The sequence below is a fragment of the Oncorhynchus gorbuscha genome, linkage group LG07, assembly GCF_021184085.1.
Source record: "Oncorhynchus gorbuscha isolate QuinsamMale2020 ecotype Even-year linkage group LG07, OgorEven_v1.0, whole genome shotgun sequence".
NCBI classification, from domain to species: domain Eukaryota; kingdom Metazoa; phylum Chordata; class Actinopteri; order Salmoniformes; family Salmonidae; genus Oncorhynchus; species Oncorhynchus gorbuscha.
Window position 1 is genome coordinate 45,525,942 of NC_060179.1, and position 144,179 is coordinate 45,670,120.

Below are 144,179 nucleotides of genomic sequence, written 5' to 3' on the forward strand. Positions count from 1 at the left end.
ACGGACATGACATTCCCCATAGTGATAATATTAATATCGGCACCCCGAACCAAATCTCGTGCCCTGTTCAACGTGTCCAGTCATAACCATGTATTGCAGGGTATTAGGATGGTGTAAATATATTCCTGTTTTAAAATATGATAGTAAAGAAATAACATTATTTCACGTCAAGTGCATGATGGGTAACATCATATGCATGCGCAGTTGAATTTGCACTAGTGAATCTTGTCAATAGGTGGCACTCTGGTGCTGATTTCGCCTTGGATTACATTAGAGCGTGAAAAAAATCCCTGTTTTAAATCAGTTAGGATCACCACTTTATTTTAAGAATGTGAAATGTCAGAATAATAGAAGATAATTATTTATTTCAGCTTTTATTTATTTCATCACATTCCCAGTGGGTCAGAAGTTTACAAACACTCAATTTGTATTTGGTAGCATTGCCTTTAAATTGTTTAAATTGAACCAATGTTTCAGGTAGCCTTCCACAAGCTTCCCACAATAAATTGGGTGAATTTTGGCACATTCCTCCTGACAGAGCTGGTGTAACTAAATCAAGTTTGTAGGCCTCCTTGCTTGCACATGCTTTTTCAGTTCTGCACACACCTTTTCTATGGGATTGTGAGGTCAGGGCTTTGTGATGGCCACTCCAATACCTTGACTTTGTTGTCCTTAAGCCATTTTGCCACAACTTTGGAAGTATGCTTGGGGCCATTGTCTATTTGGAAGACCCATTTGCGACCAAGCTTTCACTTCCTGACTGATGTCTGGCTTTTTTATGTCTGGCTTTTTTGTGAAGTGCACCAGTCCCTCCTGCAGCAAAGCACCCCCACAACATGATGCTGCCACCCCCGTGCTTCACGTGCTTCACGGTTGGGTGTTCTTCGGCTTGCAAGCCTCCCCCTTTTTCCTCCAAACATAACGATGGTCATTATGGCCAAACAGTTCTATTTTTGTTTCATCAGACCAAAGGACATTTCTCCAAAAAGTACGATCTTAGTCCCCATGTGCAGTTGCAAACCGTAGTATGGCTTTTTTATGGCAATTTTGGAGCAGTGGCTTCTTCCTTGCTGGCCTTTCAGGTTATGTTGATATAGAACTCGTTTTACTGTGGATATAGATACTTTCGTACTTGTTTCCTCCAGCGTCTTCACAAGGTCCTTTGCTGATGTTCTGGGATTGATTTGCACTTTTCGCACCAAAGTACATTCATCTCTAGGAGACAGAACGCGTCTCCTTCCTGAGCGTTATGATGGCTGCGTGGTCACAAGGTGTTTATACTTGTGTACAGATGAATGTGGTACCTTCAGGTGTTTAGAAATTGCTCCCAAGGATGAACCGGACTTGTGGAGGTCTACAATTTATTTTTATTTTTTTCCCATAATGTCAAGCAAAGAGCCCCTGAGTTTGAAGGTAGGCCTTAAAATACATCCACAGGTACACCAATTGACTGAAATGATGTCAATTAGCCTTTCAGAAGCTTCTAAAGCCATGACATCCTGTTCTGGAATTTCCCAAGCTGTAAAGGCACAGTCAACTTAGTGTATGTAACCTTCTGACCCACTGGAATTGTGATACAGTGAATTATAAGAGAAATAATCTGTCTGTAAACAATTTTTGGAAAAATTACTTGTATCTGCTGTGGTGCAACTCCTTCTGAAGAAAAGTAATCTAGATTCTTAAACTCTAAGCAATTTACGGCCAATCTCCAACCTTCCATTCCTAAGCAAAATTCCTGAGAAATTGTTTTCAAATTAGCTGCATTTTTGTACTGTATTTTAAAAAAAACAATACCAGTCTGGTTTTCGTGCCCACTGAAGCACAGAGACAGCCTTGGTTAAAGTGGAAAATTGTCTTAGAGCCAACACAGATGCCAAACAGTTCTCTGTCCTACCATTGGATTTAAGTGCTGCATTCTGGACAGACTGGAGAGGTGGGTTGGCCTCTCCGGTCCTGTTCTAAATTTCTTTAGGACCTTTTTAACCGGTCCAGAGATTTTGTCGCCCTTGGTGAACATAACTCAGAAAAACTAGATATCACATGTGGCGTTCCACAAGGTTAGATTTGGGGTGCGGCAGTGTTCAGATTATATATGGTACCCCTTGGCAGCGTTCTTATAAAGCTGTATTCTGATAAGGCTGTATTAGTTATTTAAATACTTGGACGGCTGCTTCCTCCAGCTACATCAAGATAAGACAAAGGTACTTATTATTGGAGCCAAAGCACAGAGAGAGAATCTGTCCACACATTTTAAATCATGGGCAATAAAGATAAAATACCAGTTCAAAAACCTAGGTGTCATTTTAGACTCCGAACTCAATTTCGAATCACACATTAGGATTGTGACCAAAATACATTTTTACCACCTGAGGAACATTGTCAAGATGCCACCATTTCTATTTCAGGCTGACACAGAGAGAATCATCCATGTTTTTATTACAAGCAGGCTTGACTACTGTAATGCTCTCCTATCTGGTCTAGAAAGCTGTTGGTCAACTGCAAAACATACAGAATGCTGCAGCACGGGTACTGACCAAGACCAGACGGAGAGCACACATTACATCGGTGTGAAAGTCTCTGCACTGGCTGCCTGTGAGTTTTAGATCCTTTTAAGATTCTTCTATTGGTTTCTGAGTCACCAGACATGCTTTTGAGTTATGTACCCATTAGGTCCCTCAGGTGCTCTGGCACTGACCTTTTAAACTATCCCAAAGCCTAGGACCAAGAGACATGGAGAGGTAGTCTTTAGTTACTATGCCCCCCCTATCTCTGGAATAGCCTACCAGAGAACCTGAGGAGGGTGAAAAACTGTAGCCATATTTAAAAGACATCTTACAACACACATTACATTTTAGCTTTGCTTTTCCTTAGGGTTGTTTTTTTTAGTCTTTCAGTTTTTATTGATAATTCTTTTTTTTTATCCTCTCATGTTCGTTGTCGTAAATTTTTAAAAACATTTTCTCTGTTTTTCATTAGCTTTTCAATGTGAAGAGCATTGAATTGCATTCATGTCTCAAATGTGCTATATAAATAAAGCTTGATTTGATCATTTGCAGTGATTTGGTGAGGGGGATCCCTCAATTACGAAGGCAGAAGGAGACTCCGTGCCCTCATGCTCCAGGGTTAAGCCATGGGAGAGACCAATATTATTCTCTGCAATAAAAGATTGGACAACATCATGCTAATTGTTTTAAAAATTGTATGACCTTTCTCAAATACAATGATCAAGAATAAGGAGTTGGCTTATGTTGTAAAGAGTCAACCTCACCATCATTACTTGGTGGCTTGTGCTGCTTTTGAGTCTTTTGCTTTCTTGATAGCAGTGGCACAGGTTTTTCTGGTGTGTTGGGGAATATTTTGGTGGGGACTTGGGTAGACCTTTGCCTGAAAATTGTAACATAACATCCTGTCACACACACCCTGACCGTAGTTTGCTTTGTATGTTTCTATGTTTTGTTTGGTCAGGGTGTGATCTGAGTGGGCATTCTATGTTGGATGTCTTGTTAGTCTGTTTCTGTGTTTGGGCCTGATATGGTTCTCAATTAGAGGCAGGTGTTAGTCATTGTCTCTGATTGGGAGCCATATTTAGGTAGCCTGTTTTGTGTTGGGTTTTGTGGGTTTTGTCTCCTGTGTCAGTGTTTGTACCACACGGGACTGTGTCGGGTTTTCATATATAGTTTCATTGAAGTGGAAGAAGACTTAGAAAGTCAACCTAAACACATTACCAAACTTTAAACCAAAATTCTACAACGTGCAAAAGTTAACCCAGCAAACGGGACGTCCAGAGGACATTCAGCGAGGTTCCCATTAGGTCCCTTAAGGGTTTTGGCGTGACGTTATCCCACTGACATTCTGAGAAATACCATATGAAACATAACATATACTATACTATAATATACTGACAACAATATCAATGCATCATGCAACATTTTCAAAGATTTGACTGAGTTACAGTTCACAGAAGGAAATCAGTCAATTGAAATAAATTCTATCTATGGATTGCACATGACTGGGAAGGGGTGCAGTTGGGAGGGCGTAGGCACGCCCGCTTGGGAGCCAGAATTAGTTTTCCCCAACAAAAGGGTTTTATCCTCAGACAATCCCGCAGGTGAAGAAGGTTGAGGTCCTGGGCTGGCGTGGTTACACATGGTCTGCGAAGGCCGGTTGAATGTACTGACAAATTCTCTAAAATGACTTTGGAGGTGGCTTATGGTCGAGAAATGAACATTCAATTCTCTGGCAACAGCTCTGTTCGACATTCCTGCAGTCAGAATGCCAATTGCACACTCTCAAAACTTGAGAAATCTGTGTCATTGTATTGTGTGACAAAGCTGCACTGGGGCTGAGTCACTGGCTTGCTGGGGCTCTCTCGTGCCGTCCCTGGGGGGGTGCGTCACCTGGGTGGGTTGATTCACTGTTGTGGTCGGCCTGTCTGGGTTCCCCCCCCCCCTTGGGTTGTACCGTGTCGGAGATCTTTGTGGGCTATACTCGGCCTTGTCTCAGGATGGTAAATTGGTGGTTGAAGACTTCCCTCTAGTGGTGTGGGGGCTGTGCTTTGGCAAAGTGGGTGGGGTTATATCCTTCCTGTTTGGCCCTGTCCGGGGGTGTTCTCGGATGGGGCCACAGTGTCTCCTGACCCCTCCTGTCTCAGCCTCCAGTATTTATGCTGCAGTAGTTTATGTGTCGGGGGGCTAGGGTCAGTTTGTTTATCTGGAGTACTTCTCCTGTCCTATTCGGTGTCCTGTGTGAATCTAAGTGTGCGTTCTCTAATTCTCTCCTTCTCTCTTTCTTTCTCTCTCTCGGAGGACCTGAGCCCTAGGACCATGCCCCAGGACTACCTGACATAATGACTCCTTGCTGTCCCCAGTCCACCTGGCCATGCTGCTGCTCCAGTTTCAACTGGCCTGGGCCCTAGGACCATGTCCCAGGACTACCTGACATGAGGACTCCTTGCTGTCCCCAGTCCACCTGGCCATGCTCCTGCTCCAGTTTCAACTGACCTGAGCCCTAGGACCGTGCCCCAGGACTACCTGACATGATGGCTCCTTGCTGTCCCCAGTCCACCTGACTGTGCTGCTGCTCCAGTTTCAACTGTTCTGCCTTATTATTATTTGACCATGCTGGTCATTTATGAACATTTGAACATCTTGGTCTTGTTCTGTTATAATCTCTACCCGGCACAGCCAGAAGAGGACTGGCCACCCCACATAGCCCGGTTCCTCTCTAGGTTTCTTCCTAGGTTTTGGCCTTTCTAGGGAGTTTTTCCTAGCCACCGTGCTTTTACACCTGCATTGTTTGCTGTTTGGGGTTTTAGGCTGGGTTTCTGTACAGCACTTTGAGATATCAGCTGATGTACGAAGGGCTATATAAATAAATTTGATTTGATTTGATGTTAGAGTGGCCATTTATTGTCCCCAGCACAGGGTGCACCTGTGTAATGATCATGCTGTTTAATCAGCTTCTTGATATGCCGGACCTGTCAGGTGGATGGATTATCTTGGCAAAGAAGAAATGCTCACTAACAGGGATGTAAACCAAATTTGTTCACAAAATTTGAGAGAAATACGCTTTTTGTGCGCGTGGAACATCTGGGATCTTTTATTTCAGCTCATGAAAAATGGGACCAACACTTTACATGTTGCTTTTATATTTATGTTCAGTTTAAGTGGAGTGTCTCCGATTTAGGTATAGAATAATATGAAATGCTCTGAGACCAGGTTGTGTGAATGGATCAGTTGTTCACCAATCAGGGCCTTGATGCGCTGGTCAACAGTAACAAGGGTAGACTAGGGTGCACGTGACCTGGGTACAACAAACGTTCATTTGCTCGCATCAGGTGATGTCCCCGGGACAAACCAGGAGCTAGACAGAACATCCCAAGAACGTTCAGGGGAATATGACACAATGTAGAAAGTCTTACAAACATACTTGGGTACATCCACGGGAACTAGACAAAACCTTCAGGGGAACATAACACAACGTCCTGACGACTTTAGGCGACCATTTCGTGATGTCCTAACTACTCATTGTTGTTTGCAGGAAACATGGGGTGATTCTGTCTGGGTTGAGGCTACCTTCCCACTAGGCACACACTTGTAGATTCAAACAGATCAGTTAAAAGTAATACGGTTAAAGCTTCTCCCAGTTCAGTGGCTAGGGTTTAGGGCAGGGTTTCCCAAACTCATCAAGCTTCGATAATTTGAATCAGCTGTGTAGTGCTAGGAAAAATAAAACATGCACCGTGTCCCTGGTCTGTCATTGAAAGAGGTGTTCCTAATGTTTTATACATACACAGTATATTTCTTATTTAGTCACATTGCGGGAAGTTTAAAATGCATTCTGTCATTAATAAATGTGTATTGTGATATTTTTAACAAAGAAAACATTTGATTAATAAATTATTTAATCAGTCGTCTTCCTCGAATGAAGGGGATGATGGGAATCTGATTTAATTGGTCCCCAACTCACAGCTCAGTCACTTCATTCAGGGTAAGTGAAGTTAACCGTGACTTGGCCTGCCCCGGAGCAGGTTAGTTCTGTAGGATTCATTGCCGTAGAAATGTACCTGGCTAAAAGGTGAGCCACTTTCGTATGACCGATTATCCCTAGTTGAAATCAAAGTTGACCAAAGTTACCGAGCTAACTCCTCAAACCTGCTTTTTAGGGTCAGTAGCGGTGTGTGGGTAAAATCACTGAGGAAGCTAAGCCAGGAAAAATAGTCATATTACAACCTGTGTGTTGTGATAAATATGTTGTTTGCTTTATAACCTGTTATTTCCCTTGCCACGTGATAGATAAGCCTAAAGCAGAGACAATAAGAAGACACAGTAGCAGAATCAATTTGACTACACCTTTGTTTCATCACAAAGCCAGAAAGCAACATCTGTCAGCTGAAGTCCACAGTTACTGACCTACTACAGCATGGTCAAGCAAGTTAATGTTTCTGACATTTTAAATAAATGTAAACAACTACTGATTTAGAACTACGAGAGTTACCGCAAGTCACCAAGAAAACCGGAGCTGCCTCCACTATTCCAGCACCATTTCAACTTCAATATTTCAACATCAATTTCACCTATGCTTAGTCTAATACATCGACAACTAAAATACCCCAAACAATTTCCAATCAACATAAGCTAAATATCATATGGATGTCCATGGTACTTCATTGTGTGTGTGTGTGTGTGTGTGTGTGTGTGTGTGTGTGTGTGTGTGTGTGTGTGTGTGTGTGTGTGTGTGTGTGTGTGTGTGTGTGTGTGTGTGTGTGTGTGTGTGTGTGTGTGTGTGTGTGTGTGTGTGTGTGTGTGTGTGTGTGTGTGTGTGTGTGTGTGTGTGTGTGTGTGTGTGTGTGTGTGTGTGTGCAAGTAGAAATAACATGTTGACTCACCCAGAAACGCCAATGCCCTCCTCTCTTTCATGACTCTGTCATACAGTACATGCTTTTAGTTTGTGTTGTCTACCTGGCTAAATTGCATGCTTGCAAGTCTAACTTCCTTTCATGGACAACGATGTGCCAGGCCAGCTAGATCTAGCTGCATATTGAACTTAGGCCAGGGGCACAATGTATGAATTCATGGTTAGATCAGAATCACAATTATAGGCATTGGCCAGTATGGAGAATTAAGTAAAACCACAGCAAAATCATTATCTCCATTCATGGCTAATTTAGGAAATGGACAATTTTAGCTAGCTAGCCACCAGAGGACAACGACATAACGAGATAAAACAATTCATTTTTTTTCTGTAAATGACATTTGGCTTGTGAGTGGTGTGAAGCCAAATCCAAACTGGCTTCCCTTCACACATTGTTTTCCACCATAATTTGCAAATAAATTAATTGGAAATCCTACAATGTGATTTTCTGTTTTTTTTTCTTCTCATTTCGTATGTCATAGTTGAAGTGTACCTATGATGAAAATTACAGGCCTCTCTCATCTTTTTAAGTGGGAGAACTTGCACAATTGGTGGCTGACTAAATAATTTTTTGCCCCACTGTATATTTTAAACAAATTCAAGTGAAGGCATATGCTCTCTGTCTTTCCTTGTATTCAATTCTATGGGTGGCAACAATGTCACTCTTTTTGACCTGACAGCATCAGATAGCACCCCTTAGTATGTGTAGGCCATCTGTGTCGCTCACTAGGATTCTCCCTCCGGTAATATAGCCAGCCTCTTGCGATTTGAAAGACAATTATGAAACACAGTGAGACGAAAGATGAATAATTTTATTTTTTTCGTTAAAAAAATTGGGGACAGCCTGGTTTCCCTTTGGCATCCATGAATACACGGCAGTGCGTAGGATACCCCTCATCAATCCTCTGAAAGTAGCAAAGATACATAAAAAATCAGAAAACAAAAATTCTGCAAATATTCAGTTGTTGATACAACACTTTAGATAGAACATGTGTACTTCAGTAAAGTTAAAGGGGCAATCTGTGTAACCCATAGCTAGTTAGTGGTGGTGCGCGCCAATAGCGTTTCAATCCGCGGCTCTGCAAGGACCGCGGCTTTTGTGGCGCTATGGGGTGTTAGTTGTCTATGTGTGCAAGAGTCCCCGGTTCGAGCCCGGACAGAGAACGGACTATAGTTAGACTCTTACATCTGCAAACAATAACAAAGACACCGACATGCAATACAACAGTGTAATTGTCCAATACAATAGGTATGTTGTTCATTAGGTCAGTAAGGAGAAATTTGGTGCAAAGAAAGATTATCTTTATAATCCTGGTAAGAATTTATTCCATAATTCCGTGAAGATGTGCTTGAAAAAAGGCAGTCGCGCATACGGTGTATGTGTTGAATTTAGAGAGAGAGAGCCCATTGAATTGAGAGAAAGACGCGTATTTGACAAATATGAGAGGGAAGGGTGGAGAGAGGAGGGAGTGGGACCCGGATGCTGATGCAAATAAGGCAAAGGAAGAGGAGAGAGAATATATCGATTTACGGCAAGAAAAGCAAAAGGACTATAAACGGGGAGACCCTCTCACGCAACGTGTGCAATTATATAAAAATTAGTATATCTAGTAAAATGTCAATACATATGTAGTTATTTTTCACTAGCAAATCGTTGAATGATTGAAATTGGAACCGGCAAGGGAGACACACAAAAGGAGAGAGAGAGAAGATGCTGTGATACGCCTACTGGCTGTGATAGCGCAAGAGGGAGGGAGGGGGTGATACGGTAAAGATTGTTGTTTTGCAAGGGGTGCATCTTTCTTCAAAACAAATCGCTACAATGTAGCTGTTGGACGTAACATATATTTTCACTTTACAAAGAAACTTCAAAATAATCCAATTTTGACTGACGTGGATAGATACAGGCTAACCACAGTGTATGGCAGCACTTGTGCGGCTAACTCGAAGAAAACATGCTGCTCCACTTGTGATAACCGACCTGACAGTGAATACCATTTACATGAGTCTGCATTGAACCATAAGGACGTTTTATGTTGCAATACATTGTTTGAATGAATGGATGTAGCAGGTTGAATATAGACAAGAAATGGTGCAGTCAACACGAACGTTGATAAATATCTATAAATGATTGTTGCTGTCAAACTGAAATAGCAATTAGTACTTGTTATGCTATGTGGATTGACCAATGTATCACAAACGAAGCTAGTTAAAACTTGAAAACGGACATATAGGCCAACCATGTTATCATTCTTGTCATACTTGTTATCATGATAGGTGTCGCTATTTTGAGTTTAGGCCAGTGCATAACATGATATTTGTTCCATCCAATCCATTTACTCAGCTGTTGATTGTTCAGTTTCAATATAAGACGTCTATATTCACCAAGTAAAACCTCACAAATCAGTGGAGGTAGTAGGTTTTGTCTGGGAAGGTGAAATATATCCCCACAATTCTTAATTCAGGATGTATCCTGTCTTTAACTCAGACTGGAGTTATAGGTCTACATCTCAAAGTAGCATAGCAATCTTTTCCTAACCATTACTTGCCATTGTTATACAGACTTCCTTTTTTATTTGGGGACAATAATTCGTGAAATTCACCAAGATATAGAGCTAGTTATCAACATTGGTCACTATAAGTTCTAGTCAATAGTTAGAGCAGTATGAGTAAGGAACTGTCACTAAGTCAGACAGCTCAATATGTTGGGCCATATCGAATAGAAAAAAACACTGGGAAAGGGCCAGACAGGTGAGTTCTGAATTGTTCGGCTCAAAGTGGCTCACTTGTAAATAATAATGTGTTTATCATGGGATGGAGGGCTGGATGACAGTTGGGTGGGTGAATAGATAGATGGATGTAATATACACTCACCGGCCCGTTTATTAGGTACACCCATCTAGTACAGAGTTGGACCCCCTTTGCCTCCAGAACAGCCTGAATTCATCTGGGAATGGATTATTCAAGTCGGAAATGTTCCACAGGGAAGTTGGTCCATGCTGACGCGGTGGCATCACACAGTTGCTGCAGATTGGACGGCGGTAACACCACCGCCACCAGCCTGTACCGTTGACACCAGGCAAGATGGGTCCATGGACTCATGCTGCTTACATCAAAATCCTGCCATCAGCATGACGCAACATAAACTGGGATTCCTCCTCCATTGTCCAGTGTTGGTGATGGCGTGCCCACCGGAGCGGCTGCTTCTTGTTTTCAGCTGATAGGAGTGGAACCCGGGGTGGTCGTCTGCTGCAGTAGCCCTTCCGGATTGACGAGTTGTACATTCAGAGATGCTGTTCTGCACACCCACTGTTGTTCTGAGACATTATTTGTCTGTTTGTGGCAAGCCTGTTAACTTGCGCGATTCTTGTAAGTCTCCTTTGACACCTCTCATCAACAAGTTGTTTTCACCCACAGGACTGCCGCTGACTGGATGTATGTTTTTCTTCTTCGACATTCTCGGTAAACCCGAGACACTGTCATGCGTGACAAGGCCAGGAGGGTCGGCCGTTTCTGAGATACTGGACCCGGCAAGCCTAGCACCAACAATCATACCGCACTCAGTCACTTAGGTCACTCGTTTTTCTCATTCTAACTCATTCTAATCGAACAGTAACTGAATGCCTCGATTCCTGTCTGCCTGTTTTGTATAGCAAGCCACTACCACGTAGCTTACTGTCTGTAGGTACGATCCATTTTCGTGAATGGGGTGGTGTATCTAATAATCTGGCCGGTGACTGTATATGTTTTCTGACTGTGTTATGAATGCATAATACTTATATTAAAAGGGTGAACATGTGACTCCCTCAGGCTTGGTGAAGCTTGGAGTTCACTGCATTACAGGACAGAAGGTGGCCATCAAAATAGTCAACAGGGAGAAGCTGTCAGAGTCAGTTCTGATGAAGGTAAGACGTTGATGATAATAATCATGATGAAAATAAGGATATCCCAGTATGATGCCTACTTTTCTAGACTGACAATTTCATGATTAACTGTCTGTTTGCAATAGTTACAATAGGCGATGTACATAGTCAAGACAATTTCAAATTGTAATGAAATGATATGCATACTGTTATGCAGGTGAATGAGGACCCAAAAGCGACTTGGCGAAAACAGAGTCTTTAATCCAGTAAAGTAAATATACAATCATAAAGCACAATTCCACTCGTAATGACGAGAACAGACTGGAGACTCGATCATGAACTGCAGGTTGCCTCGGGAAGGCACTTGACCGTAGCAGACTCAGACACCTGCTCACCACGCAGCATCTGAGGGAAACACGACACGACAGGGCGATACACAGACACAGCACGGTGAACAATAGACAAGGATCCGACAGGGCAGAAACGGAAAACAAGGGGAGAAATAGGGACTCTAATCAGGGAAAAAGATAGGGAACAGGTGTGGGAAGACTAAATGATTGATTAGGGGAATAGGAACAGCTGGGAGCAGGAACGGAACGATAGAGAGAAGAGAGAGAGGAAGGGAGAGAGAAAAAGGGGAACGAACCTAAAAAGACCAGCAGGGGGAAAACGAACAGAGGGAAAAGCAAAATGACAAGACAATATAAGACAAAACATGACAGTACCCCCCACTCACCGAGCGCCTCCTGGCGCACTCGAGAGGAATCCTGGCGGCAACGGAGGAAATCATCAATAAGTGAACGGTCCAGCACGTCCCGAGACGGAACCCAACTCCTCTCCTCAGGACCGTAACCCTCCCAATCCACTAAGTATTGGTGACCCCGTCCCCGAGAACGCATGTCCATGATCCTACGTACCTTGTAAATAGGTGCGCTCTCGACAAGGACGGGAGGGGGGGGAGGGAAGACGAACGGGGGTGCGAAGAAAGGGCTTGACACAGGAGACATGGAAGACAGGATGGACGCGACGAAGATGTCGCGGAAGAAGCAGTCACACAGCGACAGGATTGACGACCTGGGAGACACGGAACGGACCAATGATGTTATGCAGGTGAATGAGGACCCAAAAGCGACTTGGCGAAAACAGAGTCTTTAATCCAGTAAGAAACTTTACAAAACAAAAAGCATAATACTACTCGTAAAGACGAGAACAGACTGGAGACTTGATCGAGAACTGCAGGTTGCCTCGGGAAGGCACTTGAACCTAGCAGACTCAGACACCTGCTCACCACGCAGCATCTGAGGGAAACACGACACGACAGGGCAAAACATAGACACAGCACGGTGAATTATAGATGAGGATCCGACGGGGCAGGAACGGAAAACAAGGAGAGAAATAGGGACTCTAATCAGGGAAAAGGATCGGGAACAGGTGTGGGAAGACTAAATGATTGATTAGGGGAATAGGAACAGCTGGGAGCAGGAACGGAACGATAGAGAGAAGAGAGAGCGAGAGAGTGAGAGAGGGAGGGGGAGAGAGAGGGATAGAAAGAGGGAAAGAACCTAATAAGACCAGCAGAGGGAAACGAATAGAAGGGGAAGCACAGGGACAAGACATGATAATTAATGACAAAACATGACAGTACCCCCCACTCACCGAGCGCCTCCTGGCGCACTCGAGGAGGAACCCTGGCGGCAACGGAGGAAATCATCAATAAGCGAACGGTCCAGCACGTCCCGAGACGGAACCCAACTCCTCTCCTCAGGACCGTAACCCTCCCAATCCACTAAGTATTGGTGACCCCGTCCCCGAGAACGCATGTCCATGATCTTACGTACCTTGTAAATAGGTGCGCTCTCGACAAGGACGGGAGGGGGAGGGAAGACGAACGGGGGTGCGAAGAAAGGGCTTGACACAGGAGACATGGAAGACAGGATGGACGCGACGAAGATGTCGCGGAAGAAGCAGTCGCACAGCGACAGGATTGACGACCTGGGAGACACGGAACGGACCAATGAACCGCGGAGTCAACTTACGAGAAGCTGTCGTAAGAGGAAGGTTGCGAGTGGAAAGCCACACTCTCTGGCCGCAACAATACCTTGGACTCTTAATCCTGCGTTTATTGGCGGCTCTCACAGTCTGTGCCCTGTAGCGGCAAAGTGCAGACCTCACCCTCCTCCAGGTGCGCTCACAACGTTGGACAAACGCTTGAGCGGAGGGAACGCTGGACTCGGCAAGCTGGGATGAGAACAGAGGAGGCTGGTAACCCAGACTACTCTGAAACGGAGATAACCCGGTAGCAGACGAAGGAAGCGAGTTGTGAGCGTATTCTGCCCAGGGGAGCTGTTCTGCCCAAGACGCAGGGTTTCTGAAAGAAAGGCTGCGTAGTATGCGACCAATCGTCTGATTGGCCCTCTCTGCTTGACCGTTAGACTGGGGATGAAACCCGGAAGAGAGACTGACGGACGCACCAATCAAACGACAGAACTCCCTCCAAAACTGTGACGTGAATTGCGGGCCTCTGTCTGAAACGGCGTCTAACGGAAGGCCATGAATTCTGAACACATTCTCGATAATGATTTGTGCCGTCTCCTTAGCGGAAGGAAGTTTAGCGAGGGGAATGAAATGTGCCGCCTTAGAGAACCTATCGACAACCGTAAGAATCACAGTCTTCCCCGCAGACAAAGGCAGACCGGTAATGAAGTCTAGGGCGATGTGAGACCATGGTCGAGAAGGAATGGGGAGCGGTCTGAGACGACCGGCAGGAGGAGAGTTACCCGACTTAGTCTGCGCGCAGTCCGAACAAGCAGCCACGAAACGGCGCGTGTCACGCTCCTGAGTCGGCCACCAAAAGCGCTGGCGAATAGACGCAAGAGTGCCTCGAACACCGGGATGACCAGCTAACTTGGCAGAGTGAGCCCACTGAAGAACAGCCAGACGAGTGGAAACAGGAACGAAAAGGAGGTTACTAGGACAAGCGCGTGGCGACGCAGTGTGCGTGAGTGCTTGCTTAACCTGTCTTTCAATTCCCCAGACTGTCAACCCGACAACACGCCCATAAGGAAGAATCCCCTCGGGATCAGTAGAAGCCACAGAAGAACTAAACAGACGGGATAAGGCATCAGGCTTGGTGTTCTTGCTACCCGGACGGTAAGAAATCACAAACTCGAAACGAGCGAAAAACAACGCCCAACGAGCTTGACGGGCATTAAGTCGTTTGGCAGAACGGATGTACTCAAGGTTCTTATGGTCTGTCCAAACGACAAAAGGAACGGTCGCCCCCTCCAACCACTGTCGCCATTCGCCTAGGGCTAAGCGGATGGCGAGCAGTTCACGGTTACCCACATCATAGTTGCGCTCAGATGGCGACAGGCGATGAGAAAAATAAGAGCAAGGATGAACCTTATCGTCAGACTGGAAGCGCTGGGATAGAATGGCTCCCACGCCTACCTCTGAAGCGTCAACCTCGACAATGAATTGTCTAGTGACGTCAGGAGTAACGAGGATAGGAGCGGACGTAAAACGTTCTTTTAGAAGATCAAAAGCTCCCTGGGCGGAACCGGACCACTTAAAACACGTCTTGACAGAGGTAAGAGCTGTGAGAGGGGCAGCAACTTGACCGAAATTACGAATGAAACGCCGATAGAAATTAGCGAAACCTAAAAAGCGCTGCAACTCGACACGTGACCTTGGAACGGGCCAATCACTGACAGCTTGGACCTTAGCGGAATCCATCTGAATGCCTTCAGCGGAAATAACGGAACCGAGAAAAGTAACGGAGGAGACATGAAAAGAGCACTTCTCAGCCTTTACGTAGAGACAATTCTCTAAAAGGCGCTGTAGAACACGTCGAACGTGCTGAACATGAATCTCGAGTGACGGTGAAAAAATCAGGATATCGTCAAGATAGACAAAAACAAAGATGTTCAGCATGTCTCTCAGAACATCATTAACTAATGCCTGAAAAACAGCTGGCGCATTGGCGAGACCAAACGGCAGAACCCGGTACTCAAAATGCCCTAACGGAGTGTTAAACGCCGTTTTCCACTCGTCCCCCTCTCTGATGCGCACGAGATGGTAAGCGTTACGAAGGTCCAACTTAGTAAAGCACCTGGCTCCCTGCAGAATCTCGAAGGCTGATGACATAAGGGGAAGCGGATAACGATTCTTAACCGTTATGTCATTCAGCCCTCGATAATCCACGCAGGGGCGCAGAGTACCGTCCTTCTTCTTAACAAAAAGAACCCCGCCCCGGCCGGAGAGGAAGAAGGCACTATGGTACCGGCGTCAAGAGACACAGATAAATAATCCTCGAGAGCCTTACGTTCGGGAGCCGACAGAGAGTATAGTCTACCCCGAGGAGGAGTGGTCCCCGGAAGGAGATCAATACTACAATCATACGACCGGTGAGGAGGAAGGGAGTTGGCTCGGGACCGACTGAAGACCGTGCGCAGATCATGATATTCCTCCGGCACTCCTGTCAAATCGCCAGGTTCCTCCTGAGAAGTAGGGACAGAAGAAACGGGAGGGATGGCAGACATTAAACACTTCACATGACAAGAAACGTTCCAGGATAGGATAGAATTACTAGACCAATTAATAGAAGGATTATGACATACTAGCCAGGGATGACCCAAAACAACAGGTGTAAAAGGTGAACGAAAAATCAAAAAAGAAATAGTCTCACTGTGGTTACCAGATACTGTGAGGGTTAAAGGTAGTGTCTCAAATCTGATACTGGGAAGATGACTACCATCTAAGGCGAACATGGGCGTAGGCTTCTCTAACTCTCTGAAAGGAATGTCATGTTTCCGAACCCATGCTTCGTCCATGAAACAACCCTCAGCCCCAGAGTCTATCAAGGCACTGCATGTAGCACCCGAACCGGTCCAGCGTAGATGGACCGACAAAGTAGTACAGGATTTTGATGGAGAGACTTGAGTAGTTGCGCTCACCTGTAGCCCTCCGCTTACAGATGAGCTCTGGCTTTTACTGGACATGAATTAACAAAATGTCCAGCAACTCCGCAATAGAGGCACAGGCGGTTGGTGATCCTCCGTTCCCTCTCCTTAGTCGAGATGCGAATCCCTCCCAGCTGCATGGGCTCAGTCTCTGAGCCAGAGGAGGGAGATGGTTGCGATGCGGAGCAGGGAAACACCGTTGATGCGAGCTCTCTTCCACGAGCCCGGTGACGAAGATCTACCCGTCGTTCTATGCGGATGGCGAGAGCAATCAAAGAGTCCACATCTGAAGGAACCTCCCGGGAGAGAATCTCATCCTTAACCACTGCGTGGAGTCCCTCCAGAAAACGAGCGAGCAGCGCCGGCTCGTTCCACTCACTAGAGGCAGCAAGAGTGCGAAACTCAATAGAGTAATCCGTTATGGATCGAGCACCTTGGCATAGGGAAGCCAGGGCCCTAGAAGCCTCCCTACCAAAAACTGAACGGTCAAAAACCCGAATCATCTCCTCTTTAAAGTTCTGGTATTTGTTAGAGCAATCAGCCCTTGCCTCCCAGATAGCTGTGCCCCACTCTCGAGCCCGGCCAGTAAGGAGTGAAATGACGTAAGCAACCCGAGCTCTCTCTCTAGAGTATGTGTTGGGTTGGAGAGAGAACACAATCTCACACTGGGTGAGAAAGGAGCGGCACTCAGTGGGCTGCCCGGAGTAGCAAGGTGGGTTATTAACCCTAGGTTCTGGAGGCTCGGCAGGCCAGGAAGTAACAGGTGGCACGAGACGAAGACTCTGGAACTGTCCAGAGAGGTCGGAAACCTGAGCGGCCAGGTTCTCCACGGCATGGCGAGCAGCAGACAATTCCTGCTCGTGTCTGCCGAGCATGGCTCCTTGGATCTCGACGGCAGTGTTACGAACGTCTGTAGTCGCTGGGTCCATTCCTCGGTCGGATCCTTCTGTCATGCAGGTGAATGAGGACCCAAAAGCGACTTGGCGAAAACAGTTTTTAATCCAGTAAGATACTTAACAAAACAAAAGGCATAATACTACTCGTAAAGACGAGAACAGACTGGAGACATGATCAAGAACTGCAGGTTGCCTCGGGAAGGCACTTGAACCTAGCAGACTCAGACACCTGCTCACCACGCAGCATCTGAGGGAAACACGACACGACAGGGCAAAACATAGACACAGCACGGTGAATATAGACAAGGATCCGACAGGGCAGGAACGGAAAACAAGGAGAGAAATAGGGACTCTAATCAGGGAAAAGGATCGGGAACAGGTGTGGGAAGACTAAATGATTGATTAGGGGAATAGGAACAGCTGGGAGCAGGAACGGAACGATAGAGAGAAGAGAGAGCGGGAGAGTGAGAGAGGGAGGGGGAGAGAGAGGGATAGAAAGAGGGAAAGAACCCAACAAGACCAGCAGAGGGAAACAAACAGAAGGGGAAGCACAGGGACAAGACATGACAATCAATGACAAAACATGACAAGCGCAATATCTCAAGCAAGAATTTTGCTAGGACTTTCTGGGAGTGGTCTGAGTGGGGAGGGAAAACTAGCTGTTATTGGCAGAGCGGTTTGGAATAATTATATAAAACATAGGAAAATCACTTTGTTGACTGCAATGGGCCTTTAATGTATGATTTTTGAGAACATTCATCTGCATATCTCAAGATACAATTTCATTTTCTTTGAGCACTTCCCAAATCCCCTCCCCCTCTCCCTTCCTCCCCCAGAGACAACCAGGAGAAGATGATCTACTATCTCCTGTTGGACAGGAAGGAGCGTTACCCCAGTTACGAGGATGAAGATCTGCCGCCCCGAAATGACGTAGGTGAGTCCCTAGGTGGCAGGAGCGAGCCACTGACCACACTGACACTCTCCACCCCTGTCTGGTCTACTGTCTTCCTCCTGACCCCGTATCTGTGTCTGGGCGTGCACCGCTCTCCTGCTTCTCCACTGACACGTGTGCCATGCACACTACCAGGACCCACTTTTTAAACTGCTCAATTTGGTGTCTGACAGTGTGGGGAGTGCATGTATGGGATGTCTGTGTGTATAGGTATAAATAAAAAACAGTCAATATCTGGTGTGGCCACCAGCTGCAGTGCATCTCCTCATGGACTGCACCAGATGTGCTTGTTCTTGCTGTGAGATGTGACCCCACTCTTCCACCAAGGCGCCTGCAAGTTCCAGGACATTTCTGGAGTGAATGGCCCTTAGCCCTCACCCTCTGATCCAACAGGTCCCAGGTCCAACAGGCTCAATGGGATTGAGATCCGGGCTCTTCGCTGGCCATGGCAGAACACTGACATTCCTGTCTTGCAGGAAATCATGCACAGAACGAGCAGTATGGCTGGTGGCATTGTCATGCTGGAGTGTCATGTCAGGATGAGCCTGCAGGAAGGGTACCACATGAGGGAGGAGGATGTCTTCCCTGTAACGCACAGCATTTAGATAGCTTGTTGTCATTGCAGGCACAGTCAGATGATGCTGTGACACACCGCCCCAGACCGTAACGGACCTTCCACCTCCAAATCGATCCCGCTCCTGAGTACAGGCCTCGGTGTAACGATCATTCCTTTGACATTAAACGCAAATCCGACCGTCACCCCTGGTGAGATAAAACCGCGACTCATCATTGAAGAGCACTTTTTGCCAGTCCTGTCTGGTCCATCGATGGTGGGTTTGTGCCCATAGGCAACGTTATTGCCGGTGATGTCTGGTGAGGACCTGCCTTACAACAGGCCTACAATCCCTCAGTCCAGCCTCTCTCAGCCTATTATGGACAGTCTGAGCACTGATGGGGGGATTGTGCGGTCCGGGGGTAACTCGGGCAGTTGTTGCCATACAGTACCTGTTCCACAGGTGTGATGTTCGGATGTACCGATCCTGTGCAGGGGTTTTTACACGTGGTCTGCCACTGCGAGGACGTTCAGCTGTCCGTCCTGCCTCCCTGTCGCGCTCTCTTAGGCGTCTCACAGTACGGACATTGCAATTTATTGCCCTGGCCACATCTGCAGTCCTCATGCCTCCTTGCAGCATGCTTAAGGCACATTTACGTAGATTAGTAGGGACCCTGGGCATCTTTCTTTTGGTGTTTTTCAGAGTCAGTAGAAAGGCCTCTTTAGTGTCCTAATTTTTCATAACTGTGACCTTAATTGCCTACTGTCTTTAAGGTGTTAGCGACTTAACGACCAGGCCACAGGTGCATGTTCTTTAAATGTTAATGGTTCATTGAACAAGCATGGGAAACAGTGTTTTAAACCCTTTACAATGAAGATCTGTGAAGTTATTTGGATTTTTATGAATTATCTTTGAAAGACAGGGTCCTGAAAAAGGGACATTTCTTTTTTTTGCTTGGTTTAGTTAAGTAAAATTATAAACTTGTATTAGCTAACACAACCTGCCATTGGAACACAGGAGTGGTGGTTGCTCATAATAGGGCTCTGTACGTCTACGTAGATATTCCATTAAAAAATCTGCTTTTTCCAGCTACAATAGTCATTTACAACATTAACAATGTATACACTGTATTTCTGATCAATTTGATGTTATCTATTGTTTTTTTTTGCGAATTGGATTCATCCCCTCTACCACACGGAACCCCACTAATCCTACCGACGGAAACGCATGATGTGGCTAATAACAGACCTCCATCTTATGCTAGCTTGCTACCGATGGCCCGGCTAGCTGTCTAAATCGCCGTGTCCCCAACCAACCTCACTACTCACTGGACCCTTTTGATCACTCGACTAAGCATGCCTTTCCTTAATGTCAATATGCCTTGTCCATTGCTGTTCTGGTTAGTGTTTATTGGCTTATTTCACTGTAGAGCCTCTAGTCCTGCTCACTATACCTTATCCAACCCATTAGTTCCACCACCCACACATGCGATGACATCTCCTGGTTTCAATGATGTTTTTAGAGACAATATCTCTCTCATCATCACTCAATACCTAGGTTTACCTCCACTGTATTCACATCCTACCATACCTTTGTCTGTACATTATACCTTGAAGCTATTTTATCGCCCCCAGAAACCTCCTTTTACTCTCTGTTCCAGACGTTCTAGACGACCAATTCTTATTGCTTTTAGCCGTACCCTTATCATACTCCTCCTCTATTCCTCTGGCGATGTAGAGGTGAATCCAGGCCCTGCGGTGCCCAGCTCCAATCCTATTCCCCAGGCGCTCTCTTTTGATGACTTCTGTAACCGTAATAGCCTTGGTTTCATGCATGTTAACATTAGAAGCCTCCTCCCTAAGTTTATTTTATTCACTGCTTTAGCACACTCTGCTAACCCTGATGTCCTTGCCGTGTCTGAATCCTGGCTTAGGAAGGCCACCAACAATTCAGAGATTTCCATACCCAACTATAACATCTTCCGTCAAGATAGAACTGCCAAAGGGGGAGGAGTTGCAGTCTACTGCAGAGATAGTCTGCAAAGTAATGTCATTACTTTCCAGGTCCATACCCAAACAGTTCGAACTACTAATTTTGAAAATTACTATCTCCAGAAATAAGTCTCTCACTGTTGCCGCCTGCTACCGACCCCCCTCAGCTCCCAGCTGTGCCCTGGACACCATTTGTGAATTGATCGCCCCCCATCTAGCTTCAGAGTTTGTTCTGTTAGGTGACCTAAACTGGGATATGCTTAACACCCCGGCAGTCCTACAATCTAAGCTAGATGCCCTCAATCTCACACAAATCATCAAGGAACCCACCAGGTACAACCCTAACTCCGTAAACAAGGGTACTCTCATAGACGTCATCCTGACCAACTGGCCCTCCAAATACACCTCCGCTGTCTTCAACCAGGATCTCAGCAATCACTGTCTCATTGCCTGTATCCGCCACGGAGCCGCAGTCAAACGACCACCCCTCATCACTGTCAAACGCTCCCTAAAACACTTCTGTGAGCAGGCCTTTCTAATCGACCTGGCCCGGGTATCTTGGAAGGACATTGACCTCATCCCGTCAGTTGAGGATGCCTGGTCATTCTTTAAAAGTAACTTCCTCACCATTTTAGATAAGCATGCTCCATTCAAAAAATGGAGAACCAAGAACAGATACAGCCGTTGGTTCACTCCAGACCTGACTGCCCTCGACCAGCACAAAAACATCCTGTGGCGGACTGCAATAGCATCGAATAGTCCCCGCGATATGCAACTGTTCAGGGAAGTCAGGAACCAATACACGCAGTCAGTCAGGAAAGCTAAGGCCAGCTACTTCAGGCAAAAGTTTGCATCCTGTAGCTCCAACTCCAAAAAGTTCTGGGACACTGTGAAGTCCATGGAGAACAAGAGCACCTCCTCCCAGCTGCCCACTGCACTGAGGCTAGGTAACACGGTCACCACCGATAAATCCATGATTATCGAAAACTTCAATAAGCATTTCTCAACGGCTTGCCATGCCTTCCGCCTGGCTACTCCAACCTCGGCCAACAGCTCCGCCCCCCCGCAGCTCCTCGCCCAAGCCTCTCCAGGTTCTCCTTTACCCAAATCCAGATAGCAGATGTTCTGAAAGAGCTGCAAAACCTGGACCCGTACAAATCAGCTGGGCTTGACAATCTGGACCCTCTATTTCTGAAACTATCCGCCGCCATTGTCGCAACCCCTATTACCAGCCTGTTCAACCTCTCTTTCATATCGTCTGAGATCCCCAAGGATTGGAAAGCTGCCGCAGTCATCCACCTCTTCAAAGGGGGAGACACCCTGGACCCAAACTGTTACAGACCTATATCCATCCTGCCCTGCCTATCTAAGGTCTTCGAAAGCCAAGTCAACAAACAGGTCACTGACCATCTCGAATCCCACCGTACCTTCTCCGCTGTGCAATCTGGTTTCCGAGCCGGTCACGGGTGCACCTCAGCCACACTCAAGGTACTAAACGATATCATAACTACCATCGATAAAAGACAGTACTGTGCAGCCGTCTTCATCGACCTTGCCAAGGCCTTCGACTCTGTCAATGTCATGTTTTGTTTTAGATTGTCTTGTCATTATGCTTTCCCTTCTGTTCGTTTCCCCCTGCTGGTCTTATTAGGTTCGTTCCCTTTTTCTATCCCTCTCTCTCCCCCTCCCTCTCTCTCCTCTCTCTATCGTTCCGTTCCTGCTCCCAGCTGTTCCTATTCCCCTAATCATCATTTAGTCTTCCCACACCTGTTCCTTATCTTTTCCCCTGATTAGAGTCCCTATTTCTTCCCTTGTTTTCCGTTCCTGTCCTGTCGGATCCTTGTCTATTGTTCACCGTGCTGTGTCTATGTATTGCCCTGTCGTGTCGTGTTTCCCTCAGATGCTGCGTGGTGAGCAGGTGTCTGAGTCTGCTACGTTCAAGTGCCTTCCCGAGGCAACCTGCAGTTCTTGATCAAGTCTCCAGTCTGTTCTCGTCATTACGAGTAGTATATTGTAACTGGTATTTTGCTGTTTCCTTGTATTGCCAATCACATCTGTACCTGATGTCTCACTGAGTGACCGCCACTTTGTCTGTATTCAAGAGGTGTTTAGACCTCTGTTTTTCGTAGACTCAGTCTCGGGGTCACCAAATTCAACCAAGTATATTCAGATAGTGATCCAATAAGTACATAGACAAAATAATCAAATTCTCTAATATTGGTATAGTCCAACAAAAAGCGTATATCCTAATACTAGTATTTTACGACTCTGTGTATAGACTCAATATATTGTAACTGGTATTTTGCTGTTTCCTTTGCTGTCTGTATTCAAGAGGTGTTTAGACCTCTGTTTTTCGTAGACTCAGTCTCGGGGTCACCAAATTCAACCAAGTATATTCAGATAGTGATCCAATAAGTACATAGACAAAATAATCCAATTCTCTAATATTGTTATAGTCTAACAAAAATAGTATAGTGTAATAGTAAATTTACCTGTGATGATTCTCCATATGAAGTCTGTCTCATATGTTAACGAGGATCATGCTGTCTTATGATCTCTGTTCTCTTTATATATCTTTTTGAAGGGGAAGTTCCAACTGGGGCTGTAGACCTACGTAATCTTAGGCCTGTGTGTTAAACGGAAGCTCCCTATTATTACCCTTTAAGGTCATGTACTACTGACTCTCACATTGCTGCTTCCGTGTTACTGTTGGCTGATTCTACTCAATCATACCAGCTGGTTGTTTCTACCACTGGAGGAGGCGTAGGAGGTATGTCAAGCATCAGCTGGGAGAAGTCTATGATAGGTATCTCCTCTGCTTCCCCCCGTTGTCCAGTTTCTGCAGGCGCGGTCCGTGGTTCCATGAGGTCCTGTGAACGTCCTGTGTTGTGGTCCCTGTTGCTTGATGGAGTGGGCAGATTCTTTTCATCTCTTGTCACACCCTCTCCAGCATCTGAACACTCCTTTCTCTTAGTTCCTCGCCTCATTATTCCCCCATCATAACATACCCCTAACATTAGCCCATCTATTCTCTGTATCATGCCATAGCTAACCTCCTGCCCGTCTTCCATCTTCAACCAATACCTACTCTTGAGGTACTGACTGTCCTCCGTTACGGATCTAGCAGTTATTCTGCCGTACAATATAATGTTTACATATGACCCATCTTTGGGCCAGTCCTCTGTTTCATCTTCTGCATATGTACAGTACTTATACTTATTACTTGTTGCACTACAAAAGCAAGCTTTACAAACGTATGTAAAAGACCTATACCCACGTCTGGTATCTCTAATTATTTTTCCTCTGGTTATGCTAGAACAACCCTCGCACCGATGGTTCCATCCTCCCCTGGTCCTGGCTCCATCCTGTGTAATATATTTCATTGTTTAGCCCTGATAACTCTATCTTCCCCGTTTGCCTGCCCCATTCTATTTCTTTACCATTATACACAATCCTCAAATTTGCCTCTTCTCTGTCCTGGGTCATTTCCCAAGCCATCCCTCTTTTTACCATTACCCTCATTTTTGGCCAATCTCTGGCTTCCTCTAAGCAACCTAAACACACACTCTCCAAATCTCTCCCTCGCCAATTTAGCCTTCCATGTAGATTTCCCTTTACACTAAATGCACACCCTCCACATACGTCTAGTTCCCTGGTATTTTCCCAACACAACATATGCCCCTCGCAACAGTCATTTAGTTCAGGCATATCCATTATTTGCCAATGTTTAATGAATGTCTCCATCCTAGCCATACACCATTCTCCTAGGATCTTTGCTTCCTCATAATAATCTCATCTGATCGAGTAGTGTCCTGTAGGGGCTGACAAACTGTTGAAAAATACACCATCTGTTTTTCTATCTCTGTTGTTTGTATATGACTGTAAACCTTCTCTCCTTCCTCTTTCTTTTCTCCTTTACTGTCCCTCTATCTTCAACTTTCTCTTTGCCTTCTGTCTGTTGGCCTTTCCCCTGCTCCCTCTGTCCCTCCACTCTCTGTTTCTCTCTGTTCCTCTCCTCCAGTACTGCGCATTCGTCTCCCTTCTGTTCATCCTCATCTCCATCTCCACCTTCTGCATGGAGACGCACGAGGCCTTCAACACCATCTACAACAAGACGGAGAACGTGACAGAGGGAAGCGTGACGCGCGAGGTGATCGTCTACGAGGTGGTGACCGACAGCTGGCTTACGTACGTGGAGGGCATGTGCGTCGTCTGGTTCACCATTGAGGTGATGGCACGCGTGGTCTTCTGCCCGGATAAGGTCGAGTTCTTCAGGAACACCCTCAACATCATCGACTTCATTGCCATTATGCCCTTCTACCTGGAGGTGGGGCTGAGCGGCCTGTCCTCCAAAGCCGCCAAGGACGTGTTGGGCTTCCTGCGCGTGGTCCGCTTTGTTCGCATCCTGCGTATCTTCAAGCTGACCCGCCACTTCGTGGGACTTCGCGTCCTGGGCCACACGCTCCGCGCCAGCACCAATGAGTTCCTCCTGCTCATCATCTTCCTTGCTCTCGGAGTGCTCATCTTCGCAACCATGATCTACTATGCCGAGCGCATCGGCGCAGACCCCGACGACCCTACGGCTGCCAAACACACAAACGTCAAGAACATCCCCATTGGCTTCTGGTGGGCTGTGGTCACCATGACCACTCTGGGCTACGGGGACATGTTCCCCGAGACGTGGTCGGGGATGCTGGTGGGCGCGCTGTGCGCCCTGGCGGGGGTGTTGACCATCGCCATGCCTGTGCCCGTCATTGTCAACAACTTTGGCATGTACTACTCATTGGCCATGGCTAAGCAGAAGCTGCCCAAGAAAAAGGGCAAGCACATCCCCCGGCCCACCATGCCAGGCTCGCCCAGCTACTGCAAGCCCGACGCCCTCGCCCTGGCCACTGCCTCGCCCCATAGGATCCTGGGTAATGTACTCGGCGAGGTGATCTGGTCCGGAGGCCTTGACTGCCCCCTCGCTCAAGAGGAGATCACAGAGATCAACCGAGGTGAAACATTTCTATTTTTAATCCTCAGCCCCCTATTTTAAGACACAGACTGCAAGTTAACAAAATTGCTTCGACCTTGACTCATAAGATTGGTATGAGTTTGTAAACACAACATGGAGCTTCGCTGAGCATCTGGGCACACCACCACTGGTCTCCAACAAGGGCGTAGAACTGAAATTAACCCGGCAAAATATTATATTTTTGGCAAAGATGTTGTCAAATGGTACAGTTTAGTGTCAATAGATATCCATTCAATCAAACTTGGGACAGGGATTTTCACAGTTTGTGGGTGACTCTGATAGGGATGGGAGGGGGTGTCTGATTCTGCCTTTGAGAGAGGGGGGCTGATTCTGAATCTGCCCTTGAGAGATAGCTAACCCATCAGAACTCATAGGTCATTTATGATCAACTGGTGAGTCCACTTTTTCCGACAGGCCTCCATCTGTCTGCATTAAACAAACACAATACTTAAAAATCTCATTTGGATCTCTTCACAACAGCCTAATATACATACATTTGGTTCAATGGTTTGGTTTAAATGTTAGACAAAAAATTGTAGAAAAACTGAATTTAAATATTTAGTACGTAATATGTGCAGTACTTCCTATATAATTTGGCATGATTGTGTATGACCTATGAACCCAATATCCACACACGACAATATGGCACCTGTTGTGTATTTTGTTGAGAAATCAACAGTGAGTCTGCAGTTATAGTATTTTATTGCATCAGCACCTATAGTACCCCACCACTTTCTCTCTATCTTTCATTCTCTCTTTTATAAGAGTTTTGTTGTAGGTTGTCAGTAAGTTTATGAGCAGGAAGTCATGGGAGAAGATTTAACAGCTGTGTCTGAGCATATACGCACCAGCCACCCTGTAGCATCAACTCACACCCCGAACCACCATTTCTATCACTACGTCCAGTGTTTAGTTTACCATGCTGTCTTGCTAAGCCAGGATAGACATGAACTTTGACACATTGGCAATTATCAATTACATATCATAGTAGAATGTATATGTGGGTGTTTTAGAAAACACAGTAGCTTAAGATGGTACTCGACCCTGAGCTCTAAACTTCATTGAGCCACAGGAGGTTGGCGGCACCTTAATTGTGGAGGATGGGCTCATGGTAATGGCTGGAGCGGAATGGGTGGAACGGTATGAAATACATCAAACACATGGTTTCCGTGTTTGATGCCATTCCATTTGCTCCGTTCCAGACATTATTATGAGCCGTCCTCCCCTCAGCAACATCATGTGCATTTAGCCTCCATTTGAAACGACTGCTCTTCGCTAATGCCATTTACTTTATCACACACAGTGAAAAGATCATTTATGTTTAAGTCCTAATAAAATAGTCTATTGCATTGTGTTTTTGTTTAGTAGGACACCATAGTTTTGGATTAGATTTGGCCCAGTTGGAGGCTATTTTACTGAATCTGTCTCTGATTATGTATCTCATCTGCAGTATTCAATTGTGATCAGTAGCTTGTAGTAACACCTCCTCTCCCTATTCCTTTGACTATTTTCTTACACACTTTTTTTCCAGTGATGGAAGACTGGGGATTCATGATTTCTGTATGATTTCATGATTTCTGCATGATTTCACCTTGGTGGGCCAAGGTGCCAAAACAAAACCTCAGATATAGCAGCCAATCAAAGCCCCTAAGCTCACAACAGCAAACTCTCTGATTGGATCAATTTAATCATCAAGTAAGCAACTGCTCCCATCGGGCTATGTTCCAATACCCATACTAACATACTATGTAGAATGAAGCAATGTAATGGGCATGCATCCTAAGTGGTATGCTAGTGTGGATATGGAAACACAGCCCAGTTTGGCCTCAGTCTACCATCACAACCTTCATCATCTACTGTCCAGATACCTCACTCCTACTCTCCTATTCCTTCCTTCTCCTTTACTCTCTCCTTCTCCCTTGCTCTTCCCTCCCCTATTTCCCCATCTCCCCTTCTTTTCCAAAAGAGTCCAAGCAGAACGGCGACGCGGCCACTGCGGTCCTGGCGAACGAGGACTGCCTCACCATTGACCAGGTGCTGTGTCCGGAGCGAGAGGGCGCCCGAACAACACGGGAACGCTACCAGCAGGGCCGTGCTTGCTTCCTGCTCAACACCAGGGAATTCCGTGCCACAGATGGGAATGTGCGGAAAGGTATGTCGGTCCCGCAACGGACAGAACTGTAAACACACACCACGTAGTCAACAGAGCTACACATAAGATGCCATAAGGCACAGGCACTGATACAGATACTCCCTATATAGAAGATGCCAACAGAGAAGGTGCACAAGACACAAATGCATACACACTAATTATGTATACATGATCAAATACAGCATATATGGGAACTGATTTGTGGTTCATTAGAGAGAACACACAGGCGGACACAAGCAACGGCCAACAGCATCATGGGAAGAGACATGACTGTGTTTGCATGACAGGGAGGAACTCTATGTTCTGACAGGACACAACAACGCCCTACCTACACCAACACCTTTACTCTTCCGCTCTATGTTTCCACTTATTCACCTCCATACTGTCCTTGTTTTCATCCACTTGGTACCTACCGCCTTTCCTTTCCTCCTGTCTGTATTTTCCGTCCCCCTTTCACGGCCTCAAATTGTTATCCTCCGTTTTGTCCTTGTATTTCTTTCGGTCTCCTCGCCATCTCTCACTCTCGTTGTTTCTCTCTATCTCTGTATCTTGGACCCAGACAGTCGACCGTGCATTCATTTACCTCTCGTCACTTCTGTTTCATGCTCTCCCTCTCCCTCTCGTCTCCCCTCCGCCTCCTTGTTTTGGCTTTGACTCCCACTTCATGCTCCCCCCCACCCTCTCTCTTTGGCCCCCATTCTTTTCCCCCTTCCTTTTATTTCCTCTCCAAAACACACCTTATTTACCCCTGTTTACCCCATGTATACTCTTGTGCTCATTCTGAAATCCAATACCACATTCCATTTCTTTACCGCTGCAAAAAATATATTTTTAACCACCTACAACCACCACCACCAAACCTGCATCAAACACTTCTCCTTTACACTCCTCCCAAACCCTCAACATCCCTGTTGACACTAAACTACAGGCACCAGCACTGTCAGCCGGCCCAGACTCCCCTTTGGCTGAAGAATGGTATAAGCTGGAAGGGTCTCTGCTACATCAGGACCTCAATGCAAACTTAACTTTTTACTTAATCCGTCAGCCAAACATTTCATGTTCTCTCAGCTCCATGACATTGATTGTTGGCAGTTGCCACTCAAACATACCACCCACGGACACACTTGGACACAGAACACAGTCACAGATACACTAGATGACTGCAAATCACAATTATTACCCACTGTGTTCACTGTGTTGTGTTTGTACAGTACGTTTGGTAGAGTTGAAATATCACCCATGAATTGCATTCTGTGTGAATGTAAGTGAGTTTGAATAGTGGAATCAACAGATAGGTAGGGAAGCAACATCACCAAGCTATTGAGCTAAGGTTGGGTAAACCTGTCATTCGAATATCAAAGCCAATTGCATTCTATTGCTCAGAGTATCATCCAATCAGAATAATCTATTATTCAGAATAACCTGATCTTTTTTATTGTTAACTAAACCTCTGCCTGATGCGCCACAATTACATCATATGAAGTATGAACTCAATGACATTCTTATAATAACTGGTCATATACTGTACATACACCAACCATTTGTCCATACATGTACAAAGAGTAACAAAAGTCATGTTTTGAAACAACGATCTACGTTGTGTTTTCCATATTTAACGCAGGGTATCAGGAACAACGGGTCACCTGTTGTCTAATGTGCTCTGTGTTGTTGTCACTCTCTTCAGGTTGTATCATTTCACGCATTTGTATGTTGGCTTATTCCTTCTTACACTTTACACTGTGTCTCTGTCCTACTCCGAATCAAATCAAGCGTTTTATTGCCATCTGAGTGTTCGTGTTGCTGTTGTCTGTGGCTTTTACTATGTTATTTCTTTGTGTCACTGGTGCCCTCTCTACCCAGCTGACATTCACCCTGACAGACAACAAAAGACACACCGCTCTTTGAATAAATCTCCCTTTGCAATGGCCGAAATGTTCAGTCTCAGATATTTCTATCATGGTACGACATGTACATATTCCTGCTATGCGTGCATAATGGATGCGATGCGATGAATACGATGATAAGCAGTGTCCGTCTTTCAACGGTCAAAGGTCAGTGGGGTCAGCAGAGCCTCCGAGGTCACAGGACTAGAACAACATTTTCAGTCATATTATTATATGTCAGTAGTGTAGTGACCTGAGTAGTTCAAAAGCAATACAGTAAGCTGCACCTAGTGACTGAAACACTGATTGACTCTGACATCACACTGCCAGACAGACAATATTTGTATTTATTTTATTTAACCTGTATTTAACTAGGCAAGTCAGATAAGAACAAATTCTTATTTACAATGATGGCCGACCACGGCCATACACAAACGACGCTGAGCCAATTGTGCGCCGCCCTATGGGAGTCCCAATCACGGCCGGATGTGATACAGCCTGGATTCAAACCAGGGACTGTAGTGACACCTCTTGCACTGAGATGCAGTGCTTTAGACCACTGTGCGACTCGGGACTATGACAGTCCGATTAACTGACAACTTGCTAACTAAGGCAGTGTTTCCCAACCCTGGTCCTCGATTACCCCCAACAGTAAACATTTTTGTTGTAGCCCTGGACAAACACACCTCATTGAGCTCATTGAGGGCTTGATGATTTAGCTGACAAGTTGAATCAGGTGTGCATGTCCATACACATGTGTACTATTGGGAGTGCTCAAGGACCAAGGTTGGGATCCACTGATTTAAGGTACGCAAGCCTTGAGTTGTTGAACTCCTCTCTTGGAAGCCTCTGACTGCTTTGGTGATGGATTTTTAAAAATGTGTATAAAACCTACATTTAATCCCTCTTTAAAACCAAAAAGGAGGCCGTTTTAAACAGGAAGCCATAGAGGGTATTAGGATGCCACCTAGTGTTTACTGAATGAATGTTCTTGTTATCGCGGTACAAGGGTTTTGTTTGAGAGACGGCTATAACACCCAGAACATTCTAGGAGTTAGTTCTTCCCCGTTACGATATTTGTGCCAATTCTATATGCCCAACCTTCAGCCCTCAACATTTCTTAAAGTTTTGATATCTGTAGGGTGATTCAAGGACCACAGAACCTTGACCTCCCTCTCTATAACCTGAAATGTGTAACATTTAATACTAGTGAAATATCATTGCATCCATGTGAACCTGAACCAATAATAAAATGCCTCTGAGCAGCATTGCTCTTCAATCTCATATTGACCAAAAATCTAATTGAATACCAAATGGCTAGAAATGAGGTGAACAAACCCAAAATATTTGCCTCAGCTGAAATAATAATTGCTTAACGATGTGTTCCCTTCTTTGTTACAAAGTGGGATTCCCTATTGCGCTCTCAAACTGGTGTGCTTAGCCCATGGTTGCTTTCTTAGATCTTTGCATATGCAGTCCTTAAATTATTTTAGTAGCATTTTAAGTCCCTCTATATCCGTGTTCCCCCAACCCTGGTCCTCGAGTACTACTCATTCATTACTGCTGCACCGTTTGTTATAGCGCTGAGTGGAAATAGGAAAAACGCACATTTTATGGGTTATGAAAGTGTTGACAGTGCTGAGTAAGAACTGAAACATGAACTCAAAAAACCAGCAGCTATTTGCTGTATTCGCTGATAGTCACGGTTTTGAAATCTCACAGTATAAATTTTGCTGTAGCTTTCTTTGATACCTGATACGTTACTGCAGACTCGGCCATCTGCACAGTCTGATTGGCCAGCAGTGTCATATTGCACTTGAATTCCTCTCCAGGCCCACCAGGAAGGCACCTTCAGACACATGAAATGGCAACAGTTTGCTGACCCGGTGCGCAGGGCAGCTGAATTGCCTGCACTTACCACCAACAGCTTGAGACTCATTTAAAAAAATGGGAACACAAGGCTTTATCGTTGTTTTTTTACAGAAATGTTTGGCGATCGACAAGAAATGCATGGATATGGACAAGTCGACCGCGATCGGCCGGTTGGTGACCAGTGGTGGGTATTGTTATTTTAGTAACCCTAGCAACAATACTGTAGCCTAACCGTACCCTTTGTTCTGAGAGTGGGGGTCCGTTTAAATCACCTGACGTTAGGTATGTCTTTCCATGTCAGTTTACCCAACTTCTAACGAGGGTCAAACTGACAAGTAAATATGTCTCGTGTTACCCATACTACCAACTTTTTTTCACTCTACAGGTGTTACCAAAGTCTTGGACTCAGTGTAAAGTGTAAAGTGTAAAGAAATCTATTAGCAGACCACATTAAGCAGATATTATTGAAAGACTTCAAATGATCCTTTGAAGTCTTTCAAAAATATCTGCTTAATTGGGTTTGCTAAAAGATATTTTAACTTAGGTCTGAAAAGACATGGCATAATATAGTGTTTCCATGTACAATCAGTTTATTTTAGGATCATGACAAGTTTGTCTCTCCTTGTCTTTCCCATGTTTATTTTTTAATTTTATTTAACTAGGCAAGTCCTTTAAGAACAAATTGTTATTTACAATGACGGCCTACCAAAAGGCAAAAGACCTCCTGCGGGGACGTGGGCTTAGATAAATTTAAAAAAACATAAGTATAGGACAAAACACACATCACGACAAGGTAGACAACACAACACTACATAGAGAGACCTAAAGATAACAACATTGCAAGGCAGCAACACATGGTAGCAGCACAAAACATTGTACAAACATTATTGGGCAAAGACAACAGCACAAAGGGCAAGAAGGTAGAGACAACAATACATCACACAACGCAGCTACAACTGTCAGTAAGAGTGTCCATGATTGAATCTTTGAATGAAGAGATTGAGATAACTGTCCAGTTTGTGTGATTGTTGCAGCTCGTTCTAATCGCTAGCTGAAGCGAACTGAAAAGACGAGCGACCCAGGGATTGTGTGTGCTTTGGGGACCTTTAACAGAATGTGACTGGCAGAACGAGTGTTGTATGTGGAGGATGAGGGCTGCAGTAGATATCTCAGATATATAAAAAATGTAAATAGGCATGAGGCCTAAGAGGGTCTTATAAATAAGCATCAATCAGTGGGTCTTGCGACGGGTATACAGAGATGACCAGTTCACAGAGGAGTATAGAGTGCAGTGATGTGTCCTTATAAGGAGCATTGGTGGCAAATCTGATGGCCGAATGGTAAAGAGGCACCCTTGGCACCTTTACCTGCCGATCTATATATTACGTCTCCGTAATCTAGCATGGGTAGGATGGTCATCTGAATCAGGGTTAGTTTGGCAGCTGGGGTGAGAGAGGAGCGATTACAATAGAGGAAACCACCAGATTTAACTTTAGCCTGCAGCTTTGATATGTGCTGAGAGAAGTACAGTGCACTGTCGAGCCATACTCCCAAGTACTGGTATGAGGTGACTACCTCAAGCTCTGGTTTAGAGCTTGAGGTAGTCACCTCATACCAGTACTTGGGAGTATGGCTCGACAGTGCATGTGGGGGAGAGGGGTTTTCTTCTTACCAAACCACATTACTTTTGTTTTGGAGGTGTTCAGAACAAGGTTATGGGTAGAGAAAGCTTGTTGGAAACTAAGAAAGCTTTGTTGTAGAGCATTTAACACAACATCTGGGGAGGGGCCTGCTGAGTATAAGACTGTATAATCTGCATGTAAATGGGAGAGCTTCCTACTGCCTGAGCTATGCTGATGTAAATTGAGAAGAGCGTGGGGCCTAGGATCGAGTCTTAGGGTACCCCCTTGGTGACAGACAGTGGCTGAGACAGCAGATTTTCTGACTTTATACACTGCACTCTTTGAGAGGGGTAGTTAGCAAACCAGGCCAAAGACCCCTCAGACACCAATACTGCTTAGCCAGCCCATAAGAATGGAATGGTCTACCGTATCAAAAGCTTTGGCCAAGTCAATAAAAATAGCAGCACAACTTTGCTTAGAATCAAGGGAAATGGTGACATCATTGAGGACCTTTAAGGTTGCAGTGACACATCCATAACCTGAGAGGAAACCAGATTTCATACCAGAGAGAATATTGTAGACATCAAGGAAGTATGCATTGCATGCTAGATGTTTTCCACCTAGCAGTAGGAGAAAATCCCAAGTATACACTGTATTCGGGAAGCATTTAGACCCTTGACCTTTTCCACATTTCGTTATGTTTATTCTAAAATTGAATACATTTTAAATGAAATTGATTAAATCATGTTTCTTTTCTCATCAAACTACACGCAATACCACATAATGGCAAGGCAAAAACAGATCTCATTTGCATAAGTATGGAGACCATTTACTCAGAACTTTGAAGCACCTTGGGCAGGGATTACTACTCGAGTCTTCTTGGGTATAACGCTCTGACATGCACTGTCACCTGTGGGACCTTAAAAAGACTGGTGTGCCTTTCCGGTTCATGTCCAATCAAATGATGTACTCCAGTACTGGTGTACTCCAATCAAATTGTAGAAACAGCTCAAAGATTATCAATGGAAACCGGATGCACCTGAGCTCAATTTTGAGTCTCATAGCAAAGGGTCTGAATACTGTAAATTAGGTATTTAAGTTTATTTTAGGAATTTGTAAAAAAAATAAAAAAAATAAACGTAAGTCTGTCATGGTGTATTGTGTCTAGATTGGTAAGGGAAAATAATTCATTTTAGAATAAGTCTAAAAGGGAATGGGTCTGAACACTGCCCGACTGCACTGCTCTTTGTGTACCTCTCGATAATACGGCTCTATACTTCCACAGTAGCAAACATAGACTGTCAATGACTCATGCAGGAACCTACAATATATTTGTCATCGTTAGTCATAAGTAGTGCACACTGGTTAAAAACAAATTACCAGTAAAGCACCATCACACCATCTCAAATCAAATGTATTTGTCACATACACATGGTTAGCAGATGTTAATGCGAGTGTAGCAAAATGCTTGTGCTTCTAGTTCCGACAATGCAGTAATAACCAACGAGTAATCAAACAATTCCAAAAACGACTACCTTATACACACAAGTGTAAAGGGATAAAGAATATGTATATAATGATATATGAATGAGTGATGTTACAGAACGGCATAGGCAAGATGGAGTAGATGGTATAGAGTACAGTATATACATATGAGATGATTAATGTAGGGTATGTAGGCAGGTAGTTTGCCTCCGGTGATGCGTTGTGCAGACCTTACTACCCTCTGGAGAGCCTTACGGTTGTGGGTGGAGCAGTTTCCGTACCAGGCGGTGATACAGCCCGACAGGATGCTCTCGATATTGCATCTGTAAAAGTTTGAGTGTTTTTGGTGATAAGCTAAATTTCTTCTGCCTCCTGAGGTTGAAGAGGTGCTGCTGTGCCTTCTTCACCATGCTGTCTGTGTGGGTGGACCAATTCAGTTTGTCCGTGATGTGTACGCCGAGGAACTTAACTTACTACTCTCTCCACTACTGTCCCGTCGATGTGGATAGGGGGGTGCTCCCTCTGCTGTTTCCTGAAGTCCACAAACATCTCCCTTGTTTTGTTGACGTTGAGTGTGAGGTTATTTTCCTGACACCACACTCAGAGGGCCCTCACCTCCTCCCTGTAGGCCATCTCATCGTTGTTGGTAATCAAGCCCACTACTGTTGTGTCGTCTGCAAACTTGATGATTGAGTTGGAGGCGTGCATGGCCACGCAGTCGTGGGTGAACAGGGAGTACACGAGAGTGCTCAGAACGCACCCTTGTGGGGCCACAGTGTTGAGGATCAGCGGGGTGGAGATGTTGCTACCTACCTCCACCACCTGGGGGCAGCCCGTTAGGAAGTCAAGTCCAGTACCCAGTTGCACAGGGCGGGGTCGAGACCCAGGGTCTCGAGTTTGGTGATGAGTTTGGAGGGTACTATGGTGTTAAATGCTGAGCTGTAGTCGATGAACAGCATTCTCACGTAGGTATTCCTCTTGTCCAGATGGGTTAGGGCAGTGTGGTTGCGATTGCGTCTTCTGTGGACCTATTTGGGCGGTAAACAAATTGGAGTGAGTCTAGGGTGTCAGGTAGGGTGGAAGTGATATGGTCCTTGACCAGTCTCCCAAAGCACTTCATGATGACGGAAGTGAGTGCTACAGGGCGGTAGTCATTTAGCTCAGTTACCTTAGCTTTCTTGGGAACAGGGACAATGGTGGCCCTCTTGAAGCATGTGGGTATGGTAGACACGGATAAGGATTGATTGAATATGTCCGTAAACACACCAGCCAGCTGGTCTGCGCATGCTCTAACGCGGCTGGGGATGCCGTCTGGGCCTGCAGCCTTGCGAGGGTTAACACGTTTAAATGTTTTACTCACATCGGCTGCAGTGAAGAAGAGTCCCCAGGTTTTGGTAGCGGGCTGTGTGAGTGGCACTGTATTGTCCTCAAAGCGGGCGAAAAAGTTATTTAGTCTGTCGCGACGGGGCTGGTTTTCTTTTTGTAATCCGTGATTGACTGTAGACCCTGCCACATACCTCTTTGAATTGCGACTCTACTTTGTCTCTATACTGACAATTAGCTTGTTTGATTGCCTTACGGTGGGAATAGCTACACTGTTTGTATTCGGTCATGTTTCCGGTCACCTTGCCCTGGTTAAAAGCAGTGGTTCGTGCTTTCAGTTTCACGGTTTCTGGTTTGGGAATGTTTTAATCGTTGCTATGGGTACGACATCGTCAACGCACTTTCTAATGAACTCGCTCACCGAATCAGCGTATTCGTCAATGTTGTTGTTGGAAGCAATGCGGAACATATCCCAATCCACGTGATCGAAACAATCTTAAAGTGTGGAATCAAATTGGTCGGACCAGCGTTGAACAGACCTGAGTGCGGGAGCTTCTTGTTTTAGTTTCTGTATGTAGGCTGGGAGCAACAAAATGGAGTCGTGGTCAGCTTTTCCGAAAGGAGGGTGAGGGAGGGCCTTATATGCGTCGCGGAAGTTAGAATAACAATGATCTAGGGTTTTACCAGCCCTGGTTGCGCAATCGATATGTTGATACAATTTAGGGAGTCTTGTTTTCAGATTAGCCTTGTTAAAATCCCCAGCTACAATGAATGCAGCCTCAGGATATGTGGTTTCCAGTTTGCATAGAGTCAAATAAAGTTTGTTCAGGGCCATCGATGTGTCTGCTTGGGGGGGGGAATATATACGGCTGTGATTATAATCAAAGAGAATTCCCTTGGTAGATAATGCGGTCGACATTTGATTGTGAGGAATTCTAAGTAAGGTGAACATAAGGACTTGAGTTCCTGTATGTTGTTATGATCACACCACGTCTCGTTAATCATAAGGCATACCCCCCCCCCCCCCCCCGCACCTCTTCTTACCAGAAAGATGGTTGTTTCTGTCGGCGCGATTCTTGAAGAAACCAGCTGGCTGCACCGACTCCGTTAGCGTCTCTCGAGTGAGCCATGTTTCTGTGAAGCAAAGAACGTTACAGTCTCTGATGTCTCTCTGGAATGCTACCCTTGCTCGGATTTCATCAACCTTGTTGACAAGAGACTGGACATTGGCGAGTAGTATGCTAGGGAGTGGCGCGCAATGTGTCTGTCTCCGGAGCCTGACCAGAAGACCGCTTCGTTTGCCTCTTTTACGACGTCGTTGTTTTGCGTCGCCAGCTGGGATCCGATCCATTGTCCTTGGTGGAAGGCAGAACACAGAATCCGCTTTGGGAAAGTCATATTCCTGGTCGTAATGATGGTGAGTTGACGTTGCTCTTATATTCAGTAGTTCCTCCCGACTGTATGTAATGAAACCTAAGATTACCTGGGGTACCAATGTAAGAAATAACACGTAAAAAAAACTAAATACTTCATAGTTTCTTAGGAACGCGAAGTGAGGCGGCCATCTCTGTCGGCGCCAGAAGTATATATAATGTCCTTTTTGCATGGGAACCACATGCGGAGATCATCCTTTCACCCACATTGCATCTCTCAAAGACACGGCTGTTGGAACCAAAAATCTCACATTGGACTCATCAGACCAAAGGACAGATTTCCACCAGTTTAATGTCCATTGCTTGAGTTACTTGGCCCAAGCTAGTCTCTTCTTATTGGTGTCCTTTATTAGTGGTTTCTTTGCAGCAATTCAACCATGAAGGCCTGCTTCATGCGCTCTCCTCTGAACAGTTGCTGTGTGTGTTACTTGAACTCTGAAGCATTTGTTTGGGGCTACAATTTCTGAGGCTGGTAACTCGAATGAATTTATCCTCTGAAGCAGAGGTAACTCTGGGTCTTCCTTTCCTGTGGCGGTCCTCATGAGAACGTGGTCATAATATGAACTTGGTCATTTACAAAATATGACTATTTTTGTATACCACCTCTACCTTGTCACAACACAACTGATTGTCTCAAACGCATTAAGAAGGAAAGAAATTCCACAAATTAACTTTTAACAAGGCACACCTGTTAATTGAAATGCATTCCAGGTAACTACCTCATGAAAATGGTTGAGAGAATGGCAAGAGTGTGCAAAGCTGTCGGTACGATCACAAATATCCTACCAACCGAACATCAAACTGTATAATATCCTATGTTTCACGGAATTGTGGCTGAATGACGACATGGATATTCAGCTAGCGGGATACACGCTGCACCAGCAACCTAGAACAGCAAGACGAGGGGGGGGGGTGGTCTATGCCATTTTTGTAAATAACAGCTGGTGCATGAAATCTAAGGAAGTCCCTAGATTTTGCTCGCCTAAAGTAGAGTGTATTATGAAAAATTGCAGGCCACAGTACTTGCTAGACAGTTCTCAGCTATACTTTTCGTGGGTGTTTATTCACCACCACAGACAGATGCTGGCACTAAGACCGCACTCAGTCAGCTGTATAAGGAAATAAGCAAACAGGAAACCAATCACCCAGTGGCGGCACTCCTAGTTGCCGGAGAGTTTAAAGCAGGGAAACTAAAATCAGTTCTACTATCAACATATTAAATGTGCAACCAGAGGGGATTTTCTTTTTTTTTAATCATCTGTACTCCACACACAGACATGTACATAGCTCCCTCCCCCTATTTGATAAATCCAACCACAACTCTATCCTCCTGATTCCTGCTTACAAGCAAATATTTAAGCAGGAAGCACCCGTGACTCGGTGTATAAAAAAGTGGTCAGATGAAGCAGATGCTAAACTACAGGACTGTTTTGCTATCAGACTGGAACATGTTCCGGGGTTCTTCCGACGGCACTTAGGATTACACCACATCAGTCACTGGCTTTATCAATAAGTGCATCGAGGACATCGTCCCCACAGTGACTGTACGTACATACCCCAACCAGAAGCCATGGATTACAGGCAACATTCGCACTGAGCTAAAGGGTAGAGCTGCCATTTTCAAGGTGCGGGACTCTAACCCGGAAGCTTACAAGAAGTCCTGCTATGCCCTGTGACGAACCATCAAACTGTTATGCAGGTGAATGAGGACCCAAAAGCGACTTGGCGAAAACAGAGTCTTTAATCCAGTAAAGGAAATATGCAATACTCCTAGACAAATCGGAGCGGTAAATAAAGCATAAAAAACAATTCCACTCGTAATGACGAGAACAGACTGGAGACTCGATCATAAACTGTAGGTTGCCTCGGGAAGGCACTTGACCGTAGCAGACTCAGACACCTGCTCACCACGCAGCATCTGAGGGAAACACGACATGACAGGGCGATACAAAGACACAGCACGGTGAACAATATACAAGGATCCGACAGGACAGAAACGGAAAACAAGGGGAGAAATAGGGACTCTAATCAGGGGAAAAGATAGGGAACAGGAGTGGAAAGACTAAATGATTGATTAGGGGAATAGGAACAGCTGGGAGCAGGAACGGAACGATAGAGAGAAGAGAGAGAGGGAGGGAGAGAGAAAAAAGGGAACGAACCTAAAAAGACCAGCAGGGGGAAAACGAACAGAAGGAAAAGCAAAATGACAAGACAATATAAGACAAAACATGACACAAACAGGCAAAGCGTCAACACAGGGCTAAGACTGAATCATACTACACCAGCTCCGACGCTCATCTTATGTGGCAGGGCTTGCAAACTATTACAGACTACAAAGGGAAGCACAGCCTCGAGCTGCCCAGTGACACAAGCCTTCTAGACGAACTAAATCACTTCTATGCTTGCTTCGAGGCAAGCAACACTGAGGCATGCAGGAGAGCATCAGCTGTTCCGTACGACTGTGTGATCATGCTCTCCGTAGCCGACGTGAGTAAGAACTTTAAACAGGTCAACATACACAAGACTGCAGGGACAGACGGATTACCAGGACGTGTGCTGACCAACTGGCAGGTGACTTCACTGACATTTTCAACATGTCCCTGTCTGAGTTTGTAATACCAACATGTTTCAAGCAGACCACCATAGTCCCTGTGCCCAAGAACACAAAGGCAACCTGCCTAAATGACTACAGACCCTTAGCACTCACGTCCGTAGCCATGAAGTGCTTTGAAAGGTTGGTAAAGGACCAGATCAACACCATTATCCCAGAAAACCTAGACCCAGCTCCCCAGGGGTGTGTGCTCAGTCCCCTTCTGTACTCCCTGTTCATCCACGACTGCATGGCCAGGTACGACACCAACACCAAGTTTGCAGACCTCACAACAGTGGGCCTGATCACCGACAACAACGAGATTGCCTATAGGGAGGAGGTCAGAGATCTGGCCAAGTGGTGCCAGAATAACAATCTATCCCTCAACGTAACCAAGACTAAGGAGATGATTGTGGACTACAGGAAAAGGAGGACCGAGCATGCCCCCATTCTCATCGATGGGGCTGTAGTGGAGCAGGTTGAGAGCTTCAAGTTGCTTGGTGTCCACATCAACAACAAACTAGAATGGTCCAAACACACCAAGATAGTCATGAAGAGGGCACAACAAAGCCTATACACCCCCCAGGAAACTAAAAAGATTTGGCATGGGTCCTGAGATCCTCAAAAGGTTCTACAGCTGCACCATCGAGAGCATCCTGACTGGTTGCATCACTGCCTGGTATGGCAATTGCTCGGGCCTCTGACCGCAAGGCACTACAGAGGCTAGTGCGTACGGCCCAATACATCACTGGAGCTAAGCTGCCTGCTATCCAGGACCTCTATACCAGGTGGTGTCAGAGGAAGGCCCTGAAAATTGTCAATGACCCCAGCCACCCCAGTCATAGACTGTTCTCTCTACTACCGCATGGCAAGGTGTACCGGAGTGCCAAGTTTAGGACAAAAAGGCTTCTCAACAGTTTTTACCCCCAAGCCATAAGACTCCTGAACAGGTAATCAAATGGCTACCAGGACTATTTGCATTGTGTTGCCCCCCATCCTTTTTTTTTACACTGCGGCTGCTCTCTGTTTATCACATGTATAGTCACTTTCCACACTAGCTTCTCTCTCTGCAAAAATGATTTCTAAGGCCCTCTGAGCAGAGAATATTTTTGCCATAATGATTTGTGGTAAGGAGCCACACATGCAAAGCTGTTTATCTGTTGTGTCCCTCCCCTAATTTGCACCTGGCTGGGGTCGAGTGTCGGAACAAAACTGAATTGTTTATGATGTATTGTAATAACATTGTGGAGGTTCCCGCAAGACATTGTGTAGTTTCACACTTAACAATGGGGAAAGAGTGTGAGAAAAGAGGGAGACAGGCAGGTTATTGGTGCTATGATGAAACAGCAGGCCCAGAGTGAAACGGCAAACCTTTTTCTGTTGAATTTGTACTTGTTTTCACACACACACACACACACACATTTATTACCCTCGGGTCCAGTGGACCCAAACACCACATATGTAATATAGATGTGTAGGGGGGTGCACTCAATGAAAATGTGTTCTTGTACATGTTCTTCACTGAAAATGAACCAAGGTCAATGAGTCTCAGGTTGAAATAATAATTAATTCTTATTTTAGTAAAGATTATAAATCCAGCCTGTCACATCCGGCCTTGACTGGGAAGTCCCATAGGGCGGTGCACAAATTGCCCAGCGTCGTTGTAAAAAGTGATTTATTCTTAAATGACTTGCCTAGTAAAATATTTAAAAAGTCATTAAAAAAATGGGTTCCACGAACACCACAAGGGTTAAGCTTGCCTAATTGAAGGGTCTGAATACTTCTGCAACAAATATTGTATTTAAAAAAAAAAAATATTCCTCTTAAAGGGAAAATTTCCAAATGTTTCTATTTCATATTCATCTCCAGCGCCACCGGTCAACATATGTGAAAATGAAGCGTTTCTATGTTTTGTAGTGAGGAAGATGAGGGTTTCCAGTGATGAGTACATCATGTGATTATGAGTAGGCATTGCAAAATATAGAAACGCACCATTTTCACGTGTTGGTCTGGGGATGGTGCTGGACAATAATATGAAGTAGATCATTTTTTAAATGTTCCTTTAAAATAAATGGCTTTATTCTTCCATTTTTGACAGAGTATTTTGTTTAAATTGACCATTTTTATTTATTTTATTAAATGATTTTATTCCCATTTGTGGAGAAATCTAAGGAATGCTTTTGCAAGGCACTGTAATACTATGTTGAAGATGCAACAGTTGAATGCCTTATTTAACCTTTTATATTCAGAAATACACACCGTAGCATTGATAGAACGCTCATTTCTAATACTACTGCCCAAATGCATTACTTTTCTGAATTGTAATCCTATTTGATCTTAGTGTACAACATTAACAGCTGTTTATTCTTCTCTTTGCAGTGTTAAGTTTCTAGCATCGGCCTTTTTGCTGAAGACATACTGAGTCACTTAATCAGAAATTATCAGAGGGAGCCACTTTACCAAGACGTGTGACACAGATGGACAGTTAAAAGTAGGATCTTTGGTGTGACGAGCAATACCGGAGGGGACTCAAGATGAACATTAGGTTGATCTTTATGCTGTTACCAAAGCAGCCTCTTGGCAACTCCGACCACCCTTTTGAAGACTGTCCGACAGATCACAATAACTGACTGAGCATTGCACAGAAAAGGACTCCTACTGCAACATTCCAGAAGACGTTATGTTGCGACGCTCAACCATCTCATACAGTAACAAATAACCGACTGCCGTGCTGATCTACTGAGTAACTTGGAGAATCCATGAATTATCACTCACATATACACGAGGGAGCAGGTCTAACTGACTTTGTAGCATCTCTGCTAACACTGTAGCATTTGTTGGTAGGGAAACTATTGTCATGACCTTATCCATCAACAGTTTGAACAGAGTGTGAAAATACACACCGAATCTCGAATCTCAACTTTACATGCCTTTTTCCTCTTGTGTTACTTACCTTTACAAGAAACTATTGTACATGAAAGACAAAGACAGGTTCCACCTCAAAAGTTTATTTGTAAAATGTGTAACAACAACTAAAAAGGTTAAATGAACAGAGAACTGAATTTAGACATGTCTGTTCTCCCACCTCATGAGTTCATGACTTGTGGAGTTAAAGGCTTGAATGATAACCAATCTCTATGTATTCCATTCAATTTGGAACAATGATCCCAGGACACCAACATATGTACTTATTACACTATGATACAGTGCATACTGTATGTCGATGACAATACCAAATGGATGTAGCATCAACCGAGAACCTATTAGTACTATATATATATATATATATATATATATATATACAAAAGTATGTGGACTCCCCTTCAAATTAGTGGATTCGGCTATTTCAGCTACACCTGTTGCCAACAGGGGTATAAAATAAAGCACACTGCCATGCTATAGACATCTCTATAGACATTTCTATAGACATCTCTATAGACATTGGCAGTAGAAGGGCCTTACTGAAGAACTGTGACATTCAACGTGGCACCATCATAGGATGTGACCTTACCAACATGTCAGTTTGTCAAATGCCCTGCTAGAGCTACCCTGGTCCACTATAAGTGCTGTTGTTGTGAAGTGGAAATGTCTAGGAGCAACAACAGCTCGGTGGTAGGCCACAGAACGGGACCGCCGAATGCTGAAGCGCGTAAAAGTCATCCTCAAACACTCAGTACCAAGTTCCAAACTGCATCTGGGAAAGGGGATATATAGTCAGTTGTACCACTGAATGCATTCAACTGAAATGTCTTCCGCATTTAACCCAACCACTCTGAATCAGAGAGGTTTGGGGGGGCTGCCATAATCAACATCCACGTCTTCAGCACCCAGGGAACACTGGGTTAACTGCCTTGCTCAGGGGTGGAACAACAGATTTTTACCTTGTCAGCTCAGGGATTCAATCCAGCAACCTTTCAGTTACTGGCCCAACGCTCTAACCACTAGGCTACCTGCCGCCCATCTAGAAGCAATGTCTGCACAAGAACTGTTCATCGGGAGCTTCATGAATTGGGTTTCCTTGGCCAAGTGGCCGCACACAAGCCTAAGATAAACATGCGCAGCTGGAGTGGTGTAAAGCCATTGGACTCTGGAGCAGTGGAAACACAAGAACCATGCTTTGCATCTGGCAGTCCAACAGACTGGGTTTGGTGGATGCCAGGAAAACGCTACCTGTCCCAATGCATAGTGCCATCTGTAAAGTTTGGTGAAGGAGGAATAATGGTCTGGGGCTGTTTTTTATGGTTTGGGCTAGACCCCTTAGTTCCAGTGACGGGGAAACAACGCTACAGCATACAATGACATTCTAGATGATTCTTTGCTTCCAAGACAATGGCCCGTGCACTAAGCGAGGTCCATACAGAAAGTGTTTGTCGAGATCGTTGTGGAAGAATTTGACTAGCCTGCACAGAGCCCTGACCTCAACCCCATCGAACACTTTTGGGATGAATTGGAAAGCCGACTGTGAAGCAGGCCTAATCGCCCAACATCAGTGCCCGACCTCACTAATGCTCTTGTGGCTGAACGGAAGCAAGTCCTCAGCAATGTTTCAACATCTAGTGGAAAGCCTTCCCAGAAGAGTGGATGCTGTTATAGCAGCGACGCGGGGGGGCAACTCCATGTTCCACATACTTTTGGTCATGTAGTGTATTTCCCCCTGGAAAAAATGGATGAACAAGTCTGTCTCTCACATACTTACTTTAAAATCCACGTGGCATATGCTGGCAGTCCTGCGCATTCACTTGCTGTATGACCGGCCTATAAAGTAACAGCAGCCCATACTGTTATGGGATGAACATTCCATATATCTAAAGCAAAGCTTTGAACTGCCTTTGGTACCTTGGCTATCGCCTTGCTTTCGTACAAAAGTACAAGTAAGAAATGCCATTAATGTATATAACAGAGGTAATTGCTGAGTATTTTTTTTAAACTGATTGAATTGACTTATTTATTACAATTACATTATTCTTGAACAAAAACCCTTAATGCACATGTATGACAGATACTGCTATCGGTCGCTAGAAATGGACTAACTACAGCTGAAGTCAATCACGAGTGGAGCACAGACTGACTGAGGTCAAGTCCCATGCAGAGACCTGCCAACAGCGGGATTACAGTTCTAACTTAACTACACCACAGAGGACGTCTCCACAATAAGGACACCTTGAAGTCCCATCAAAATGTGTCCGGTGTTGGAATAAGTTCTCTGCTGTGGTTTTTGCAAGAAACCAAACATGCACTTATTACTATTATTCCAGATGCATATATACTGCCAATGAGGAAAATATGACCCCTAATGCTTATACTGCCCCCATCTCTCTCGTTTCCCTTGCTGCCAATCAATGACCAATGACTGCATTAGGGGTCAAGCTTCTAACAAGATAGGGATCCTTCTCCATCTGGAGAAAACGAGGCAAAAAAATGCTATTTGGAAAATCAGTTGCAAATGTCTGTTAATATTATAAAGATCTATATCGGAACTGGTTTTGCAAGAAGTAAAGAGGGAAAAGTGAAGGAATAATATACGAAAATGACTTTTTTGGAAAGGTGATGTGGTGGGTGGACATTAGCATCTGTGTTCCAACAGGAAAGAGAATAATGGACTCGTGAGTGAGAAAAGATGTGGAGATGGCCAGACTGGGTGGACACTGCGATTTAAACAAATTAAGAAATGAAAATGCATTTTTTTAAACTTTGTTTCCCAGCATGTTTACTCTGCATGACTTTCTTTTCTGCAAGCCTTTAGTTGAAGACAAGGGTGCTAGAGATACAAAAAAATACATTTAAAATAAATTAGAAAAAAAATGTTATATGCAATTCATATTAAAAAATATATATAATGAAAGAGCTCTATTTTGTTTTTAAATAATAAAACATGTGAATATGTATTTTTGCAAAATACACACTGAACTGTTTTTGTTAGATTTAAATCTCTGCTACTACTGCCCCACATTCTGCACTCATTCATTCCACTTTATTGATCTCTGCAGTACTGTCTGCTTTAATTAAGCTGTACTTAAAGCTTTTTTTAATCATTCTATCGAAATGGAGCATTTCAGGGTTCATTTGAATCTTCATATTTGTAAACTGATCTTAACCCTCTTCATTGATTCAAAAACCACGTTTCCCTGCCTTGAATCATTTTCACCACAACTCTAGCAGCAATTTTTAAATGATCGCTTTCCATACTATATGTTTGAAGGGTGTATACATTGCAACTATACCACAAATTCTGTTTTGTTTGGCAATAATACAGAGGTTGTCATGATTGGAGCAGGGCAAATTGATTCCATCAGATCGATACTACCTTCTATGCCTATTTGTTTGGAGATGTTTGTAGCCGGTTGTTATTGGAAGTGGCTGGGTTGGTATGTTCAGAGGAAGGCAATCGTCTTCCATTACTCAGGGGAGAGAAGGTGAAACAGGAGTTCAATCCGATCAGCTGTAGATTAACGTTTACAGCCCGCTTGACATATAAAGGGAAATTATGATTGAGCCGACATATGCAGAGTATCTGACAAAGTGTGATCCGATTGAATCCAAATAGACTGAACAATAGATATATGTCCTGTGCACTGGGATTGACATTTTTAAAGAGGATTTAAACTGCTTGAGTCGACATCTGCGGCATTTACAGCGAAAGTGTTCTATGCTTTTAAAAGTCAACCGCTGTGTGCAGGTCGTTAATTAAGAGAGTCATAGGAGAGTTAGGTTGGTCAAAAAGAGATGTCGTTAGTCAAGAGTTTTCAGGTTTGCATGGAACAAACTGCCATTCCAAAGAAAAGAGACTCCGGTGTGTTGGGGGTGGGGGGAGGGGGGGTGGATGGTTTGCTATTTTTTTAGTACATAATCAATTCTAGTATATAGATACAATAATGTGAATACCTGACAGTGATGGGAAATGCATGCATTATGACCTGATTGTTGATCTGAGGGAACGCGAAATCGACACACCTTAAGCTCCTTTATTTGTCATAAAACCAGTCCCGATTATTATATACACTGTGCCGTGTTGTAGAGCAGCCACATCTAGAGGTAGCTTGTCCTTGTTGTTAGGTCATCCATTCATCCATCGAGAACCATCCAGCTTATAATCATCGCGGCGACAGCTCATGGTAGCACACGTCATGTTATAACACGCTTCATACAAAGACCCAGAGCTTCCAAACTAATCTCATTGAATTACTTTAAAATGCAGGGGTGAGAGTGAATGAAGCAGTTGCCACTACTGTGCAGGTTGGGTAGATGTAGAAATATGTATTTCACCACCGTTTCCCACTGTTGAACAGGTTGGCTGAATGTTGGTTTTCCAGACAATGCCTTTAATAGCAGTGGCTTACTCTGAGGGTGTAGGCCCTGGCAGGTCCAGGATCAGCCCAGGCAGCTGTAAAAGATTATCTCTGGCCATCCCTAGTCATGCATTCTAATTGGACTATCACCACTAGACTAGACTCAATGGAATGAACTACAGAGGCTACTCACTTATTTAGTTGGGTCTATGTTGGTTTGTACAGGGTTTACAACATTGTCCACTTTCTGCAAAAATGGGTCTATTTTTTTAAAACTTTTTAAAAACTTTCAAACTAAGATATTAAGCCACTTATGCTTTGGGTGTTGTTAAGTATTGATAACCTCCTGAAATATTTCACTTCCAGCAACCGTGATTCATTAACACACTTGCAAATGCTCTGTGCTTCACCCAAGTTATTATATAGCCTGGTATTTTTAATACTTACTCTGTTACTAACGGATGAGTTTGCCATTCCTTTTAATGAGTTTTGGGACTGCTCACGTCAGGCTAAAAACAAGACGTCTTTCCTTTTTTATTGCACTCTACTGCCATTTGATTTAGCCGTGTTGAACGGAATGGGTTACAATGTTAAGAATGGTAAGTCTGTTTTATGTTCCACTTACAACATACATGTTTATAACCAAGGGATACACTAAATATGGACTATAGAACACTTTCTTAACCAATGCTCAACAACAGCTACTGTAGATGACCTATAGTGTCACCCACACCTGTATTGAGTTAAGTGACTGGGATAGCTTAATGATAGTAACCAGAGGCAACTATGTTGTTTAACTACTTTATGGGTATAGGGTACCACAGTACAAGTCATAATATCCATAAAACCTAGTGGTCAAACAAGGAAATGGTTCCAATAGTTTTTCCACCATTCATTTTTCCCGTAGGAGATTTTAGTAACACTTTAAATAAGGGTTGTGGTTTCTTGTAGTTTACCCTGGTATGACATTTTGATAACCATGTAAATCTCTCTAGGACAACGTGACTTTTATCAATATATTTGCCTATTTCCCCCCCCAAAATGAAATGCTAATGTGGCTATCATAATGAACTAGAAATGCCATGATGATCTGGACGAGACTGACGAATTGAGGCAAAGGTAAGAATTTCTGGATTAACTATAATGCTAAATGTAGTAATGAATAAATTGGCAACATTTCTTTAAATTGACAATTCTGTGAACTGTCAAGTTTAAATTGTCACAATACCTGTTAGCAAAGGTGTCAGCTAGAGATGACGTGCAGGAATTTGTAGTTTTGGGAAGAGGGCTACTTTGATGTTAATCAGCATTTTCCTTATCTGAGCGTAAATTGAGTCGAATATATTAAGTTACTTTGTCCAAGAGAGATTTACATAGTTATCAAAACGTCACGCCAGGGTAAGCCCAGACGAAACACAGCCCTTATTTTAAGTGTTTCTAAACTCCCCCATGGGGAAAAATGAATGGTGGAAAAACACTGGGAACCATTTCCCTGTTTGACCATTAGGTTTTATGGGTATTATTAGATCTCCATTGTGGGGATCTATACTATGGGTAAGGAGAAAGGTTAGCCTTTTAAAATGATGAACTTGGATTTGCTAACACAACGTGCCATTGGAACACAGTAGTGATGGTTGCTGATAATGGGCTTCTGTACGCCTATGTAGATATTCCATACAAAATCAGCTGTTTCAAGCTACAATAGTAATTTACAACATTAACAATGTCTACACTGTATTTTAGATCAATATTATGTTAATTTAATGGATTAATGTGCTTTTCTTTCAAAAACATGGAAATTTCTAAGTGACCCCAAACTTGATCGGTAGTGTATGTAAACCTAGTCGTCAGCATTCCAAAGACAAACAAACATTGTATCCACACTCATCTCACATTTCACAACAATTTGTAAAACAGACTTAGGAATTATTGTTTGCTACCATGGTAGGAGAATCAAAAGGAGAAAGAGGTGGTCACTGGAATACATGGTTGAGACTAAAGCTGGATTGCATTTAAATGTTGGAAACTCAAAGAATAATTATTTTAATAAACTGTATAAAATAGATTTATTTCAATGGTAAGTTGATCTATCTTTTTATATTTTGAAGAAAAAAAATAACATCAACAGTGTCATAATTTTGACGATTGAGACTTAAAATGTATGTGAACAGAAATGTCGATAACAGCTTGAATGAATTATTAAAGTCATAATGCTTTTTTCAAACCATTTGAAATGAACTTCAAATAAATTACAAATATTTCAAGTCAATAAAGTACAAAACCTTTTTCAAAAATGTAATGAATGACCCTGTGTGTTTGTTTTGTGTCAGCATTATTTGAATATTGTATCGGTCATCATAACTATGATCAGTGTCGGTTTCATTTAAATTTGTGTTTCCTTTTTCAGAAGAAACGGAGAGGTTTCAAAACATGCTGAAGCAGTGCAGTCAGTTCGGGTTTGGTTAAATTATTAACGAATAATCATGGTGTCGATAGTTAAAAAACAAATGCACTTTGAATTATGTGGGTTGAATACTGTAACACAGAATGAAACTAAGTTCCGTGATGGCAGTGACTGCTTATCACTAATTATATCAAAATCAAATGTATTTATATAGCCCGTCTTACATCAGCTGATATCTCACAGAAACCCAGCCTAAAACCCCAAACAGCAAGCAATGCAGGTGTAGAAGCACGGTGGCTAGGAAAAACTCCCTAGAAAGGCCAAAACCTAGGAAGAAACCTAGAGAGGAACCAGGCTATGTGGGGTGGCCAGTCCTCTTCTGGCTGTGCCGGGTGGAGATTATAACAGAACATGGCCAAGATGTTCAAATGTTCATAAATGACCAGCATGGTCGAATAATAATAAGGCAGAACAGTTGAAACTGGAGCAGCAGCAGTCAGGTGGACTGGGGACAGCAAGGAGTCATCATGTCAGGTCGTCCTGGGGCACGGTCCTTGGGCTCAGGTCCTCCGAGAGAGAGAAAGAAAGAGAGAATTAGAGAGAGCATATGTGGGGTGGCCAGTCCTCTTCTGGCTGTGCCGGGTGGAGATTATAACAGAACATGACCAAGATGTTCAAATGTTCAAAAATGACCAGCATGGTCAAATAATAGTAAGGCAGAACAGTTGAAACTGGAGCAGCAGCATGGCCAGGTGGACTGGGGACAGCAAGGAGTCATCATGTCAGGTAGTCCTGGGGCATGGTCCTAGGGCTCAGGTCCTCCGAGAGAGAGAAAGAAAGAAGGAGAGAATTAGAGAACGCACACTTAGATTCACACAGGACAGCGAATAGGACAGGAGAAGTACTTCAGATATAACAAACTGACCCTAGCCCCCCGACACAAACTACTGCAGCATAAATACTGGAGGCTGAGACAGGATGATGCTACAATACAGGACTGTTTTGCTAGCACAGACTGGAATACGTTCCCGGGATTCATGCAATGGCATTGAGAAGTGCACCACCTCAGTCATCGGCTTCATCAAAAAGTGCATCGACGACGTCATCCCCACAATGACTGTATGTATATATCCCAACCAGAAGCCATGGATTACAGGCAACATCTGCATCGAGCTAAAGGCTAGAGCTGCCGCTTTCAAGGAGCGGGAGACTAATCCGGAAGCTTACAAGAAATCCTGCTATGCCCTCAGACAATCCATCAAACAAGCAAAGCGTCAATACAGGATAAAGATTGAATCCTACTACACCGGCTCTGACAGTCATCGGCTGTGGCAGAGCTTGAAAACTATTTCGGACAACAAAGGGAAAATCAGACGCGATCTGCCAAGTGACGCGAGCCTACCAAACGAGCTAAATGCCTTTTATGCTCGCTTCGAGTCAAACAACACTGAAGCATGCACACCAGCTGTTCTGGATGACTGTGATATCGCTCTCAGTAGGTGATGTGAACAAAACATTTAAACAGGTCAACATTCACAAAGACCAACTGTCAAGTGTCTTCACTGACATTTTCAACCTCTTCCTGACTTAAGTCTATAATATCTACATGTTTCAAGCAGACCACCATAGTCCCTGTGCCCAAGCAAGCGAAGGTAATCTGCCTAAATGATTATCGCCCCGTGGCACTCACGTCGGTAGCCATGAAGTGCTTTGAAAGGCTGGTCATGGTTCACATCAACAGCATCCTCCCAGGCACCCTAGAACCCACTCCAATTCGCATACCGCCCCAACACATCCACAGATGATGCAATCTCAAATCGCACACCACACTGCAATTTCTCACCTGGACAAAAGGAACACCTATGTGAGAATGCTGTTCCTTGACTACCGCCAACGTTCAACACCATAGTGCCCACGAAGCTCATCACTAAGCTAAGGACTCTGGGACTAAACACCTCCCTCTGCAACTGGATCCTGGACTTCCTGACGGGCCGCCCCCAGGTGGTAAGAGAAAGCAAGAACACATCTGCCACACTAATCCTTAACACTGGGGCCCCTCAGGGGTGTGTACTTATTCCCCTCCTGTATTCCCTGTTTATCCACGACTGTGTGGTCAAAAATGACTCCAACAGCATCATTAAGTTTGCTGACGACACATCAGTGGTAGGCCTGATCACTGACAACGATAAGATGGCCTTAGGGAGGAGGTCAGAGAACTGGCAGTGTGGTGCCAGGACAAGAACCTCTCCCTCAATGTGAGCAAGACAAAGGAGCTGATTGTGAACTACAGGAAACATTGACGGGGCTATAGTGGAAAGGGTTGAGTTTCAAGTTCCTTGGTGTCCACATCACCAACGACTTATCATGGTCCAAACATACCAAGAGAGTTGTGAAAATGGCACGACAAAACCTATCCCCCCCCCCAGGAGACTGAAAAGATTTGGCATAGGTCCTCAGATTCTCAAAAGGATCTACAGCTGCACCATCGAGAGCATCCTGACTGGTTGCATCACTGGCTGGTATGGCAACTGCTCAGCCTCCAGGCCAAGGGTCCTGCTATCCAGGAAGTCTGTACCAGGCAGTGTCAGAGGATGTCCCCATTTTGAAATACTACAGCCACAATAGTCATAGACTGTTCTCTCGGCTTCAACGTGGCAAGCGGTACTGGAGTGCCACGAGGCTTCTAAGAGGCTTCTAAACAGCTTCTATCCCCAAGCCATAAGACTCCTGAACATCTAATCAAATGGCTACCCAGACGATTTGCATTGCCACCCCCCCACGCTTGACACTACTGCTACACTCTGTTATTATCTATGCATAGTCACTTTAATAACTCTACCTCCATGTACATATTACCTCAATTACCTAGACTAACTGGTGTGCCCGCACATTGACTCTGTACCGGTACCCCCTGTATGTGGGGAGAACAAGTATTTGACACACTGCCGATTTTGCAGGTTTTCCTACTTACAAAGCATGTAGAGGTCTGTCATTTTTTATCATAGGTACACTTCAACTGTGAGAGACTGAATCTAAAACAAAAATCCAGAAAATCACATTGTATGATTTTTAATTACTTAAAAATCATACAACAAAGTACGATTTTTTTCCCCATGTGCAGTTGCAATCCGTAGTCTGGCTTTTCTATGGCTGAGAGGCCTTTCAGGTCATGTCGATAAAGGACACGTTTTACTGTGGATATAGATACTTTTTTTTTTACCCCATGATGTCAAGCAAGGAGGCATGGAGTTTAAAGGTATGCCTTGAAATACATCCACAGGTGCACCTCCAATTGACTCAAATTATGTCAATTAGTCTATTAGAAGCTTCTAAAGCCATAAGCCATAATTTTCTGGAATTATCCAGGCTGTTTAAAGGCACAGTCAACTTAATGTATGTAAACTTCTTAACCACTGGAATTGTGATAAAGGGATTTATAAATTAAATAATCTGACTGTAAACAATCATTGGAAAAATTACTTTTGTCATGCACAAAGTAGATGTCCTAACCGAATTGCCAAAACTATAGATTGTTAACAAGAAATTTGTGGAGTGGTTGAAAAACAAGTTTTAATGATTCCAACCTAAGTGTATGTAAACTTCCGACCTCAACTGTAGATCAATTCTCTAGTAAAAGGTGCTGCCCAGCCTGTAGTTTTTTTCTGATAGTGGATATAACGTTGAAGATTTGACGTTGTTTCAAAAAGGTACAAATTCAACATAGACAAACCTTGTATAAAATATGTTGAAAACTGGTTACGACGATGACATAATCAATTTACGTTGATAACTTTTTCAAATCCAATGTAGATTCCACATCACAATATGTTGACCAATTACGTTGATTCAACCAATTTGTGCCCAGTGGGAACCTGATATGAGGGAAGGATCAAAAGAAAAATCAAGAACACATCAAGTAACTGTTCCTGTTGACCTTCCATAGGAAGGATTACATAACCTTATTTGGAAGAGGAATTATAATGTGGAACAAAAAATTGCAAACACTTAGTTTCCATCCATTTTACTGGTATTTTTTAATTACAGCTTTTACAATCATTATCATTGTTATATTACTTTCAATTATCATCACTACTCTTCATTAATTTAAATCCTAAATTGTTTTTAAAATGTACATATACAAGTATATCTTAAATGTCCATTATTTAAAATGCATTTACTTTTTAAACAAAAATTATTCAGTCTTAACTAAGTATGATATGAACATACAGTTCAGACACACACACCATAAAAACATGATACAAATAAAACACACACAATTTACAAATTACCCGTACCCAAGGTTTCATGTCATTACATGATTGATATCATTAATCTCACTCTAAAATGGTTTTGTTTTGGCATGCATATTAACAAATTTTGGTGGAACAGGATTTTGTCATAATGCACCTCACTCATTGTCCTTCTCATTGTGCACCTCATGGTGTATGTTATGGCTTAAGAACATGATTCCATTCCTTCACACACTCTCCCTTCATAACCCTTATAACTTATTTCGTAACCTACCTCTCCCTCTGTCCTAACACAGTGTTCCTCAACCTCTGGTCCATGGACCGACCAGTTCCTTGGATGATGCTGACTGGTCCCTGTTTCTTGAAGGATTCCAGTTGAATTCTTGTTGTTTGTGTTCTATTCTCCATTTTGTTGTTCTAAAAACTGGGTAGATTTTTTTCGGACTCTAAAACAAACACAGGGTTGATATATAATGAAGCAACCAAAAAATAACTACAATTCAGTATGGGTCGGCTCTTTTCTGAAATGTGTTTTGATGACTGAAATGACAAATGGGTTCTGATGACAGTACTGAATGTTTAGTGAGTCTGCCAGATCAGAGGCAGTAGGGATGACCAGGAATGTTCTCTTGATAAGTGTGTGAATTAGACAATTTTCCTGTCCTGCTAATAAGCATTCCAAATGTAGCGAGTAGTTTCAGGTGTCAGGGAAAACATACGGAGTAAAAAGTACATACGTTCGATAAGAACGTAGTGAAATAAAAGTTGTCAAAAATATAAATAGTAGAGTACAGATACCCCAAAAAAACTAGTTAAGTAGTACTTTCAAGTATTTTTACTTCAGTACTTTACACAACTATTTACAACTTTGTACATGTTTATGATATTATTTGGCAATTAAGTATTTTTCTCACCTGGTGTGCTTATCTCTAGCAGGAATATGTTCTCACTGACCCTGACTCACCCCTGGGACCGGAGTTCACTGAAACAGATAGCATTACGATTTTAAAACACCAGTTAATGACACTAGATTTCCAGTCAATAACACTGAAATGATTGGTCAGCATGGAATCAATGACTCAAATAACAGGTACCCGGCGTGAAGGAGATGAAAGAAACGACCACCTCACCTTCACTTTGGACTTTCCTCAGGGTGACGGAGGGCGTGGAGATGGCGGAGGCACGGAAGTTGGCGGGTAACGTTTCCGAGGAATCAGAGGTCACGCCCTGGAGGTCCTTCTCTCTGAACATCTTTCTCCACGAGGGTGAGCGAGTGAACGTCTTAGTGCCATCCTATCAAAGAGACAATATTGTATGATAATATTCTTAAGGTTTACCAAGTGCTAGTTAAAGTTGAAGTCAGAAGTTTACATACACCTTGGCCCCCCCAAAAATTACTCAGTTTTTTATCATTCCTGACATTTAATCCAAGTAAAATTGTCCTGTTTTAGATCACTTTATTTTAAGAATGTGAAAAGTCAGAATAATAGTAGAGAATGACTTATTTCAGCTTCTATTTCTTTCATCACATTCCCAGTTGGTCAGAAGTTTACATGCACTCAATTAGTATTTGGTAGCATTGTCTTTAAATTGTTTAACTTGGGTCAGATGTTTTGTGTAGCCTTCCACAAGCTTCCCACAATAAGTTGGGTGAATTTTGGCCCATTCCTGGTGTAACCGAGTCAGGTTTGTAGGCCTCCTTGCTCGCATGCACTTTTTCAGTTCTGCCCACAAATTGTATATGGTAATGAGGTCAGGGCTTTGTGATGGTCACTCCAATACCTTGACTTTGTTGTCCTTAAGCATTTTGCAACAAATTTGGAAGTATGCTTGGGGTCATTGTCCATTTGGAAGACCCATTTGCGACCAACCAATAACTTCCTGATTGATGTCTTGAGATGTTGCTTGAATATATATCCTCATGATGCCATCTATTTTGTGAAGTGCACCAGGCCCCCCTGCAGCAAAGCACCCCAACAACATGATGCTGCCACCGCCGTGCTTCACGGTTGGGAGGGTTTTCTTTGGCTTGCAAGCCTCCCCCTTTTTCATCCATACATAACAATGGTCATTATGGACAAACTACTCTCTTTTTGTTTCATCAGACAAGAGGACATTTCTCCAAAAAGTACGATCTTTGTCCCATGTGCAGTTGCAAACCGTAGTCTGGCTTTTCATGGCGGTTTTGGAGCAGTGGCTTCTTCCTTGCTGAGCGGTCTTTCATGTAGATATAGGACTCGTTTTACTGTGGATATAGATACTGTTGTACCAGTTTCCTCCAGCATCTTCACAAGGTCCTTTGCTGTTGTTCTGGGTACGTTCATCTCTAGGAGACAACGTTCAAAGTACGTTCATCTCTAGGAGATAGAACACGTCTCTTTCCTGAGTGGTATGACAGCTGCGTGGTCCCATGGTGTTTATACTTGCATACTATTGTTTGTACAGATGAACGTGGTACCTTCAGGTGTTTGGAAATTGCTCCCAAGGATGAACCAGACTTGTGGAGGTCTACAATTTTGTTTCTGAGGTCTTGGCTGATTTCTTTTGATTTTCACCTGATTTGTTAATAAGAAATTTGTGGAGTGGTTGAAAAACAAGTTTTAATGACTCCAACCTAAGTGTATGTAAACTTCCGACTTCAACTGTAGGTATACTATAGAACAGCATGTGGGAAAAATACATGCACATGGTTCCCAGTTAATGTTCGTAGAAACAAACTGCCTTTCTTCATGATCAAAAGCCTTCGGCAGGCAACTATCCACCTACCATTTCATAAAGATTGTAACGCTTGCTTGTATGAGTCATTAACATTGAGCATACCTTTATTGATGTTGTTTTCATTGGCATTCTATTATTATTTTTACCTCATCTGGTCTTCTGTCAGTTCCCATGGAGATGAGAGCATTGTAGTCCTTCTCCAGCATCTGCCTCGCCTGGGAGAGAAAGAATGAGTGTATTAAGATTATAATTAAGATTATAAAGGGAATTTATTGATTACATTGAATTACAAAACAGTTGTAAATGAAGTAGGTTGGTGATTGTGGTGAATGATGGTTGTTCTGATTAGATTACGATAGTAGAATGGGGAATGCCTGTCCTCTGATTGGATAGTGGTCAACCCGTCGGCATGGCTGGATTTTAGAGAACATTTTAGAGGACCCCATCTTGGCGCTGTAGAGACTTTTTCTTAAATTTAAGGACATTTTGTGCAATTCTACAAGTTTCTTAATGGAGAAATTGTGTCAGTTTTAAAGGTGTGATATGCAGAAATCGCATCGCCATTGCCTGGTTAAAAAAATTCAAATAGTTTGCCTAATTTCAATTTGTGTGACAAAATAAGCAACAAAAACAAGTAGAGAATCATGGTACCATGTAAATCGTTGTGAAATATATTTTAACGAAAAATATTGTATTTTCAGCTTGTTTGAAGTTGGTGTACAAAAGTATCAAAGTACGAGAGTAAAAGATACAAAAACGAAACATAAGAATTATAAGCATAGAAAACGCGAACATAGAACACATCTACCGCTTCTTAGACTTGCTTTCAATGAGAATGACAGATCTATAACCCACATATGAATTTGGTCAGGTCACCCATAAAGTTACATATTGCAGCTTTAAAGTAAATGTCTTAGCTTTTATTTTGCTGATTGTTAGTTCTCAAACATTATATTATCATTATGTCTGGTTTTAGTTTACACCGAAAGCATTTCTCCATCATAAAATAAATATGAAAAAAAACTTAGATGGCCCTTCCAAGGATTTCCATGGCAGAAAAATCCCTGTTGGTGAGCGTGTTCTGATTGGACTACTGTACACAGAAATATGCTGGGTATTTTGGATGATCCAACTGCTGGGTTGCAGGCATTGGGCCACTTAGTTGGGTTGTTAATTTTAAAAAGAGCAAGGTTGGGTTGTTGATGCTGATAGACCGTAGGTGTGGCTTAGTAGGGGCGTGGCTTTCAGGTAGTTTTTGGCCACCCATGAGTGCAAATGTCATTCCGGTTAATCTGTTCTGTTGTTGCATTGTTATCACATGAAGGTTGAACACTAATGATTTTATAGCTATAATAAGGGTTACACAAGTGTATGAGTCAAAAGCCTATGCATATCTGAATGTTGGGATAGATACCACTTTGTTACAATATTAAAAATCTGATTGTTATTCATTTCAAATTAGAATATGGAAAGATTAAAAATACTCAAGGCAAATTTAAATTTGCAGTGTACAAACTTAACATGATGAACAGGAATGACATTTACTCTCACGGGTGGGCAAAAATAACTGTCTGAAAGCCACGCCTGCAAATTACCTATGGATTAGAATAAAAAGGGTTTGTGCTATCCTTGGGATGTCCCTACCCCAAACCCTACCCTAAACTTTTTAATGTCAACTTCAACGGGGTGACGTCAGCGTTGGGACGCCACACGGATTCCTGATAGCAAAGATCAATAAAAATGTGAATAGCAGCAGTCTTACACCGTTCTTAACTTTGTTTGTACATAATGTCTCCACCATCATTTCCTATGACCAAAAACAGCTTACTATTATTCACTGTGTATTTATTCCTCGAGTCTATTTTAAATTCTCTTGTTTTTATCTTTAACTCTGCATTGTAGGAAAATAACCGTAAGTAAGCATTTTACTGTTAGTCTACATCTGTTGTTTACAAAGCTTGTGACAAATACAATTTGATTTGAATGGATAAAGCCATCGATAACGTGACACCATTCATTCCTATGTGAAGACTCAATAGTGCATTGAAGCCAAATGAAGTCGGTTAAGATGGCGTCTCGGAGACATACCATGCACAGTCTGAGCTTCTCTAGGAAGTGATGTTGCAGACATACTGACAGGCCAGTTTATTAGGTACACCATCCACGGTCACAGATTTTTTTTTTACAGTGAGTCACGTGGCTGTGCCTTGCTATACAAAGCAGGCAGACAGGCATCGAGGCATTCAGTTACTGTTCAATTGAATGGGCAAAATGAGTGATCTAAGCGACTTTGAGCGTGGTATGATCGACGGTGCCAGGCGTGCCGGATCCAGTATCTCAGAAACAGCCACCCTCCTGGGCTTTTCAAGCACAACAGTGTCTAAGGTTTACAGAGAATGGTGTGACAAACAAATAAATAAACATCCAGTCAGTGGCAATCCTGTGAGCGAAAACATCTCATTGATGAGTGAGGTCGAAAGAGAATGGCAAGAATTGTGCAAGCTAACAGGTGGGCCACGAACAGGCAGGCAAATAAATGAGCAACACAACAGTGGTTGGCAGAACGACATCTCAGAACGCACAACTGGTCGATCCTTTTTCTATGGATCAGCTATTGCAGCAGACGACCACAGCGGGTTTCACCACTACCAGCTAAAAACAAGAAGAAGTGGCTCCAGCGGGCACACCATCACCAACACCGGACAATTGGATGGTTTCTTGTGTCATGTTGTGGCAGAGTCATGTCTTGGCGAAAGCAGCATGAGTCCATGGTGTACTGGTGTGGGGAATGTATTCCTGGCAGACATTAGGTCCCTTGATACCAATTGAGCAACGAATGTTTCCAACACATTGTAGAATCCATGCACCGAAGACTTCAGGCTATTCTAGAGGCAAAGGGTGATCTGACCCGGAAGCAGACGGGTGTACTTAATACACTGTCAGGTGACTGTACATCTGGTCTATTAGAAGCTATTATTGGTATCACGATTGTGTTCACAAACATTTACCATGAAGATTGCAATTTTTCCATTCACTATAACGAGGGATCCTGATTCCTGCTTACAATTCCTGCAGTACCGTTGGCTTTCAACTTGCGTGGCTTTAATGCGAGGGGGCAGTCATTCACCCCTGGGTCAACCCAGCATGAAAGTGATGGTTAAATTAGCCAATGTTTGTATAAGCCAAACAACCAAACATATTGGGTTATTCACACAACACAACTGGCTGGGTCAAAATAACCCTGTGTGTGTTCTGTCCAATATTTACCCGAATATCCAAACAGACATTATTATTCGATTACCTGTGAGAGTATATCTTTTTCTATTTAAAAAATGTATTATACTTTTTATTTTTTATTAAAAGGCTTTGACTAAAATTGTATTATATATGTGCCATTGCTACATGCAAGGATAAACCATGACATTAAAAATGTTTATAAAACAGTTTTATGACAGTTTCGATGACAGTTTTTATGAGTGTGTTTATCAGTCATTCAAAACAGCTTTACTGTCAGAGGCTCTATGTGTAGCAGTGACGTGGGAGAGTAGGCTACAATGATCATCCAATAGGTATGCTGTTGTTTAATATGAATGGAATTGTTGGATGGGGAGAGCAGCAAAATAGCCTCAATTAGCCTTGCTAGCTAGCTGGCTAGTGTCGCTAGCTAGCTTCTTTACTTCAATTTGATGCAGTCAAGACAGACCAGATGAGATGATAAACTTGTTGCTGCAATAGGTTGTCTAACCGAGTTGGTCTGTCTACTTTCTCTCTCCCCCTCCATGTCAGACACTCCGTCCCTCCCACACCGTTCTGTGCTGAAACAGGCAGAATACACCTCTTGAATCGCACGAGCAAGTCCCCATTGAAGTTTTAAATGTATTTAGACTATGCGGATACCATGATGTTATTCGAATACTGAAATTATTTCAAAAGCAAACTGGGTCGTTTTTAACCCAGCATTTTTTGGGAATGTAGCAGGAAGGGAAGGTACCTGTGTGTTCTGATTGGGCATCTGGAGGAGCAGGGCTAGGTCGGTGTAATCAAACGTGTCGTCCAGGGCTAGGAGGGCCCCATGGACCCCACTCTCTATGAGATTATCTGCAAACTCCTTTAGCCCAATGGCCTGGACCCAACACATCACTCGATCATTGGACCATACCATCTCATCTAGGGAGCAGGCAGAAAGAGGCAGCTACTGTAGTACAATAACAATCGTGTGGGGTTACAAAATACAGTGAACATTTGCATTTGAGAGACAAAGAATATGGCGACGTTATAGCCCAAGTTACCCGGTTAATTTGCAAGAAAAGTTACCTGTACGTATGCTCACCTTGGTTCTGATGTTGGTTCTCATCCCTCCTCCTTTCAAGCTCCTTCCTGTCATAGTTCAAACGCTTCAAGCACATGATGCCATAATGTAGACTGACCCTGAGAGAGAGAGAGAGAGAGAGAGAGAAAGAGAGAGAGAGAGAGAGAGAAAGATACTGTTGATGTCCTCACAACCAAACACATTAAAAACCCTGATGCAGAGAAACTGGAGAAAAGAAAACTATTGAGTAGGGGAGATCAGGGTTGGTTGTCACAGTGCTAATTACTCCCAATCTAAATGGCACTCTGTAATATTTTTCAGGTTCTTTGAAAGAGCTCCCTTTGATGCCCCTCTCTCACACATTTGTTTCTGTCACACACAACCACATGTGCAAGCACACGCAAACACTCACAAATATCCTAAAAGGGTACTTTGTTATTCTCATGTCCTAAAATGCTGAATTTTGTTAGGGATATCATTCGATCAAATAAAGGCTATTTGTTTGTATGCTATATTGCTTTATTTCCTGTAGCAAAAGGTATACGCTTCTAGCAAAAACCAAGCCCATACTGTGTGGCTGGTTGTCACAAGTGGACAGAGTGTTTGATGGCTTATGGAATAAGATATGAGGATAAAAATGGTCCCCATTTCAAACCAAGTCCTTGGTCTTTCTCCTGATATTGAAAAATTGATTGATACTACAAAAGTATGTGGACACGTGCTCGTCGATCATCTCATTCCAAAATATCATTCCACTAGATGTTGGAACATTGCTGCGTGGACTTGCTTCAATTCAGACACAAGAGCATTAGTGAGGTCGGGCACTGATGTTGGGCTATTAGGCCTGGCTCACAGTTGGCGTTCCAATTCATCCCAAAGGTGTTCGATGGGGTTGAGGTCAGGGCTCTGTGCAGGCCAGTCAAGTTCTTCTTACCGATCTCAACAAATCATTTCTGTATGGACCTCGATTAGTGCACGGGGGCATTGTCATGGTGAAAGAGGACTGGGCCTTCCCCAAACTGTTGGCACAAAGGTGGAAGCACAGACTCGTCTAGAATGTCATTGTATGCTGTAGCGTTAAGATTTCCCTTCACTGGAACTAAGGTGCCTAGCCCGAAACATGAAAAATAGCTGCTCCAGAGTCCAATGTCGACAAGCTTTACACAACTCCAGCCGTCGCTTGGCATTGTGCAAGGCTTTTTCATGAAAACACATTTCATGATGCTCCCGACGAACAGTTCTTGTGCTGATGTTCCAAACTGCCTCTGGAAGCAACTCGGTAGTGAGTGTTGCAACCGAGGACAGACCATTTAAACGCGTTACGCACTTCAGCACTCGGGCAGTCCCATTCTGTGAGCTTGTCTGGCCTATCACTTCTCAGCAAAGAACATTGTTGCTCCTAGATGTTTCCACTTCACAATACCAGCACTTACAGTTGACCGGGGCAGCTCTAGCAGAGCAGAAATTTGACAAACTGACTTGTTGGAAAGGTGGTATCCTATGACGGTGCCACGTAGAAAGTCATTGAGCTCTTCAGTAAGGCCATTCTACTGCCAATGTTTGTCTATGGAGATTGCATGGTAGTGTGCTCAATTTTATACACCTGTCAGCAAAAGGTTTGGCTGAAGTAGCCGAATCCATTAATTTGAAGGGGAGTCCACATACGTTTGTATATATAGTGTATACTGGTGCTAAGAAATACACACAAGAGTAAAATGTATGACAACCAACCCCTTCTCCTCTAGAGAAGAGGAACAAAAGAGATGATGATAAGAAATACATGTAAAAACCATTGAACTAAGCAGACGACACTGGAAAAGATGCCCTTTGGTATTGTACATTTAATATTCCCATCCCACTACTCCTCTTTGCTGTTGATGATCAGTATTTTATTTGTTTTCATGCAGCACATAAATTAAGGAAGCAGATTTGTGCCAAATCAATACCAAGATTTTGGCATGAATGGAATGCCCTTCGATGACAGCAAAGATTGATTGAAACTATTTGAATCCAACCTGTGGAAGCTGTCCACCATTTTAAGCTGTCCCCTAAGCTCCTTCTTGGTGAGGTGGTCCAGCATGCGAGCGTCCACCAGAGACTCCATGAAGTAGGAACGGTACTGGGGCAGACCCAGGCTGGGCAACCACTCATTCCCTACCCACTCATGATTCATGTCCCCGTAGGCCAGGATCTAGATGGGGGGGGGGGGGAGGGGTGTTGGGATACAAAACATAGGGGGGAAAGAGGGAGGTGGGATATAAAAACAGGAGAAAAAGTGGATGAGAGAGCGCTAGACAATTTATTTCAATTTCCTAAATTTCCTTCCAAAATCTTCTCTGAGAATAGATCAAATAATTTAAAGGAACATTTGGATTTGGGATATACAGTTGAAGTCGAAGTTTATATACACTTAGGTTGGAGTCATTAAAACTAGTTTTTTAAACCACTCCACCAATTTCTTGTTAACAAACTATAGTTTTGGCAACTCTACTTCATGCATGACAAGTAATTTTCCCAACAATTGTTTACAGACAGATTTATTTAATTTATAATTCACTGTATCACAATTCCAGTGGGTCAGAAGTTTAGATACACTAAGTTGACTGTACCTTTAAACAGCTTGGAAAATTCCAGAAAATGATGTCATGGCTTTAGAAGCTTCTAAAGCTAATTGACATCATTTGAGTCAATTGGAGGTGTACCTGTGGATGTATTTCAAAGCCTACCTTCAAACTCAGTGCCTCTTTGCTTGACATTATGGGAAAATCAAAAGAAATCAGCCAGGAATTCAGAAAAAAAATGTGTAGACCTCCACAAGTCTGGTTCATCCTTGGGAGTAACTTCCAAACGCCTGAAGGTACCACGTTCATCTGTACAAACAATAGTACGCAAGTATAAACACCATAGGACCTCGCAGCCGTCATACCGCTCAGGAAGGAGACTCGTTCTGTCTCCTAGAGATGAACGTACTTTGGTGCGAAAAGTGCAAATCAATCCCAGAACAACATCAAAGGATCTGGTGAAGATGCTAGAGGAAACAAGTACAAAAGTATCTACATCCACAGTAAAACGAGTCCTCTATCGACATAAGCTGAAATGCCACTCAGCAAGGAAGAAGTCATTGCTCCAAAACTGCCATAACAAAAGCCAGACTACGGTTTGCAACTGCACATGGGGACAAAGATTGTACTTTTTGGAGAAATGTCCTCTGGTCTGATGAAACAAAAACAAAAATGGTTTGGCCATAATGACCATCGTTACGTTTGGAGGAAAAAGGAGGAGGCTTGCAAGCCCAAGAACACCATCCCAACCGTGAAGCATTGGGATGGCAGCATCATGTTGTGTTGCTTTACTGCAGGAGGGACTGGTGCACTTCACAAAATAGATGGCATCATGAGCTAGGAAAATTATGTGGATATATTGAAGCAACATCTCAAGACATCAGTCAGGAAGTTAAAGCTTGGTCGCAAATGGATCTTCTAAATGGATAATGACCGCCAAGCATATTTCCAAAGTTGTGGCAAAATGGCTTAATGACAACAAAGTCAAGGTATTGGAGTGGCCATCACAAAACCCTGACCTCAATCCTATAGAAAAATTGTGGGCAGAGCTGAAAAAGCATGTGCGAGCAAGGAGGCCTACAAACCTGACTCAGGTACACCAGCTCTGTCAGAAGGAATGGGCCAAAAATCACCCAACTTATTGTGGGAAGCTTGTGGAAGGCAACCCAAAACTTTTGACCCAAGTTAAATATATAAAGGCAATGCTACCAAATACTAATTAAGTGTACGTATGTAAACTTCTGACCAACTGGGAATGTGATGAAATAAATAAAATCTGAAATAAATCATTCTCTCTACAATTAATCTGACATTTCACATTCTTAAAATAAAGTGGTGATCCTAACTGACCTAAAACAGGGCAATTTTACTTGGATTAAATGTCAGGAATGGTAAAAAACTGGGATTAAATGTTTTTGGCTCAGGTGTATATAAACTTCAGACTTCAACTATATGGTCTGTTTGCAATGTGATATAATCACTTGTCACGCCCTGACCTGAGATATCTGTTTTCTTTATATTTTGGTTAGGTCAGGGTGTGACTAGGGTGGGTACGCTAGTTTTGTTTTGTCTAGGGGGTTTGTATGTCTAGGGTTCCGTAGGTCTAGTGATTTTTGTAATTCTATGTTGGCCTGATATTGTTCCCAATCAGAGACAGCTGTTTATCGTTGTCCCTGATTGGGGATCATATTTAGGTATCCATTTCCCTTTGGTGTCTGTGGGATCTTGGAGGAATGGACCTGGGAAGAGATTCTGGATGGAGCAGGACCCTGGACGCAGGCGGGGGAGTATCGCCGTCCGAAAGAAGAAATCGAGGCAGCGAAAGCGGAACGGTGATATTACGAGGAGTTATACAAACGAGGCGAGCACAAGAGGCAACCGCCTCCCAAAATATTGGAGGGGGCACACGGGGAGATTGGCTGAGTCAGGTTGGAGACCTGAGCCAACTGCTTGTGCTTACTGTGGGGAGCGTGTGACTGGTCAGACACCGGGTTACCCAGTGATGCGCACGGTGTCTCCAGTTCACATTCATAGCCCGGTGCGCTCCTCGCATTTGCCGGGCTAGAATGGGCATCCAGCCAGGATGGATGGTGCCAGCTCGTGCTCCTGGTCTCCAGTACACCTCCTTTGGACAGGATATCCTGTGCAGGCTCTGCGTACCGTGTCTCCGGTGCGTCTGCACAGCCCAGTGCGTCCTGTGCAGGCGCCCCGCACTTGCCGGGCTCAAGTGAGCCTCCAGCCAGGACGCATTGTGCCAGCTCTACGCTCCAGATATCCAGTGTGCCTCCACAGTCCAGTACATCCTGTGCCTCCTCTCCGCACTCGCATTGAGGTGCGTGTCACCAGCCCGGTACCACCAGTGCCGGCACCACGCATCAGACCTCCAGTGTGCCTCCACAGTCCAGAGCTTCCGGCGACAGTTCCCAGTCCAGAGCTTCAGGTGACGTTTCACAGTCTGGAACCTCCAACGACGGGCCACAGTCCGGGGTCTCCGGCGACGGGCCACAGTCCGGGGTCTCCGGCGACGGGCCACAGTCCGGGGTCTCCGGCGATGGGCCACGGTCTGGTGGATGGGGTATGTCACGCCCTGACCTGAGATATCTCTGTTTTCCTTATATATTGGATAGGTCAGGGTGTGACTAGGGTGGGTACGCTAGTTTTTGTACTGTCTAGGGTTTTTGTATGTCATGTGTTTTGTAGGTCTAGGGCGTTTTGTAATTCTATGTTGGCCTGATATGATTCCCAATCAGAGACAGCTGTTTATTGCTGTCTCTGATTGAGACAGCTGTTTATCGTTGTCTCTGATTGGGGATCATATTTAGGTCGCCATTTCCCTTTGGTGTTTGTGGGATCTTTTTCTATGTTTAGTTGCCTGTCTGCACTATTCATTACAGCTGCACATTTCTTTTGTGCTTGGTTGTTTTGCTGAATTTCGGTTTTATTATAAGCATGTGGAACTCTACTCACGCCTTGGTCTGATCTTTATAACGAAAATGACATCAATATAGTTTTCCCATTGTTACGGATACAGTTATCCTGTGAGTGTGTATCCTGTGTGTGTGTTTCTTTTCTCTCCTTCTCCCCTCACAGGTGAAAACCATCACTCCCCAATCAGTCAACAATCAACAATCAATCAGAAGACACACCTCCTCCTATTTCCTGACCTATCACAGTTCCTTCCCCATGGTTTAAAAACCCCATTTGTTTGTTCTAGAGCTCAGCTCAGCTCAATCTCTAGCTCAATCTCTAGCTCAATCTCTCTGTAAATGCCATGTCTGTAGGTCTCTGTGTTTCACTCTCGCTTTATGTCTTAACCTCTCTTTTGTTTAAGCACCTCATAGCACTTTGTCATCACCTGTGAGTATTGGTTTTGTTTATGGTGTTTGTGTTTGATTGCTGGTGGGAAAAGGGGGAAACCAAGACAAGTCGCCCATGGGCATACACTACCCGTAGGTGAACTTTGTTAAATACACTAGGTAGAACTGGGCGGACCACCCACTGTATTTTTGGTTAGTTAGTTAGCTGTTAAAGTAGGCCAGTCTAGCTTAGGGGTGTGTTTTTGTATATTTATTGTTTCTTTCCTTGGGTCCAGCTCAGCCCCTTTTCCTGCTCCCCCCATTACCGTGTGTTTATTAATAAACCTAGAGTTTGACGGTAGATTTCTGTTGTCGTGGTTATTTCGTTCACACTTTTACTTTGTCACAATAATAATTTGCATGAGTTATGTTACGGATCTCATTACCATCCCCCCTAGACTGTCGGGCCAAAAGGGATTCTTAACACCCATCATGACAATAATATTAATGGCAAAAAACAACTCACCTGGTCCCAGCTGAACTCCTTCACTTCCTTCAGTAGAGGCAGAGGAAAGGGGGAAAAAAGGATAGATATGGAGGGAGAAGGAACGATTGCCAGAACGGTAAATGGCAGGAGGCATTATGGAGAGGAGAAGATATAAGGAAGGAGGGGCAGAAGGAGGAACAGTTTGTTGGTGAAGGAAATTTAGTTGGAGAAACACTACATTCAAAGAGAAATTGGGGGAGTAGTGGGGGAAAGGTGCAACAATACATGCCTAATCAGAGACAAAAACAAAGAAAACAAATGTTAAATGGCATTTCATTCAGCATAGTCTCAACTTGCCTGACGATTTTAAGCCAGTTAAATGTGTACCATACAATCTTATACAGTTTCAAATTAATACATTATCGTTAGACAATTGAATTGCACGAAATGTCTTTTAATTTGTTGAACAAAGATTTAATCACTTTTGAAATAAGATAATTTCTAGGAGAACTTAAAGCAAATAGAAACAGCTTACTGGTTTTATGGCAGATGTCAGTGACTCCATTTCTGCATGAGTCATCCAGATATTACTGGTCGACTGTGATGTCATAGAGGATAATTTGAGATTGGAAAATAATAAATGATTACAGTTGGAATACATTTTCACTCAGACACATTCAAACTTCTGGATGTGTGGCAAGTATGTTACTGAACATATGCTAATGTTTGTGTGCAGGTTATTACGTATTGTTTCACTTACAGAGTGTGTGCTGGCCGGTGCCGAGGGGCTGGTGAGGGACACCATCTCCTGAATGGCCAGGTGTAGTTTAAGGCGATGCAGGGGGTTACTGATGCCAATCTCCCGCTGGATCTCTGTGTCCGACAGGTTGGCCATAATGGCACCGCTCTTCACATTGGCACGACACGCAGCCACATACCAGGCAGGCATGCCCACCCACAACTAAGACGAGGGAGACCAAATATGGGAATATTTACACACATTACCTGCCAATAAGGCTGAATTGAATTAAAGAATATCATTATGTACAATAACAGTAAAGAAGTTGACACCTACTCATTCAGTGGTTTTTCTTTATTTTTACTATTTTCCACACTGCAGATATATAGTGAAGACATCAAAACTATGAAATAACACATATGGAATCATGTAGTAACCTAAAAGGCATTAAGTAAAAAAGTAGCCACCCTTGGGCCAAAATACCAGCAACAGTGTGTGAAAACCTTGTAAAGACTTACAGAAAACGTTTGACCTCTGTCATTGGCAACAAAGGGTATATAACAAAGTATTGAGATACATTTTTGTTATTGACCAAATACTTATTTTCCACCATAATTTGCAAATAAATTCATTAAAAAATCCTACAATGTGATTTTTCTGGATTTTTTTTCTCATTTTGTCTGTCATAGTTGAAGTGTACCTATGTTGAAAATTACAGGCCTCTCTCATCTTTTTAAGTGAGAGAACATTCACAATTGGTGGCTGACAAAATACTTTTTTGCCCCACTATATATGTCAAGGCTGAGAAATGCTTGTTCTTCCAACAATCGTCTCCTTCCTAAGGGCATCATATTTCCACGTCAGGAGTGGAGATGGAGAGAGACCGCATTGCAGCCGTGCGTAATTGGCCGACTCCCACCACGGTAAAGGAGGTGCAGCGATTCTTAGGGTTTGCCAACTACTACCGGAGGTGTATCCTATTACCTAGACACCTGCCCAGAGGCAAGTTACAACCCTTACCCGTTCCACAACGGCCGTGGTCGCACCTGTCGGTGGATTCTTTAAACTGATTTTCCACCTTCACAGGGTAACACCATGATCCTGGTCATTGTGGATCGTTTCTCTAAGTCCTGTCGTCTCCTCCCTTTTCCCGGTTTGCCTACGGCCTTACAAACTATGGAGGTCCTGTTTACACACGTTTTCCGGCACTATGGGGTGCCTGAAGATAGTGTCTGATTGGGGTCGCCAGTTCACATCAAGGGTCTGGAAGGCGTTCATGGAATGTCTGGGGGTCTCGGTCAGCCTTACCTTAGGTTTTCACCCCAAGAGTAATGGGCAGGTGGAGAGAGTTACCAAGGATGTGGGTAGGTTTCTGCAGTCTTATTGCCAGGACCGGCCGGAGGAGAGGGCGAAGTTTGTGCCCTGGGCAGAGATGGCCCAGAACTCTCTACGCCACTCCTCCACTAACCTTTCTCCCTTTCAATGTGTATTAGGGTATCAGCCGGTTCTGGCTCCTTGGCATCAGAGTCAGACCGAGGCTCCTGCAGTGGACAATTGGTTCCGGCACGCGGAGGAAACCTGGGAGGCTACCCACATCCACCTTCTGGGCGCCATACTGCGGCAGAAAGTTGGCACAGACCGTCACCGCAGTGAGGCCCCGATGTTCGCACCAGGGGACAGGGTCTGGCTCTCGACCCGAAACCTGCCCTGCAGGAAGCTGGGTCCCCGGTTTGTGGGGCCGTTTAAAGTCCTGAGGAGAGTGAACAAGGTATGTTATAGGTTACAGCTACCCAATAATTACCGCATTAACCCCTCATTCCATGTGTCTCTCCTCAGGCCGGTGGTGGCTGGCCCGCTCCAGGAGGCTGAAGTGCGGGATGTTCTTCCGTCCCCTCTGGACATCGAGGGGGTCCCGGTGGACTCCGTTCGATCCATCTTGGATTAGAGACGTCAGGCGAGGGGCCTTCAGTACCTCGTGGACTGGGAGGGGTACGGTCCAGAGGAGAGATGCTGGGTTCCGGTGGAGGACGTATTAGATCCTTCCATGCTGCGAGAATTCCACAGTCTCCATCCAGATCGCCCTGCACCTCGCCCTCCGGGTCGACCCAGAAGCCGGTGTCTACCAAAGTCGAAGCCTCTCCTTGTTCGGGCAGTGCTCGGCGGTCGACGTCACCGGTCTTCTAGCCATCATTGATCCATTTTTCATTTTCTATTGGTTTTGTCTTGTCTTCCTACACACCTGGTTTCAATCCCATTCATTACCTGTTGTGTATTTAACTCTCTGTTTCCCCTCATGTCTTTGTCAGAGATTCCAGGCTCTGATCAGGCCCTACACCCAAATAAGGGCACTGCGTTCATCCACCTCTGGCCTGCTCGCCTCCCTACCACTGAGGAAGTACAGTTCCCGCTCAGCCCAGTCAAAACTGTTCGCTGCTCTGGCTCCCCAATGGTGGAACAAACTCCCTCACGACACCAGGACAGCGGAGTCAATCACCACCTTCCGGAGACACCTGAAACCCCATCTCTTTAAGGAATACTTAGAATAGGATAAAGTAATCCTTCTCACCCCCCTTAAAATATTTAGATGCACTATTGTAAAGTGGCTGTTCCACTGGATGTCATAAGGTGAATGCACCAATTTGTAAGTCGCTCTGGATAAGAGCGTCTGCTAAATGACTTAAATGTAAATGTAAATGTAAACCGGTCATGCTGGAGGAAGTTGCAGGCAGCAGAACATTCTCCACGGCGTCTCCAGACTCTGTCACGTCTGTCATATGTGCTCAGTGTGAACCTGCTTTCATCTGTGAAGAGCACAGGGCGCCAGTGTAAGCACAACCCCCACCTGTGGACGTCGGGCCCTCATACCACCCTCATGGAGTCTGTTTCTGACCATTTGAGCAGACACATGCACATTTGTGGCCTGCTGGAGGTCATTTTGCAGGGCTCTGGCAGTGCTCCTCCTGCTCCTCCTTGCACAAAGGCAGAGGTAGCGGTCCTGCTGCTGGGTTGTTGCCCTCCTAAGGCCTCCTCCACGTCTCCTGATGTACTGGCCTGTCTCCTGGTAGCGCCTCCATGCTCTGGACACTACGCTGACAGACACAGCAAACCTTCTTGCCACAGCTCGCATTGATGTTCCATCCTGGATGAGCTGTACTACCTGAGCCACTTGTGTGGGTTGTAGACTCCGTCTCATGCTACCACTACAGTGAAAGCACCGCCAGCATTCAAAAGTGACCAAAACATCAGCCAGGAAGCATAGGAACTGAGACCTGCAGAACCACTCCTTTATTGGGGGTGTCTTGCTAATTGCCTATAATTTCCACCTGTTGTCTATTCCATTTGCACAACAGCATGTGAAATTTATTGTCAATCAGTGTTGCTTCCTAAGTGGACCGTTTGATTTCACAGAAGTGTGATTGACTTGGGGTTACATTGTGTTGTTTAAGTGTTCCCTTTATTTTTTTGAGCAGTGTACATTGACTGTTCCTTGTAGCATGAAAATATTGTTAGTCAAGTAAGAAAATACAATTTGATTACAACAATAATGACCATAATATTTAACCCCACTTAACAACAACAAAAAACTTGGGTGAATCAATAGTCACCAACCTTATCCCTGCCTCAGTATCACTAGCATACATCTCTAACAGTAAACAAGCAAACGTAATAGTAGCTAAAAATCCCCAAAGTAATAACTTAGTTTGGCTTGAAAGCCAGTCAAAAGCCACATAACTATTTAACCAAATCTGACCTCTCTGCGTGAAATAAAAGTGTGCAGCAAAAATGTAACTACCTGGCATAGTGTGGATGTTTAGTAGCTATAGTTACACCCTTGTAAACCTAGCGAGCTGGCTAAATAGCACAGCCAGCATTAGCTATGATCCAACTTTACCTCTTCAGTCATTATCACGCTAGCCATCTAGCCAGCCGTTTCCTGGAGGGGGTAGATCCAGAATTTTGGGAATCCATTCCTGTAGAAAGGAGATTGCGTCCCTTCCCTCCACAGCCTCCGGGAAACCTTAAAGTCTCGTAATAATAAAATGTATCCTCGAGTTTAGAGATGGCGTCTTCCAACCTCTTGTATTTTTGGTCCATTTCCTCGCAGACGTCCAGGATGGCAGCCTGGTGGTCAGCATGGTCTTTTTCTAACTTTGTCACTAGTCCCTTTGTGACTTTCTGGTCTTCGTGGAGTTTATCGACCAGTACATCAATTTTACTGAGGCGTTCAGAAAGTGTCGCTTGGATTTTTGTTTTACCTTTGTCCATCTCCATTCTGAACCTAGTGCTTCCAACTTGCATCCTCCGAGGCCAAAGAAGGGCTGTCAGAGAGAGGCATTTTTCCATGCTTAATCTGAGGCTTTGACATGTTGGGCATCTTTTGCTTTGGCGATACAGTAGATGTTTTAACTTCCAACTCACTATTAACGAACAGGTAAACCGTGTCAAAATGCCTTCATTTTTCGAAAGTTCGAGGACGCTACGCAGACCCGTCTTGTTAGAGCTTCGCCATTGTCGGAAGTCCCATGAAGACACAGTCTTGAAAATCTGTGTCATCGCGTGTCATGATGAAATTGCGCACCTGCTAAAATTGGTTTCCTATTGAACATACTTCTTTCTTTCCGAAAGATTTATTATAGTTTGATTTCATTTTAGGGTTTCTGAGGAGTAAATACGTCTTTTGACTTGTTGAAACTAAGTTCAGGGGTAGATTTTTGGATTTCTTTCTCTGCAAGTTGAACGAGTAGATTACTCAAATTGATGGCGCCAACTATACAGGCTTTTTGGGATATAAAACATTATTTTATCTAACAAAACAACACTACATAATATATAATAATAATATAATAATAATATATGCCATTTAGCAGACGCTTTTATCCAAAGCGACTTACAGTCATGTGTGCATACATTCTACGTATGGGTGGTCCCGGGGATCGAACCCACTACCCTGGCGTTACAAGCGCCATGCTCTACCAACTGAGCTACAGAAGGACCACATGTTATCTCTGGAATTCTTTTTTATGTGGGGCGCCATCCTCAAACAATCACATGGCATGTTTTCACTGTAATAGCTACTGTATATTGAACAGTGCAGTTAGATTAACAATAATTTAAGCTTTCAGCCTATGTAAGACACTTATGTACCTAAATGTTTAACTATATAATAACTATTTTAATTTATTTGAATTACCTCCCTCCAGTTTGACCGGAAATCTGCTAACCATGTGTATGTGACCAATAACATTTTATTTGATTTGGCATTAACTGTTCAGAGTGTAAATCAGGCCATAATGGTCAAATTGTTGCAACAACAAAAAAACTACTAAAGGACACCAATAATAATAAGATTACTTCTTAATCAGCTTTGGTCTGATGAGTCCAAATTTGAGATTGTTGGTTCCAACCGCCATGTCTTAGTGAGATGCAGAGTTGGTGAACGGATGTTCTCTGCATGTGTGGTTCCCACCGTGAAGCATGGAGGAGGTGGTGTGATGGTGTGGGGGTGCTTTGCAGGTGACACTGTCTGTGATTTATTTAGACTTCATGGCACACTTAACCAGCATGGCTACCACAGCATTCTGCAGCGATACGCCATCCCACCTGGTTTGCACTTAGTAGGACTATCATTTGTTTTTCAACAGGACAATGACCTAATTCACCTCCAGGCTGTGTAAGGGCTATTTGACCAAGAAGGAGAGTGATGGAGTGCTGCATCAGATGACCTGGCCTCCACAATCACCTGACCTCAACCCAATTGAGATGGTTTGGGATGAGTTGGACCGCAGAGTGAAGGAAAAGCAGCCAACAAGTGCTCAGCATATATGGGAACTGCTTCAAGACTGTTGGAAAAAGCATTCCTCGTGAAGCTGGTTGAGAGAATGCCAAGTGTTCAAAGCTGTCATCAAGGCAAAGGGTGGCTACTTTGAAGAATCTCAAGTATAAAATATATTTGATTTGTTTAACTGTTTTGGTTACCACATGATCCCATATGTGTTATTTCATAGTTTTGATGTCTTCACTATTAATCTACAATGTAGAAAATAGTTTTAAAAAATAAAGAAGAACCCTTGACTGAAAAGGTGTGTCCAAACTTTTGACTGGTACTGTACTCATAATTAAATGGAGCAACTTCAGGTAAAACACTGCACATCATTAATGATTTCCTCCCAGATATTTAACCAATAAGACAACGTACCTCAAGCCATGTGACCACGGTGGGGCCATCCCATGAGGCAAAGGGCAGACCCTGACGACAGGCTTGTTCTAGCAAGTCTTGCTTCTTCCTGCTGCGGCGATCTTTCTCCACGGTGCCAGTTCCTATCTTGGCCAGGCCCAGGGGGTCGGCTGATCCCAGGTCATCAGAGGGCGTGGAGGCTGAGGTCAAAGGTCACTGCTTAAATCACAGGTGTCAACTCATTCCACGGAGGGCAGAGTGTCTGGGTTTTCACACCTCCCTTGTACTTGATTGATGAATTAAGGTCACTAATTAGTAAGGAACTCCCCACACCTGGTTGTCTAGGGCTTAGTTGAAAAGAAAAAACCTACAGACACTAGGCCCTCCATTGAATGAATGAGTTTGACACTGGCTTAAACCACCTCTGTCTAGGACAGGGTTCACCATCCCTGTTCCTGGAGAGCTACCCTCCTGTAGGTTTTCGCTCCAACCCCCCTGTAGGTTTTCGCTCCAACCCCAGTTGTAACTCACCTGATTCAGCTTATCAACCAGCTAATTATTAGAATCGGGTGTGCTATATTAGGGTGGAGTGAAAACCTACAGGACTGTAGCTCTCCAGGAACAGGGTTGGAGACCATGTCTAGGAATACTCCACATGATTACTGGAAAATCGGTTTTGCCATCGGTTTTTCATCTTAAAACTGAAAGTAACTGACCTTGTTGTATTATTATTATTATTATATGTCTTTAGGGTAAATGATATTACTGTTATATTGTGAATAATAGTGTATACTGTATAAGTGTGTAGGCAACCTTACATTGTTTCTAACTCTCATAACACACACATGGTTAACACTCTATATTTACTTACCCAGAGAGGCAGACTGACTCCCAGGTCCTCCAATCCTCCCTTTCTCCTTCTTTCCAAACAGGCGTCCAATGGAGGACTTGATGCTCTTCTTCTTGCTGGCTTTGTGGAGAGAGTCCTGACTACTGGTGGTTGCACAATCAGCAGACAGACAGACAAATTAATCTCAGAACATCACTGGTGACACAACACTGATCTAGTTGGTAATCTATTCTATATGTATTCTATTGGCTAGCTATTTTAAATATATTTTATTTTATTTATTTCAACGGCAAGTGAATTATATTACCTAGCTTCCTAACAAACACCACACTAAAGTAATTTCTGTACCTGCAGAATTTGCGGTGATCATCCAGCCCCGCACCTGGGTGTGTGTGAGTCATTCTGTCTAATCGCAGAGCGCGAGGAACTGGAGGGGTAGAGTCAATCAGGGCTAGCGCCCGGCAGTCGTCGCTCTCTTTGCTGTTCTGTATTGACAGAGAATCCGTTCAATTGAGTCACTGTAGACAACTCTAATACATTCTAATTGCTGTAGGAATATGTGTTCATTCAAGTAACTGTGCTAGTTGAATTAATTTGGAACCCTATAGACAGTTCAACCCTAAACTATTTTTATTTGTTGTACTGTAAACAATTCAGCTCATTTAGGTCACAGCACACTTGAGACTTGCAGCAACAATAATACCATATTGGCATAATTGTTTTTCTCGTGCAGCCAAATGAGAATATATTTAGAAGACCAAACACACAAACAAACACAGTGTAGAAATAAAGAAGGGGCTCCTTTACCCAGCGGGTAAAACTATTGAAATGTTGTTACAACTAGGCTATAACCAGTTCTGATTGTAAACTGACATATGTCATTTCAACTAGCCTTACCCGTTGGGGAGCAACAACCAAGAAGTGCACATTGAAATGCTAGATGTGTCCAAACACAGACAGCCATGTACTGTACCTGTCTGTCTGACTCTCGGGCAGGGGAATGTGACAGTCGGGGGGTGGAATATCCAGGGCTAGGGGGAGACGGGGAGGCCAAGGTGGAGGAAGTGAGGGAGGGGGTCATGTAGCCCCTCCCCACACTCTCCCTGCCCCCGCCCAGTGAGGAGGGGGGGAGAGGGTTGGAGTCCATGGCCACGCTGCTGACCCGGCTCTCGATCTCCTCCGCCCTCAGCTCAGTGCTCTCCTTCTCCTCCTGGATCAGCCTGAGAGGAGAGTAGAGGAGAAAGGGGAGGAAAATAAGAGTGATGAGACAGAAAGGGGCAAGTGGAGGGCATTGGAGAAGTGAGGAAATGAGAAAAGAGGAGAAGAAAGAGAAGGGAGAAAAATAGGAAAATTACTTCTGAGGATAGCTCAAAGAGATGTTTGCGGTATCACTATTTTATAATATGCATGTGCAAAAAACCTCTGGCTTAAGTAAAGCAAGGGAGTGTGAGTTTTTCCGTCTGTATCGGTGTTGTTATTCACTCCTGGTTTAGACAAAGCAGAGTGGAAAAGCAGAGGTCGATTTTTAGAAATTGTTTTGACCTCTGGATCACCCATTGAATGGGACAGAGGATATAGTAAGAGTGTAGTTTATTGACGTATTTCTGAGGCAATTTTAGGTCCGTTAGGAATTCAGTCAAACCCAGCAATCCTGTTTGTGTTGTACCAGAAGACTTACTTGATCTCCTTGTTGATGGCCTCCAGTTGCTCCTGCAGCATGATGGCGAGGGTCTGCACGTCCGTCTGTCCACTGGGCGAGAGCAGCTCCGAGCCAAACAGGGTCTCCCTGTCCTCCTCGTCGTCTGAGTAGCCCCCCTCAGTTCCCCCCTCAAACCTGGGACCCAGCATGGTGCCACTGTCCCTCTCTCCATACTGCAGAAACACAGAGGAGGAGAGAGAAAGAAAGAAAGACAGAAAGAAGTAAAGGGAAAAGAGGAGATGACTTGGAATGCTGTTAGCTACACTGTAAAACATTTATTGTAAAATGTACAGTAAGACAGGGTTTCCCAAACAAAGCTTGATGATGAGTTGGTTATTTGAAAACCGCTGTCAAAAAACGTTTCACTTAAATTGGCACAGGACACTCACTAACGGGTGCAACAAATATAGCCACTTCAAGGCACACCTTCAAATATGTTAATGAGCCAGCGATTATTTCCCTCCCCCAATGCACCATAATTTACATTACGCTACATCAAATATACAGCAAAACAGTACTTTATTGTTGAATTGTATTGAAAAACTATTCATAAATTGCTGAGAGTGAATATGTAATTATATATTACAGCATGCCAACTGATATTTGGTGTTTCATATCGCTTGCACTTTAGGCACTTTAGGCCTCAACAAAGGCTTCTAAACTGACAGGTGACTACAGGGCAAAACAGATCAAAAGGACATGGCTAGCCAATCAACCATTAACGGTTTGAGACTAGACGCCACACTGATCTGTCCCATATATTACTTAAATTATTAGGGACCCACTTCCACATATCAGCTAAATTAAAAAAACATTCTCACTAACAGGTACAACAAATATAGCCTCTTACAAGAAACCCCTAAAAATATGTTAATGAGTCAGAAACAACAATACTATGCACCCACTAGTGTACAAAAGGTTTTTGGAGCTCCAAAAATACATTATGGTACTGTATTCTGAACTATTGTAAATTACTGGCAGAAAATAGTAAGTTACTGAAAATATTTGTAGAAATTCTTCTTATACAGTCTATTACTGTATTCTGTGGGGGTACCAGCGTTCCCATAATTAATTCTGTAAAACACATTTATGGTATTTTACTGTGCATTCAACAGTGTTTTACTGTTGAAATTAGAGAAATGTCTTACAGTGTTCTTTTATCCTTGCATGTCAAATCAAGACTCAAATGAAATGGCCCCAATGTGTAGGAGTGACAGGTCACTCAGTCAATCATAAATCAATAAAACACAAAATTGGGTGCCACCCAGAGAGCTAGACTGGTCTAAGACTGTACATTGTGGGACAGGAGTTGAAACTCTTACAAAGGCAGCAAAGCTGTTGAAATGTTGGTATTTAATCAATTGCATTGGCCCACATACAGTGCCTTTGGAAAGTATTCAGACCCCTTGACATTTTCCATATTTTTTTTACGTTAAAACCTTATTCTGAAATGTATTAAATAGTTTTTTTCCCTCATCACACAATAGCCTATAGTGACGAAGCAAAAACCAATATAAAAAAAAAATTTGCTAATGAAAAAAAAAGATATATATATATATATATATAATTTACACAAGTATTCAGACCCTTTATTCAGTACTTTGTTGAATCACCTTTGGCAGCGATTATAGCATTGAGTCTTCTTGGGTATGACGCTACAAGCTTGGTACACCTGTATTTGGGGAGTTTCTTCCATTCTTCTCTGCGAATCCTCTCAAGCTTTATCACAGCTGCTGCACACCTATTTTCCGCTCTCTCCAGAGATGTTCGATCAGGTTCAAGTGCAGGCTCTGGCTTGGGCCACACAAGGCATTCAGAGTCTTGTCCCAAAGCCACTCCTGCATTGTCTTGACTGTGTGTTTAGGGTCGTTGTCCTGTTGGAAGGTGAACCGTCACCCCAGACTGGGACCCTGAGCACTTTAGAGCAGGTTTTCATGAATGATCTCTCTGTACTTGGCTCCGTTCATCTCTGCCTCGATGCTTACTAGTCTCCCAGTCCCTGAAAAACATCCCCACAGCATGTTGCTGTCACTACCATGCTTCACTGTAGGGATGGTGGCAGGTCTCTTCCAAACGTGACGCTTGGCATTCAGGCCAAAGAGTTCAATCTAGGTTTCATCAGACCAGAGAATCTTGTTTCTCATGGGCTGAGAGTCCTTTAGTTGCCTTTTGGCAAACTCCAAGCGGGCTGTCATGTGCCTTATACTGAAAAGTGGCTTCTGTCTGGCCACTCAAATCAAATCAAATGTATTTATATAGCCCTTCGTACATCGGCTGATACCTCAAAGTGCTGTACAGAAAGGCCTGATTGGTGGAGTGCTGCAGAAATGGTTGTCCTTCTGGAAGGTTCTCCCATCTCCACAGAGGGCGGCCAGCTCCAGAAAGACTCTTGGTGGTTCCAAATGTCTTCCATTCAAGAATGATGGAGGCCACACTGTGTTCTTGTGTACCTTCAATGCTGCAGAAATGTTTTGGTACCCCTCCCCAGATCTGTGCCTCAACACAACCTAGTCTCGGAGCTCTACGGACTGTTCCTTCGACCTTATGGCTTGGTTTTTGCTCTGACATTCACTGTAAACTGTGGGACCTTATATAGACAGATGTGTGTCTTTCCAAATCTTGTTAAATCAATTGAGTTTACCACAGGTGGACTCCAATCAATTTGTAAAAACATCTCAAGGATGATCAACGGAAACAGGAGGCACCGGAGCTCAATTTCGAGTCTCATAGCAAAGGGTCTGAATACTAATGTAAATAAGGTGTTTCAGTTTTTTGATTTAGCAAAAATTGTTATTATGGGGTATAGTGTGTAGATTGCTGAGAATTGTTATTTATTTAATCAATTTTAGAATAAGGCTGTAACGTAACAAAATGTGGAAAAGGTCAAGGTCTGAATACTTTACGAAGGCACTGTAAATGCGCAGCCTTTCTTTTCTAGGAGTTGGCTATAGCCAATACGTTATGGGACCAGGCTACTAGGGAGCTACAGTACTGTAGATAGTCCATGAGATCCTCACCTTGTTGCTTTCATCCCTAGGGAAAGCCCATCGGCCACGGTGTGCCCTCCGGACCACCACACCACAGGAGGAGCTGCCATAGCCGGCTGGGAGGGAGCCACCACCCTGGGGGTACCGGAGCTCTGAGGCACTCCCTGAAAGAGATCTTCAAAATAGATTGGAAGGAAGTGAGCTCACATTGCTCGCCCTACAGCATTGGTCACAAACAGTCGATCGCAATAGAATGGTCGATCTCCAAGGCATTCCTAGTTAATGGAGAAACATTTCTATAATAAATGTTGCATTCCTACTTTTTTCTGTCTTGCGTTGTTGGCAGTAGGTGCATTTGTTTCAGCTGCCCTGAACACCGGGTAGGTGAAGTATTCCCATTTTGAACCATTTCATGTGTCTGAAGGTACAAACTCTGCCTACTCGGCATGCTCGGAGAGCAAATCAAGTGCACCTATAGACTTTCTCGTTGATACTGTGATTCCACAACATCTAAAACCATGACTAGAAAGAGACAGCAGTGCTGTTTTTTATGAGTGAGTTCATGTTTAAGTTTCATTCAGCACAGACAATACTTTTTATTCAACACTTTATAAGCCATGAAAGGCGCTGCTCCACTTGCGCTGCAACCAGTACTTGCAGCTTCAATTAATGAGTAGCAAAGTGTATCGATAGGCTTGCGTAGTTATTATTAGCGGCTGTGTTTTTTAATATCGTGGAATATTTCACCTTCTCTAGTCATAGGAGTAACAACATGAATTTGTGTATGAGGCAGAAATGATGCGGTGTGACTGGAGTTTTACCATCAGCTCGAAGACGGTTTCCCCTTTTTGGTCAGTCTTAGCGGAGGGGGGAGAGCTGAGGGACGGTCCAACGATGAGAGGCAGAACCTCTGATGTTATCCCTCCGCTGAGACTGACCATCAGATGCAGGCACCATCAGTCCAGTAAAATGTAGAAAGCAAATAATTAAATTTATGCTCACTTAGCTGTGTCTCACAAGTAATACAACAAATGATGTATTACCAGTGTGATCATATACATCAAGTTTTTAAATACAATTTGATAATGGTTTGAGAGGAACAACATTGGCAGGGCAATTCAATCATAGCCAATATGCAGTGATAATATATTGGGTGTATATTATACTGCACAAAACTCATTGATACAAAACTGTTTTTAATAGATTAGTATTAGTATTATTATTATGCATAGGCTTACGTTTTTTAAGTCATGTAAAAAGCTTTTAAAAACATCTGTGTTGTAGATCTCAGCCTGCATAGGGCAGTGGTCACCAAAAAAGTTAGTTGACCAGTGCCCAAAAGAGTTTGTCATATTTTGTGAGATGAGAAAATAAAAATACTTTATTCGTTATAGCACATCTTTCAGAATGTATTCCCCTCGTTTCCTGAAAAATAAAGTTATGCATTTCTTCAGCATCGGTGGGTCCCCCACGTGATGGTTACATAGGCTAACAAAGGCTAATGCGATTAGCATGAAGTTGTAAGTAACCATAACATTTCCCAGGTCATAGACACATTTGATATTGGCAGAAAGCTTAAATTATTGTTAATCTAACTGCAATGTCCAATTTACAGTAGCTATTGCAGTGAAATAATACCATGCTAATGTTTGAGGAGAGTGCACAGTTCTGAACTTGAAAAGTTATGAATAAACCAATTAGGGACATTTAGGCAGATTTGATACAACATTTTGAACAGAAATGCAATGGTTCATTGGATCAGTCTTAAACTTTGCATATACACTGCTGCCATCTAGTAGCCAAAATCTAAATTGTGCCTGGGCTGGAATAATACATTATGGCCCTTTCTCTTGCATTTCAAAGATGATGGAACAAAAAAATAATAAAAAATGTTTTTGTTTTTTTCTTTGTATTTTCTTTTACCAGATCTAATGTGTTACATTCTCCAACATTCATTTCACAGTTCCACAAACTTCAGTGTTTCCTTTCAAATGATATCACGAATATGCATATCCTTTCTTCAATGGCTGAGCTACATACAGGCAGTTAGTTTTGGGTATGTTAATTTAGGTGAAATTTAAATAAAAAAGGGGCGGATCCTTAAGAGGTTTTAATGATTTTTTTTTTAGATTTGTAAATTGAGTGAAATTGTGACATTTTATCCTCAATCACAATATATTCTTTATTTTTCACACTACATTAGAAAGAAATGTAATGCTACCTCAACTAACAAAAAGTGAGAAGAACAATGTAAAATTAAAGGTCCGGAACAGTCATTCTGATTCCCATGTAAAATAGCCTTTTGAGTGACAATATATATTTTATGGATACAAATGCTAAAAATGTGTTTTTTCTCTCATGTCAAACTACCAGGAAGTCTGAAAAGACAGATGGAGTGGGCGGGAGCTAGTAGGATGTTAGGGTGGGGGGGAGCTCACCTTGACTGGCGATTCTTTGAAAACACCTACAGTACAGTACCAGTCAGAAGTTTGGACACACCCACTCATTCAAGGGTTTTTCTTATTTTTCTTATTTTTTACATTGTAGAATAATAGTGAAGACATCAAAACTATGAAATAACTGTCACATTCTGACCTTTATTTCCTTTGTTTTGTTGTTATTTAGTATGGTCAGGGCGTGAGTTGGGGTGGGCAGTCTATGTTTGTTTTTCTATGATTTTGGGATTTCTATGTTTCGGCCTAGTATGATTTTGGGATTTCTATGTTTCGGCCTAGTATTCACTGTTTGTTTGTGGGTGTTTGTTTCTGTGTCTGTGTTTTTCACCACATGGTACTGTTTAAGTTTTCGTTCGTTTCACGTTTATTGTTTTTGTATTCCTAGTGTTCAGTTTATGTTTTTTAAATAAACAACCATGGACACTTACCACGCTGTGCATTGGTCCTCCGATCCTTCTCGCTTCTCCTCCTCAGATGAAGAGGAGGAGGAAAACCCTTACAATAACACATATGGAATCATGTAGTAACCCAAAAAGTGTTAAACAAATCCAAATATATATTATATTTGTGACCCAATTCTGGAAACTAGGTGTATGTCTCAAGTCACGACTTCACAGGAGAGCCGGTTGATGGTAAAAAAATATATATTTTTATCAAAATACGTTTTTTTAATCAGAATTGCCTTCTCGAACATGTGAACTTTCCTGTGCCTTTAAAAAACATGTATGCCATCTGTAAATACGAATAAAATTGTGAAATTACGAGCCTTGTTGGTTAAGTCACATAATTTTTCCACTAGCCATGATTGGCTGAAGTAATGAGTGGGTTGGACATGCTGAGAGAGGACTTCGGATTGGCCATATTCAAGGTTTATGACTATTTTAGCTCATCAGTCTGTGTCGGTAATCCGGTCGAACACGGAATTTAAAAAATATATATTGTGTAGTGGAGCTGCATAAGTGTTGTTCTCCACTTTCTGGAAGATCAAGTTTTGAAATCAGTGGAATTTGAGTATGATAGCTAAAGAGATGGTGATAACATCTGTCTCCGGATTAAATCTTCAAACTAAGGGCAACCGTGTTATGGCATTCCTGACAGGTAGACACGTCCATCATGCATAATGATGTATACAGGTAAGATAGTCTAGCATTAGCTAGCTTCATTTTCACATATTATACGTTTCTAATTTTGACAGAAAGTGGTTTTATTCCAAGCTAAAGTGTACTGTTAGCTAGCTAGCTAATGTTAGCTGGCTGGCTCCCTAGCTGATATTATTATTTGTTTCCCAGAGCCGTTTGCTTTTCTAGTTAGAGCCTAGAGTTAGCTAGCTAACATTGAACCTGGTTGGTTAGCTCCCAGCACTGTGGCATTGTTGTAACTTTGTTTATTGTTGTTTAAATAGCTAATGATAGCTAGCTGGCTCGTTAGCTAACGTTACATGTGTGATCTTAAATGGTGTTTACCTTGCTAGCTATATGTCTTAAACTGAAGTGTACTGTTAGCTACCTAGCTACCATTAGCTGGTTGGTGTCATGCAGGTGAATGAGGACCCAAAAGCGACTTGGCGAAAACAGAGTATTTAATCCAGAATAAACTTTACAAAACAAAAAGCATAATACTACACGTAAAGACGAGAACAGACTGGAGACTTGATCGAGAACTGCAGGTTGCCTCGGGAAGGCACTTGAACCTAGCAGACTCAGACACCTGCTCACCACGCAGCATCTGAGGGAAACACGACACGACAGGGCAAAACATAGACACAGCACGGTGAATTATATATGAGGATCCGACAGGGCAGGTACGGGAAACAAGGAGAGAAATAGGGACTCTAATCAGGGAAAAGGATCGGGAACAGGTGTGGGAAGACTAAATGATGATTAGGGGAATAGGAACAGCTGGGAGCAGGAACGGAACGATAGAGAGAAGAGAGAGCGAGAGAGTGAGAGAGGGAGGGGGAGAGAGAGGGATAGAAAGAGGGAAAGAACCTAATAAGACCAGCAGAGGGAAACGAATAGAATGGGAAGCACAGGGACAAGACATGATAATAAATGACAAAACATGACAGTACCCCCACTCACCGAGCGCCTCCTGGCGCACTCGAGGAGGAATCCTGGCGGCAACGGAGGAAATCATCAATGAGTGAACGGTCCAGCACGTCCCGAGACGGAACCCAACTCCTCTCCTCAGGACCGTAACCCTCCCAATCCACTAAGTATTGGTGACCCCGTCCCCGAGAACGCATGTCCATGATCTTATGTACCTTGTAAATAGGTGCGCTCTCGACAAGGACGGGAGGGGGAGGGAAGACGAACGGGGGTGCGAAGAAAGGGCTTAACACAGGAGACATGGAAGACAGGATGGACGCGACGAAGATGTCGCGGAAGAAGCAGTCGCACAGCGACAGGATTGACGACCTGGGAGACACGGAACGGACCAATGAACCGCGGAGTCAACTTACGAGAAGCTGTCGTAAGAGGAAGGTTGCGAGTGGAAAGCCACACTCTCTGGCCGCAACAATACCTAGGACTCTTAATCCTGCGTTTATTGGCGGCTCTCACAGTCTGTGCCCTGTAGCGGCAAAGTGCAGACCTCACCCTCCTCCAGGTGCGCTCACAACGTTGGACAAACGCTTGAGCGGAGGGAACGCTGGACTCGGCAAGCTGGGAAGAGAATAGAGGAGGCTGGTAACCCAGACTACTCTGAAACGGAGATAACCCGGTAGCAGACGAAGGAAGCGAGTTGTGAGCGTATTCTGCCCAGGGGAGCTGTTCTGCCCAAGACGCAGGGTTTCTGAAAGAAAGGCTGCGTAGTATGCGACCAATCGTCTGATTGGCCCTCTCTGCTTGACCGTTAGACTGGGGATGAAACCCGGAAGAGAGACTGACGGACGCACCAATCAAACGACAGAACTCCCTCCAAAACTGTGACGTGAATTGCGGGCCTCTGTCTGAAACGGCGTCTAACGGGAGGCCATGAATTCTGAACACATTCTCGATAATGATTTGTGCCGTCTCCTTAGCGGAAGGAAGTTTAGCGAGGGGAATGAAATGTGCCGCCTTAGAGAACCTATCGACAACCGTAAGAATCACAGTCTTCCCCGCAGACAAAGGCAGACCGGTAATGAAGTCTAGGGCGATGTGAGACCATGGTCGAGAAGGAATGGGAGCGGTCTGAGACGACCGGCAGGAGGAGAGTTACCCGACTTAGTCTGCGCGCAGTCCGAACAAGCAGCCACGAAACGGCGCGTGTCACGCTCCTGAGTCGGCCACCAAAATCGCTGGCGAATAGACGCAAGAGTGCCTCGAACACCGGGATGACCAGCTAACTTGGCAGAGTGAGCCCACTGAAGAACAGCCAGACGAGTGGAAACAGGAACGAAAAGGAGGTTACTAGGACAAGCGCGCGGCGACGCAGTGTGCGTGAGTGCTTGCTTAACCTGTCTTTCAATTCCCCAGACTGTCAACCCGACAACACGCCCATAAGGAAGAATCCCCTCGGGATCAGTAGAAGCCACAGAAGAACTAAACAGACGGGATAAGGCATCAGGCTTGGTGTTCTTGCTACCCGGACGGTAAGAAATCACAAACTCGAAACGAGCGAAAAACAACGCCCAACGAGCTTGACGGGCATTAAGTCGTTTGGCAGAACGGATGTACTCAAGGTTCTTATGGTCTGTCCAAACGACAAAAGGAACAGTCGCCCCCTCCAACCACTGTCGCCATTCGCCTAGGGCTAAGCGGATGGCGAGCAGTTCACGGTTACCCACATCATAGTTGCGCTCAGATGGCGACAGGCGATGAGAAAAATAAGCGCAAGGATGAACCTTATCGTCAGACTGGAAGCGCTGGGATAGAATGGCTCCCACACCTACCTCTGAAGCGTCAACCTCGACAATGAATTGTCTAGTGACGTCAGGAGTAACGAGGATAGGAGCGGACGTAAAACGTTCTTTTAGAAGATCAAAAGCTCCCTGGGCGGAACCGGACCACTTAAAACACGTCTTGACAGAAGTAAGAGCTGTGAGAGGGGCAGCAACTTGACCGAAATTACGAATGAAACGCCGATAGAAATTAGCGAAACCTAAAAGCGCTGCAACTCGACACGTGACCTTGGAACGGGCCAATCACTGACAGCTTGGACCTTAGCGGAATCCATCTGAATGCCTTCAGCGGAAATAACGGAACCGAGAAAAGTAACGGAGGAGACATGAAAAGAGCACTTCTCAGCCTTTACGTAGAGACAATTCTCTAAAAGGCGCTGTAGAACACGTCGAACGTGCTGAACATGAATCTCGAGTGACGGTGAAAAAATCAGGATATCGTCAAGATAGACAAAAACAAAGATGTTCAGCATGTCTCTCAGAACATCATTAACTAATGCCTGAAAAACAGCTGGCGCATTGGCGAGACCAAACGGCAGAACCCGGTACTCAAAATGCCCTAACGGAGTGTTAAACGCCGTTTTCCACTCGTCCCCCTCTCTGATGCGCACGAGATGGTAAGCGTTACGAAGGTCCAACTTAGTAAAGCACCTGGCTCCCTGCAGAATCTCAAAGGCTGATGAATTAAGGGGAAGCGGATAACGATTCTTAACCGTTATGTCATTCAGCCCTCGATAATCCACGCAGGGGCGCAGAGTACCGTCCTTCTTCTTAACAAAAAAGAACCCCGCCCCGGCCGGAGAGGAAGAAGGCACTATGGTACCGGCGTCAAGAGACACAGATAAATAATCCTCGAGAGCCTTACGTTCGGGAGCCGACAGAGAGTATAGTCTACCCCGAGGAGGAGTGGTCCCCGGAAGGAGATCAATACTACAATCATACGACCGGTGAGGAGGAAGGGAGTTGGCTCGGGACCGACTGAAGACCGTGCGCAGATCATGATATTCCTCCGGCACTCCTGTCAAATCGCCAGGTTCCTCCTGAGAAGTGGGGACAGAAGAAATGGGAGGGATGGCAGACATTAAGCACTTCACATGACAAGATACGTTCCAGGATAGGATAGAATTACAAGACCAATTAATAGAAGGATTATGACATACTAGCCAGGGATGACCCAAAACAACAGGTGTGAAAGGTGAACGAAAAATCAAAAAAGAAATAGTCTCACTGTGGTTACCAGATACTGTGAGAGTTAAAGGTAGTGTCTCAAATCTGATACTGGGAAGATGACTACCATCTAAGGCAAACATGGGCGTAGGCTTGTCTAACTGTCTGAAAGGAATGTTATGTTTCCGAACCCATGCTTCGTCCATGAAACAACCCTCAGCCCCAGAGTCAATCAAGGCACTGCATGTAGCACCCGAACCGGTCCAGCGTAGATGGACCGACATAGTAGTACAAGATCTAGATGAAGAGACCTGAGTAGTAGCGCTCACCAGTAGCCCTCCGCTTACTGATGGGCTCTGGCCTCTTACTGGACATGAATTAACAAAATGTCCATCAAATCCGCAATAGAGGCACAGGCGGTTGGTGATCCTCCGTTCCCTCTCCTTAGTCGAGATGCGAATCCCTCCCAGCTGCATGGGCTCAGTCTCAGAGCCAGAGGAGGGAGATGGTTGCGATGCGGAGCAGGGAAACACCGTTGATGCGAGCTCTCTTCCACGAGCCTGGTGACGAAGATCTACCCGTCGTTCTATGCGGATGGCGAGAGCAATCAAAGAGTCCACACTGGAAGGAACCTCCCGAGAGAGAATCTCATCTTTGACCACTGTGTGGAGTCCCTCCAGAAAACGAGCGAGCAGCGCCGGCTCGTTCCAGTCACTAGAGGCAGCAAGAGTACGAAACTCTATAGAGTAATCCGTTATGGATCGATCACCTTGGCATAGGGAAGCCAGGACCCTAGAAGCCTCCCCACCAAAAACTGAACGGTCAAAAACCCGAATCATCTCCTCTTTAAAGTTCTGGTAATTGTTAGAACAATCAGCCCTTGCCTCCCAGATAGCTGTGCCCCACTCTCGGGCCCGGCCAGTAAGGAGTGAAATGACGTAAGCAACCCGAGCTCTCTCTCTAGAGTATGTGTTGGGTTGGAGAGAGAACACAATCTCACACTGGGTGAGAAAGGACCGGCACTCAGTGGGCTGCCCGGAGTAGCAAGGTGGGTTATTAACCCTAGGTTCTGGAGACTCGGCAGGCCAGGAAGTAACAGGTGGCACGAGACGAAGACTCTGGAACTGTCCAGAGAGGTCGGAAACCTGAGCGGCCAGGCTCTCCACGGCATGGCGAGCAGCAGACAATTCCTGCTCGTGTCTGCCGAGCATGGCTCCTTGGATCTCGACGGCAGTGTTACGAGCGTCTGTAGTCGCTGGGTCCATTCCTCGGTCGGATCCTTCTGTCATGCAGGTGAATGAGGACCCAAAAGCGACTTGGCGAAAACAGAGTATTTAATCCAGAATAAACTTTACAAAACAAAAAGCATAATACTACACGTAAAGACGAGAACAGACTGGAGACTTGATCGAGAACTGCAGGTTGCCTCGGGAAGGCACTTGAACCTAGCAGACTCAGACACCTGCTCACCACGCAGCATCTGAGGGAAACACGACACGACAGGGCAAAACATAGACACAGCACGGTGAATTATATATGAGGATCCGACAGGGCAGGTACGGGAAACAAGGAGAGAAATAGGGACTCTAATCAGGGAAAAGGATCGGGAACAGGTGTGGGAAGACTAAATGATGATTAGGGGAATAGGAACAGCTGGGAGCAGGAACGGAACGATAGAGAGAAGAGAGAGCGAGAGAGTGAGAGAGGGAGGGGGAGAGAGAGGGATAGAAAGAGGGAAAGAACCTAATAAGACCAGCAGAGGGAAACGAATAGAATGGGAAGCACAGGGACAAGACATGATAATAAATGACAAAACATGACAGTTGGCTCCTTAGTGGAGGTTATAATTCGTTTCTCAGAGCTGTTTGCTTTTCTAGTTAGAGCCTAACGTTAGACAATGTTGAGACTTTGTTCATTGTCGTTAAACTAGCTAACGTTAGCTGACTGGCTCGTTAGCTAACGATACGTGACGTGTGTACTACACCCGTTGAATATCGCGGGTGTCAGTAAACGTCTGCAAAAAAGAGTAATGAAAATGTTGCCAGTAGAGCTGGTTAGCCTTTTTTCATGTTATCCATAGGCAAACAAATCATCGGCCAGAACGTCAAGTGTGCGCTCCGAGAGCGAAAGGAGATGGGTGGGGCTAAAGCTTAAGAGGGTGTGAACGATGCTGAATGGGTGTAGACAAAGAAGAGCTCTTTACTAGATACCAAAACATTTAAATGCAATTTTCTCAAAAGTGAGTTTACAAGTTGATCAACTTTCAAAGAAGAGTTGTCAAAAAAGAGTCAAATGCAGTGTATGATATGCCATTTTGTAGCTCTGAGTCTCTACTCTTATCCTATGTAAAAAACAACATTTCCCGTTTTGCTACATAAGACCAAATCCAAGTTGTAGAAACATCTCAAGGATGATCAATGGAAACAGGATGCACCTGAGCTCAATTTTGAGTCTCATAGCAAAGAGTCCCGAATACTTACGTAAATAAGGTGTTTCTGTTTTTTTTAAATTACACATTTCTAAAAAACAGTTTTTTGCTTTGTCATTATGGTTTGTTGTTGGCTTGTATGTAAACCACGCCCCTCAGCAAACCTTTCTCCTGCGATGTTGGTTACAAGGTTTAAGTTATTTAAATTCGGTAAGAGAATAAGATTTTACCATTGATGTATTCAAATTAGTATTTTTGTGATGTCACAAAAAGCCCTTAATAATCTTGCCTCCATCCAGCCTCCTGAATCCAAGTGTTTGACATGGGGGAGGGGACCAGTAACTTTATGATACAATTTTATCAATGTAGAAGCAACAGTCATTTTTCATACTTTGGTAGTCCTACTTTGATATGGTTTCATCCAATTATCATCCAATTTCATGAAAAACATGATTTTGACTGTTCAGGACCTTATCAGTGACTTGTCATCAACCATTATTTTTGTTGGTTTTGAGGGTATTAAGGGAAAAAACATATTGATAATATCTCTGCTCTAAACTATTTGCTTTGGTCGTCAAAATGATAAACAAATTTAGAAAGTCTATCATTTAGGAGTGGTAACGTGTTCATAACATGATCCTCTGACAAGGGGTGGATTACTTTTCTCTCGAGAGAACAAATGTGTTTATTTTATGCTTTTATCAAATGTATTTATAAATACCCTTGCAGCTCAATTGTGGCTAACCTGGAATGAGAAGAGCCAGGCCTCCCCCTCAGTTGATCCACCTCCAGCTGAATCCTCTCCAGCTCGGCTATGAGCTGGTCCTGGGAGAGAGAGATGGGAGCACAGTACAGGATAACATTATATTCCAGTAAAGAAAAGTGCCTACTTGTTTACATGCATCTATTTCCATACTAAAATAACAAAACAAAGACCACATATAAGAACAACTAAAGAACAGACAGAACTGACAAAACTACAAGATCACAGAAGTCTTTGTCTGTTGGCAAAACCAACATATTGTTATCAGTGCAGAGCAGTGTGACTGGTCTCCAGTTCTCGCCGCGAAACAGACAAAACCTTGCGATGATAGACTCAATTGCATATTGAGACTGGGGAGGGTAAACTATCCACACTAGTATCCCAAAAAGGGTTTGCAAAAGTCAGTGTATAGCCCTAAAAACAACCGATGAGTAAGACCCGAGTCCAAAGTTCTAAATCAGTATAAAGTACTGCTGATGTCCTCATTCCATGTATCGACAGATGTAAAGTACAACAACAATGTACACATTGAAATCTGATCAACTGGATACAATAAGGGGAAGATATGTACCTTGTTCGCTAAAAGATCATCTTGGATTTTCTTCATGTTTGCTAACTCCTCTGACAGTGCATTCTAGAAGAGTAGAGGAGTGATTATGTCACGTTTACTCATGTTTGCCATTGATTGTGTTGATAAAAAAATACTTAGGATTATTGATGGCAATATTAGCTTAATTTAGCATATAGTTAACAATGCTTTATAGTACCTTCTCCTCTAGGAAAGCCATTCTCTCTTTGAGGTGAAGCTGCAGTCGCTCGTTGGACTCAGACAGTAGCTTGTTCACCGTATCCGAGAGGCGTTTGTTGTGTTCGTCATTCATTTTCTCTCTCTGCCTTGCCTGAAACAGATGACATTACGTAGTGAGGGTCAAGGTAGAGAAGAGAAAAAGCTGAAGAAACCGTGAGCTTTTGGGTAAGAGGTCATACAGTTCATAAAATTGATTGGCCAAAATGGAGGGTAAGGAACACATTGTAACACATGACCACTTTAGCAGGTAAGGTATAGCAGGTATAATGCTTTGTAACTTGTTATAAGCATGTATGAGACTTTATAATATACCACTGTAAACCCCAAGGCATTTTTTTAATCAAATAATTATAGTAAGTTGAACTCAAAGTTAGTTATGATAACAAATTAACTATTTTTCCCAGCTTGTTCTACTGCAGGTGAATTTTCTAAAATGGTTTTTAATACCTGTGTTTTGCATGTACATTGAGTGATTGATTAATCTTATGCTACACAGAAAATAAATAACATACATTTAGTTAGAATGTTTGCCCCCTTCACTGAAATGTATGTTCCAGTTTAAAAGGCTTATGCAATCTCCTCTCACTGTTCCTAACCCTGGCAGTCATTATGAATGCAGGTTGCTGCTGAATTAAAATATCAACTGTCAACTGATATCTTAACTCTGGCTGAATTCCAATAGGAATTGCACATCACTTTGCAGGCCATCATAATGTGGCCTGCAGGTAGTGTTGTCGTGATGGGAAACTAATGCTTTCGGAAGGCTTCGGGGCTTTCACCAAATTGTGCCAAAAAACGGTTCATTAGTCAGAGCTTCATTATCTGTTCACAATGCACATAAGTGACATCTGCTGGTTAGCAATAAAAAGCAGCGTGTGATTTTCAGAAAATACGTTTTTCTCTCCACTGTTTTCATTTAAGCGTCTTGATGCAATGGTAAGTCGCTGGCTATAATAGCTTATAATCAATTGGAATGGTTCCTTGTTTTTCCTTCAAGTTTACTATCTTTCAAAAACTGTATCTATGGCACTATTTAGGATTCTTAACACAGATGCACACGATACTAAATAGAAAAACAAATATTTTAACTACAGTGCAGAAATGGTGGTTTCACCTAAATCATATCAAATGTTATTGGTCACATGCACGTGTCTAGTAGATGTTATTGCCGGTGTAGCGAAATGCTTGTGCAGCAAAATTCAACTTGATTCGACCTCATACCCCTCACATCCCTGAATGTTCCATAGTTCACTACTCTACCTGCTAAGCAACCGGTCCGGTGACTACACTGAAGAAAAATATAAATGCAACAATTTAGAAGATTTTACTGTGTTACTGTTCATATAAGGAAATCAGTCAATTGAAATAAAGGCCCTAACCTATGGATTTCACATGACTGGGAATAGAGATATATATCTGTTGGTCACGATACACTACATGGCCAAAAGTATGTGGTCACCTGCTCGTTGAACATCTCATTCCAAAATCATGGGCATTAATATGGAGTTGGTCCCCACCATTTGCTGCTACACCAGCCTACACTCTTCTGTGAAGAGGACTTGCTTCCATTCAGTCACGAGAATTAGTTAGAACCGGGTACTGATGGGCAATTAGGCCTGACTTGTAGTTGGTGTTCCAATGCATCCCAAACGTGTTCAATTGGGTTGAGGTCAGGGCTCTTTGCAGGCCAGTCAAGTTCTTCCACACCGATCTCAACAAACCATGTCTCTATGGACCTCGCTTTGTGCACGGGGACATTGTCATGCCGAAACAGGAAAGGACATTCCTCAAACTGTTAGCATAAAGTGGAAGCACAGAATCATCTACAATATCATTGTATGCTGTAGCGTTAAGATTTCCCTTCACTGGAACTAAGAGGCTTAGCCCGAACCATGAAAAACAGCCTGTACAGTTGCCACTATGCATTCGGGTAGGTAGCATTCTCCTGGTATCCGCCAAATCCAGATTTGTCCGTTGGACTGCAAGATGGTGAAGCGTGATTCATCACTCCAGAGAACTAATTTCCACTGCTCCAGAGGCCAATGGTGGCGAGCTTAACACCACTCCAGCCGACTCTTGGTATTGCACATGGTGATCTTATTTATGCTTGTGGGCTGCTCGGCCATTAGAAACCCATTTCATGAAGCTCCCGATGAACAGTTATGTTGTCATTGCTTCCAGAGGCAGTTTGGAACTCAGTAGTGAGTGTTGCAACTGAAGACAGATGATTTTTACGCGCTTTAAGCGCTTCAGGTCCCGTTCTCTGAGCTTATCAAATCAAATGTTATTTGTTACATGCGCCGAATACAACAGGTGTTGTGAAAAGCTTACTTACAAGCCCTTAACCAACAATGCAGTTAAGGAAAAAAGTTAAGTATTTACTCAAATAAACTGTTGTAAAAAATACAAAAACACAATTAGAAAAAGAAAAAATAACAAATAATTAAGGAGCAACAATAAAATAACAGTAGCGAGGTTATAAACAGGGGGTACCGGTACAGAGTCAATGTGCGCGGGCGATGGTTAGTCGAGGTAATTGGGGTAATATGTACAGTACCAGTCAAATGTTTGGACACACCTACTCATTCCAGGTTTTTTCTTTATTTTTACTATATTCTACATTGTAGAATAATAGTGAAGACATCAAAACTATAAAATAACATATGGAATCATGTAGTAACCAAAATAGTGTTAAACAAATCAAAATATATTTTAGATTCTTCAATGTAGCCACCCTTTTCCTTGATGACAGCTTTGCACACTTTTGGCATTCTCTCAACGAGCTTCCCCTGGAATGCTTTTCCAACAGTCTTGAAGGAGTTCCCACATATGCTGAGCACTTGTTGGCTGCTTTTCCTTCACTCTGCGGTCCAACTCATCCCAATCAATCTCAATTGGGTTGAGATTGGGTGATTATGGAGGCCAGGTCATCTGATGCAGCACTCCATCACTCTCCTTCTTGGTCAAATAGCCCCTACACAGTCTGGAGGTGTGTTGGGTCATTATCCTGTTGAAAAACAAATGAAAGTCCCATGAAGAGAAAACCAGATGGGATGACATATCGCTGCAAAATGCTGTGGTATTCTGGTATGCTGTGGCTTAACCATGCTGGTTAAGTGTGCCTTGAATTCGAAATAAATCACAGACAGTGTCACCAGCAAAGGACCCCCACAACATCACACCTCCTCCTCCATGCTTCACCGTGGGAACCACATGGGTGGAGATCATCCATTCACCTACTCTGCATCTCACAGACACAGCAGTTAGAACTCAAAATAAAAAATTTGGACTCATCAGACCAAAGGACAGCTTTACGGCCCAATGTCCATTGCTTGTGTTTCTTGGCCCAAGAAAGTCTCTTCTTATTATTTGCTGTTTTTTTGCAGCAGCAACTCGACCACGAAGGCCTGATTCACGCAGTCTCCTCTCAACAGCTGATTTTGATATGTCTCTGTGAAGCATTTATTTGGGCTGCAATCTGAGGCTGGTAACTCTAATGAGTTTATCCTCTGCAGCAGAGGTAACTCTGGGTCTTCCTTTCCTGTTGACGGTCCTCATGAGAGCTAGTTTCATCATAGCGCTTGATGGCTTTTGCGACTGCACTTGAAGAAACTGTCAAAGTTCATGAAATGTTCCGCATTGACTGACCGTCATGTCTTAAAGGAGCGATGGACTGTCGTTTCTCGTTGCTTATTTGAGCTGTTCTTGCCATAATATGGAATTGGTCCTTTAGCAAATAGGGCTATCTTCTGTATGCCACCCTACTTTGTTACAACACAACTGATTCGCTCAAACGCATTAATAAGAAGGAAAGAAATTCGCAAATGAACTTTTAACAAGGCACACCTGTTAATTGAAATGAATTCCAGGTGACTACCTCATGACGCTGTCTGAGAGAATGCCAAGAGTGTACAAAGTTGTCATCAAGGCAGAGGGTGTCTACCTTGAAGAATGTCAAACACTAAACATATTTTGATTTGGTAAATACTTTCTTGGTTACTACATGATTCCATATGTGTTATTTCATAGTTTTGATGACTTCAGGTATTCTACAATGTAGAAAATAGTACAAATTAAGAAAAGTCCTGGAATGAGTAAGTGTGTACAAACTTTTGACTGGGACTGTACATGTATGTAGAGGGGCGGCAGGTAGCCAAGTGGTTAGAGCATTGGGCCAGTAACCGACAGGTTGCTAGTTCTAAATCCCCTAGCTGACAAGGTAAGAATCTGTCATACTGCCTCTGAACAAGGCAGTTAACCCACTGTTCCTAGGCCATCATTGTAAATAAGAATTTGTTCTTAAATGCCTTGCCAAGTTAAATAATAAACAAACAAAAAATATAAGTAAAGTGACTATGCATGTACAATAAACAGAGAGTAGCAGCAGTGTAAAAAATGCCTTCAGCTCAGTGCGGATGTTGCCTGTAATCCATGGCTTCTGGTTGGGGTATGTACGTACGGTCACTGTGGGGATGACGTCATCGACGCACTTATTGATGAAGCCAGTGACTGATGTGGTGTACTCCTCAATGTCATTGGAAGAATCCCGGAACATATTCCAGTCTGTATTAGCAAAACAGCCACTGGTACTTCCTGCTTTAGGTTTTGCTTGTTAGCAGGAATAAGGAGGATAGAGTTATGGTCAGATTTGCCAAATGGAGGGCGAGGAAGAGCTTTGTACGCGTCGCTGGTTGCACGTTTAACATGCTGGTAGAAATGAGGTAAAACGGATTTGTTTCCCTGCATTAAAGTCCCTGGCCACTAGGAGCACCGCCTCTGGATGAGCATTTTCTTGTTTCCTTTTGGCCTTATAGAGTTCTTTGAGTGCCGTCTTAGTGCCAGTATCAGTTTGTGGTGGTAGATAGACAGCTGCAAAAAAATACAGATGAAAACTCTTGGGATACTCTACCTTAGGTGAGCAAAACTGTGAGACTTCATTAACTGACTTGCCTAGTGAAATAATGGTTAAATGAAATAAAAAATGTCTGTCACTAACAATAAGTGGTAATTCTGCAATACACTCGAAAGGGCAAGCTGATACCGTCCAACTCATATCTGGATCCCCCTATAACATGTGTCAAACTCATTCCACGGAGAGTCAAGTGTCTGCGGGTTTTCCTACCTCCCTTGTACTTGGTCGATGAATTAAGGTCACTGATTAGTAAGAAACCTACCTCAGCTGGTTGTCTAGGTCTTACCTGAAAGGGAAAACCTAAAATCAGCAGACACTAGGCTCTCCATGGAATGAGTTTGACACCCCTGCCCTACAGGGTCACATCGACTCTATCGATTTGAGTAATGACTCCAAAATCACTTTAAGTAACTGTACTCAAATATATTTAGTGCAACAGGTTTCCTAAACATTTTTGAATAATGACAGCGCACTGGGGTTTACAGTGTACAAACAAATAGTCCATTATTACCCTCTGCAACTCCTGATTCTTCTCTTCAAGTTGTGCCTCGGTCTGTCGTAGTCGCTCCTCAAAGTTTCCATGGCGTTCCTCTGCCTAAATAGAAAAGATAGAGTCTGTATATGAGATCAAATATAAACTCAGACTAACACACGGACAGATAGTTGGTTTGCCAATAGGAGGAGAACTCAGGTCTTACAGACGGACGGACGGTAGAAAGTGGAAAGAGACAGACAGACACAACCAAGCAGTTTCACAGACAGTCAGAAATATCCACATGAGTAAACAGAGCAAACAGAATGAACGTAGACATCCAGTACAGTACCTTGTCGAGGGCAGCCACTCTCTGGGCGAGCTGGGCCTCAATCTCGGGCAGTGTTTCGGCCCGCTGCAGGGTCTGCTGGAGCTTCTGCTTGGCGTCCTCCAGACGCTCCTGGAACTGCCTGTTCTTCTCCTCACTCTGACAGCACACAGGACGAGAAAGAGGGAAGAAAGCAGATGAAGTCAGTGATATTTTTATACAATCCAGGTCTGAGCCCGAGGGCTGGTTTTCTGGACTCAGATTAAGCCTAGTCTTGGACTAACACACTTTTAATGGATATACTCCATTGAGAATGACTTCAATCTCGGTACAGGAAATTGGCCGTAAGAATCTGGCCCTAAGTATTAAAAGACAATGCTACTCTGGATATAACCTACTCATTTTTACAGGGTTATTGTACATCTATGTAAGCCACCCTTGTAATCGTGTGTTAACCATTACCTGTCTGTGCAGTGACTCCTTGCTGGCCAGCTCATTCTCCAGCTTATCTTTGATGTCATGTAGAGAGGTTGCTTCCCTCTGAGCACTAAGGTACCTGCAAACAACATGGACACATTGTGATGTGATGGTAACAAAGGTGGATAACACCAACGGTGAACGTTGGTCGGACCGATGACCGACAGTGAGTAATGTCAATATTAACGCTAACAAAGCTTATTTGGCACAATAGGAGTGTAAACATTTTCTAAACAAAGTTTATGTGCATTTATGTGCATTTATGCTCCACTATATCCATACAACAGCTTTTCAGATAATGAGGGAAAAACCTGGTAGTTTGGCACCATTGTACTCGATGTAAAAAATGGGAAAATAATAATCACACAAGTCAGTATCATTCTGTAAATAAAGGGTTACCTGCGTTCTAATGTAGTGATCCTCGCCTCCATATCCTCCCTCTGGCACAGAGCCTGAACGATGCAGAAATGTAGTAAAGCATGGTTAATCATCCAAATAAACACATTACACATTGTGAATATCACAAACTGTATAAAATGGTAACCTAAACATTTGACAGAGAAATGTGCACATTTACAGTGGGGCAAAAAAAAGGTATTTTGTCAGCCACCAATTGTGCAAGTTCTCCTACTCAATAAGATGAGAGAGGCCTGTAATTTCCATCATAGGTACACTTCAACTATGACAGACAAAATGAGAGAAAAAAATCCAGAAAATCACATTGTAGGACGTTTAATGAATTTATTTGCAAATTATGGTGGAAAATAAGTATTTGGTCAATAACAAAAGTTTATCTCAATACTTTGTTATATACCCTTTGTTGGCAATGACAGAGGTCAAACGTTTTCTGTAAGTCTTCACAAGGTTTTCACACACTGTTGCTGGTATTTTGGCCCATTCCCCCATGCAGATCTCCTCTAGAGCAGTGATATGTTGGGGCTGTTGCTGGGCAACACGGACTTTCAACTCCCTCCAAATATTTTCTATGGGGTTGAGATCTGGAGACTGGCTAGGCCACTCCAGGACCTTGAAATGCTTCTTACGAAGCCACTCCTTTGTTGCCCGAGCGGTGTGTTTGGGATCATTGTCATGCTGAAAGATCCAGCCACGTTTCATCTTCAATGCCCTTGCTGATGGAAGGAGGTTTTCACTCAAAATCTCACAATACATGGCCCCATTCATTCTTTCCTTTACACGGATCAGTTATCCTGGTCTCTTTGCAGAAAAACAGCCGCAAAGCATAATGTTTCCACCCCCATGCATCACAGTAGGTATGGTGTTCTTTGGATGCAACTCAGCATTCTTTGTCCTCCAAACACGACGAGTTGAGTTTTTACCAAAAAGTTATATGTTGGTTTCATCTGACCATATGACATTCTCCCAATCTTCTTCTGGGTCATCCAAATGCTCTCTAGCAAAATTCTGACGGGCCTGGACATGTACTGGCTTAAGCAGGGGGACACGACTGGCACTGCAGGATTTGAGTCCCTGGCGGCGTAGTGTGTTACTGATGGTAGGCTTTGTTACTTTGATCCCAGCTCTCTGCAGGTCATTCACTATGTCCCTCCGTGTGGTTCTAGGATTTTTGCTCACCGTTCTTGTGATCAATTTGACAACACGGGGGGAGATCTTGCATGGAGCCCCAGATCGAGGGAGATTATCAGTGGTTGTCATGTATTGTCATATATTGTCATGTCTTGTCCCTGTGCTTTCTCTTCTATTCGTTTCCCCCTGCTGGTCTTATTAGGTTTCTTTCCCTCTCTCTATCCCTCTCTCTCTATCGTTGCGTTCCTGCTCCCAGCTGTTCCTCATTCTCCTAACGACCTCGTTTACTCTTTCACACCTGTCCCCTATTTTGCCCTCTGATTAAGTCTCTATTTCTCTCTCTGTTTCTGCTTCTGTCCTTGTCGGATTCTTGTTTGCCGTTTGCTGTACCCTTGTTCCGTTCTGTTGTATTCTGCCTCGTCTTCAGATACTGCGTGTGAGCAGGTGCCTCTATCCTCTACGGCCCGTGCCTACCCGAAGGGACCTGCAGTCTGTTGCCGCAAGCCCTGCAACTCTCCCCAACTAAGAGGATTTATGTTTTTCCCTGTTTGGACATTTCCTGTTAAGGATTGAGGATTATGTTTTCTCTGTTTGGACTTTAATAAACTCAGTTTCTGTTAAGTCGCTTTTGGGTCCTCACTCACCTGCATAACAGTGGTCTTGTACAGTGGGGCAAAAAAGTATTTAGTCAGCCACCAATTGTGCAAGTTCTCCCACTTAAAAAGATGAGAGAGGCCTCTAATTTTCATCATAGGTACACTTCAACTATGAGAAACAAAATCCAGAAAATCACATTGTAGGATTTTTAATGAATTTATTTGCAAATTATGGTGGAAAATAAGTATTTGGTCACCTACAAACAAGCAAGATTTCTGGCTCTCACAGACCTGTAACTTCTTCTTTAAGAGGCTCCTCTGTCCTCCACTCGTTACCTGTATTAATGGCACCTGTTTGAACTTGTTATCAGTATAAAAGACACCTGTCCACAACCTCCAACAGTCACACTCCAAACTCCACTATGGCCAAGACCAAAGAGCTGTCAAAGGACACCAGAAACAAAATTGTAGACCTGCACCAGGCTGGGAAGAATGAATCTGCAATAGGTAAGCAGCTTGATTTGAAGAAATCAACTGTGGGAGCAATTATTAGGAAATGGAATAGAAAGTACTGTATGTAGAAATTATAATTGACCTATATAATTTTGAAATAGCGGTCCTTTTTCTGTCACGCAAATTGATTTTGACAAACATATAGGTAAAAAAAATTGCTTCAGCCCTCCGTTGTTCGTAATACCGATGTGGCCCTCGAGCAAAAAAGGTTTCCCACCCCTCACCAAAGGCTTTGGCCAGGAACAGATTGGCCTGACTGACCTCCTTCACGTCCCTCTGGAGCTTCTGATTGGCCTCCTCCGACTTTGTCACCTCCCTCCTGGCGGCTGCAAGCTGTTCCTCTATTTCCCCAACCTGAAATGACAAGAGGAAGTGCAATAAGATGATAAGGGGCAATAAAGGACTATAACAGGATAGAGGGCCTTTATGTGTGAAGCCGTGAAGCACTGGTTTGGGTAGATGCAGGTTTATGGCAAATATATAGAAAAGAGTGTCATGTTCAATGATCAGGCTGTGTGGGTTTTGTCAAACAGATGAAATGTTATGACTGTCCAGAAGAGGGAAGAATTTTAAGAATCTTCATACACCCCCCCAAACTAATCTCTTTTTCTTTATATTTCTTCTCTTTTCTCTCTCTTTCACTCTTGTTCTCTTTCACACTCTCACGCAATAGTGTTGAATGGTTCATAACAGTATAGGTTGCATTAAGCCCATATTATTTAACGGGTGGGTCAAATCCTGAATGCTGATTGGTTAAAAACGCATTCCAGCTGGTGTCTATTCCACAAGTTACCACCAGCTAAATGACGTTAAAATGCATATTTACTCTGTTAATTCTGACTGCGCAATCCACTGTCTCATCAGCCCAGGCAGGGAAGTTATACACTTGATCTCCACTATAGAAAGCTACTAGACATTATCGCACATTTCCTTTAGACTAACATTTTGTTTTCAACAGCAGAGATTTGTATAAACCTTACGACATTTGGAACATTGTTTCAATATTAAAATATTCAGCTATCCCATAGTAATGAACGTGTAGGGATCGGAAGTCAGGAGGAGAGAGGCAGGCAGCGTTTCTCAGACAGTCGAAATCATATGTATGAATAATGTCAATTGAAAAATTGAAAAAGGGTCAAACTAAAAGACATGCAGCTAGCTTGTAGTCTTTCCAGCTTTAGTTTGAAGTTATTGTGATAGCTGTGTTGATGGCTAGCTCCTCTGAATAACAGTGTCCTGACGAGAGAGCACATTTTCTATGCCGGGTGAAATCACACCTCATTAGCTCAATGTTATGGATGTATCCAAATAAATGACACCAGAAAACAGCTTCAACAAATGCAGCTACTGTTGTTATTCTGTCTGCACTGTTTGACGTGACTGTAAGTTAGCCGTAGTTGACTAGCTAGCAAGCAAGTCATAATGTTGCCAGTCAGTGTGGTAATGGAACATTTAGGATGAACGACTGGGTCACGTCCATAGATACAGAACAAAAAGACTGAACGACTGGGTCACATCCATAGATACAGAACAAAAAGACTGAACGACTGGGTCACATCCATAGATACAGAACAAAAAGACTGAACGACTGGGTCACATCCATAGATACAGAACAAAAAGACTGAACGACTGGGTCACATCCATAGATACAGAACAAAAAGACTGAACGACTGGGTCACATCCATAGATACAGAACAAAAAGACTGAACGACTGGGTCACGTCCATAGATACAGAACAACAAGACTGAACGACTGGGTCACGTCCATAGATACAGAACAACAAGACTGAACGACTGGGTCACGTCTCTGGCAACCGAACCAATAAAACGAACGACCAGCTGGCTTGGGTAGGAACCCTAGATTTGTTTCGGGACTATATCTTGTGGAAGGATGAAATAGTATGAATACATTCATCAAAATAACGTTTTTAATGAAAATATGTCAATTATTATTTGAATATGTTGGTAACCCGTTGTATAAAAGTGATAATGCCCTCGAAGGGCATTATATATCAGCCAAACACCGGCTTCTTGGGCATTATTTCTTAAATAAACTACACTGGAAAACTTTTAATGTAAATTTACAGTAACATTCGGGCAGCAATTGGCCAGTAAGTCACTTTAATGTATTTTACAGTACAGCTACTGTAATCCATTTTACGGTACCACAAATATGACTGTAATCGAATTTACAGTACCAAGTACATTTACATTTACATTTAAGTCATTTAGCAGACGCTCTTATCCAGAGCAGAATATTACTGTAATTACCCAGTGACATATGGCTATTATAGCAGACCACACCGGGTTCCACTCCTGTCAGCTAAAAACAGAAAGAAGTGGCTCCAGTGGGCACGAGATCACCAACACTGGATAATTGAGGAGTGGAAAAACATTGCCAGGTCTGACAAATCCAGGTTCCTGTTTTGTCATGCTGATGGCAGAGTCAGGATTTGGGGTAAGCAGCTTGAGTCCATGGCCCATTCCGGCCTGGTGTCAACGGTACAGGCTAGTAGCGGAAATAGTGTGGGGAATGTTCTCCTGAAACATGTTAGGTCCCTTAATACCAATTCAGCAACGTTTCCATGCACCAAATAATTCAGGCTGTTCTGGAGGCAAAGGGGTGTCCGACTCAGTACCAGATGGGTTTACTTTCCAGCACACTAACTGATATTTGGTGTTTTATATCACTTGCACTCTGATCTGTTCCCTACATACATTTAATTGTTAGGGAACCACTACCACATATTAGCTATATTTGTACAGCATTCTCACTAACAGGTGCAACAAATATAACCTCTTACAAGACACCCCTCAGAATATATTAATGAGACACGAGTGTTCAAATGGTTTTTGTCGCTCAAAAAAATAAAGTATGGTACTGTGTTCTGAATTACAGAAATTTACTAGCAGTGATATTCAGGACAAGGTTTGTAGAAATCCTTAAAATACAGTATATTACTGTTTTCTGTTGGGGTACAGCACTCTCACGGATACAACAAATATAGCCTCTTACAAGGCACGTCTTAAAATACATTAATGAGGCAGAAACTCTTTCACCGCCCACAACATTTTTCCCACAATGCACCATAATTAATTCTGTAAAAGACATTTACAGTATTTTACTGTGCATTCTACAGTGTTTTACAGTTGAAATGACAGAAAAGTCTTACAGAGTGCTGTAAAACACATTTACAGTATTTTACTGTGCATTTTAAACATGTTTACTGTTGAAATGACAGAAACATCTTACAGTGTAGGCATTGCATACATGCACCAAAACATGTAGAGTAGGCTACATTCTCTCCTTCTCTAACCCACCTGTCGACACATCAGGGCCAGTCTCTCTTTCAGCTGGTAGAGCTCAGCTCTTAGGCGCTCTATCTCCGTTTCTCTCTGTCTGCCGATCTCCCCGTCCAATCCAGAAGACGGTCCATTGGGTAGGCGCTGATGTCACGGGCAACGATGGTTTTCGAGGAAGGAGAGGGACGGGAAATGAGATCAATTAGACCCATGTTGAATATCAAAGAGACACATCATAATACCCATATACTATGCACTGTTATTAACTTTTGGACGCTAACAAACTTAAATACTGGAACCAACGTGCATAAATCTTACATCTTTCCCGCCGTCCATCCCCTTTTGCAGTCTTTTAATTTGGTCTCTTAAAGAGATTACCTGTAAGAGAGGTAAAATGACAAAAAAATTGTGAATGCATTTGTATCTTTCTTATTGTCAAGAAATTGACATATAACATGCTCCAATAAAACATCTGTATCCCGTATGGCTTTTACCTCTTGTGCTGTTGCTTGTAGTTGATCCTCCAAAAGAGTCACTCTCTCAAGGGCCACCCGGAGTCGCTCTCGAACCTTAGGGCCAAAAATGAGAAATTAAAGAGAAACGCTGAGAAATGTGTCTGTCTGGATCCCTTCATCAAAACAATAAAGTGACTGTTGAGAGAAAGCTACAGTAGCTGCTTATGAGTGGGATGGAGACCCAAAATGGGAGCCGGGTGGCCTGGTCTCCCACCTTCTCATCCAAAGCCTTGTGGTGTTCAAACAGGGACTTGAGGGCCTTGAGGACCTCCACTTCACTGGAGACCCCTGCTGGGGACTGGGCCTGTCTCTTCACCACCGTCATCCTCAGACTGCGCTCGTGGCGGGACACAAGACACTCCAGGTGCTCTAGTAACAACTATATATGGGAAGGGAGAGGGAAATATGGAAAGAGACAGAGAAGGGGGAGAGTAGGAGAAAGAGACAGCCAGAAAGAGGCATATAAAGAGATTGAGGTAGAGGGAGAGAGAGGCAGAAGAGTTAGACGCACAGAAGGAGATGGAGAGAGGCAAAGGAAAGGAGAGACAGGCAGAGTAGAAGGTGGAGAGGAAGGAAAAAGGAGGACAGAAGGTAAGAGAGGCACAGGAGGGGAGAGAGGGGGAGAGAGAGAGACAAGATGGCAGAATGACAGAGTAGACAGGAGTGGAAGATCATAAGATAGGAGAAAGAGAAGGGGGAGAAAAAGGAGAGGGCAGAGGGACGGTAGGAGAAAATGTGAAAGTGTGTACTAGGGAGGAGAAGAGGGAGTAATAGAATTAATCAATACCACAACTACAATGGGTGAGAAAGAACAAACACAACTGCTGGGAAAGTGCTAAGGAGTAAAATGTCTGATAAACATCTTACACGTGTGTTGTTTCTCTCTGCCTTGAGCTCAGAAATCTCCTCTTCCCTCTCCAGTAGCTGCTCCCGGCAAACATTCAGCTCCTTAGTCAGGACAGCAAACTCCTGCAGAACCCCCAAGCAACATAACATAACATTCGTGAACAATATGGACGACTTGTAACATGCTCACATATACTCAATCAATGTCGACGCAATATTACAGGAAATATACTGTAATCAGCTAGGTGTGCAACCAACTCTGAAAACACACACGCATGTACAGTACACACATACACATCCTTATGATCCGTACCCTTCCAAAAAAAGTGAAAATTATCCCTATTATTTGGAAGAAAAAGGAAACCCCCAAATGAAGCTTGGTTTTGGCAGCACCATCTTTATAATGTTCATTTTGGAGGCACAAGCTTAGAACCTTCGTTTTTTCACTTGCCTGCCTTCAGACTGGAGGACTACAATGACAATGTATATGCTGCAATGTAAGCCATAACAATTGTCAACATGGCCTAAGACACACAGAAACATACAGCATGAAATGCAATGGGACAGCGATGGGAGTCAGAGACAAGAGAAGGAGAGTATACAGATGGTGACACAGTAGGACTGTTGGCACTCTGCTTTCTGGGGTTGGTCCTTGTTTTGGATAAGGGTCAGAATTTCACTTGGCATCTCAGGTCATTTATTTTTATTCAATCTCTCTCTCATTCTCACTGTCTGTATGATCAAGGAGAGACTTTGGGCTCCATTCAGTAGAACTCTTATTTAAAGAGTAGCATACAAACATACCCTTTATCACACGGTCCAATTAGTAGTTGTGTGCTATATACTGTCCAGTTCACGTATGCTTTGTTTATTGTACAGAGTGATTGTTGTGTACTTGTATGCACACTTACTAATTCTAATCTAAAAGTACGGACATTGCAGTTCATTGCCCCGGCCACATATGCAGTCCTCATGCCTCCTTGCAGCATTCCTAAGGCACGTTCACACAGATGAGCAGGGCATCTTTCTTTTGGTGTTTTTCAGTCAGTAGAAAGGCCTCTTTAGTGTCCTAAGTTTTGGTTGCCGCCATCCCTTATGTCACAGGCCTGTGAAAATTGACTGCTGCACTTCCAGTAGATATTTTAGTTCTTGTACCTTCTCTTCTTCGTAATTCAGTCGTTGCTGGACAATCTCTTTCATGGGTTTTGTGTGAGGTTTTGAAACTTCGTTCTATGTTACCTTTCTTTGGGATAGCGATGCTGTTATGGCAGATGAGGCACACACATTTTGAGTTTGACATGACGAAAAAATAATCCTCCCATTCCTTGTGGAATTGATACGTTTTCTGTATCCTTCCCTTCACTCATTATTGCTTCTGTCGACCACACAACTTAAGAACAATTTAAGAGCGAATCTCAGTCTACAAAGTTAGTATATATACCCACAGAAGTAGATTAGCCTTCACCTACGGTGGCCATGAAGGTCAATCGAATGAAATATATGAACACAGTACTACTGTATAATGTCCTATCAGATCCATAGGCTATTACACCTATTACCAATGACTATATGGTAATTACACTGCTAAAAACAAACAAATGTTTCCCTCAATCTGAGATGAAAACTAGCTCAAAGAAAATGCAGACAGTAAGGGAGCAAAAAGACAAAAGGGAACACAAGCACAAATCCTTTCCATGTGTAAGTACAATACCGGTAATTCTAAGGAGAACGGAGTGGAATTAATTGATGTCCCGCTCTACTGTTGATAGTTTTTCTCTAAATGGGGGAGCACACTGACCTGCCACTGCAGGGATTTATTGTGAGAAAGCTTTGCTCTGCAACTGACGCATACACAGACGAACACACGCATGCATGAACACACGCGCGCACACATGCAGTCGCACACACGCACACCTGCTCCACACACACACACGCGCACGCACAAACACACAAATACACACTCAGACATGCCAATCACACCGACATACTCACTCACATGAAAATAGATTGACTGTACCGCCACTCATACATACTGTACCCCCCCACGCAAACACGGGCACACACACACTCACACACTACTGTACCTGTGGCAGGGCGATGGACAATTGTCTCGAGAGAGAGTCCTTCTCATGGCCTATCTCTCTGAGGCGTAGCTGGGCCGTCCCAAGGCTGTCCTGGGTCTCCCTCAGGCTCTCCAGCAGCCTCTCCCTCTCGGTCAGCATGTTGACCATCAGGGACTCCAGGTTCCCTGTGCTGCCTCCCTCATCACCCCCACCCCTTGATTCTCCTCGGCTACCATAGTCCCCTTCCCCTATGGCACCACCAGGGCCCCCAGCCCCAACCCCAGGAGAGGAGAGGCCTCCACCGCGCCCGTCCTCCGAAATGGTGGGCATCACTTCGCACATCATCATGAGACTGGAGTGTGTGGCGGGTTCTGAGAGAAAACGTCTATGTTGGGAGTTTGTGTTTACCCAAAAGCCCTGTGTGCAGGTGGGTCAAAGTGTGTGTACGTGTGATTCAGAATGTCTGTTACTTGAATGAGATTTTCTGTTTGAGTCTGTTCATCTCTGACTGATATGACAGTGTATAAAAAAGATAAATTGTTCCTTTATTTCTTTAAAAAAAAATAGATTTCAATCATGTTTGACGCTTCCATTACACTCCTTCTGATGCCATCTATTGCATTACTACTTCTCCCCAAAACAACACTAACAAATAGGCTTAGTGCACTTTTCTCTCTCGCTGCTTTTTTCTTTCTGTGCAACAACCTGGGTTTTGTTTACTAAGAAGGATCTATGTCAGGGTTCCGCAACTGGAGGCCCGGTGGGCCGGGACAAATTTGGCCCTCTGGTGATATTATTTTGCCCCCCAAGTTTGTCGAGCAAAGAAAATATGTATTTATTTATTTTTGGACATAAAAGACACCAACAAACCAGCTACAAGTGATTTTAATTTTGAAAATCTGTTCCAAAGTATTCTCACGCATAATAGAGAGATATATGTGATCATATACAAATGCAAGAAAGATTTGAAATTATTGTTTTAGTCAAATGTTATATCTGTTTGGGCTTCTTGCAGTCAGTTCCGGCCCCCTGACCATCCACTTAAGAAAGATATCAGCCCGCGGTTGAATCTAGTTGATAATCCCTGATCTATGTGCTCTTGAATGACCGAAGGAGGAAGTATCTTTGTGAAACTGGGCTGTGGTGGGAGTCTAGCATTGGCTGAGGAAAGGTAGGAAAGGAATGGATAGTGGAAGGCCCCACCTTCCGACTGGATCCACAGGTTGGGTCTTCACAACATCCGGAGCGATAGCTGAAAGAAATAAAGATAGACAAAGCGTCACACTTGGCCCACCTCAGTTAATGTATTGTATACAACATAGGAAAAGACAAACACCCAAACAAGGGCACTGCGTTCATCCACCTCTGGCCTGCTCGCCTCCCTACCACTGAGGAAGTACAGCTCCCGCTCAGCCCAGTCAAAACTGTTCGCTGCCCTGGCCCCCCAATGGTGGAACAAACTCCCTCACGACGCCAGGACAGCGGAGTCAATCACCACCTTCCGGAGACACCTGAAACCCCACCTCTTTAAGGAATACCTAGGATAGGTTAAGTAATCCCTCTCACCCCACCCCCCCCTAAGTTTTAGATGCACTATTGTTAAGTGACTGTCCCACTGGATGTCATAAGGTGAATGCACCAATTTGTAAGTCGCTCTGGATAAGAGCGTCTGCTAAATGACTTAAATGTAAATGTAAATGACAAGCTAGGCCAGTACTACAACTTCTGTAAGACAATTCCACAACATAAACCTGTACTGTAACTACTGTAACTTGATGTACTGTAAGTGTAGTAACCTCAAGCATCTCTCAAACATGGACAGATAATGATACGAAATATGTAATGAAATATAGGTGTGGGACCTGGGCCGTGTTCAGCAGGGCACGTGTTTGTTTTGTTTTCCAGTGTTAAACCTTTGCAATCTGTGATCTTATTGGTAGTACCTCCACATTTCTACATGTTTTCTCCCTACTGAACATGACCCAGATATTGACCACATCTCGTGTGTTATACATATTAGTGTATTCTCTGTGATTTAACAAACAAAGCGTGTGCAAGCTTTTTCTTCTTGCACTACCACACCTGATTCAGCTAATCAAGTTTGGAAAAAATGGCTGATTATTTGATTCAATCCTGGTCCTGGTGAGACACGGAGTGTGCAGGCTTTTGAGACCACACAGACCTATGTAACCTAATCTACATGCTGAAGACCCTCACCTCTCCAGATTGGGGAGCTGACCAGCACATAGTGGCTCTGTAGTATTTTCGAGAGAGATTACTAGTGGTACAGTAACAACAAAGGGCTGCCTGGGTAGACTACAACTCCCAGCCTGTGTCCCAATACTTTACAAACCCTTCCTTCCCTTATATTTATCTAATGATCACAGATCAATAAGGTGACTGGATGAAAAAGCATGTTTCCCACACCTGTCCAATTTGTGAACAGAGAGGATAGGCCTAAAATAGAGATCTAAGGAAAGATTTGTGTTTTTCTTCAAGCCTGGTCCCGGGCACCCACAGGCTGTGCAGGCATTTGTCCCTGCCCCTTGTTAACACATACTTGATTTAAGAAATCGGGGTCTGGAAACTGGTGTGTTAGTGCTGTAATAGATGAAAAGCCTGCACACCCTGTGAGTGCCCAGTAAGGAATACCACTGGTCTAGGTGTTACATTTTATTACATGATGTGGTGGCTGTAGATAGGGCAAGTCAGGCCATCAGAACCATGAGTCAGTCTGGGTAACCACTATAGCATTCCCTCCATGTCCTGCCAGGAAGAGGATATCTGGCAAACTGTAACCCACCCAGCACCTACTGCACCTGGGTTACTCCTGCTGCTCTACCAGCATCTTCCATCTCTTCCAGGAGAGCTAAGGAGGACCACCGAGACTGTCTCTCATGCCATCCTTCTACTGGTACGAGCAGTGGTCTTCAACCCTGGTCCTGAAGAGCTACTAGGTGTGCAGGCTTTTGTTCCAGCCCAGCACTGACACACCTGATTCAGCTCTGAGGTAGGGGTACTTAGTGATGGCCAGTGTGCCTGTACAGGGGACTAGAGATATTTACAGAAACACATTCAAAAGCAATGCAGAACACTGCCATATGATCAAAGCACAAACAGACTGGACAACCAGGCAATGTGACTCTTCAGTCCCTGCACTTCAGGACAAGTGCTAGATGTGGCCCAAGCCTTTCCACAAAATATAATACCAATAGTAATGTAGTAGTGTTTTCATTATCTTTGTGGGGTAGGCTATTCAAACATGTTAATGACAATACAAACAGTTGACACAAAGGCGACAAACCTCTCAAGACAAGCAAAGTTCCAAATTATAGACAAATTATTATATAGAGTCAAAGATGATTGGGCTTGTGATACCAATTTCACACGGACTAATATGCAATGTCGACTAATACTGCATCATTGAACAACTACAAAATTATCTCTGTATACTATTTATCATCATACTTGCCATCACCCTCATCTCTGTCAACACCCCATAGCTGTCACATTCCTAGCATGGTTGTGGTTGTTCTTTCCAGCCCAGAGTAGTAGGCTATCTCATGGTTGCTCTCTATATGGCCAATTAGGAGCAGTCATCAATCTTGTACAGTATTAGGTTACTAAAATAGCAGCTATTCACGAATGTGGGTCTAATAAGGAAAATATGAAATGTTTGAGAGAGAGATTGGTGAGGAAGGATGGAGCAAGGCAGCCTACACAGCGCTGTTCACCAGACATTGGGGCGGGGAGGGGAGTGTGGCCAAGCCTTTCGCTATTACTGACATTGGAAGAAAGTGGGGCATGATCTATTCACCATAAATGCTGTCTTATATAGGCTACTCAGCATTTACGCAAACATTAAATGATTTATTTGACATGTGTACACATTCATGATGACTGAGACGGCAGCGGTTTGTCCTGTTAGCCTATTTCCATCCACCTCATATCATGAAACGCATCATTGAAATCAATAACTGATTGTCGGCAGCTGGGCAGAGTGAGACTGAATCAAAGGAACGAAAGCCAATCAAACATGCCTTTAATCGCGTCCCCAACAGTGTTTCAGTGCTGAAAACGAGGCGTTTGGAGATGGCAGCTATAGTCTACTTCCATGTTTAAATGTATGGAAAGAAAAATATAATTTGATAAAACACACACACAGCCCCACAAAACTACAGACATTCCTGAATGTTCATAAAGACATCCGCAGTTTGCAGGAAGATATCTCGGATGGTTAACTCTCATCATGCCATAGGATATAGGCTACTCATTTTATGGTGAACAGCACGTCAGAAATACACTGAACGGGATCCAAAATACATGTCACGCATTTAGGATACAATTTACTCCAGAGACAAACGAGATAAAAGCATTAAAATAATGGTTATTCTTGGAAATCGTTGCGTAATAACGGTAGTTTATATGCTAGTGTATTGGTTTATTATAGGCGTATAATAACTTGGCAAAGCATAGGCTACATATACCGTTATTTGTAGGCTACATTCTCTCTCGTGAGCGCCCTAAATAAATCGAGGTGTGTGTTGCTAACGCACCTGTAGGTTAAGTACAGTACAGGTGTCACGTTTATTTTATTGCATCGTTTATTGTATTTATTTACCTCCCTCCTATATTCCCCCTCCCTTCCTGACAACACAATAAACATAGGCTAACTGGTTATCAGCTACACACAAACGCACACATGTCCCAGACTCTTCTCGTTTCGTGCCATAAGAAAATGGGTTGCAAGGGGCGGTGGAAGTTACATCCTTACCACAGTCATCGCGCGATGCTCACACTGTCCAAATCTGACGTTAAATATTTTTCGGAAACATCTCCGCGGATTATTCCTCCGTGCCTGTGCTGCTTTCAAATCCCCAGATATATGGTTCCCCCTGTCTCTCTCCTTTGCACATGTAAACGGCATAAGGGAGCGGGGAGTGGCGCTACACCACTTTACCATAGCCTCCCCCTCTGTCGGATTGGAAGGTAATGGGTCTTAAAGAAACATCCTCTCAGCATTCTCCACATCTCTCTGTGATTTCCGCGTGCGCGCACACACACACAAAGAACACACACTGAGGCCAAACAAACACCTGATTTAATTACAAGTCCCCCTGATTGCTGCGCGCGATTCCCCCTGACAGCGGCGCGCGATTCCCCCTGACTCCGGCGGTTATGTATGTCATGTACTGTTAAAATTGTATTGATAAATGTTATAACTTTAATTAAATAATTTTATTGAGCATATATATATACACTTTGGAGAAGTCTATATATAGTGTGTGCAAATGAGGTAGGATAAGGGGGTGAGGCAATAAATAGGCCATTGTGGCAAAATTATTACATTATGGCAAATTAAACACTTGGGTGATAGATGTGCAGAAGATGGGTGTGCAAGTAGCGGTAAATAATACATAAATGCATAAAACAAACTTAGTGAGGAGGCTTCTAATGTTAACATGCACGAAACCAAGGCTTTTCCGGTTACAGAAGTCAACAAATGAGAGCGCCTGGGGAGAGGGAGTGGAGCTGGGCACTGCAGGGCCTGGATTCATCTCCACATCACCAGAGGAAGAGAGGAGGAGTAGGATAAGGGTACGGCTACAGGCTAGTAGGTTCAGAACAGAGAGTAAATGGAGCAGATTTCTGGGCACGGTAGAATAGATTCAAGGCATAATATACAGACAAAGGTATGGTAGGATGTGGGTACAGTGGGGGTAAACCTATGCATAGAGTGACGATGAAAGAGATATTGTTTCTAGGAATATCATTTAAACCAGGTGATGTCACCACACGTGTGGTAGTGTTAACTAAGGCGTATTGAGCAGGGCTAGAGGCTCTACAGTGAAATAAGGCAATAATTACTAACCAAAACAGCAATGGACAAGGCATGTTGACGTTAGGGAGAAGTATGCATAGCCGAGTGATCATAGGAGTCCAGTGAGTGGCTTCAGGCAGCTAGCGGGCCCGGGCTAGCAAGCTAGCAGACGGGCCATTGAGGGACGTCGCGATGGAAGAAAGTCTGTTGTGGCCCTCTCGTGCTGTGACGTCGGCAGACGGATCAGTAGGGCTCCGTGTGGTAAACCAGGCCAATTGGCAAAATAGGTATAGTGGCCAAAGAATTTGTCCGATGGGCCTCTTAAGCTAACAGTCCGATGTGCTCTAGACAGCTAGCGTAATGTGTGTACAATGTGCTTTGTACATTAAGTTATACCAGCTCCAGTAAAGAGATCAGAGACTCAGTGTAATGGCTCTCTTCTATCACCTCCTCCGACGAAGAGGTGGAACAAGGATCGGACCAAAATGCAGCGTGATGATGATTCATGATAGATTTTAATGAAGGAAAACTATACATGCAGAAACTACAAACATAACGAAATGAAATAACGAAAACCGAAACAGCCCTATCTGGTGCAAACACAAAGACAGGAACAATCACCCACTAAACACACAGTGAAACCAGGCTACCTAAATATGGTTCCCAATCAGAGACAACGAGAATCACCTGACTCTGATTGAGAACCGCCTCAGGCAGCCAAGTCTATATAACACACCTAATCAGCCGCAATCCCAAATACTACAAACCCCAATACGAACATACAATATAACATAAACCCATGTCACACCCTGGCCTGATCAAATAATTAAAGAAAACACAAAATACTAAGACCAAGGCATGACAGTATGTATGTACAGTTGAAGTCAGAAGTTTACATACACCTTAGCCAAATACATTTAAACTCCGTTTTTCACAAATCCTGACATTTAATCCTAGTAACAATTCCCTGTCTTAGGTCAGTTAGGATCACCACTTTATTTTAAGAATGTGCATGGTCTGAAGAATAGAAAGAATGACTTATTTCAGCTTTTATTTCTTTCATCACATTCCCAGTGGATCAGAAGTTTACATACACTCAATTAGCATTTGGTAGCATTGCCTTTAAATAGTTTAACTTGGGTTGAACATTTCGGGTAGCCTTCCACATGCTTCCTACAATAAGTTGGGTGAATTTTGGCCCATTCCCACTGACAGAGCTTGTAATGCTCTGGGTGTCGTGGGTGTGGAGTCAAATGCAGGAGACAGAGTTCAATGCTGTGCGTCTTTTAATAGCACCAACGCACCACAGGGTGCTCACAAAAGTTACGTTCCCAACCACAGGGAATCAAAAAGTACAATGGAAAAAAATCACGACTAGGCACTAACACGCACCTCTACAACAGAGCCGAAGGTTACATAGAAATAATCCCGCACAACAACCAGACGGGCTGGCTGTCTAATAAAGACAAACTAATTAAACATGAACAGGTGCTACCACTAAACATACAAGGAGGGGGAGGAAAAACAATCAGTGGCAGCTAATAGGCCGGTGACGACGACCGCCGAGCGCCACCCGCCCGGGAAGGGGAAACACCCTCGGTCGGACTCGTGACAGTACCCCCCCCCCTGACGCGCGGCTCCCGCAGCGCGCCGACACCGGCCTCGAGGTCGCCCCGGAGGACGAGGTGCAGGGCGATCCGGATGGAGGCGATGGAAATCCCTCAACATGGATAGATCCAAGATGTCCCCCACCGGTACCCAGCACCTCTCCTCCGGACCGTACCCCTCCCAGTCCACGAGGTACTGCAGGCCCCTCACCCGGCGTCTTGAGTCCAGAATGGCCCGGATCATGTACGCCGGGGTCCCCTCGATGTCCAGAGGGGGGGGAGGGACCTCCGGTACCTCACTGTCCTGCAGGGGACCAGCTACCACCGGCCTGAGGAGAGACACATGAAACGAGGGGTTAATACGATAATAGGAAGGGAGTTGTAATCGATAACACACCTCGTTTATTCTCCTTCAGGACTTTAAAGGGCCCTACACACTGCGGACCCAGCTTCCGGCAGGGCAAGCGGAGAGGTAGGTTTTGGGTCGAGAGCCAGACCCTGTCCCCCGGTACAAACACGGGGGCCTCACTGCGGTGGTGGTCAGCACTCCTCTTCTGCCGTCCACTCGCTTGTCGTAGAGATTCCTGGACGGCCCTCCAGGTCTCCTTGGAGCGCTGTACCCATTCCTCCACCGCAGGAGCCTCGGTCTGGCTCGGATGCCATGGTGCCAGGACCGGCTGGTACCCCAACACACACTGAAAAGGGGACACGTTAGTAGAGGAGTGGCGTAGTGAGTTCTGAGCCATTTCAGCCCAGGGAATGTATCGTGCCCACTCCCCTGGCCGATCCTGGCAATACGACCGCAGAAACCTACCCACCTCCTGGTTCATTCTCTCCACCTGCCCATTACTCTTGGGGTGATAACCGGAGGTCAGGCTGACAGAGACCCCCAAGCGTTCCATGAACGCTCTCCATACCCGAGACGTGAATTGGGGGCCCCGATCAGAAACAATGTCCTCCGGCACCCCGTAGTGCCGAAAGACATTGGTAAATAATGCCTCAGCAGTCTGTAGGGCTGTAGGGATACCGGGCAACGGGAGGAGACGGCAGGACTTAGAGAACCGATCCACAATCACTAGAACCGTGGTGTTCCCCTGAGACGGCGGAAGATCGGTCAGGAAATCTATGGACAGATGTGACCATGGCCGCTGTGGAACGGGGAGGGGTTGTAGCTTCCCTCTAGGAAGGTGCTTAGGAGCCTTACTCTGAGCGCACACTGAACAAGAGGAGACATAACCCTTAACGTACTTAGCCAACGTAGGCCACCAATACCTCCCCTGAAGGCTCTCCACTGTCCTCGTCACCCCAGGGTGACCCGAGGAGGGTAGGACGTGAGCCCACCGAGTCAGTTTGTCCCGAACACCAAGCGGCACGTACCTTCGCCCCGCTGGACACTGAGGAGGCGCGGGTTCAGCCCGTAACGCCCGCTCGATGTCCGAGTCCACCTCCCATACCACTGGGGCTACCAGCTTTGAGGCGTGAAGGATGGGAGTAGGTTCGGTGGACCCATCCTCCGTGTCGTAAAGGCGGGACAGTGCGTCAGCCCTCACGTCCTGGGAGCCCGGTCTATAAGACAAAGTAAACCGGAACCGGGTGAAGAATATGGCGCACCTTGCCTGACGTGGGTTAAGACTCCTAGCTGCCCGAATATACTCCAGATTCTGGTGGTCGGTCCAGATGAGAAAAGGGTGCTTAGCCCCCTCAAGCCAGTGTCTCCACACCTTCAGAGCTCTAACCACCGCTAGCAACTCCCGGTCCCCCACATCATAGTTACGCTCCGCTGGGCTGAGCTTCCTTGAGAAGAAAGCGCAGGGGCGGAGTTTTGGTGGCGTACCCGAGCGCTGTGATAGCACGGCACCCACCCCAGCCTCAGACGCGTCCACCTCCACTATGAAGGCTAGAGAGGGGTCCGGATGCGCCAACACGGGCGCATCAGTGAACAGCGCCTTCAACTTGTTGAATGCTCTGTCCGCCTCTGCTGACCACTGCAACCGCACCGGGCCCCCCTTCAGCAGTGAGGTGATGGGAGCCGCTATCTGGCCAAAACCCCGGATAAACCTCCGGTAGTAGTTGGCCAAACCCAAAAACCACTGCACCTCCTTTACCGTGGTTGGAGTCGGCCCATTACGCACGGCCCTAATGCGGTCACCCCCCATCACTACCCCAGAGGTTGAAATGCGATATCCCAGAAAAGAGACGGCTCGTTTAGAGAACACGCATTTCTCAGCCTTGATGTATAGGTCATGCTCCAGCAGTCTACCAAGCACTTTGCGCACCAGAGACACATGCGCGGTGTGAGTGGCCGAGTAGATCAGAATGTCATCGATATAAACAACCACTCCCTGCCCGCACAGGTCCCTGAGAATCTCGTCTACAAAGGATTGGACAACGGCTGGAGCATTCTTTAACCCATACGGCATGACGAGGTACTCATAGTGGCCGGATGTAGTACTAAATGCGGTTTTCCACTCGTCTCCCTTCCGAATACGCACCAGACTATACGCGCTCCTGAGATCCAGTTTTGTGAAGAACTGCGCTCCGTGGAGCGATTCCACCGCCGTAGCGAAGAGAGGTAGAGGGTAACTATACCCCACTGTGATGGCGTTTAGACCTCTATAATCGATACACGGACGCAAACCTCCCTTCTTTTTCCTCACAAAAAATAAACTCGAGGAGACGGGTGAAATGTACCCCTGTCCCAGCGACTCCGTGACATATGTCTCCATTGCCAACGTCTCTTCCTGGGACAGCGGTACCCGCTGGGTACCCGCTGACTCTTGGGAAGCGCAGCGTCTACCTGGAGATCTATCGTACAATCCCTTCCTGGTCGATAAGGTGGTAATTTAATCGCTTTCACTTTACTGAAAGCGATTGCCAAACCGGCATACTCGGGGGGAATGCACACCGTGGAACCCTGGTCTGGACTCTCCACCGACGTGGCACCGATGGAAACTCCCAAACACCTTCCAGAACACACCTCTGACCACCCCTGGAGAACCCCCTGTCTCCACGAAATTTTAGGATTGTGCCGGGCCAGCCAGGGAGTCCCCAACACCACTGGAAACGCAGGCGAATCAATAATAAAAAAACTGATACGCTCCCTGTGATTCCCCTGCGTCACCATGTCCAGTGGGACCGTGGTCTCCCTGACCATCCCTGACCCTAATGGCTGGCTATCTAGGGAGTGCACGGGGAAAGGAGAATCTATTGGCACCAGCGGAACCCCTAACTTAAGGGCGAGTCCGCGATCCATAAAGTTTCCAGCTGCGCCTGAATCGACTAGCGCCCTATGCTGGGAAGAGGGAAAAAAGTGAAGGAAAGAGGTTAAGACAAACATGTGGCCAACAAGGGGTTCTGGGTGAGTTTGATGCTGACTCACCTGGGGTGACCGAGAAGTGTTCCGCCTGCCAACTCTACTTGGTGCAGGGAAGGCCTCCTCCTCCGGTACCCCTCGGCGTAGCCCCTCCCAACTCCATTGGAATGGGAGCGGAGGGGCTGGGTGGTGGAACGCACAGAACCCTCTCTGAACGCCCGCGGGCAGCCAGCAGATTATCCAGTCGAATGGACATGTCGATCAGCTGATCCAGTGACAGAGTGGTGTCCCGACACGCTAACTCCCGGCGGATGTCCTCTCGGAGACTACACCTGTAGTGGTCCATAAGGGCCCTGTCGTTCCACCCAGATCCGGCTGCCAAGGTCCGGAACTCCAGCGCGTAATCCTGGGCGCTCCTCCTCGCCTGCCTGAGATGAAATAGTCGTTCTCCCACCGCTCGGCCGTCTAGAGGGTGATCAAACACGGCACGGAAGCGGCAGGAAAACTCTGTGTAGTGCTCCCGCGCTGAGTCTGGGCCATTCCAGACTGCGTTCGCCCACTCCAGAGCACGACCCGTGAGGCAGGAGATGAGGACACTCACCCTCTCTGCTCCTGAGGGAGTAGGTCTGATGGTGGCCAGGTATAGCTCCAGCTGAAGCAGAAACCCCTGGCAACCCGCCGCCGCTCCATCATAACCCCTCGGTAGCGTCAGACGGAGGGTGCTGGAGTCGGGAGATGGGGAGTCCGGAACCGTGGGTGCCGAAGGTGGAGAGAGGAGACCACTCCTCTCCCATCTGTCCATTCTCTCCATCACTGGATCCATCGCGGATCCGATCCGATGGAGGACGGTGGTGTGGTGGAGAACCCGTTCCTCCATCGATGGGAGAGCGTTGGCTGCTGCTCCTGCTGACTCCATTCAATCTGATAGGTGCGGGATTCTGTAATGCTCCGGGTGTCGTGGGTGTGGAGTCAAATGCAGGAGACAGAGTTCAATGCTGTGCGTCTTTTAATAGCACCAACGCACCACAGGGTACTCACAAAAGTTACGTTCCCAACCACAGGGAATCAAAAAGTACAATGGAAAAAATCACGACTAGGCACTAACACATACCTCTACAACAGAGCCGAAGGTTACATAGAAATAATCCCGCACAACAACCAGGCAGGCCGGCTGTCTAATAAAGACAAACTAATTAAACATGAACAGGTGCTACCACTAAACATACAAGGAGGGGGAGGAAAAACAATCAGTGGCAGCTAATAGGCCGGTGACGACGACCGCCACCCGCCCGGGAAGGGGAAACACCCTCGGTCGGACTCGTGACAGAGCTGGTGTAACTGAGTCAGGTTTGTAGGCCTCCTTGCTCGCACACACTTTTTCCAGTTCTGCCCACAAATTTTCCATAGGATTGAGGTCAGGGCTTTGTGATGGCCACTCCAATACCTTGACTTTGTTGTCCTTAAGCCATTTTGCCACAACTTTGGAAGCATGCTTGGGGTCATTGTCCAGTTGGAAGACCCATTTGCGACCAAGCTTTAACTTCCTGACTGATGTCTTGAGACGTTGCATCAATATATCCACATCATTTTCCGAGCTCATGATGCCATCTATTTTGTGAAGTGCACCAGTCCCTCCTGCAACAAAGCACCCCCACAACATGATGCTGCCACCCCCTCGCTTCACACGTTTGGGATGGTGTTCTTCGGCTTGCAAGCTTCCCTTTTTTCTCCAAACAAAATAAAGGTAATTATGGCCAAACAGTTCCATTTTTGTTTCATCAGACCAGAGGACATTTCTCCAAAAAGTATGATCTTTGTCCCCGATGTGCAGTTGCAGTGGCTTCTTCCTTGCTGAGTGGCCTTTCAGGTTATGTCGATATAGGACTCGATTTACTGTGGATATAGATACTTTTGTACTTGTTTCCTCACATCTTCACAAGGTCCTTTGCTGTTTTTCTGGGATTGAATATGCACTTTTCGCAGCAAAGTATGTTCATCTCTAGGAGACAGATCGCATCTCCTTCCTGAGCGGTATGACAGCTGTGTGGTCCCATGGTGTTTATCCTTGCGTACTATTGTTTTTACAGATGAACGTGGTACCTTCAGGCATTTGGAAATTGCTCCCAAGGATGTCTACATTTTTTTTTCTGAAGTCTTGGCTGATTTCTTATGATTTTCCCATGATGTCAAGCAAAGAGGCACTGAGTTTGAAGGTAGGCCTTGAAATACATCCACAGGTACACCTCCAATGACTCAAATTATGTCAATTAGCCTATCAGAAACTTCTAAAGCCATGACATAGTTTTCTGGAATTTTCCAAGCTGTTTAAAGGCACAGTCAACTTAGTGTATGTAAATTTCTGACCCACCGGAATTGTGATTCAGTGAATTATACGTGAAAAAAATATCTGTAAATAATTCTTTGAAAAATTACTGGGCCATACGCAATTCCCTCTGTAGTGCCTTGCGATTGGAGGCCAAGAAGTTGCCATACTAGGCAGTGATGCAACCATCTGTAGAACTTTTGGAGGATCTGAGGACCCATGCCAAATCTTTTCAGTCTCCTGATGGGGAATAGGCTTTGTCATGCCCTCTTCATGACTGTCTTGGTGTGCTTGTACCATGTTAGTTTGTTGGTGATGTGGACACCAAGGAACTTGAAGCTCTCAACCTGTTCCACTACAGACCCATCAATGAGAATGGGGGAATGCTCGGTCCTGCTTTTCCTTTGTCTTGACCACGTTAAGGGAGAGGTTGTTGTCCTGGCACCACACGGCCAGGACTCTGACCTCCTCCCTAAAGGCTGTCTCATTGTTGTCGAGGATCAGGCCTATCACTGTTGTGTCATCTGCAAACTTGATGATGTTGTTGGAGTCGTGACTGGTCATGCAGTCATGAGTGAGCATAGTGGGTTTAGAGGGGAAGTACAGGAAGGGACTGAGCAGGCACCCCTGAGGGGCTTCCGTGTTGAGGATCATCGGGGCGGATGTGTTGTTCCCTACCCTTACTACCTGGGGGCAGCCCATTAGGAAGTCCAGGATCCAGTTGCAGAAGAAGGTGTTTAGTCCCAGGGTCCTTAGCTTAGTGATGAGCTTTGAGGGCACTATGGTGTTGAACGCTGAGCTGTAGTTAATGAATAGCATTCTCACATAGGTGTTCCTTTTGTTCAGTTGGGCAGTGTGGAGTGCATTAACAATTGCATCATCTGTGGATCTGTTGTGGCGGTATGCAAATTGAAGTGAGTCTAGGGTTTCTGGGATAATCATGTTGATTACCAGCCTTTCAAAGCACTTCATGGCTACATACGTGAGTGGTAAGGGTCGATAGTCATTTAGGCAGGTTACCTTAGTGTTCTTCGGCACAGGGACTATGGTGGTCTGCTTGAAACATGTTGGTATTACAGACACAGACAGGGAGAGGTTGAAACTATACTTGTACAAATAACTTTTTTAGACTTTTAGACTCAGTCAGGGACTGTTTGAAAATGTCAGTGAAGACACTTGCCAGTTGGTCAGCGCATGCTCAGAGTACACATCCTGGTAATCCATCTGGCCCTGCGGCCTTATGAATGTTGACCTGTTTAAAGGTCTTACTCACATTGGCTACGGAGAGCGTGATCATACAGTCATCCGGAACAGCTGGTGCTCTCATGCATGTTTCAGTGTTACTTGCCTCGAAGCGAGCATAGAAGTAATTTAGCTCGTCTGATAGTTTTGTGTCATTGGGCAGCTCATGGCTGAGCTTCCCTTTGTAGTCTATAATAGTTTGCAAGCCCTTCCACATCCGACGAGGATCGGAGCTGGTATAGTACGATTCAATCTTAGATCTGTATTGACGCTTTGCCTGTTTGATGAATCGTCGGATGGTATAGCGGTATTTTTTTCTAAGCGTCTGCTCCTTGAAAGCGGCAGCTCTACTCTTTAGCTCAGTGTGGATGTTGCCTGTAATCCGTGGCTTCTGGTTGGTGTATGTACGTGCGGTCATTGTGGGGACGACGTCATCGATGCACTTATTGATGAAGCAGGGTCTTGTAGATGACCTGGAGCCAGTGGGTTTGGCGACGAGTATGAGGCGAGGGCAAGCCAACGAGAGCGTACAGGTTGCAGTGGTGGGTAGTATATGGGGCTTTGGTGACAAAATGGATGGCACTGTGATAGACTGCATCCAATTTATTGAGTAGGGGGCTATTTTGTAAATGACATCGCCGAAGTCAAGGATCGGTAGGATGGTCAGTTTTACAAGGGTATTTTTGGCAGCATGAGGGAAGGATGCTTTGTTGTGAAATAGGAAGCCAATTCTAGATTTAACTTTGGATTGGAGATGTTTGATGTGAGTCTGGAAGGAGAGTTTACAGTGTAGACACCAGGTATTTGCAGTTGTCCACATATTCTAAGTCAGAGCCATCCAGAGTAGTGATGTTGGAGAGGCGGGCAGGTGCAGGCAGCGACCGGTTGAAGTGCATGCATTTAGTTTTACTTGTATTCAAGAGCAATTGGAGGCAACGGAAGGAGAGTTGTATGGCATTGAAGCTCATCTGGAGGTTAGTTAACAGAGTGTACAAAGAAGGGCCAGAAGTATACAGAATGGTGTCATCTGCGTAGAGGTGGATCAGAGACTCACCAGCAGCAAGAGCGACATCATTGATGTATACAGAGGAGAGAGTCGGTCAAATAATTGAACCCTGTGGCACCCCCATAGGGACTGCCAGAGGCCCAGACAACAGACCCTCTGATTTGACACACTGAACTCTATCAGGGAAGTAGTTGGTGAACCAGGCGAGGCAATCATTTCAGAAACCAAGGCTATCGAGTATGCCGATGTGGTGAATGACAGAGTCGAAAGCCTCAGGTCAATGAATACGGCTGCACAGTATTGTTTCTTATCGATGGCGGTTAAGATATTGTTTAGGACCTTGAGCGTGGCTGAGGTGCACCCATGACCAGCTCTGAAACCAGATCGCATGGCGGAGAAGGTATGGTGGGATTCGAAATGTTCGGTAATCTGTTTGTTGACTTGGCTTTCGAAGACCTTAGAAAGGCAGGGTAGGATAGATATAGAGTAGGGATAACAAGTATTTGATAACCTGCAAAATCAGCAGTGTTTCCTACTTACAAAGCATGTAGAGGTCTGTCATTTTTATCATAGGTACATTTCAACTATGAGAGACGGAATCTAAATCAAAAATCCAGAAAATCACATTTTATGATTTTTAAGTAATTAATTTGCATTTTATTGCATGACATAAGTATTTGATACATCAGAAAAGCAGAACCTGAATGTGATTTTCTGGATTTTTGTTTTAGATTCCGCCTCTCACAGTTGAAGTGTACTTATGATAAAAAAATTACAGACCTCTACATGCTTTGTAAGTAGGAAAACCTGCAAAATCGGCAGTGTATCAAATACTTGTTCTCCCCACTGTAGGTCTGTAGCAGTTTGGGTCAAGAGTGTCCCCTCCCTTTGAAGAGGGGGATGACCGCAATTGCTTTCAAATTTTTGGGAATCTCAGACGACACGAAAAAGAGGTTGAACATGCTAGTAATAGGAGTGGCAACAATTTCAGCAGATAATTTTAGAAAGAAATGGTCCAGATTGTCTAGCCCGGCTGATTTGTAGGGGTCCAGATTTTGCAGTTCTTTCAGAACATCAGCTGACTGGATTTGGAAGAAGGAGAAATGGGGAGGCTTGGGCGAGTTGCTGTGGGGGGGTGCTGTGCTGTTGACCGGGGTAGGGGTAACCAGGTGGAAAGCATGGCCAGCCGTAGAAAAATGCTTATTGAAATGATCAATTATAGTGGATTTATCCGTGGTGACAGTGTTTCCTATCTTCAGTGCAGTGGGCAGCTGGGAGGAGGTGTTCTTATTTTCCATGGACTTTACAGTGTCCCAGAACTTTTTTGAGTTTGTGTTGCAGGAAGCACATTTCTGATTGAAAAAGCTAGCCTTGGCTTTTCTAACTGCCTGTGTATATTGGTTTCTAGCTTCCCCTGAAAAGTTGCATATCACAGGGCCTATTCGATGCTAATGCAGAACACCATAGGATGTTTTTGTGTTGGTTAAGGGCAGTCAGGTCTGGAGAGAACCAAGGGCTATATCTGTTCCTGGTTCTACATTTCTTGAATGGGGCATGCTTATTTAAGATGGTGCGGAAGGCATTTTTTTTAAATAACCAGGCATCATGTTCTGTTATAATCTCTACCCGGCACAGCCAGAAGAGGACTGGCCACCCCACATAGCCCGGTTCCTCTCTAGGTTTCTTCCTAGGTTTTGGCCTTTCTAGGGAGTTTTTCCTAGCCACCGTGCTTTTACACCTGCATTGTTTGCTGTTTGGGGTTTTAGGCTGGGTTTCTGTACAGCACTTTGAGATATCAGCTGATGTACGAAGGGCTATATAAATAAATTTGATTTGATTTGATTTGATCATCTACTGACGGGATGAGATCAATATCCTTCCAGGATACCCCAGGCCAGGTCAATTCGAAAGACCTGCTCGCTGAAGTGTTTCAGGGAGCGTTTGACAGTGATGAGTGGAGGAGGGGGGTCAAAATCAAAAGTAACAATCAGTATCTGGTGTGGCCACCAGCTGCATTAAGTACTGCAGTGCATCTCCTCCTCATGGACTGCACCAGATTTGAACACTGACATTCCTGTCTTGCAGGAAATCCCGCACAGAATGAGCAGTATGGCTGGTGGCATTGTCATGCTGTAAGGTCATGTCAGGATGAGCCTGCAGGAAGGGTACCACATGAGGGAGGAGGATGTCTTCCCTGTAAGCACAGTGTTGAGATTTTATTCTGTATGGCTTTTCAATCAATTAGGTTAGTATTGTGGAATAACTTCAATGTTGTTGATCCATCCTCAGTTTTCTCCTATCACAGCCATTAAACTATGTAACTGTTTTAAAGTCACCATGAATGAAATCCCTAAGTGGTTTCCTTCCTCTCCAGCAACTGAGTTAGGAAAGACGCTTGTATCTTTGTAGTGACTGGGTGTATTGATACACCATCCAAAGTGTAATTAATAACTTGACCATACTGAAAGGGATATTCAATATCTGTTTTTTTAACCCATTTACCAACAGGTACCCTTCTTCGCGAGGCATTGGAAAACCTCCCTTTGTGGTTGAATCTGTGTTTGAATTTCACTGCTCGATTGAGAGATCTTACATATAACTGTATGTGAGGGGTACAGCGATTAGGTAGTCATTGAAAAGTCATGTTAAACACTATTATTGCACACAGAGTGAGTCCATGAAACTTATTATGGGACTTTTTTTAGCACATTTTTACTCCTGAACTGTAGGCTTGCTATAACAAAGTGTTTGAATACTTATTGACTCAAGACATATAAGCTGTTCATTTTTTATTAAATTGTAAACAATTTTAAAAACATAATTCCTCTGACATTATAGGGTATTGTGTTTAGGCCAGTGACACAAAATCTCAATTCAATCCAAGTTAGATTATGGCTGTAAAACAAAAATATTTGGAAATACGCGTGAATACTTTCTGAAGGCACTGTAGGTATGTATTAACTTTCTGTGTACACAGTATATGTTCTTTGTTCATGTATACTAAATAGTGTATATGTAGATCAAGTTCTGTTGTGCACATTCTATGTATATTCACAGGGTACTGTACCTTTCCTAAAGCTTTTTGTCCACTTGAAATATGGTGGAGGGAGGAATATACAGGCGTGGGCTAGGGATGAAAAGCAACGTAAAGATTGAGATAATTAAAGAATTAAAAACCCAACCTTAATTAACTTCCTCTTTAATTATATTATGCTGTCTACGTTTTAGCTTTACCTTGTTACAATGAGACACAATGAGACCACAAACTCATGAATCCTTCTATTATCTAAGTCTTTACCCAGCATCTATACATTTAGAAGTATTGTGGTAGAATAACACTACAAATAATTAATTGTTTCCTCCTCACACTGGTGATTGTTTGCAACCTCTCAGTTCCTGGAGTGTGGGGAGCGGACTTAAACTCCAGCTTGGGTGACGCAGGGGCGTAATCGGTCTGTGGCATGACGGGAGGATCATCCTGAGTCGAAAGTCAACCCAGCACACTGGTGTGTGGGGTCGCGACCCCAATTGACCTTTTCCCAAAACATTTTGTGGGCTTGGGTGGTGTGTTAGGATCAGAATGGAAGGGGAGGGAATCCTTGTCTGTCCGTTCCCTCATTCTGCTGCTAAACTCTATTGGGCTGGATGTTTTGGTCGATGGACAATAGCACAGAATGCCAAAGTCATCACCCCCCTTAGACAATTCACCCAAAATAACCGTGTGACTTTCTAAATGTGCTTGGTGACAGAGACAGTGACAGGTGGCAGATGTCTAGATACTGATGTCATAGACTGTTCTAGTCATAGACTGTTTTCTCTGCTACCACACGGTAAGCGGTACTGAAGCGCCAGGTCTGGGTCCAAGATGCTTCTAAACAGCTTCTACCCCCAAGTCATAAGACTCCTCAACATCTATTTGCATTCCCCCCCCCCTCTTTTTTATGCTGCTGCTACTCTCTGTTATTACCTATGCATAGTCACTTCAATAACTCTACCTACATGTACATATTACCTCAATCACCTCGACTAACCGGTGCCACCTGCACATTGACTCTGTACTGTATATAGCCTCACTATTGTTATTTTACTGCTGCTCTTTAATTATTTGTTACTTTTATTTCTTTTTTAAAAAGTTATTTTTCATAACTGCATTGTTGGTTAAGGGCTCGTAAGTAAGCATTCACTGTAAGGTCTACACCTGCTGTATTCGGCGCATGTGACAACTTTGATTTGATTTTGATTTGATGCTGCCTGCTACCTTTGTTGCATGCGCCGCCTCCCTCTCAATGTGGTGTCCCTATTCTCCCCCCCCCGGTGACCTGATTTGGTTCTCTCTGTGATCGGTTGGTGTGTGCCGCATTTTGTGCGAGACCATGTCGGAGATCAATAGACCCACTGCTGCCACCTGTCCGCATTAAGTTCTGATAACTCGAGCAACGCCTGAGAGGATGAAAAAAGGGGAGGAAAATACAACAATTGAGATAATGGTAGCAATATGACTGGATTGAACCCTCTTCATAACAAAATAAATCAAACTATGTTTATTATTATTATTCATCTTAATATTACTAGTATTATTATTATATAAAGTTGTTACTGAGGGAAATTCAAAGATGAAGTGGAGGGAAATAGTGATGGAGTTGTCTGCTTCCATACAGGCAGACTGACCCAGCCCAGCATGTCCTCCCTAGTGTCTGCATTGAAGATGTAGGAGCGCATTCCCTTGTGCACTACCTTATATAATATTATATATTATTTTACAGTACACAAAGGCACATCAAATCAAATCAAATTTATTTATTTAATATAGCCCTTCGTACATCAGCTGATATCTCAAAGTGCTGTACAGAAACACAGCCTAAAACCCCAAACAGCAAGCAATGCAGGTGTAGAAGCACGGTGGCTAGGAAAAACTCCCTAGAAAGGCCAAAACCCAGGAAGAAACCTAGAGAGGAACCAGGCTATGTGGGGTGGCCAGTCCTCTTCTGGCTGTGCCGGGTGGAGATTATAACAGAACATGGCCAAGATGTTCAAATGTTCATAAATGACCAGCATGGTCCAATAATAACAAGGCAGAACAGTTGAAACTGGAGCAGCAGCACAGTCAGGTGGACCGGGGACAGCAAGGAGTCATCATGTCAGGTAGTCCTGGGGCACGGTCCTAGGGCTCAGGTTCTCCGAGAGAGAGAAAGACAGAGAGAATTAGAGAGAGCATATGTGGGGTGGCCAGTCCTCTTCTGGCTGTGCCGGGTGGAGATTATCATTAACATTTGAACATGGCCAAGATGTTCAAATGTTCATAAATGACCAGCATGGTCGAATAATAGTAAGGCAGAACAGTTGAAACTGGAGCAGCAGCATGGCCAGGTGGACTGGGGACAGCAAGGAGTCATCATGTCAGGTAGTCCTGGGGCATGGTCCACATATACTGCGTATACATGCACTAAACAGAGTCAACATAGTGGAAAGTGGAATGTAAACTTTGTTCCTTACTTTGAAAGTATTTTTCTGTTCTTGCATTCTCGCAGTGTGCAAAATAGAATGTTGTAGCTAGGTAATGGGATGCTACCCAAAACAGATTATTCTCCACTATCTAGAAGAGAAGGAGGAGAGAGAAAAAGAGATGAGAGAGGCTAGAGAAAACTGCACTATTTATGTAAGGTACACACGCAATGACATGATACTAGGACAAACCATCTTCCTTTCCACAGTTTCAGCCCAGAGCTGAACTACATCGGACAAAGCATTTATAAGAATTCTAAGCATTACAATTCATGAGCATTTATGACATGGATAATCATGTAAGAAGCAGTTATAAGCATTAATAAACATTTACACACATCTATAAAAGGCTAATCAAAAGTGTTTCTGGAAATCCTACATCCACATTCAGTACAAAGCCTGTTTAATGCTACCTCGCAGTGATCAAAACATAATATAGGACGTTATGCCTACTGAACAGTACCTTACGGGGCAGTTGGGGTCTCTTTCTGAACATTTGTACCCTGTCATCACCGTCCTGTAAGAGATTGAGATAGGATCATTGATTATGATGCTGACAACATAACCTCAGTAAATGTTGATGTTCATGATGTTTTGTAGCGTCAATGAGCATTGAGCTTGTTAAACAGAGACTAAGCAAAAGGGAGAGGTGGTTCAGGACAGGAGAGACAAACCTTGCTTCTAACGGGAAAAGAGGAGTTTGTGACCACACAGGCTTGGCTCATTCTGTCCAGGTCCTCCATTCTGTGAGAAAGATACGAGGAGAAAAGAGGAGATGAGGGTAAGGAGAGGAGATTAGGGATGTAAGAAGAGTGTAACACATTTAGAATACGAATATGAAAGATTTGCCATGTAATAATAATATGTTTATGTAAAATAGTAAAGGTAGAGTATTATTAGATCTAGGGACAAGAAGATGGAGACTACATCTTCATAGTAAGCTTATGATTGGTATTCAAAACTAGGGATGAAGATCAGAACCTTTTAAAATAATCAATAAATAATTTGATCAGGAAAAACTTCATAAAGGGACAAGGGGCCCACATCAGGACTTGTAGAGGGCCTTCTTGTATAGATATGATTGTCACGACTTCCGCCGAAGTCGGTCCCTCTCCTCGTTCGGGCGGTGTTCAGCGGTCGACGTCACCGACCTTCTGGCCATCGCTGATCCATTTTTCATTTTCCATTGGTTTTGTCTTGTCTTCCTTCACACCTGGTTCCAATCCCATCAATTACATGCTGTGTATTTAACCCTCTGTCATTGTCGGAGATTTTTGATTGTATGTGATGTGCAATTATGTGTTGGTGTGCGACGGGTTTTGTAGCCACGTTTATTATTTAGCATATTTTGGTTTTTGGAGTTTTGTGAGTACTTATTAAACGACTCCGTTTATACCAAGTTCGTTCTCCTGCGTCTAACTTCCCTGCCACCAACACGCACCCATTACAATGATGACCAATATTGTTATGCAGGTGAATGAGGACCCAAAAGCGACTTGGCGAAAACAGAGTCTTTATTCCAGTAAAGGATAAAGGCAATACTCCTGGACAATCAGAGCAGAAAACAAAACATAAAAAACTTAATTCCACTCGTAGTGACGAGGACAGACTGGAGACTCGACCATTAACTGTAGGTTGCCTCGGGAAGGCACCGACCGTAGCAGACTCAGACACCTGCTCACACGCAGCATCTGAGGGAAACAAGACACGACAGGGCGAGACAAAGACACAGCACGGCGAACATCATACAAGGATCCGACAGGACAGAAACGGAAAACAAGGGGAGAAATAGGGACTCAAATCAGAGGGCAAGATAGGGAACAGGTGTGAAAAGACTAGATGATTGAGTAGGAGAATAGGAACAGCTGGGAGCAAGAACGGAACGATAGAGAGAGGGAGGGAGAGAGAAAAAGGGAACGAACCTAATAAGACCAGCAGGGGGAAACGAACAGAAGGGAAAGCAAAATGACAAGACAATATAAGACAAAACATGACAGTACCCCCCCCACTCACCGAGCGCCTTCTGGCGCACTCGAGGAGGAATCCTGGCGGCAACGGAGGAAATCATCAATCAGCGAACGGTCCAGCACGTCCCGAGATGGAACCCAACTCCTCTCCTCAGGACCGTAACCCTCCCAATCCACTAAGTATTGGTGACCCCGTCCCCGAGAACGCATGTCCATGATCCTACGTACCTTGTAAATAGGTGCGCCCTCGACAAGGACGGGGGGGGGGGGAGACGAACGGGGGGTGCGAAGAAAGGGCTTGACACAGGAGACATGGAAGACAGGATGGACTCGACAAAGATGTCGCGGAAGAAGCAGTCGCACAGCGACAGGATTGACGACCTGGGAGACACGGAACGGACCAATGAACCGCGGAGTCAACTTACGAGAAGCTGTCGTAAGGGGAAGGTTACGAGTGGAAAGCCACACTCTCTGGCCGCAACAATACCTAGGACTCTTAATCCTACGTTTATTGGCGGCTCTCACAGTCTGTGCCCTGTAACGGCAAAGTGCAGACCTCACCCTCCTCCAGGTGCGCTCACAACGTTGGACAAACGCTTGAGCGGAGGGAACGCTGGACTCGGCAAGCTGGGACGAGAACAGAGGAGGCTGGTAACCCAGACTACTCTGAAACGGAGATAACCCAGTAGCAGACGAAGGAAGCGAGTTGTGAGCGTATTCTGCCCAGGGGAGCTGTTCTGCCCAAGACGCAGGGTTTCTAAAAGAAAGGCTGCGTAGTATGCGACCAATCGTCTGATTGGCCCTTTCTGCTTGACCGTTAGACTGGGGATGAAACCCGGAAGAGAGACTGACGGACGCACCAATCAAACGACAGAACTCCCTCCAAAACTGTGACGTGAATTGCGGACCTCTGTCTGAAACGGCGTCTAACGGGAGGCCATGAATTCTGAACACATTCTCGATGATGATTTGTGCCGTCTCCTTAGCGGAAGGAAGCTTAGCGAGGGGAATGAAATGTGCCGCCTTAGAGAACCTATCGACAACCGTAAGAATCACAGTCTTCCCCGCAGACAAAGGCAGACTGGTAATGAAGTCTAAGGCGATGTGAGACCATGGTCGAGAAGGAATGGGAAGCGGTCTGAGACGACCGGCAGGAGGAGAGTTACCTGACTTAGTCTGCGCGCAGTCCGAACAAGCAGCCACGAAACGGCGCGTGTCACGCTCCTGAGTAGGCCACCAAAAGCGCTGGAGAATAGAAGCAAGAGTACCTCGAACGCCGGGATGACCAGCTAACTTGGCAGAGTGAGCCCACTGAAGAACAGCCAGACGAGTAGAAACAGGAACGAAAAGAAGGTTACTAGGACAAGCGCGCGGCGACGCAGTGTGCGTGAGTGCTTGCTTAACCTGTCTTTCAATTCCCCAGACTGTCAACCCGACAACACGCCCATAAGGAAGAATCCCCTCGGGATCAGTAGAAGCCACAGAAGAACTAAAGAGACGGGATAAGGCATCAGGCTTGGTGTTCTTATTACCCGGACGGTAAGAAATCACAAACTCGAAACGAGCGAAAAACAACGCCCAACGAGCTTGACGTGCATTAAGTCGTTTGGCAGAACGGATGTACTCAAGGTTCTTATGGTCAGTCCAAACGACAAAAGGAACGGTCGCCCCCTCCAACCACTGTCGCCATTCGCCTAGGGCTAAGCGGATGGCGAGCAGTTCGCGGTTACCCACATCATAGTTGCGTTCCGATGGCGACAGGCGATGAGAAAAATAAGCGCAAGGATGAACCTTATCGTCAGACTGGAAGCGCTGGGATAGAATGGCTCCCACGCCTACCTCTGAAGCGTCAACCTCGACAATGAATTGTTTAGTGACGTCAGGAGTAACGAGGATAGGAGCGGACGTAAAACGTTTCTTGAGGAGATCAAAAGCTCCCTGGGCGGAACCGGACCACTTAAAGCACGTCTTGACAGAAGTAAGAGCTGTGAGAGGGGCAGCAACTTGACCGAAATTACGAATGAAACGCCGATAGAAATTAGCGAAACCTAGAAAGCGCTGCAACTCGACACGTGACCTTGGAACGGGCCAATCACTGACAGCCTGGACCTTAGCGGGATCCATCTGAATGCCTTCAGCGGAAATAACAGAACCGAGAAAAGTAACGGAGGAGACATGAAAGGAGCACTTCTCAGCCTTCACGTAGAGACAATTCTCTAAAAGGCGCTGGAGTACACGTCGAACGTGCTGAACATGAATCTCGAGTGACGGTGAAAAAAATCAGGATATCGTCAAGGTAGACAAAAACAAAGATGTTCAGCATGTCTCTCAGAACATCATTAACTAATGCCTGAAAAACAGCTGGAGCATTAGCGAGACCAAACGGCAGAACCCGGTACTCAAAATGCCCTAACGGAGTGTTAAACGTCGTTTTCCACTCGTCCCCCTCTCTGATGCGCACGAGATGGTAAGCGTTACGAAGGTCCAACTTAGTAAAGAACCTGGCTCCCTGCAGAATCTCGAAGGCTGATGACATAAGGGGAAGCGGGTAACGATTCTTAACCGTTATGTCATTCAGCCCTCGATAATCCACGCAGGGGCGCAGTGTACCGTCTTTCTTCTTAACAAAAAAAAACCCCGCCCCGGCAGGGGAGGAAGAAGGCACTACGGTGCCGGCGTCAAGAGACACAGACAAATAATCCTCGAGAGCCTTACGTTCGGGAGCCGACAGAGAGTATAGTCTACCCCGAGGAGGAGTGGTCCCCGGAAGGAGATCAATAATACAATCATACGACCGGTGAGGAGGAAGGGAGTTGGCTCTGGACCGACTGAAGACCGTGCGCAGATCATGATATTCCTCCGGCACTCCTGTCAAATCACCAGGTTCCTCCTGAGAAGAGGGGACAGAAGAAACAGGATGGATAGCAGACATTAAACACTTCACATGACAAGAAACGTTCCAGGATAGGATAGAATTACTAGACCAATTAATAGAAGGATTATGACATACTAGCCAGGGATGACCCAAAACAACAGGTGTAAAAGGTGAACGAAAAATCAAAAAGGAAATAGTCTCACTGTGGTTACCAGATACTGTGAGGGTTAAAGGTAGTGTCTCATATCTGATACTGGGGAGATGTCTACCATCTAAGGCGAACATGGGCGTAGGCTTCCCTAACTGTCTGAGAGGAATGTCATGTTTCCGAGCCCATGCTTCGTCCATAAAACAACCCTCAGCCCCAGAGTCTATCAAGGCACTGCATGTAGCACCCGAACCAGTCCAGCGTAGATGGACCGACATAGTAGTACAGGATCTTGATGGAGAGACCTGAGTAGTAGCGCTCACCAGTAGCCCTCCGCTTACTGATGAGCTCTGGCTTTTACTGGACATGAATTGACAAAATGTCCAGCAAGTCCGTAATAGAGGCACAGGCGGTTGGTGATCCTCCGTTCCCTCTCCTTAGTCGAGATGCGAATACCTCCCAGCTGCATGGGCTCAGTCTCTGAGCCGGAGGAGGGAGATGGTTGCGATGCGGAGAGGGGAAACACCGTTAACGCGAGCTCTCTTCCACGAGCTTGGTGACGAAGATCTACCCGTCGTTCTATGCGGATGGCGAGTGCAATCAAAGAGTCCACACTGGAAGGAACCTCCCGGGAGAGAATCTCATCTTTAACCTCTGCGTGGAGTCCCTCCAGAAAACGAGCGAGCAGCGCCGGCTCGTTCCAGTCACTAGAGGCAGCAAGAGTGCGAAACTCTATAGAGTAATCCGTTATGGATCGATCACCTTGACATAGGGAAGCCAGGGCCCTAGAAGCCTCCCTACCAAAAACTGAACGATCAAAAACCCGAATCATCTCCTCTTTAAAGTTCAGGTAATTGTTAGAACAATCAGCCCTTGCCTCCCAGATAGCTGTGCCCCACTCTCGAGCCCGGCCAGTAAGGAGTGATATGACGTAAGCAACCCGAGCTCTCTCTCTAGAGTATGTGTTGGGTTGGAGAGAGAACACAATATCACACTGGGTGAGAAAGGAGCGGCACTCCGTGGGCTGCCCGGAGTAACAAGGTGGGTTATTAACCCTAGGTTCCGGAGGCTCTGCAGACCAGGAAGTAGCAGGTGGCACGAGACGAAGACTCTGGAACTGTCCAGAGAGGTCGGAAACCTGAGCGGCCAGGTTCTCAACGGCATGACGAGCAGCAGACAATTCCTGCTCGTGTCTGCCGAGCATGGCTCCTTGGATCTCGACGGCAGTGTTACGAGAATCAGTAGTCGCTGGGTCCATTCTTGGTCGGATCCTTCTGTTATGCAGGTGAATGAGGACCCAAAAGCGACTTGGCGAAAACAGAGTCTTTATTCCAGTAAAGGATAAAGGCAATACTCCTGGACAATCAGAGCAGAAAACAAAACATAAAAAACTTAATTCCACTCGTAGTGACGAGGACAGACTGGAGACTCGACCATTAACTGTAGGTTGCCTCGGGAAGGCACCGACCGTAGCAGACTCAGACACCTGCTCACACGCAGCATCTGAGGGAAACAAGACACGACAGGGCGAGACAAAGACACAGCACGGCGAACATCATACAAGGATCCGACAGGACAGAAACGGAAAACAAGGGGAGAAATAGGGACTCAAATCAGAGGGCAAGATAGGGAACAGGTGTGAAAAGACTAGATGATTGAGTAGGAGAATAGGAACAGCTGGGAGCAGGAACGGAACGATAGAGAGAGGAGAGAGAGGGAGGGAGAGAGAAAAAGGGAACGAACCTAATAAGACCAGCAGGGGGAAACGAACAGAAGGGAAAGCAAAATGACAAGACAATATAAGACAAAACATGACAAATATGAGCTCTCATTTCTAAGTAGAACCTTGTATTTGGGCCAATAGGAGTCATACTTCTTTGTGTAGTCCTTTCTGTAGCCTGTTGTGCAGTTGATCCACAGATAAGTTAGGCTTATTTATCCTGACCTAAACGATTATCTCTTTACTAAATGAAAAAAGGCAAACTGTGACCATAACAGCAAGAGGCACATACTGGCTTGTACTACATAACTGTTGAGCAAATCGTCCTTGCTTGTCTATGAACAACTGACAGTGGCAATAAAAACCAGAAGAAACTCTGGTAAGTAACAAATCAACAGCTACAGTCAATGGCATTAAAAAGCAAAGAATCCCATTGAAAACTTCGTGGCATCAATTTGAGTCAGAAACAGATATTCCCTTTCTCAAAATTAATTACATAGTTGAAATAGAATAATTTTGGTCATAAAGTCAGTCTCGTCTAAAACGGAGTTTGGAACATCCACGCGTCACAACGGGTAAATTAAGATTGGTTTTGGATTTGATGATGTCCAATTGCCCACTAACATGGGGTGAACAGCTGCTGTGATTGCTCTCTATCCAATGGCATAGACAGTGAGACAGACCTGCTCAGCAGCTCCGACTGTTTACATAAGATAACACGTCGCACATTTTTTTACATGACAAATACTGCACCTTAGTTCAATGTAAAATTGCGCAACTAAAACATCAAAACCAATTACAGATTTCTTGAGTTATCTTTGATTCATTCTGGGAGTTTTGAGGAAGTGAAATAGGCTTTCAGTGTTTCATGAGGGACAATCATCATTAACCAAACACACAATTGGTCAGGCAACACACCTCTAAGACTGAAATCAAATTTTTCGAATGAGCAACAGAAAAACTCACAAATCGGCATGTTCAGTGACTTTTTAAGATCTAATGAGGGGGCCTAACTTGATCCTCAATAACAATGAGTGTACTCAACAGGCCTTGCCTCACCAAATCTAACCAAAATTACCAATACACTCCTGCATACAATTGTATATCAGGAATCAAGTTAAGACCCAAGTGCAGACCGTGTGAAGTAACAAAGTTTATTGTAACAAAAGGGGCAGGCAAACGACAGGTCAAGGCAGGCAGGGTCAGGCAGAGTTCAGTAATCCAGAGGTGGAGCAAAGGTACCGGACAGCAGGCAGGCTCAGGGTCAGTGTAGGCAGAGGTCAAAATCCAGAGGTGGAGCAAAGGTACAGGACAGCAGGCAGGCTCAGGGTCAGTGTAGGCAGAGTTCAGTAACCCAGAGGTGGAGCAAAGGTACCGGACAGCAGGCAGCCTCATTGTCAGTGTAGGCAGAGGTCAAAATCCAGAGGTGGGACAAAGGTACCGGACGGCAGGCAGGCTCAGGGTCAGTGTAGGCAGAGTTCAGTAATACAGAGGTGGGACAAAGGTACAGGACGGCAGGCAGGCTCAGGGTCAGTGTAGGCAGAGTTCAGTAATCCAGAGGTGGGACAAAGGTACAGGACGGCAGGCAGGCTCAGGGTCAGTGTAGGCAGAGTTCAACATCCAGAGGTGGGACAAAGGTACAGGACGGCAGGCAGGCTCAGGGTCAGTGTAGGCAGAGTTCAGTAACCCAGAGGTGGGACAAAGGTACAGGACGGCAGGCAGGCTCAGGGTCAGTGTAGGCAGAGTTCAGTAACCCAGAGGTGGAGCAAAGGTACCGGACAGCAGGCAGGCTCAGGGTCAGTGTAGGCAGAGGTCAAAATCCAGAAGTGGGACAAAGGTACCGGACGGCAGGCAGGCTCAGGGTCAGTGTAGGCAGAGTTCAGTAACCCAGAGGTGGGACAAATGTATATCACTAGCCACTTGAAACAATGCTACCTTATATAATGTTACTTACCCTACATTATTCATCTCATATGCATATGTATATACTGTACTCTACATCATCGACTGCATCCTTATGTAACACATGTATCACTATCACTAGCCACTTTAACTATGTCACTTTGTTTACTTTGTCTACACACTCATCTCATATGTATATACTGTACTCGATACCATCTACTGTATGCTGCTCTGTACCATCACTCATTCATATATCCTTATGTACATGTTCCTTATCCCCTTACACTGTGTATAAGACAGTAGTTTTGGAATTGTTAGTTAGATTACTTGTTGGTTATCACTGCATTGTCGGAACTAGAAGCACAAGCATTTCGCTACACTCGCATTAACATCTGCTAACCATGTGTATGTGACAAATAAAATTTGATTTGATTTGATTTGATTTTGAATGTACAGGACGGCAGGCAGGCTCAGGGTCAGTGTAGGCAGAGTTCAGTAACCCAGAGGTGGGACAAAGGTACAGGACGGCAGGCAGGCTCAGGGTCAGTGTAGGCAGAGTTCAGTAACCCAGAGGTGGGACAAAGGTACCCGACGGCAGGCAGGCTCAGGGTCAGTGTAGGCAGAGTTCAGTAACCCAGGGGTGGACCAAAGGTACCGGACGGCAGGCAGGCTCAAGGTCAGTATAGGCAGAGGTCAGTAACCCAGAGGTGGGACAAAGGTACCGGACGGCAGGCAGGCTCAGGGTTAGTGTAGGCAGAGGTCAGTAATCCAGAGGTGGGATAAAGGTACCGGACGGCAGGCAGGCTCAGGGTCAGTGTAGGCAGAGTTCAGTAACCCAGGGGTGGGACAAAGGTACAGGACGGCAGGCAGGCTCAGGGTCAGTGTAGGCAGAGTTCATTAACCCAGAGGTGGGACAAAGGTACCGGATGGCAGGCAGGCTCAGGGTCAGTGTAGGCAGAGTTCAGTAACCCAGGGGTGGACCAAAGGTACCGGACGGCAGGCAGGCTCAAGGTCAGTGTAGGCAGAGGTCAGTAACCCAGAGGTGGGACAAAGGTACCGGACGGCAGGCAGGCTCAGGGTCAGTGTAGGCAGAGGTCAGTAATCCAGAGGTGGGACAAAAGTACCGGACGGCAGGCAGGCTCAGGGTCAGTGTAGGCAGAGGTCAGTAACCCAGAGGTGGGACAAAGGTACCGGACGGCAGGCAGGCTCAGGGTCAGTGTAGGCAGAGGTCAGTAACCCAGAGGTGGGACAAAGGTACTGGACGGCAGGCAGGCTCAGGGTCAGTGTAGGCAGAGGTCAGTAACCCAGAGGTGGGACAAAGGTACCGGACGGCAGGCAGGCTCAGGGTCAGTGTAGGCAGAGGTCAGTAACCCAGAGGTGGGACAAAGGTACTGGACGGCAGGCAGGCTCAGGGTCAGTGTAGGCAGAGGTCAGTAACCCAGAGGTGGGACAAAGGTACCGGACGGCAGGCAGGCTCAGGATCCGGGATGGGTAGAGTGGTCAGGCAGCGGGGACAAGGTCATGACAGGCAAGGGTCAAAAACCAGGGGGACGAGAAAAAGAGAGGCAGGGAAAAAGAGGAGCTGACAGAATGAAGACTGATATCTTGACAAACAAGACAGAATGGCAACAGACAAAGAGAAAACACAGGTATAGGTACACGGGACAATGGGGAAGATGGGCGACACCTGGAAGGGGGTTGAGACAAGCACAAAGACAGGTGATCAGGCCGTGACACTATACAAATGAAGCGGTGTGTCACTCCCATCCAATTAAACCCCATTCACTACCATGTACAAAATGTAACATGTCACAAACACATCCATACCGAAGGGTTTTCCGCTAACTGTTCCTTGAGAGGGGGGCACCATAGTGTACTTGCCCACCCATTTTCCCCAACTCTCTCTGCCAGAGTTCTATTCTATTCCTGCCATCCTATGGTGAAACTGACAGGTGACAGCTGCATTCCCATGGTAGCAGGTAAGCATTTGGAAGTGTGTGAATATCAATCTGGTACAGAAGGCAAAGATGGCATGTGAGATATGATAGGGGAACGGGGAACACAAAACTGCAGACTAGACTGCACTGCTGAGAAAGACAGAAAAGGGGAAACCCAAAATAGAAAAAGGGGCAACAGGGGGATGGGGTAAGGAAGGTAAGGAAGCAGGAAGGGATGAAATCATTGAAAGCCATCAGTTTTGTGTAGGTGTGTTGTTTTCGCATTGTTTTAGTGTAGCATCTTACTAGCTAGCAAGCTCTATAGATGCAGCTATACACAAAAAAGCTAGCAAAGAGGAAGATTCTTTAGAAACATTTTAAACAGTGTCACCACAAAGCAGTCGAGGGAGCCCCAGTTATTCCGAATGGTAACATTATTAATCTAACTATCAACCAACCACAAAAAAAGGGAAACATGGAATAAGAAAATATAACAATAAGTCATTGTCAGGGGTTATGTGGGTGTAGTGACCTAGGGGGGGTCACTTGCTCAGGGAACAGAAATGGAAAATGCTAATGAGTGCTAGCAAATGTTAATGAAATACAAGAGAGAGAAATAGTTCTATAATTCCTATAATAACTACAACCTAAAACTTCTTACCTGGGAATATTGAAGACTCAATATTGAAGACTCATAAAAGGAACCACCAGCTTTCATATGTTCTCATGTTCTGAGCAAGGAACTTAAACGTTAGCTTTCTTACATGGCACATATTGCACTTCTACACTCTTCTCCAACACTTTGTTTTTGCATTATTTAAACCAAGCCACCGCCTTCATCAGATGACACTCCCAGGACACAAAGTTACACAATACATGTATGTTTTGTTTGATCAAGTTCCTATTTATATCCAAAAACCTCAGTTTACATTGGCGCCATGTTCAGAAATACCTCCAAAACAGGTGTCACTCACTTGGGAGAAGCTTTTATTTCTGGAGGCAGATTTCTTGTAGAAGCCTGCCATTTGTTGGGCTCAAAGGCTTCGACACCTCTCGCTTCACACATCAATGCTAATTGAAGTTGTAACTCTTAGTCCCCGCAAAGCTTGATAGCCTGAGCATTCAGTCTTAATAAAGTCAAATATATCATTGTAATTGGCTTTTGAAAGTAAAATAAATTGCTTCCGACTAAGCATTACTCACTCAGCTCCAGGATGGATGGTGTTTCAGGTCTCTGCTTGTTTGCCAGAGCATTTGATGTATAGTTTGGGAATAATAATCCTTGAGTATAGGAAGCATTCCAAGTAAATTCCATCCAAAAATCAGGTTGTAGGTTTGGAGTTTCGATGTGGAGTGAGAGCTGTTGTTTAGGGTAGCATCCTGAATATGTCCCTCCCAAAAACTCTAAATCTATTTACTTTTTGTAAACATGCTGAACAATGTGGGAGCTCATCTGCCCATGACCTCTCTCTCTCTGTGTGTTACCAGGTAATTTTTTTACAATTTCAATTATAGTCAAAACACACAAAACTTCTACTTTTCACAGGGAGGCCACTTTAATTACTCTCTCTTCCTCCTTTTCATCAGTTCAATAAATCTAATTTTGAATAAAACTAAATTAAGTCTCATGAGTTCAAAACTACTAGGGTCTTCTTCTTGAGTTGCATGGTTCTCGAAATCCCCAAATATGTTCTCTTGTTTCACCGGTTGTACTTTACCATAGCTAAAGTTCCTTGTGACCCTGCTCCACCACATAGTTTACTAATGTTGCAATGTTTGGCATATGAGTTTCTTCATCTTTTTACTACCTTACATATTGTATCAACACAGAACCCTCAAATCTACACATCTTCAAATCTACACATCTTTAGGGATTGTTTTGTGACGGCCCTGAATTTTTCTGAACCGTATCAGTGCTTCTCCTTCCAATAGGTCGCTTTCCCTTTAATTCCCAAATAAATAGCCAGCAGCAGCTGTGCAAAAGTGGGGTTGTGATGGAGACGTGAATGAGGATGTGTTCAACTCCCCTTTCCGTTTGTTTGGTAGCCCAATAGAGGTTACCCAGGATCGGAGCCACTCTTTGAGTCATTGGACTACACCTCTCCATTCTTCCTGGCCTTTCTCAGTTGGCGGATTGGATTGTCTGACTACAACCTTTTTCTATACGGTATTTCATTTGTTTTGATGTATACTGTGATGATTTATGTCGTTAGTTGTAGTTGAGGACTTAGTAAGAGTTGATACGCTTTAAAGTTGTGTGGTAAAATAATTGTTATTAATTGTATGATTAATACTGGGTTTATGCTACACTTGAATGAACGGAGAAACATTGTGTGACAAAGGTCACTTGAGTCCCCTGAACTCCTTTACTGGGTTGGACTCTTTAGGCCCGAGGTACAGGACATTTCTGGAGGAACCAGAACTCATTGTGTTATATTATTATATGTGTGTGATCATTTACGCAAAATAATAATATAGTTGTTTTTGAAGTTCTTTCCAATGTTTTAAGGGTTTAATGAAAAGTTTATTTCCAGCCTGACTTTTACATAAGTCCTTTGTATTGGTGTAGACTTGACAGACCAGATGGGACTCATTCCCTCCCAAACCAAAATGAGAATCGAATGTTTTCTCTGATAGGCACAACCTACCTGGCACCCCTATAAATAATAACCTCAAGTCAAAACCGTTACAGTTTGAATGCTGCGTGATACAAAGTTTGACTATTCGTAAGCATATTTCGTACTCTCGCCCATATGTACTGCCAATTTTGATGTTACCTAATATCCACTGTCCTTGATTCTCACAACAATTATTCAAACCCAAAATCCGCTAATGAACAGGGTTGATCCAAACTTTCTGAATCATAATGCCTAATACTTTTTTTCCACAAGGCAGTAAAGCACACAAGCTAACTGGCTAAAGTTGGCTAGCTAATTTAGCTAATGCTACTTTAGATATAAACAAGAGAATACATCTTCACTCTCCATTCTACTCACCTCGCAGAGCTGGTTAGGCTCTTTACTTGTTTGTTAAAAACGTTGGTGACTAACAGTGCTGCTGGCAATAATTCAAATTCCGTTATTTCCCTGACATTTACTGACATCGGCCATATTCAACCCAGCTTTGAGCATTCAGACATTCATCAGTTATTCTGCACTCTGGTACACCCAAACTAGTGCTTTGAAATCCGAACAAAATAGCCTGAGTGACTTTGTACCCCGTTTAACAATATCCACACTCAAATAGTCTGGTTAGTGCAATTATGCTGACAGAACAGTAACATCGATACGCTGGTATATTGAGCTTTTGATTCTGGTTTTGTGATTGTGCCAAGTCAAAATGCCTCCCCGAATTCTTTATTTGATTTGAATTCTCCGTTAGCAGGGAAATGTTGCCCAATATTGTCCAGTTTTGCTAAATTCTTCTCATATTCGAGCAGAATTGGTAGAATTTGTGAGGGTCTGTCACGTTCTGACCTTTTTTTGTTGTCTTTCTTTTAGTATGGGCAGGGCGTGAGTTGGGTGGGTTGTCTGTTTGTTTTTCTATGAGTTAGTATTTCTGTGTTTGGCCCGGTATGGTTCTCAATCAGAGGCAGCTGTCAATCGTTGTCCATCCTTAGGCAGCCTGTTTTCACCCTTGATTGGTGGGTGACTATTTTTCCGTTTCAGTGTTTGCACCATTCGGGACTGTTTCGGTTTTCATTTCGAAAGTCCAAGCGGAGAGCTGTTTGCGAAGTAAGTTGGTGCTTCGGCAGAGAAAAGAATCGAACAACGTGGGGCTCAACCCACGGCCCTGAGATTAAGAGTCTCATTCTCCATCGAATCAGCGACCCAGGAACCTCAACGGTAATATTGACTTGATTCAAATATCGTACAGCTCCGTTTGTGGAAAATGTGGTGATCAGTAAGAGTGTTGTTAATGGATCCTGTGGTGCAATCGGTTAGCGTATTGTGCTTATACAATAATATACATTAAATTAATGACAAGGTTGTGAGTTCAAGCCCCACCAGGAGCAAGTATTCTTCTTGAACCCTGTCTATTTCTTGTCCAGAAAAGGAGCTTTTATTCAATACACTTAGGTCAGAGTCAGAGTGCAGGGACAGCTACGATTCAAATGTATAGACTTCTGTATCACCAGCTATGCCTGACACGTCAGCAATGCAGGGTGGCAAGCCTGCTAGAAACGTACAGATATGTTGGTGCAAAATATGGTGGTCAATTAGCATGCTCTGCATAGCTCCTGTGGCGCAGTTGGTTCGCGCGTGGTACTTATACAGCAGTATGCAACGAAGCAATGCCGAGGTTGTGAGTTCAATCCTCACCATGAGTAAATGCTTTTCTTGATCCCTCTGCCTGTATATTTCTTGTCCAGAAAAAGAGCATTTAGTCAATCTATTTCATAAGTAATTGGTATGTAATTGACATAACAGGTCAGAGTGCAGGGACAGCTACAATTCAAATGTATAGTCTTCTGCATTACCAGCAATGCCTGACACATCAGCAAAGCAGGATGGCAAGCCTGCTCGAAAATCCAAACAGTCGGCTGTTCGCGAAGTGAGTTGGTACTTTGGCAGAGAAAATAATCACCCAACATGGGGCTCGAACCCACAACCCTGAGAATAAGAGTCTCATGCTCTACCGACTGAGCTAGCCAGGTACCTCAATGGTAATCTTGTATTGGTCCGAATATCGTACAGCTCCGTTTGTGCAAAATATGGTGATTAGTGAGAGTGTTAGTGTACTGTACTTATACAGCAATATGCAGCAAATTGATGACAAGGTTGTGCGTTCAAGCTCCACCAGGAGCAAGTATTCTTCTTGAACCCTCTCCCTGTCTATTTCTTGTCCAGAAAAGGAGCCTTTATTCAATACACTAAGGAGTATGTTTCATAATTAATTGGTATGTCATTGAGATAACAGGTCAGAGTGCAGGGACAGCTACAATTCAAAGTCTTCTGCATTACCAGCAATGCCTGACACATCAGCAAAGCAGTATGGCAAGCCTGCTCGAAAATCCAAACGGTTGGCTGTTCGCGAAGTTAGTTGGTACTTCGGCAGAGGAAACATTCACCCAACATGGGGCTCGAACCCACAACCCTGAGATTAAGAGTCTCATGCTCTACCGACTGAGCTAGCCAGGCACCTCAAGTTGTCCGAATATCGTACAGCTCCGTTTGTGCAAAATATGGTGATCAGTGAGAGTGTTGTTAATGGATCCTGTGGTGCCATCGGTTAGTGTATTGTGCTTTTACAGCAATATGCAGCAAATTGATGACAAGGTTGTGCGTTCAAGCTCCACCAGGAGCAAGTATTCTTCTTGAACCCTCTCCCTGTCTATTTCTTGTCCAGAAAAGGAGCATTTATTCAATACACTTAGGAGGATGTTTCATAATTAATTGGAATGTCATTGAGATAACAGGTCAGAGTGCAGTCACAGCTAGGATTCAAATCCATAGTCTTCTGTATCACCAGCTATGCCTGACACGTCAGCACCTCAGGGTGGCAAGCCTGCTTGAAAGTCCAGGTGAATGGCTGATTGCAAAGTGAGTTGGTGCTTCGGCTCAGACAAGAATCACCCCATTTGTGGTATCGACCCTACGATTCTGAGATTAACCACTTGCTCTTACCTGGCAAGCAGGTGTCCCATCTAGAGCTCTGGAAATGCAAATGCGCTACGCTAAATGCTAATAGTATTAGTTAAAACTCAAACGTTCATTAAAATACACATGCAGAGTATTGAATTAAAGCTACACTCGTTGTGAATCCAGGCAACAAGTCAGATTTTTAAAATGCTTTTCGGCGAAAGCATGAGAAGCTATTATCTGATAGCATGTAACACCACAAAAGACCCGCAGGGGACGTAAACAAAATAATTAGCATATTCGGCGCTACACAAACCGCACAATAAAATATAAAACATTCATTACCTTTGACCATCTTCTTTGTTGGCACTCCTTGATGTCCCATAATCACT

General features: G+C 44.3%; 2 protein-coding genes and 2 long non-coding RNA genes across 5 annotated transcripts; 3 read left to right on the forward strand and 1 right to left on the reverse strand.

The window, feature by feature from the left end:
- The first annotated feature begins 6,559 nt into the window (after nucleotides 1-6,559).
- LOC124039002 (potassium voltage-gated channel subfamily C member 1-like) lies at nucleotides 6,560-25,886 on the forward strand. Its single transcript, XM_046354894.1, has 3 exons — nucleotides 6,560-6,576; nucleotides 17,970-18,063; nucleotides 24,652-25,886. Exons 1-3 carry the CDS (start codon nucleotides 6,560-6,562, stop codon nucleotides 25,666-25,668), a joined length of 1,128 nt encoding a protein of 375 aa, XP_046210850.1. The 3' UTR covers nucleotides 25,669-25,886.
- Nucleotides 25,887-25,982: 96 nt separating this feature from the next.
- LOC124039918 lies at nucleotides 25,983-43,857 on the forward strand. Its single transcript, XR_006839644.1, has 3 exons — nucleotides 25,983-27,799; nucleotides 31,666-31,738; nucleotides 42,387-43,857. It is a non-coding gene; the product is annotated as an uncharacterized LOC124039918 (long non-coding RNA).
- A 3,078-nt stretch (nucleotides 43,858-46,935) lies between these two features.
- LOC124039920 lies at nucleotides 46,936-68,271 on the forward strand. The gene is made up of 4 exons (XR_006839645.1): nucleotides 46,936-47,892; nucleotides 48,369-48,412; nucleotides 55,100-55,212; nucleotides 68,081-68,271. It is a non-coding gene; the product is annotated as an uncharacterized LOC124039920 (long non-coding RNA).
- On the reverse strand, nucleotides 53,282-111,870 carry LOC124039919 (liprin-alpha-3-like). Of its 2 annotated transcripts, XM_046356474.1 has the most exons (32): nucleotides 111,617-111,870; nucleotides 109,662-109,893; nucleotides 106,864-108,094; nucleotides 104,801-104,902; nucleotides 104,148-104,312; nucleotides 103,913-103,987; nucleotides 103,737-103,796; nucleotides 103,437-103,562; nucleotides 100,378-100,470; nucleotides 97,862-97,914; nucleotides 97,448-97,541; nucleotides 97,010-97,144; nucleotides 96,697-96,780; nucleotides 91,233-91,364; nucleotides 91,037-91,099; nucleotides 90,448-90,527; nucleotides 79,799-79,943; nucleotides 76,761-76,954; nucleotides 76,056-76,302; nucleotides 75,431-75,567; nucleotides 75,104-75,225; nucleotides 74,254-74,432; nucleotides 68,079-68,279; nucleotides 67,854-67,916; nucleotides 67,358-67,384; nucleotides 62,990-63,165; nucleotides 60,996-61,093; nucleotides 60,657-60,832; nucleotides 56,812-56,880; nucleotides 55,078-55,240; nucleotides 54,862-54,929; nucleotides 53,282-54,393 (listed from the first exon to the last, which is right to left on the reverse strand). In XM_046356474.1, the coding sequence occupies exons 3-31, from the start codon at nucleotides 107,188-107,190 to the stop codon at nucleotides 54,877-54,879; spliced, it is 3,639 nt and encodes a 1,212-aa protein (XP_046212430.1). In that variant the 5' UTR covers nucleotides 107,191-108,094; nucleotides 109,662-109,893; nucleotides 111,617-111,870; the 3' UTR covers nucleotides 53,282-54,393; nucleotides 54,862-54,876. The 2 variants fall into 2 exon arrangements, with proteins under 2 accessions (XP_046212430.1, XP_046212431.1); XM_046356475.1 differs by lacking the exon at nucleotides 109,662-109,893.
- Between the last annotated feature and the right edge of the window lie 32,309 nt (nucleotides 111,871-144,179).

Coding starts and splice junctions, on each gene's coding strand:
- LOC124039002 (XM_046354894.1), top strand. Junction 18,064..24,651: donor ATCTGCCGCCCCGAAATGAC/GTAGGTGAGTCC, acceptor CCTCTCCTCCAG/TACTGCGCATTCGTCTCCCT.
- LOC124039919 (XM_046356475.1), bottom strand. CDS start 107,190: ATGATGATGTGCGAAGTGATGCCCACCATTTCGGAGGACGGGCGCGGT. Junction 100,471..103,436: donor TGGCCCTGATGTGTCGACAG/GTGGGTTAGAGA, acceptor TTGTCATTTCAG/GTTGGGGAAATAGAGGAACA. Junction 60,833..60,995: donor GAACCAACATCAGAACCAAG/GTGAGCATACGT, acceptor CCTGCTCCCTAG/ATGAGATGGTATGGTCCAAT.